The sequence below is a fragment of the Mesocricetus auratus genome, unplaced genomic scaffold, assembly GCF_017639785.1.
Source record: "Mesocricetus auratus isolate SY011 unplaced genomic scaffold, BCM_Maur_2.0 Super-Scaffold_100021, whole genome shotgun sequence".
Lineage (NCBI taxonomy): Eukaryota > Metazoa > Chordata > Mammalia > Rodentia > Cricetidae > Mesocricetus > Mesocricetus auratus.
The window spans coordinates 23,676,622-23,820,800 of record NW_024429202.1 but is presented as its reverse complement, the minus strand read 5'-3'; the positions used below and the strand labels follow the sequence as shown (position 1 = coordinate 23,820,800).

The 144,179-nt window shown below is 40.6% G+C and overlaps 1 protein-coding gene across 9 annotated transcripts; it reads left to right on the top strand.

The window, feature by feature from the left end:
• Positions 1–40,139: 40,139 nt before the first annotated feature.
• Positions 40,140–112,151, top strand: Phf3 (PHD finger protein 3). Of its 9 annotated transcripts, none has more exons than XM_040729164.1 (16): positions 40,140–40,259; positions 51,417–51,685; positions 72,287–72,448; positions 78,111–79,824; positions 85,116–85,422; positions 88,075–88,258; positions 91,733–91,877; positions 91,957–92,113; positions 95,431–95,547; positions 99,545–99,676; positions 100,626–100,761; positions 101,800–101,995; positions 102,870–103,017; positions 105,362–105,451; positions 108,169–108,364; positions 108,573–112,151. In XM_040729164.1, the coding sequence occupies exons 2-16, from the start codon at positions 51,442–51,444 to the stop codon at positions 110,660–110,662; spliced, it is 6,018 nt and encodes a 2,005-aa protein (XP_040585098.1). In that variant the 5' UTR covers positions 40,140–40,259; positions 51,417–51,441; the 3' UTR covers positions 110,663–112,151. The 9 variants fall into 9 exon arrangements, with proteins under 9 accessions (XP_040585098.1, XP_040585101.1, XP_040585100.1 ...); XM_040729166.1 differs by having other exon boundaries at positions 40,149–40,259; positions 51,509–51,685; XM_040729165.1 differs by lacking the exon at positions 40,140–40,259 and adding an exon at positions 40,518–40,800.
• Positions 112,152–144,179: the final 32,028 nt, after the last annotated feature.

Sequence of the window (144,179 nt, the reverse complement as noted above, 5' to 3'; positions counted from 1 at the left end):
TAGTGACACTCAGTGCATTTTACATTGTAGTCTATATAAGTGTATGTTAAACTGATTTGACAATATTTGTGAAGAAATCACCCAGAATTAGAAGAAGCCTCCCTAGGAGGGTTCTGTGTTTTCTGGAACCAGCTAAATGTGTGTTTTCCTGATAGTGCTGACCTCAAAAGGGATCTTTATTTTACTGCCTCAAACATACCATTTTCACTCATTGCCTAACTGAGGCGTGTATCCTGAAATATGCGTGTGTGTGTTTGTGTAATATGTACATAGATACAGTATATACATATAATTACATACACATGTGTAATATATATTAGAAATTATATCTCTGCCTTTTAGAAAGAATATCAGAAAAGTAATCTCCTAAAAGTCATGGGTTAAGTCCCTAAACCCCATTGCTGAGTTTCTGCTTGTGTCGGTTAATGTGATTCCAAAAATTAGTGAACATTTAAAATGTTTATTTATTTGGTATGTACAGTCTTGTAGTAAAAAGACCATGGTCTGTTGGCTTTTGTGTCCACAAAATTTGAAATGAGGGGATGTCATTTGAACGATCGACGGCACCCACAGGATTGGATACATGAACACTGGGTCTCTGGTTGGTAGCACTGTTTAAAGAGGCAGTGTGGAGGAAGTGTGTCACTGGAGGCAGGTTCCGAGAGTTCATAATCTTGCCCTTCCGGTTTGCTGTCTCGGCTTCACATTTGTGGTTGAAAATGGGATTTCTCAAGTTCCTGTTCCTGCCACGGACGGGAGCACAAAGGTCCTTTGCACTCACAGAGAAGCACCAGGGAAACCAGGAATGTTAAACAGGCAGGACCAGAGGCAGCTAATAGTCCAGGTGACCTTTGTGTTATTTGTATGGCTAGGCACTTCCCCAAGCTCCCACAGTCAGGCCTGGGGATGGCTAATAGCCCAAATGACCTCTACGCTCTCTGTCCGACCAGACCACAGCAGATCCTCCTCTAGGCCCTTAGGTAACACAGGTAGCATATCTCTAGAACCCATCTTCCCGAAGAAGTGACATGTACTTTGTGTTGAGTTTCTATGTAATTATGCCTCCTGTACACAGAGGACTGTGTCACATCAGGAAGCTTTCTTCCAAGTCATACTGTGCTTAAATATGCCTACAATAAACTACTATGCCTGGCTAAGTTGTGTTGAAGCAGACTTCTTTTTTTTTATTTTATGTATGCTTTTTATTAAAATTAGAAACATACGGAAGGGGGGAAGGGGAGTGCGGGAAGAGGGGAGGGAGAGGGAACTGGGATTGACATGTAAAACAAGCTATTTAAAATTAAAATAAAAAATGATAAAAAAAATTAGAAACATACATGCTTCAAATGTCAATCCCGGCTCCCCCTTCTCCCTCCACCACCCCCACCCCCACCTCCCCACCCCCAGCCCAATCCCCACATCATCCCCCAGGGAGGGTAAGGTCCTCCTTGGGAGGATATCCAGAGTCTGTCATTTAATCCAGGGCAGGACCTAGGCCCTTCCCCATGTGTCCAGGCTGACAGAGCATCCCTCCATGTGGAATGGGCTCCCAAAGTTCATTTGTATGCCATGATGAACACTAGTCTACTACCCAAAGCCCCAGAGATTTCTGAGGCCTCCTCACTGACACGACATTCATGGAGTCTGGATCAGTCCCCTGTTTGTCTCTTAGTCATCAGTCTGGGGTTCAAGAGCTCCCCCTTGTCCAGTCAGCTGTCTTTGTGGGTTTCACCAGCATGGTCTTGACTGCCTTGCTCATCACTCCTCCATCTCTGTTGCTGGGTTCCAGGGGGTCAGTTCAGTGTTTAGTTGTGAGTATCTATCTGTCTCTGCTTCCATCAGTCACAGGATGAAGGTTCTAGGATGTCACATAAGGTAGTCACCAACCTTATCATCAGGTAGGGGGTATTAATGTAGTCTCTCCCCTATTATTTAGTTTTCCAGTTGGGGTTATCCTTGTACATCTCTGGGAATCTCACTAGTGTCAGCTCTCTCCTCAAAGCTATAATGACTCCAACTATTATGGTATCTCTCATCCTGGTCTCCTCTATTCTTACCCTGACTCACCTTTCTGCTCCCCCATGTCTTCTTCTACCCTCCTTTTATCCCCCTCTCTCTTTCATGGTTCCATCTCTTCTCCCACCATGTTCCCAATCTGCTCAGGAGATCTTGCCTCTTTCCACTTCTCTGGGGTATCATGCATATCTCTTGGGAACCTCCCTGTTTCCCAGACTCACTGGCCCTGGGATTGTAGGCTGACACTCCCCTGATCCATGTCTAAAATCCATATATGAGTGAGTACATACCATGTTTGTCTTTTTGTGACTGGGTTACCTCACTCAGGATGGTTTCTCCTAGTTCTATCCATTTGCCTGCAAATTTCAAGATTCCATTGTTTTTATCCGCTGGGTAGTACTCCATTGTGTAAATGTATCACATTTTCTCTATCCATTATTCAGCTGTGGGGCATTTAGGTTAATTTCAGGATCTAGCTATTACAAATAATGCTGCTATGAATATAGTGGAATAGACGTCCTTGTTGTATGAATGGGCATCTTTTGGGTATATGCCTAAGAGTGGAATTGCTGGATCTTGTGGTAGACTGATTCCCATTTTCCTGAGGAATCTCCATATTGATTTCCAAAATGGCTGTACAAGTTTGCACTCCCACCAGCAATGGATGAGTGTACCCCTTTCTCCACATCCTCTCCAGCATAAGCTGTCATTGGTGTTTTTGATTTTAGACATTCTGACAGGAGTAAGATGGTATCTCAGGGTTGTTTTGATTTGCACTTCCCTAATGGCTAAGGATGTTGAGCACTTTCTCAAGTGTCTCTCAGCCATTTTAGTCTCCTTTATTGAAAAATCTCTATTTAGTTCAGTCCCCCACTTTTTAATTGAGTTCTTTGTAAATTTTGGATATCAGCCCTCTGTCAGATGTGGGGTTAGTGAATATCTTTTCCCAATCTGTGGGTTGCCTTTTTGTCTTTCTGACTGTGTCCTTTAGAAGCTACTCAGTTTCAGGAGGTCCCATTTATTAATTGTCGATTTCAGTGTTTGTGCTACTGGTGTTACGTTCAGGAAGCAGTCTCCTGTACCAATTCGTTTAATGGTACCTCCCACTTTCTTTTCTAAGAGGTTCAGTGTAGCTGGATTTATGTTGAGGTCTTTGATATGGATCTATCTGCAGTCTTCTACATGCCAGCATCCAGTTATGCCAGCACCATTTGTTGAAGATGCTATCTTTTTTCCATTGTATAATTTTAGCTTCTTTGTCGCAAATCAGCTGTTCATAGGTTTTGTGGATTAATCTCAGAGTGTTCAATTCGATTCCACTGGTCTACCTGTCTATTTTTGTGACAATACCAAGCTGTTTTCAGGACTATAGCTCTGTAATAGAGCTTGAGGTCAGGGACAGTGATGCCTCCAGATGTTGCTTTGTTGAACAGGGTTGTCTTGGCTATCCTGGGTCTTTTGTTTTGCCATATAAAGTTGAGAATTGTTCTTTCAAGGTCTGTGAAGAATTGTGCTGGAATTTTGATGGGGATTGCATTAAGTCTGTAGATTGCTTTTGTCAGGATTGCCATTTTTACTATATTGATTCTACCTATCCAAGAGCATGGGAGATCTTTCCATTTTCCGGTGTCTTCTTTAATTTCTTTCTTTAAAGACTCAAAGTTCTTTTGATACAGGTCTTTCACTTGTTTGGTTAGCATTACCCCAAGGAATTTTATCTTGTGTGTGGAAATTGTAAAGGGTGATGTTTCTCTGATTTCTTCCTCAGCCCTCTTATCTTCTGTATATAGTAGGGCTACTGATTTTCTTGAGTTGATCTTGTATCCTGCCACTTTGCTGAAGGTGTTAATCAGCTGTAAGAGTTCCCTGGTAGAGTTCTTTGGGTCACTTATGTAAACTATCACATCACCTTGAAGCAGACTTCTTTATGCCTCTCATGGATCCTCTCTCTGTTTACCACATGCCACCATGCCTGCCTGCTGGTATGGCTCCTCATCACGATGGACTCATCCCTCTTGAATCATAAGCAAAAATAAAGCCTGTCTTTCTCAAGTTTCCTTCTGCTACAATTTTCTTATCACAGCAACAGAAACATAGCTAACACAGAGAGGCAGGCCTGATGGTTCAGGAATGTAATCCTAACACATAGGAGTTAGAGGCAGGCAGATTGGTATTTAGGTCATCCTTGGCTACGTAGAAAGTTTGAGGCTATCCTGAGCTATATGAGGCACTGTCTCAAAACAAAAGGAATAAAAATCCCTGTAACTGTGTACACAAATGTTGTACTCACGTTGCATTGAACAGGATTGTTGTTTAAGTGACAAACAAAATTGGGTGTGGTGGCATACATCAATAATTCCAGCATCTAGGTGACAGAAGCAGAAAGATGGAGAGTTCAAAGCCCTCCTAGACCACATAATGAGACCCTATCTCAAACAAAAAGAAAGAAAACAAAATCATCAATTAAACATCAGTTTTCTGACATTAATATTTTTTGTAAATGTTAAGATGTTTCCAGCCCCCAGTACACTATATTTTCACATATGAATATCCAAAGCTAAGAATGTTAATTTATTTCTAACTCATAAAAATTATCTGTCCAAAGCATATGAAGCATAAAATGACTTTATCTTGGAATATGCTTTATCATATCACTTTGTAATTCATTATTTTCTTAAATTGTTCAATTTTCTCTATGCTGTCATTAAATTGAAATTCTAGACTGATAAATATAAGGATAAGATAAGAGACTTGCATCTCTTATTGAATTCTATATTTTTTGAAATATTTATTAGTCATCCTACATTAACTTATAAATTTTTCATCTCCCAAGCTCCCGAATAAAATGCAATTGGCACAAGTGAATGAAGGCAATGATGTGATGAATCACAAAATGAAGGTCTGCATTTAATGAAGGATTCTTCCCATTATATTTCCTGGCATGTGAAGAACATTCATTGTATTACATTCTCTAAGAAAGGGAGAAGGAAGGCAAGGAGTGTAAATTGAAGGACAGGAAAAAAAATTGCCTGGCACAAAGTAAAACTGTTTAGAAAAATGAGCCAGAGAGTCTAACTCTGCAGAAACTCAGCTTCTGAGAGAGACCCTCAAAGTGTCACCATCAAGGGACAAATGTGTGTTTCTACTGGATGGGAACCATAGGCTTGAAGAGCAAACTCCAGGAAACATACAGGAGAACACTTTTAATGTCTGATACTCATATTTTGTAATCTGTGTTGGGTGAGCAAAGGGAAGATATTAGGCTATGTTCTTGTTTTCTGAGATAAAATACCAACATTTTTGGTTCAATTCAGCATTTAAAAGCATTTTTTAAAATTATGTGTATGTGTATGCGAATATGACTGGCAGCTGCCAATGGAAGCCAGAGCAATTCCAGGCAGTTGTCAGCCACCTGACATGAGTTCTGGGCATCTAACTCAGGTCCTCTGCAAGAGCAGAACACATCCCTAACCACTGAGCCATCTCTTCAGTGCAAGCATTCTCAATTAAAGGCTCATGTACTGAAATCTTCTCGGGCCCTCTGTTATGGCTGGTTTTCATCAACTTGAAACAAACGTAGACATATTTAGGAAAAGAAGCCTCAATCAAGAAAAAAAAAACTCTGTCAGAGCATAGGCAAGCCTGCGAGGCATTTTCTTAATTACTGACTGATGCAGGAGAGCTCAGTTCCTTGTGGTTGGTACGACTCATGAGCAGGTAGATGCTGCTACCGGCCCCTCTATTACTTGTTGCAGGAGAGTTGCTCATACTGTGTGAAGATGTGCCTGTATCCTTCCTTGACTGCCTAAAGCAGCTTCTAATTGGTTTAATAAAGAGCTGAACAGCCAATGGCTAGGCAGGAGAGGATAGGCAGGACTTCCAGGCAGAGATAGGAACTCTGGGAAGAATCTGAGAGACAAGGTATTCACCAGTGAGAGGCAGAAGAAGTGGACCATACAATATGGAGGAGGAGTAAGGCCACGTGGCAGGACATAGATTAATATAAATGGGTTAATTTAAGTTATAAGAGCTCACTGGGAACGGGCCTAAGCTAAGGCCAAGCTTTCATAATTAACAGTAAGTCTCCATGTCGCTATCCGGGTGCTGATGGTCCAAAGAAAATCTGACTATAATTACTCCTCAGTGTGCCATTCTGGCAATGATCTCATTTTACCTGCCTGGTTCCTGTAGGTACTACAGGATATGTACTCACATCTGAGGATTTGGAACGTGGAGCCTCTGATGAGAGAGAAGATATCACATTTGCCTTTCTGGGTCTGGGTTACTTCACTCGATATGAGCTTTTCTTGTTCCACCAATGATCCTACGAGTTCATGATTTCATATCTCTATAGCTATATGGTATTCCCGAGTGTATTTGTACCAAATTTTCATTCTGACTACATCAATTGTGAGACATTTAGGTTATTGTGAATAGAGCAGCAATTAACATGACTGAACAAGTATCTCTGAAGTAGGATGCTGGGTCCTTTGGGTAGACACCAAGGACTGGTTATAGCTGTGTCATATGATAGATTTACTTTTAGCTCTTTGAGAATCCTCCATACTGATATCCATAGTAGCTGTATTGGTTTGCCATCCCACTAACAATGAACAACGGTTCTCTTTTCTCTGCATACTCCCAGAATTTGTTGTCAATTGTTCCATTTTTAAAACTGTTTAGTCTGAGTACCTGCTGGGACATGCAGATTCCTGTTTGTAATAGACAATAACTACAATGAAAAGGACTTGGTTGTTAAACAGATCAATGGCTTCATTGACAACTGAAAAGCAAACATATCCATAGTTATTGGGCTTGTCTTATTATTCTTAACACTCTTCAACAGTTCAAGCTCTAATTTAGAGCAGTGAATACAATAAGTAATTGACCGAGTGCTATGTTTAACCTCAAAGTCAATAGGGCTACTCTACTAATCAATTTCAACTCTGTAAAGCTAATTAATCTTAACTCTGAAGTTTTGGGCTCACGCTATACAACCTCATTTAATTCTCCCAAAGTCAATTTCGGCACCACAGGGCCAAACAAATTCTTTTGGCAACAGTTTCTTAACATGTTCTGATCAATTTCCATTCTGCCTTCTTTCCTTTCACAAGGTGAAAAGTGTTCAGGAACTCTTAGCACATCAGGAAGCAGGGTATACTGCTTTGTAATTGTTGGTCCTGAATTTGTAGCAGATCTGTCTAAAAGCTTCCTTCTCTTGGTGTCCATCCTTTCTCCCTCTCTCACACCTCGGCTGTCAATAAACTTCCTTTCCCTCCTCCTGTGACTCTCCTGCCATCCCTAGCATCTACATTAGCTACTTCTGTTGTTCCTGTCAGCAGGTACCTGACAAGAGGGAGTTTAAAAGGAAATGTTTATTCTGGGTTGCATTTTGAGGGCACAGTCCATCATAGGTGGGAAGGGATGGCGACCGGAGGGTGAGATCACATCATGTCCAGAGTCAGGAAGCAGAGAGAGATGAAAAGTAGCACGCATGTCACTTTTCCCATTGTATTCATTCTGCAGCCCCAGCCTATGGAAAGATGCCTCCTGTAGTTAGTGTGGATTGTCCCACTTCAACTAACACAATCCAGAAAGTTCCACACAGACATTCCCAGGAGATTTGTCTCCAAGGTTAGTCTAAGTATTTTCAAGTTGACAATGACAATCAGTATTAACCATCACAAGTCAACACCTGTCGATCTGGCAGTCCAGTGTCACCTTTAAGTCACAGTTTTCATCTCTTATCTCCATAAGCTCATGGTTATCTCACCGTGCAAGATGTATTCAGTTCAACTACAAAAGTTCCCATAGTTTTTAACAGTTCCAACACTGTTTAAGATCCCAAAGTCCAAGTATCTTCTGACACTCAAGGCAAATGCCTTACCTGTGGGTGTCTATAGAGACATAGCTTGGGCCAAAACCTAGCAGGGCAAACACCAAATGCTACATGTCTGTGCCGTGTCTAGAATCTGGAACTCATGATGGACTCATCTGGGTTGCAAAGGAATCAGGTTGCCATACCCCTGAAGTTATGCTGCCTACAAGCATAAGCAGCCTCTTTCTTGGCCTGGTTTTATATTTCAAGCAGGTGTCCTCAGTGGACAGCCCGTGGCTTTAGCATCTCCAGTATCATGATGTCTCCACTGTGATTTGGGCTTCAGCATCCCTGATAAACACAGTGGCTTCATTGCAAGGAGTCCAACTCTTGGTTAGAGATAAGACCAGGGTCTTAAAGCTACCCACTACCACTCAGATTTAGGTGTCTCAGCAAGACAAACTTGACTTCCATGCAGAAGGGTCCTTGGCTGCAAAGAGCTGGGGGAGCCATTGCACAAGGTCATCATGGCTTCTACTTTTTTATCCCTAATGCAGGAGGGGACTTGGCAGTTCCGCAAAATCTGTGCCATCTTGAGGATTGGCACAAAAGGAGGATGAGGAAAGGTCATGGAGAGAAGGGGGTTATGACAAATATTCCAGGAATTGTGGCAATGAGTTTTGATCTTAGACACGAGGCTCTTTAAGGATTGGGTTAAATTTGGCTGAACACACACACATTTCATCACAAAGGAACTGGGCAAGTGTGAAGGAAAACATATGTATAGAAGTTGGAATTATCTAGCCGGGCGTTGGTGGCACACACCTTTAATCCCAGCACTCGGGAGGCAGAGGCAGGCGGATCTCTGTGAGTCCGAGGCCAGGCTGGACCAACAGCCTCCCAAAACAGAGAAACCCTGTCTCGTAAAACCAAAAAAAAAAAAAAAAAAAGAAGTTGGATTTATCTGACAGAGATGACTAGGTTTAGCCCAGTCCTGCTCCCCTACTTATTAAACATCCTTTCCTTTCAATCCAACTAAGGGGTGCTAGGCCTCTTTATCACCAGAGTATCTTAAAGAAAAAGGATGTGTGGCTGTGTGGTAGACGTTGCTGGACAGTAGCTGTTTCTTTAAGCCTCTGGTTTAAGCCTAAAATTCAAGGTATTAAACAACAGCCTATGAGAACCATAGCTAGTTATTGTAAATAAGGATGTTAAAGAGGAAGTAACTGTTCCTTTCCACTTCCTAAACCACTGTTCCATTAAGTTAGTAAAAGGGTTATCTCTTCCTGAGTTTTCTGCTAGTTCTCTAGATTAAGCACTAAAACCCTGGAGAGACCTGGTAATGGTCCCATCTGGAGCTCTGTTGATATGCGATGGAATGCAACATTGTCCTCCCAGAATTACATAGACTACCCTTCTCAGGCAAAATCATGTCTAACATAAATTTATTTACCCAAATCGTCTTGCTAGTGGGCTCAATTGTTCAGCTATCACACCTTGATAGCATTTGGGGTATAATTAACAGGTCTTTGTTGGTTGTAATAAACATAATTGAACAACGATTTGATTAGTAATCAACCACTAGAACAAAGCTGACTTTTTAAATGGCCAATTCTGCTTTTGAGCTTGGAATTTGTTTAAGACTCCCCCGGGGCCGGGCGTTGGTGGTGCACGCCTTTAATCCCAGCACTTGGGAGGCAGAGGCAGGTGGTTCTCTGTGAGTTTGAGGCCAGCCTGGTCTACAAAGTGAGTTCCAGGACAGCCTCCAAAGCAATACAGAGAAACCCTGTCTCGAAAAACCAAAAAAAAAAAAAGACTCCCCAGGACATTCTTACAGCATCTCTTTGAGTAACTGGCCTTCATGGCCCAGTTACATTGCCCATTGGAACCACTAGCTCTCCCCATGTAGAGAGAGACATGAGTATAATTACCTGTAGGCAGAAGGGGCAAATGATGCTTCCTGTCTTTAGCTGGAAGAAACAAGATCTGACAGGAATCATTGCCCCAGGCCTCTTGGTTTAAGATATAGCTGATGCAACACACACCTTTTGGGTCTGAGGACCATGTGAATGGAAAGGGACCTATTTCAGCCTATTGTCAGGTTGCTAATGGCAATGACCTATTTTGCTTTAGCTATTTCTCCACATCATTCTGTTATTCCAGACAAAGTGAAGTCAGGCTTGTAAATAAGCAGTACAAGCAGTGCTTTAAGTAAATCACTGTGTAGAACTGGTCTTCTTTACCATATTCCAGTTCTGTTGACAATACAGAAATGCCAAAAATTGGCCACTTGTAGTATATGTTATTAGTAGCTGATCACTTAACTCACTGAGTTTAGGAGATGCCTTTCTTGGAACAACTTTAAACTGATAATAATGCCTTAAAATACTTACAGAAGCCGGGCGGTGGTGGCACACGCCTTTAATCCCAGCACTCGGGAGGCAGAGACAGGAAGATCTCTGTGAGTTCGAGGCTAGGCTGGACCGACAGCCTCCAAAACAATACAGAGGAAACCCTGTATCATAAAACCAAAAAAAAAAAAAATACTTACAGAAAACAGAATGTTCATTGACTTGGATCCATGGGAGCCATTACACTGCAGTCACATCTGAGGACTTGCTCAAATACTTGAACTAAATTGGGAAAACACTGAGGGTTTTAGGATTAGCTCTCATTCAAATAAAGGAACAGCATTTTGCCCTTTGTTTCTTTTTTTAACCTTTGGTAAAGATGTAATCTCACCCGGTGTCTAGGCATGAACCCAAGAAAGGGGAGGGCAGGGACATCCCAGTCTTAGTTTTATTTTCCTTGCAGGTCTTTTTGCCTCAATTATTTCCTACGCTGGCCTTTTGTGAGTCTATCAGAGATTCAGCCCCCTTTCCCTTGGGGGCTTTTGATACTCTAACACTCAATTTGAGGTTCACCATACTCCTTCCCCTGCTCCTATAGAGGTTTCTTTTTTTTTTTTTTTTTTGGTTTTTTGAGACAGGGTTTTTTTTTTTTTTTTTTTGGTTTTTCGAGACAGGGTTTCTCTGTGGCTTTGGAGGCTGTCCTGGAACTCACTTTGTAGACCAGGCTGGCCTTGAACTCACAGAGATCCGCCTGCCTCTGCCTCCCAAGTGCTGGGATTAAAGGCGTACGCCACCAACGCCCGGCTAAAGATTGTAAATAATCTTGACTATTAACCATCCCAATGTGGTCAGCTCCACTATTTCTCTCTCTCTCTCTCTTTTTTTTTTTTTTTTTTTTTTTTTTTTTGGTTTTTTGAGACAGGGTTTCTCTGTATTGTTTTGGAGCCTGTCCTGGAACTTGCTCTGTAGACCAGGCTGGCCTCGAACTCACAGAGATCCGCCTGCCTCTGCCTCTCGAGTGCTGGGATTAAAGGCGTGCTCCACCAACGCCCGGCTCCTATAGAGGTTTCTTACTTAGTGATTTTCTTTGGTACCGCCATGCCATGTTTTGTGCTTCATAGCAACAGTCAGATCCGTACAAATCCCAGATTTGAGCCCAAAGATTTCGGCAAAGTTGTATGAAGTCACAAAAGTCTGTATGAAACTGCAGGACTCTATGTTTGCTTCATGTCACCAATGTGTCTCATTCACTCTCCGTCAACCTCCTGGATGGCCTTACTACCAAGGGATACTATGCAAATCTCCTTGGTGTTTCTTAGGCTGGTCTCTGCAGAGTTGACTGGTTATGCCAGATGCTTATGTGAGCTCTGCACTGCTTTGCCCAGAGACCTTTGGTCCTGGTTATCTTCACCAGCATGGGAGGCACTAAAGACTCAGCACCCAGGGACTACCACAATGAGGCTGTAGGGGATGTCTCCTCTAGAAGGGTGTCTGAGGGTTTCCTTGAGTGGGCTAGCATCCTGGAGAGGTCCCCAACTGTTAAGAATGAGATTGAGGTCACAAACCAATAGACTACAACTCAAATTTAGGTGTCTTGGCAGAACAAGCTTTACTTCTATACAGTAGGGTACATAGCTGCAAAATCCTGAAGAGTAAGTTAACATGGTCATACTGAGTAAGAGTAAGTTAACATGGTCATATTGGGTAAGAGTAAGTTAACATGGTCATACTGGGTAAGAGTAAGTTAACATGCTCATACTGAGTAAGAGTAAGTTAACATGCTCATACTGAGTAAGAGTAAGTTAACATGCTCATACTGAGTAAGAGTAAGTTAACATGGTCATACTGGCCTCTGCCTTTTATCTCTAATGCAAAGGGATCCTGGCTGTTGCTCCTTGTCTGAGTTCCAACCTCACCATCTGTACTTGATTGTCTATTCTGAGGAATGGTAGGGAAGGAAAACGAAGGGGTACAGGGAGAGGAGAGTTAGACATTCTAGGAATTGTGCAATCAGTTTGGATCTTAGACCTGTGGATCTTTTATTTTTTATGTTTTTGGAGACAGGCTATCTAACTAATCTAGAATTTGCCAAGTAGGCCACACTGGCCACACAGAAATTGCCAGAAATCTACTTGCTTCAGTGGTCCAGTTCTGAGATTAAAAGTGTGCATTACCACATGTGGCTATTTTTTTAAGATTTATTTATTATGTATACAGTGTTCTGGCATGTTCAGAAGAAGACACCAAATTACATTATAGATGGTTGTGAGCCACAATGTGGTTGCTGGGAATTGAACTCAGGACCTCTGAAAGAGGAGCCAGTGCTCTTAACCTCTGAGCCATCTATCCAGTCCCCACATGTGGCTTTTTAAAGTGGGATCTGAAAAAAAAATAAAGTGGGTTCTGGGCAATCCCAGGTCCTCATGCTTGGGAGGCAGGCACTTTGCAGACTGAGTTATATCCCAAAGTCTATGTTCTTTCCTTTCAAGTGAACTTGCATTTTTCATTAGTTGGAGCCTTTGATGAATGACATCTTAGCCTCAGGGAACCTGCCTTATTACCCTAGTGCAGAGTAACATGTTTCTCTTTCGCAAGTACATCTGTTTCCTCAGCCTCTGCGAAACTTCAAAGTCATTTCTTTCCCAGCCAAATGTAACACATTTTTCATATCTTTCTGCTTCCCTTTTGTTGCTACCTCTCACTGTAGACCCTAATTAAGAAACAGTTTCCATGATACAGCCTTAAAGATATCATGTTTCGATATTTCCTCCACCAAATTGTTCCATTACTCTTGTGTTCAACCTCACTCAACTTCTCTTTAAACTTATTATTATTAGCCAGGCATAGCTCATGAGGTAGAGGCAAGTAGATCTCTGTGAATATGAGGCTAGCCTGATGTACACAGTGAGTTCCAGGACAGTCAGAGCTACATAGTAAGACTGTGTCCCAACACTACATAAATAATTATCAGTGTGGTCAGTGTGTGCTGAGGTACATATGTGGAGGTCAGAGACCAACCTTCCAGGACTGGGTTCTCTTTTTCCATATTAAAAAAGTATTATTTGCCAGGTGTTGCACTCGGGAGGCAGAGGCAGGCAGATCTCTGTGAGTTTGAGGCCAGCCTGGGCTGCAGATCGAGTTCCAGGATAGGCTGCAAAGCTACACAGAGAAACCCTGTCATGAAAAACCAAAAAAAAGTTTTATTTGTGTGTATTAGTATTTTTCTTGCATGTATTCAAGTGTACCATGTGTGTGCAGTGCCTGTGGAGGCCAAAAGGGAATACCAGATCCCCTGAAAGTCTCATTAAAGATGGCTGAAAGTCATCATGGGGGTGCTTGGAACTGAACCCATGTCCTGAGGGAGAACAATTAATGCTCTTAACCACTGAGCCCCTCTCTCCAATTCCTCCCTTCTAACCATTTTAAAGGCAGGGTTTCTCTCTCTCACTTTTTTTTTTGTTTGTTTGTTTCTGCCATACTACATTTGTTGGATTCACTGGCCCATGAGTTTCCAGGTGAATCTCCTGTCCCTGCTCCCCATCTCACTGGAGGAACACTGTCATCACAGACACATGGCATCATCTCCATATTTTACACGGTCATCAGGCTTGCACACCTCACAGGGCCCCACACAAGTTCTCCTCAGGATACATGGGGAATAAACCCAAAGTCTTCACTAACATTCAGCAGGAATGGTCTCTAACACAGGTCCTGGCAGTACTGGTGCACGCCTTTAATCTCAGCACTCAGGAGGCAGAGGCAGGTGGATCTCTGAGTTCAAGGCCAGCCTGATCTATAGAGTGAGTTTCAGGACAGCCAGGGTGGTTACACAGAGAAACCTTGCCTTGAAAATAATAAAATAAAATAAACCCCACAGTTCCCAGTAGAGTTTCCTCTGAAAACTAAGGAGCCAGGCCTCCTCTGCTGTCCATAGTTTTACAGCATTCTGATCTTCAGAATATACCCCAAGGTGGTTTGGTAAGCTCTGCTTACTAAACTTTAGGGCCTCTTTTTTTTGTTTGTTTGTTTGTTTTTTCGAGACAGGGTTTCTCTGTATTGTTTTGGAGGTTCTCCTGGAACTCGCTTTGTAGACCAGGATGGCCTTGAACTCACAGAGATCCGCCAGCCTCTGCCTTCCAAGTGCTGGGATTAAAGGCGTGCACCACCAACGCCCGGCTTTAGGGCCTCTTTCTAGTCTGAAGTTCCAAAGGCATGTACATCCTCCCACAAACAACTCCCAAAGGCTTGCTAAGAACCACACAGCCAAGTTTATCACAGTAACCAACTCAGTCTTCTTAAGTACTAAGCTTTCTGCACTGGCTACTTCTCTTGTGAGCCCCTAATACCTGACAAGAAACAACTTTAAGGAGAAGGTTTATTTTAGCTTACATTTCACGGGCATACCACCTATAGTGGTTTGAAAGACAGATGTTCCCCTATAGTCTCCGGCATTTGAATACTTGGTGCCCAGCCGGTGGCACTGTTTGGGAAGACTAAGGAGGTGTGGCCTCGCTGAAGGAATTATGTCATTGGGGGTGGGTTTCGAGAGCTTAAAGACTTGTACTTGAGCCGGGCATTGGTGGGCACGCCTTTAATCCCAGCACTTGGGAGGCAGAGGCAGGCAGATCTCTGTGAGTTCGAGGCCAGCCTGATCTACAAGAGCTAGTTCCAGGACAGCCTCCAAAGCCACAGAGAAACCCTGTCTCAAAAAACCAAAAAAAAAAAAAAAACAAACAAACAAACAAAAAAAACAAAAAAGACTTGTACTTGAGTTTTGATCTATCTGCTTCCTACTGTGGATTAAGATGTGAGCTTCTATCTGGGTTCTCTAGCTACCACATCTGCCCCCAGCCATGCTTCCCTTATGGCAATGGCAATGGGCTTTTGTCTGTCTGAAATTGTAAGCGCCAAATATACACATTCTCTCATATGTTGCCTTGATAGTGTTTTATTACAGCAACAGAAAAATGACTAATACACCACTCATCATGGGAGGGAAGACATGGCAGTTAGAGCATGAGCCAGCTGTTCATGCCATTTGTGGTCACTTGAAGCCTTTGGTCCAGAAGCAGAGAGAGGTAGATGCTTTTGCTCAGCTCACTGTCTCCTTTTCTATTCACTCTGGGACTCCAGACCATGGAGCGCTGTCATCCAGATTTAAGATGGAGCTTCATGAGGTAGGATCAAAAGGATCAAAAGACTGGAAAGATCATGTGGAGTGTGCTGACTAGTTTTACATCAACTTGACACAAGCTAGAGTCACTGGAGAGGAGAGAGCCTTAGTTGAGAAAATGCTTCAATAACATTGGGCTATAGGGCATTTTCTTAATTAGTGATGATGGAGGAGGGCCAGCCCATTGTGGGTGCGCTATCTGTGTGCTGGTGGTCCCAGGTTCTATAAGAAAGAAGACTGAGCAAGCCATGATGGAGCAAGACAGTAAGCAGCACCCCTCCATGGCCTCTCATCAGCCCCTGCCTCCAAGTTCCTTCCCTTCTTGCATTCCTGTCCTGACTTCCTTCAGCGATAAACTGTGATTTGGAAGTAGTAACCAAATAAACCCTTTCCTCCCCAAGTTACTTTGGTCAGAGTTTCACTGCAGCAATAGTAACACAGACTAAGACAGTGGAGATAAGGGGAAAGCATGAGAAAGGAGGCTTGGCCTGCCTGTGGTGATGATGAAGTCAGAAAACTTAAGCATCACTGATAAAGCAAAAATTTCCAACAGAGATAATATATGTTTTCCATATGGCATCTTATCAAGGACAGTAAATAAACTGCGATTACTCAGGACCAAATGATGTTTAACCTTAAGTTTCCAGCATTCTGTACTCTTTTCTAAACCTAAACAATAACCTTCATAAATCTACCCTGCAATTTTGTTTACAGAAGAAAATTCTTTATATATATATATGGGTTTTTTTTCTTTTGGTTTTATGAGACAGGGTTTCTCTGTATTATTTTGGAGGCTGTCGGTCCAGTCTAGCCTCAAATTCACAGAGATCTGCCTGTCTCTGCCTCCCGAGTGCTGGGATTAAAGGCGAGCGCCACCACCGCCCGGCTAAATTCTTTATATTTTAATCTTGTTGCAAAGCATGTCTCTGAGAACTGTTAAAAATTAAAGGCAATGAAGCTGGACATTGCTGGCGCAAGCCTTTAATCCCAGCACTGCTGAGGCAGAGGCAGGCAGATCTCTGTGAGTTTGAGGCCAGCCTGGTCTACAGAATGAGTTCCAGAAAACTTATCCTATTGTCTGTGCTTTTACACACACTCTCTCTACCCAACTTCCTCCATCCCTCCCTTTCTCTCTTTCTCCCAACTTTTAATAAATGTAACCTTGCTAGCTATGCCTGGATGGATGCTTCTGAAAAGATCTCAACCAGCTGTTGGTGTGAGGAACTCTGTCCCCATCCTAGCTGTTGTTGGTATAGGTGGAACTCTGCCCCCATCCCAGCTACAACTGAGAGGCCCATCTCAATTAACCTAGCACAGAGACAGCATCACAGACATGCCCTGAGGTTTGTCTCCTAGGTAATTCTAGACCTGTCAAGGTCATCGTCATTAAGCTCTGAGCACCCAATGGCTTTTCCAGTTTAAAGTTCAAAACACTTCGCAGTCCTCCTGAAAACAACATGCTTGGGTCTGACACAGCAACAGTTTACACTCTAGTACCATTTATTTTTGGCCTTATGTTCCTATTGCTAGGACAAATACTGTCATGTAAAGTAACTTGGAAGTACGTTCGCTGCTTTTCTTGGTTTTCTTTAAGGGATTTGTTGATATCTTCCAATTTTTTGTTGATTTTTCCCTCCATTTCTTTTTTTTTTTTTGGTTTGTTTTTTTGTTTGTTTGTTTTTTGTTTTGTCTTTCGAGGCAGGGTTTCTCTGTATTGTTTTGGAACCTGTCCTGGAACTCAGTAGACCAGGCTGGCCTCAAACTCACAGAGATCCACCTGCCTCTGCTTCCCGAGTGCTAGGATTAAAGGCAAGCGCCTCCAACCCCGGCTTCCCTCCATTTCTTTAAGAGAACTTTTCATTTCCTCTTTAAGGGCGTCAATCATCCTCATAAAGTTATTTTTAGGTAGTTTTCTTCTGCTTCATCTGTGTTGGGATGCTCAGGTCCTGCTGTTGCAGCACCACTAGTGGTGCGGTACTGCTCTTTATACTGTTGGGTGTGCTCTTCCTGTATCGTCTACGCATCTCTTCCTCTAATCGGTACAGGTGGAGCTTGGGCTTCAGGGGTTCTCTCTTGCTCCAACTGGTACAGTTGGGGGCTGTGGCTCCGTTGACTGCTCCTCCAGGCACAAGTGGAGCAGAGCTTCTGGTGGACACTCCTCCTCTAACACTGCTCGCGGGTCTGAGGCACACGGCTCCCTTGATGGGATTCAAGTTTCTCACTAACTCTACTCAGTCCTGAAGCTCCGGCCTCCCTCTGATGGCTGCTCCTATTCGCTACTTCTATTGCTATGATAAAACATCATGACCAAGGCAGCTTAAATTAAAAAAAAAAAAAAGAAAAAAGAAAGGGGGTTTATTTGGAACTTGATGTTTCCAGAGTTAAGGTCCATAACGATGGAGACAGCAAGAGGTAGACATGTGGCTGGCTGTAAGCTGAGCTCTGAGGGTTCACGTCTCAAACTACAAACAAGATGCTGAGAGACCATACTGAAAATGAATCACGGCTTTGAAATCTTTTTTTTTTTTTTTTTTGGTTTTTCGAGACAGGGTTTCTCTGTGGCTTTGGAGGCTGTCCTGGAACTCGCTCTGTAGACCAGGCTGGCCTTGAACTCACAGAGATCTGCCTGCCTCTGCCTCCCGAGTGCTGGGATTAAAGGCGCGCACCACCAACTCCCGGCTTGGCTTTTGAAATCTTTAAGTGCACCTTCAATTATATACTTCTTCCAGCACACCCAAACAGTGTCACTAACTGGGACCAAGTATTAAAATACCAGAGAATACGAGGGACATCTCATTCAAAACGCTACAAGGAGGAAAGGGTTTATCTGGCTTCCAGTCACAGTTTATCATCAAAAGAAGTCGGCAGAAAGTCAAGACAGGAACTTGAAGCAAAGGGCATGGAGCAATACTGCCTCCTAGTGGATCACTCAGCTTACATTTATACACAACCCAAGACTACCTTTTACAAGGGTAGCCCCTTCCACAGTAGGCTGCCCCCCCCCCACATCAATCATTCATCAAGAAAACGCCTTCATAGGGTTGTCTCTAAGCCAGTACAATGGAGATGTTTCCTCAACGGAGGCACCTTCTTCTCAGAGGACTAGCTTATGTCAAGTTGATAAAAGATAAACCAGGGAGCACCTTTGCCAAAACTCAGGTGGGTGAGAGCTGGAGAGATGATAGCTCAGTGGTTAAGAGCTGATTGGGGTTCAGTTCCCAGGACTCATGTTGGGTATCTCACAACTTGTAACTCCAGTTACAGAGACTCTCGTGCCCCGTTCTGGCTTCTGTGGTCATTACACGTGCCCACGGGCATGTACACACACACACACACACACACACACACACACACACACACAGAAAAGAAAATAGATAGCTGTAGCTGTATCAACATGACTCTCGGTACTCTATTCTATTTGAGTGAATCACATGTCTGTTTTTGTGTCACTGCCATGCTGTCTTTATCACTATGACTTTGTAGTAGAGATTCAGATCAGATACGGTAATGCATCTAGTATACTTCTTTTTACTAAAGGTTGCTTTGATTATCTGGGGGTTTTTGTTTTGTTCTGTATTTCCATATGAATCTTGAGATTTTTTTTCTATTTCTGTGAAGAATGGTGCTGGAATTTTTGTTGGAATTGCACTGAATCTGTGGGTTGCTTTTGGTAGGATGGTGATTTTCACAATCTTCCAATTCATGAGCTTGTGAGGTCTTTCTGTCTTCTAGACTCTTCTTCAATTTCTTTATCCAGCATTTTAAAGCATTCATTTTAGAGATCTTTCTTTTCTTGGTTTGACTTATTCCAAGATATTTTTTGAGGTGACACCCCCCCTGAGATATTTTACCCTAGTCTCTTTTTCAGTTTGCTTGTCCTTGATATATAAGAAGGCTACCAATTTTTTTTAATACGTTAATTTAGTATTCTGTCACTTTGTTAAAATTATTTACAGTTTGGAGTGGAGGAAGCCCCTTGTGAGTGAAGTCCCGAGTTGATGTGTGTTGTCCACATGAGCCAGCCATGTCAAGAAACCCAGATCCTCAGATCCATGGAATAATGGAGAACCCTCTGCCTTATGGCGAGGCTCAGAGGCATCATGAACAATCATCTAGTCCAATGGGTTTTGACAATCTGTGCAGAAAATTGTCCACCAGAGTTTACTCCCCCTGGATGTTCAGCGTTCGAAGACTGCTCCCCTCCAGAGACTAGCTAAACCTCTTTGATCAAGGTGTACAACATCCCTGCTCCTTGTTCATATGTGTGTAATAACCCTACCTCCTTATTCAGCTGTTTGCAATGATCCCTCCTTTCTGCTCAACTCGACATAATTGTGGGAGTTTAAACCTACTTGGCCCCCATAAGCTCATAGGGAGTGGCACTGCTGAGAGGTGTCACCTTGTTGAAGTAGGCGTGATCTTGTGGAAGAAAATATATCACTAGCCGGGTGGTGGTGGCGCACGCCTTTAATCCCAGCACTCTGGAGGCACGGGCAGGAGGATCTCTATGCGTTCGAGGCCCAGCTGGCCCGATAGCCTCCACAACAATACAGAGAAACCCTGTCTCATAAAAAAAAAAAAAGAAAGAAAAGAAAAGAAAATGTATCACTGTGGGGGCAGGCTTTGAGCTTTCTTTTGCTTAAGCCTCACTCAGTGTCACAGTCCATTTCCTGTTTCCTTCTCATCTGCCTGCATGCCACCATGCTCCCCACCATGATGGTAACATAAGCGAGACACCCTAATTGAACATTTTCCTCATAAGAGTTGGCATGTTCATGGTGTGTCTTCACAGCCATAGAAACCCTAACTAAGATAATAATACACATGTTGAGCTTCTGAGGTGCTGCAGTTTCTCCAGCCAGCCTTGAGGGAAAGGATGTAATAAAGACAGCCCTTGCTGGGCCCAGTGCCCAAAAGACTCTCATTCTCTGCACAATGTCCAGTTGTGGATCTGTGTTTTAGTTATCTTCAAGAAGAAGCTTCTCTGATGAGCGATGAACAATGCACTGATCTGTGGATATGGTGGTGTGTCATTAGAAGTTGTTTCATTGCTACCTTTATTTCGCAGAATAATACTAGTAAGTTTTCCCCTGGGGCCTATGACCTATCTAGTCTCATGTTCTTGGCCTTGTCAACAGTGTCAGATACGGGCTCTATCTCATGAAATGGCTCTTTTTAACTCCAATTTTTAAACTGTGTTTGATTATGTTGTCTCCTCCCAGTCATAGAACAGTGACTACAACAACTGGAGAACAAAAGGAAAACACTTCCAGCTGTTGTTCATTAGTCAGGATGGGTTTAGCTAGTCTGTAAGACTTCGGTTTGTTTGGTTTCTGTTCTCTCACTTCTTCCTTTCCTGTCTGTGACCCTTGAGCTCCTTAAGTTTTCTCTGAGTACTATATTTGACAGAAATGGCAATAATGGACATCTTGTCTTATTTTGATTTTGTGTGAATGTTTTAAGTTTCTCTCTGTTTAGGTTGATGTTGATTGTGTGCATTCTGTAATTGTCTTTATTTTTTTATATATATATTTGATTTATGTGTCCCTAGTCTCTACAGGAATTTTTTTTTTTTGGTTTCACGAGACAGGGTTTCTCTGTTTTGGAGGCTGTCAGTCCAGCCTGGCCTCGACCTCACAGAGATCCGCCTGCCTCTGCCTCCTGAGTGCAGTGATTAAAGGTGTGCGCCACCAACGCCCGGCCTCTACAGGGATTTTATCATGAAGGGGTGCTGGATTTTTGGCAAAGGCTTTTTATGTACCTAATGAGATGATCGTGTCTTTTAATCTGTTTATGTGATGGGCTATGTTTATCAGTTTGCACATACTGAGCCATTCCTGCACTTCTGGGATGGAGCCAACTTGACCATGGTGGATAATTGTTTTTATTTGTTCTTAAATTAGGTTTGCAAACATTTTATTGAGATTTTTGCATGTAGGATATATTGGTCTATACTTTTCTTTTTGTTTTGTTGAATCTTCATGTGGCTTTGGTATCAGCAAAGTAGGGCTTTCATAAAAAGAACTTAGAAATGTCCCTTCCACTTCCATTTTGCAGAATAATTTATAGAGTATTGACATTGGTTTTTCTTTGAAGATATGGTAGAATTTGGCTTTGAAACCATTTGATCCTAATTCTTAATTACTGCTTGTATTCCTCTAAATAGGACAGGGTATGGCTGCAATGGGGCTTCCTCTTCTTGGGCTTTTAAACTCAGAGTCATTCTTTTTGGCTCAGCAGCAGCAGCACCAAACTTCTTGGCTGCAGATTTGTCCTCTTTTGCATCAGGCTTCCTGGCTTTTTCACCTGCCATCTTGCAAGATGGAAAAGGGAACTAAGGTCTGGACTTCTGGTCTATAAGCAATTATTGAGAGCTATTTATTGAAGAGTGTTCGTTAATTCCTATTATTTTGCTGTTGCTTGAACCTTTTTGGTTAACTGTTCTGGGATTGTTTCTTTTATCTTCTTGAATGTAGTTAACCTCTTTAACTATAGTTTTTCTTCTAATGTCTTCTGTCGAGTAGATTTATAGACAAGTTGTTTAAATTTGTTCTTACAATTTTTTTCTTTCTCTTTTGATTGTGATATAAAGTTTTGCTGGGTACAATAGTTGGGGATGGCATCTGTGGCCTTTCCAAACTTGTAGAACATCTGTCCTGGTACTTCTGACCTTTAAAGTCTTCTCGGAAGGTGTTATTCTAAGGGGTTTGCCTTTATATGTGACTTTAAAGTCTTCTCGGAAGGTGTTATTCTAAGGGGTTTGCCTTTATATGTGACTTTAAAGTCTTCTCGGAAGGTGTTATTCTAAGGGGTTTGCCTTTATATGTGACTTGGTCTTATTCCCTTTGTGACAGCTATTATTGGTTGTCAACTTGACTATGTCTGGAATCCAAACACCAAACACCAATTCCCAAGCATAAACCAAACACATAGAGATCCTTTATTAATGAAAGCAAAGAGACAAGGTGTCTGAATCTAGCTTTGTGTTAATATCAAGAAGGAAAAGGGAGGTCTGTGTTAGAATGAGCTAGGAAATATTTCTGATTGGGTATTTAATTAGACTAGTCAAATATTGAATTTTGATTGCTGGACTTCGATGTTTTGATAGTTGGACCTTAATGATCAGTCACCAGAATGAGTCAGGAATAACAAAAGGACCAAATAAGGGACTAGATCTTGGTGGCTAGCTTTAGGAATGCAATCTAACAGTTTAGCAAGGGAGAGGAAATGGGAAAAACGCAAAACCCGCCAGTGCCAGGTTTGCCATGCTAAGGCCTATGTTTGCCATGCCCGGGCATGCTAGAGCCCTTCAGGTAGAGATACAACTTTAATTCAGACATTGAGACAGGAAGACACACCGTTAATCTGGGCCACATCTTCTGCTGGAAGTCTATATAAGGGCATGGAAGAAGGAAGCTTTTGCTGTTTGCCTGCTTGCCCTTCCCTTGTTAGCACATCCAATCCTTCCCTGGCATTGGGGCCTACTTCCTCAGGATTCCAGCATATATAGAAGACCAGCTAAAACATCCATCCTTGTGGACTGAACAACTGCTGGATTCTTGGACTTTCTGTTCACAGTCAGTCATTGTTAGGTTAGGTGGACTGCAGCCTGAGACACACACACACACACACACACACACACACACACACACACACACACAGATTCATTCTATAAGTTCTGTTACTCTAGACAACCCTGACTAATACACCCTTGCAGCTTTTACTATCATTCCTTTGTTCTATACCAGTTGTATTTAATTATTGTATGTCACAGGATTTTTTTTCTGGTTCTGTCTATTTGGTGTTCTCTATGTCTCTTGTACCTTGTTAGGCATCTTTCTCTAGATTTGGGAAGTTTTCTTCTCCTTTCTCTATACCTATTATTTGTAGGTTTGGTCTTTCCATCATGTCCTACATGTTTTTTTTTCCAATTTCCATTTCCAGATGTTTTGTGCTGGAGTTTTGTTTTGACTGAGTTATCCATTTCTTCTACCTTATCTTCCAGATCCTATCATTCAACTTTTTCATGAGGCTTAACTCTGAGCTTCTTGTTTGGCTTTCTGAGGCTTTCATTTTGAGCTTTATTTCAGTTTGGCTTCTCTTTAGTGATTCTGTTTCTTTGTTAAATTCTATTTTCATATCTTGAGTTGTTTTCAACATATCATTCAGCTGTTCATGTTTTCAGAGTCTTCCTATCCTCTTTAAAGTCCTTGAACATATTCATAACTGTCATTTCAAAGTCTTTTGTCTTGTTCAGATAAATTATTTTTCTAAGGAATATTCCAATAGGTGGGCTGGTTTCTGGAGGTGACATATTGTCATGGTTGCTCATGTTTGTGTTTTTGATCTTGGATCTAGGAATCTGGAGGTAAATCATTTGTAGTATTTCTTGGTGTGAACAATTGGTCTTGCCTTTACTGGGTAGGTGTTTGGTTCTTTGATTGCTGCCCTGGGCTGACCACCAGAATGATGTTCGTTTTTAGTCTGACAGGTACTCTGGGTTCTTGGGTTCAGATCAAATTAAGGGGGCTGGAGAAATGGTGCAGCTGTTAAAATCTGGGATTCTCTTCCTGAGGACTTGGGTTCAGTTCGCAGCACCTACATGCAGCTCACGACCATCTGTAACTCTAGATCCAGGGGATCCAATGCCTTCTTCCGGCCTCTGAAAGCACTGTATTACATATGCCCAGACACACATTCAAATAAAACAGAATATAGGTTATTCAGACTAGACATGGGCTCTCTTGGTAATTTTTTCAAGTAGTCTTTCCCCGCAGCAGAGCTGGCAGTACTGTGCATACAAATAAGTAAGGAGCATTGACCACTAACCTTATTCAAGCTTTTCCAGCAAAGAGCAAGAAGACAATTTGGAAGCCACAGAAAACTTTTGCTCTTTGCAGAATTCTTACAGTAGGAACCTTTGGTCCATTAGAAAGTCTTTAGAACTATTTCTTCTAACTCTTTGGAAATAGCCTCTATTCTAAGAATGGAGATATAGCAAGGCTATTTTTTTCTTCTTATTTGACAAAAGATGGGGGAAGTCCTGTGTATATGTCAATAAAGCACTGTTGGCCAATAGGGAAGCAAGATAGGTGGGACTAGGAGTCCAGGAGGACTTCTGGGTAGGAGAAACACAGGGAGTCAAGATGTAACCGCCATAGGGGTAAGAAGCCCGGAAACTTTTCTCCGGTACGAGAAATACTTAGATTGGCAGTTATGAGGTAAATACTTAAGCCACAGAAGCCAGTAAGAAACAAGCAAGGCCAACAGCTTCATAATTAATATAGCCTCCTGTGTGTTTATTTGGGACTGATGCAGCTCTGGAACCAGGCTGGCGGGAAGGCTTCTCTCTACAGACATACGTATGACTCATGACCTTGGGACCCAGCCCCTCACCACAACTATACTGGAGGAAAATTATACAGAGCAGAATACCAGCCAGAAGCCAAGCTGCTCCTCCTTCTTTACTTCTCCCTTAGGCTCTCTCCCTTATCTCACTCTCCCTCTTTTTCCAATTTGGTTTCCTACATACTTTTAAGGTCTGAGACTAGATGATAAAACATTAAAGAATTATCAGACCACACTAATAAGAAAAGAAAGGGTCCAGAAAATCACTCTAATGTGAGTATTGTTTTTGGCTAATGAGATGTTTCCACTGGTCAAGAATATTGCTGATTTTGGTTGGCATAGTGGTGCACACTTTTAATCCCATCACTCAGGAGGCAGAGACAGGTGGATCTCAGTGAGTTCAATGCCAAACTCATCTACAAAGTGAGTTCCAGGACAGTCAGAACTACTCACAGAGAAACCCTGTCTTGAAAAACCAAAATAAATAAATAAATAAATAAACAAACAAACAAAAAACCAAAAGCTGATTTTGACATATTTATGAACTACAGAGGAGAAATATCACGTCACCTCTTAAACAAAGGTTGTCACTCCTTCCTGCAATAAACTAAGAATGACTCGGAAATGACCTATGTAAAATTATAACCTTGTTGACTCTTAGACTGCCCAGAGAAACCTAAAATTTGAACTTGGCTTCCTGTGGTTCCAGACTTCAGCAGCCCCAGATACCAGTGAGGATCCTTTCTGGGGGTAAATACAGATGGCCCATGACTGACAACTTTTCACTTTCACAATGATGTTATTGTGACACATATTCAGGGGAAACATCACTTTGAATTCTTATCCTTTCTTGTGCTAATTATGCATACTAGGATACTCTTCCAAGGTGCTGGGCAGTGTCACGAGCTGCAGCCAACCACGAGCTCACTAGGGTAAACACAGATGTTCTACGGTGCACCTGCACCAGGGTAGCCAATTAATGTGTGTGGTAGTCAGTGTCACTTGCTGTGACAAATATGTGTGAGAGAGACTTAAGGTGAGAAAGGCACTGGTCATGCTGGTGGTACATGATTATAATGCTAGTACTTGGGGGTTTGAGCCAGGAGGACCACAAACTTAGGGACAGCCTGGGCTATGTAGTAAAACTCTGTCTCGGATAAATAAATAAATGGAAGGAATGCTTATTAGGCTTTGCAGCTTTGGGGGATACAGGCCACAGTCGACTGGCTCCAGTGTTTCTGGGCCTATTGTGAGGCAGAACATCATGTAGGAAGGATTGGTGGAACCAGATACTCACCTTTGGGCAACAAAGAGGCAGAGATAGCCAAAGAGGGGCCCCGAACATTCTATCACTCCCACCAACATATTCCCAGTGGGATAGTTCTTTTTTTTTTTTTAAATATTTTATTTATTGTGTATACAGTCTTCTGCCTGCATGTCAGTGGAGGGCACCAGATCTCATTCAAGGTGGTTGAGAGCCACCATGTGGTTGCTGGGAATTGAACTCAGGTCCTCTGGAAGAATAGTCAGTGCTCTTAACCTCTGAGCCATCTCTCCAGCCCGGGATAGTTCTTTCAACCTCAGATGCATTAACCTAGTGAAGATGTCAAAGTCCTCATGGTACTAGCAACTCTTTCTTTCTTTCTTTTTTTTTTTTTTTTTTTTTTTTTGAGACAGGGTTGCTCTGTAGGTTTGGAGGCTGTCCTGGAACTCTCTTTGAAGACCAGGCTGGCCTCCATCTCACAGATATCCACCTACCTCTACCTCCCAAGTACTAGAATTAAAGGCCAGTGCAATCAGCTCTTAATGGTTCAATCTACCAGCTAGAAACCAAGCCTTCAATTCAACAAAGAGGCCTTTGTGTATGTGTGTGGGGGGGGGTAGTAACTTTATAGCCAAACACTCTCAATATTTGATAAGTTACAGGCATTTTGATTTGTGATGTTTTCAGTTTGTGGTAGACTTTTTGGGGGGACATAATGCCATTATAAATTGAGGAGCTGTTCTATCTTCAAAGCATTTCATTTTTAAAGCACAATGGCTAGTAAACAGATTACCAATTGCTCCCTCAAATTAGTTTCCATGAGCAAAACCCCGACTCTTGAAACATTAGAGAGTGCAGGTTTAAAAACACTAACTAGGCTGGGCGTTGGTGACGCACGCCTTTAATCCCAGCACTCGGGAGGCAGAGGCAGGCGGATCTCTGTGAGTTCGAGGCCAGCCTGGCCTACAGAGAAAGCTCCAGGACAGGCTCCAAAAGAATACAGAGAAACCCTGTCTCGAAAAAACAAAAACAAACAAACAAAAAAACCCCACTAACTAGGCTGACCACTTAAAATGAAAAGGACAAGATTGAACATAGCTTCAGGAAACAGGAGACTATGAGAAGCGGTAGCTGGTGGAGTGCTCTGTATAAAGGATGCAGCAGCCTTTTAATCTGGAGTGTCTAGCAGGAGAGGAAACAGTCCCTTAGGGCATGGAATATGATAGCTAAGGAAGACCTGATGGACTCTCTACGTTTTACCATATTCCAGCTGTACTATTCTTCTAAGGCTTCCCTTAAAAAATACCATAAATTGGGTGGTATAATGTAAGAGATAGGAAAGAAGGAACACTTTATTTTCTTATTCTCATCTACTCGACAGAATACAGAAAACTCTGACTTCTTCATACACTAATTAGTTCTGCAGCAGACACCAACTGGATGTCATAAGACTCAACTCAGACACTAGCTACCCAGAATAGAGTTAACTTCCACAGATTAAAAGCTCAGTTCCGGGGCTGGAGAGATGGCTCAGAGGTTAAGAGCACAGACTGCTCTTCCAGAGGTCCTGAGTTCAATTCCCAGCAACCACATGGTGGCTGACAACCATCTACAATTCAATCTGGTGTATATGTAATAAAAAAAAAAAAAGCTCAGTTCCATAGAAGTGCCCCCACTCTAGGGATCAACCACAAGACGAGGCCCAGACTACTACCTGTGCTTCTGGACAACTGGCTATAAATTTAGATCCTCATGACCTCGCCCTCAAGTTTGACAATTATTTTGTGACATTATCCCGAGGAAGATGCATACAAATGACTACTTACACCAGACAGAGAACATGGAGAACTGTTGGCAGTTAATGGTTGCTGAATGTAATAGCCGGTGTTAATTGTCTACTTGACATAATTTAGAACCAGCTGGGAGATGGCCCTTTGGACATGCCTGTGAGGGATTGGGAGATGGCCCTTTGGACATGCCTGTGAGGGTTTGGGAGATGGCCCTTTGGACATGCCTGTGAGGGATTGGGAGATGGCCCTTTGGACATGCCTGTGAGGGATTGGGAGATGGCCCTTTGGACATGCCTGTGAGGGTTTGGGAGATGGCCCTTTGGACATGCCTGTGAGGGATTGGGAGATGGCCTTTTGGACAAGCCTGTGAGGGATTATCTTAAATTCATTGATGAAGAAAGACCTGTCTCAACTCCTGGGGAGACCATTTCCTGAGCAAGAGTCCTAGAGAGAGAGAGAGAGAGAGAGAGAGAGAGAGAGAGAGAGAGAGAGAGAGAGAGAGAGAGAGAGAGAGAGAGAAGCACAGTGAATTTACCACTCTCTACTTTCCAGCTGTGCATGTCATGTGACCAGCTCCTTCAAAGCCCTGCCATCTGACTTTCTGGCGGTAGTGGACTACACCTTGGAACTAGGAGGGGAAAGAATCCCTTCCTCCCCGTCATCTGATTTTATCAGAGTATTTTATCATAATAACAGGAAAACTAACTGAAACACTGGGGCCTGTGTGGGGTGGGGGCAGGGCTGCTGGTGGTCACTTTCTTCAGTCCTGTGGTCACTGAAAGGGAGCCTATGCTCCAGCAAATAACATCCCACCTATGCTCATACAAGAATCTCTCTCTCTCTCTCTCTCTCTCTCTCTCTCTCACACACACACACACACACACACACACACACACACACGGAGGGGATGAGAGTAATGGAGGTGAAAACTACTTAATTCATTATATACAAGTATGAAACTGTCAAAGAATAGAAAAATATCTTCAAAACTATAAAAAAAATTAAAAGTGCTTGTGTACACTCTGTGTGCCATACACACCTAGAAATTCAGCACTTGAGATGATGAGGCAAGAAGATAGAGGTCGAGGCCCTGTAATTCCTAGTAAGATGCAGTTTCAGACAAAGAAATCATATGTGTGTGTCATTATATATATGTATATATATACATATATATATATATAAGAAATATGTAGAAAACAACGATCCTTTTAATGACTTTTTATCTTGTGGGTTTTTCAAATATACTTAAGAGCAGAGACAGAACAGCATAATAAATTCTGTTTGTGTCCATCCTCTAACAAATGTAATTATCATTTTAGAGTTGCACAGCTCAAGACTATTGGGAAAAGACCCCTCAGATTCAATTCAAATTATAATTAAGCAAATGTATTAAAGGTGCTATCAGGGCCACGACTTTAACACAAGTCACAGACCTGGGGGAAGGAAGGGCTTCTAAAGAGGAAAGCCATACAAGTTGTTCTGCTCTGCCAAGATTAGGTGATCCAGATGACCTCAAAATAGTCCTTGAATGCCTGCATAAGCATGTTACAGAAGCCAAATCAGCTGTTAGTCATGTCATATAACAACCAGGTGGTCATGGCTATACATGCCTGGGTGAGGGGTCTAGGAGTCAGAGTTATGGAGAATTTTTCTTTCAGGAACTTGAGTCAGAGATAAACAGCTATTGGGTACCAAAGTGGATGCCTAGCACATTGTACAGCATTCATCTAATCTCCATTCATTAATTTTAAATTTATTTATCTTTCCTGGAATCTTTTAAACCAATTTCCAGATCTCATGTATTTTAACTCATATGCATTTCTATATGTATGTCTAAATTAGATTATAAAGTACCTTAGATTTTTATTTTATGTGTATTACTGTTTTTCCTATGTGGTGATTTGAGTAAGAATGGCCCCATAGATTCATATTTCAATGCTTAGGGAGTGGCATTAGGAGATGTGGTCTTATTAGAGTATATGTGACCTTGTTGCGGGAAAGTCACTGAGGGTGGGCTTTGGGGTTCCAAATGACCAAGCCAACCCAGCGGCTTCCTCTCTTCCTGCTGCCTGTGGATCCAGATTTAGAATTCCCAGCTTCTTCTCCAGCACAATGTCTGCCTGTGTGTTGCTATTCTTCCTGCCATGATGATAATGGAGTAAACCTCTGAAACAGCCAGTCCCAATGAGATGTTTCCCTCTATCAGAGTTGCTGTGGTCGTACTGTTTCTTCATATCAACAGAATCCTAACTAAGATGCCCTGCATGATGTATGGGCAACATGTGCGTGCCTGGTGTCCATGGAGGTCCAAAGAGGGGCTCAGAGATTCTAAAACTATTGTTATAGATGGCTGTGAGCCATGATGTGGGTGGCAGGAATGAAACCTGGGTCTTCTGCAAGAGCAGAAAGTGCTCTTAACTGCTAAGCCATCTCCAGCCCCTAAATTAGATTTTTTAAAAAGTTCAGTGCAACACTAACAAACACTATAAAATATGTTTCATAGCTAGGCTCTGTTCCTGGAAGTGATTGTCTTAAAGCACCTTTGTTTTTCAGTCATGGAGTTGGTCAATTATTGGTCTTCTAACTTGTTTGCTCAAATAAAAATCCAGTGAATATTGATATATTATATTTGTTTCATGTACCTTTATTATCTTTTTTCTTGAGACATGGTCTTACTATGTAGCTCAAGGATGGCCTTGAGTTTGAAGCAATCCCTCTGCTTTCAGCCTCCCGTACCCTGGAATTACAAGTGTGGGTCACCATCACTGACTTCATTCTGGGTCAAATTGTAAAATAAAATTTACTTTCACCTCAATTGTAGTTTGATCTTCTGTTTGGTGTTAAACAGGGTCTCATATAGGCCAGGCTAGCCTCCTGTCTTCTCCTCCAAAATGCTGGGACTGTAGGCATATGACAGCATATCCAACATCATGAGTGTTTGAAGTCTCCTTTTATCAATCATATTTACTTTTTAAAAATTTCACTGATTTGATGAAAAAACTAGGTCATCTGACTTCTAGAAGTTTGCACATCCTGAGCTTGCCTGACTGCATATTTATAACAAAAAGTGCAACAAACCTATTTGAGCAGCTACACAAAATTTGATACTACATAGAGACTGGCCAAAAAAGAGTACCAAAGTCATCCTCAGGTTCATATGGACATATTGTGATCATAAGGACACCACTGAAGTTGAGCACTGCCGGGCATTGGTGGCCCACGCCTTTAATCCCAGCACTCGGGAGGCAGAGGCAGGAGGATCTCTGTGAGTTTGAGACCAGCCTGGTCTACAAGAGCTAGTTCCAGGACAGCCTCCAAAGCCACAGAGAAACCCTGTCTCGAAAAACCAAAAAAAAAAAAAAAAAAAAAAGAAAAGAAAAAAAGAAAAAAAAAAGAAAAAAAAAGAAAGAAAGAAAGAATGAATGCAGGTTGAACAAGCCATCAGGGTGATCGGTGATCACTACTTCAGTTCCTGACTTCAGGTTCCTGCTCCAAGTTCCTGCCCTGGCTTCCTTCAGCTGTGGATTGTGACCTACGAGTTGTAAGCTGAAATAAATCCTTTCCTCTCAAAGTTGTTTTTGGCTATACTGTTATATCAAAGCAATAGAAACCCTAAGACAGGTGCCAACAGAATACCACTGTTTATGTTCTACTGTAGAAACAGGAAATGCATCCTTCCGGTCTTAGGGTTTCTATTGCTTCGACGAAACACCATGACTAAAAGGCAAGTTGGGGAGGAAGGATTTTTTGTTGTTGTTGTTTGTTTTGGCTTATGCTTTAACATTAATGAAGGAAGCCAGGGCAGGAACTCAAGCAGGGCAGGATCCCAGAGGCAGAGGGTGAGGCAGAGGCCATGGAGCATAGCTGTTTACTGGCTTGCTCCCCATGGTTTCCTCAACCCACCTTTGGATAGAACCCAGGTATCACCCACCATGGGCTGGGCCCTCCCCCATTGACGACTAATTGAAAATACCTTACAGCTGGATGTCACTGAGGCATTTCCTCTACAGAGGCTCCTTCCTCCCTGATGACTCCAGCTTGTGCCAGGTTGCCACACAAAACCAACCAGTACACTTCCCTTTCTGTACAATTCTCAGCCTCTGGGTACCAAAGGGGCCATGTTTGCATACTCATGCTTAATGAGTCTTCAGTGAACATTAAATCTAGGCTTTTGCCTATCAAAATGTTGGGACAAAATTACCTACAACCAACATCTATGCTGCTCAGCTTCCATTCTTTGAAAACACAGTAATTTTTTTTTCCTGGAGGCTTAAGCCTTCTTACAAACCCATCATTGGCAAATGTAGGTCATCAAGATGAGAAATGTTTATTGACTTTCTGTAGAATCATATGTCATAATGGGCTCATGTGATAAAAGCTCGAACAAAATCCATCATCTGTGCTGTTTTTTTTTGTTTGTTTGTTTTTTTGTTTTTTTCGAGACAGGGTTTCTCTGTGGCTTTGGAGGCTGTCCTGGAACTCACTCGGTAGACCAGGCTGGCCTCGAACTCACAGAGATCCGCCTGCCTCTGCCTCCCGAGTGCTGGGATTAAAGGCGTGGGCCACCAACGCCAGGCCATCTGTGCTGTTTTAAAGCATACAAGCTTTATTGATTCATGATCGAGTTTGTGTGTGTTGTGATGGGGGAGGTATCATAGCTTGTGAGTAGAGGTCAGAGGACAACTTTGGGTGTCTGTTCTTGTACCAGGCTTTTTTCTTTGGGGCCACCAATCAGCTCCCAAATCACGACACAGAGACTTAATATTAGTTTTTGAATGCTGAGCATGTCTCTGGCTAGCTCTTTTAACTTAAAACCTGTTTTTCCTTATCTACCTTTTGCCTAGGGGCTTATTCCCTTTCTTCTGCATATCTTACTGTTTCTCTATGTCTGGCGGCTGGTAGTCTGCCTGGCTTCTTGTTCTGGGTGTATCCCTCGTTCTTTCCTCCTTCTCTAGTTCTCCCTTCCTTGCTCTTGAGCCTAGATTTCTCTCCCTATTTATTCTCTTGGCCCACCAGTCCCATCCATTCTTCTCCTGCCTAGCTATTGACCATTCAGCTTTTTATTAGACCAATCTGGTGCCTCGGGCATGCAAAGAGAAACAGATACAGCAAATTTTGTTTTTGAGACAGGGTTTCTCTGTGGCTTTGGAGGCTGTAAACCAGGCTGATCTCAAACTCACAGAGATCTGCCCGCCTCTGCCTCCCAAGTGCTGGGATTAAAGGCGTGTGCCACCAACGCCCGGCTGATGCAGCACATGTTTACATAATTAAACACCCATCCTTACATCTTTAAACAAATGGAGCACAAACAATTGTAACACACCTTTGCCTAGTTAAATAATATTCCACAACATGTTCTCTCCTTCCACCATGTGGGTCCCAGGGATCAAACTCAGGTCATAAGGCTGTCGAGAAATGTCTTACCTGCTAAGCCAACTCACTGGCCATGAAGTTTACAAGCTTTTCGAGAATAAAATGATTAAATAATTAAGTTATACTTCATTAATTAAGTAATTACAAGTAGACGGAGCTAGAAAAAGGTTGAAGGTGCTCAAGAAAATCCAGCCTGGATATTAGTGATTTTTCTCAACACTATGACAAAATACTTGTCATAGACAACTCAAGGGAGGAAGGTTTACCCCGGCAAAAGTTTTCAGGGGACCCTAGCCAGTCATGGGGGAGCTTTCTCGAGTTCCTTCAGTTTACTCTGTTTTATACAGAGGCAGGAAGATCTCTGTGAATTGGAGGCCACTTGGTTTACATAGTGCATTCCAGGTTGGCCAGAGCTACATAGTAAGACCCTGTCTCAAAAGAAAAAAAAAAGTGAGCCGGGTGTTGGTGGCGCACGCCTTTAATTCCAGCACTCGGGAGGCAGAGACAGGCGGATCACTGTGAGTTCGAGACCAGCCTGGTCTACCGATTGAGTTCCAGGACAGGCTCCAAAACAATACAGAGAAACCCTGTCTCGAAAAACCAAAAAAAAAAAAAAAAAAAAAAAAGAAGTGTTTGTTCTCCTCACATGTAACCTTTTGCTCACCTCCAGCAGCTCCCCAAGCCTGCTCTTTCCTCGGGGAAGAGATGTTTCAATTCGAGGGAATGTTGCAATTTAAGGAAAATGCCTTACAACAATGTGGCAGACCGAAACAGTTCTATTGTGCCTCGAGGCAAGGGGGCACCCTAATCCTTAAGTAGGTTCTGTGTGCCTGTCAGGCTTCACAGCAGAAGGTTCCCACAACCTTTCTAAACAGCACCACCCACTGCAATTCCTGATCCTGTGGGGGAATATTTCAGATCCTAGTCCATAGCACTCAGTACTGTGATGCATGCTTATAGTCTTGGGAAGCCGAGGCAGGAGGATCACAAATTCAAGACTAGCTTGGACTACACAGTGCGAGTCTGTCTCAGAACAAACAACTCTACAAATTAGTTACTGTATAAATGAAGGCAGCTCAGCCTTCGATCTTTCTCTGAAACACGTGTATGTGCTCCTGCTGTACACTGACAAACTTCCTGTTAAATTACCTCTTTACTTCTGCAGTATCTTAGGATACGGAAAATTGAAGAGGTAGACAAGACCAGTACTAAAGACTTTGACTACTATATTAAGGTTGGAGTCTGCTGTGATGGCGAATGCTTAGCTATAACCCTCTTGCCCTGGAGGCTGAGACAGTAGGACCTTGAGCTACAGTGAGCTACCTCTGCCTCAAAAACAAAACAAAGAGAAACAGTATGAAGAAATTTTATTTCATTAGACTTTATGTTCTGGAAAAGCATGGTGAGTTTAAGTATGAGGAAATATTATCTATCATTGAGCATGTCATAGAGGGACATTCTAAAAACACTTTATTTAAAAATTTGGTTATTTCTAAGGTTGCTGTGACGGCTATTCTTGGTTGTCAACTTGACTACATCTGGAATGAACTACAATCCAAGTTGCTGTTTTCACCTCTGAGGGATTTTCGATTGAATTATTTGAAGTGAGAAGACCTGTCCTAAATCTGGATCTTTTGAGGTGGTAATATTCCACCTCAAATCTGGCCAAACCTTCCAGTGGAAGTCTCCATAAAGCATGAGGAAGAAGGAAATGTTTGCCTGCTTGACCTCACTCTTTCTGGCCAACCCATTCTTTCACTGGTATTAGAGTTTACTTCCTCGGGAGTCCAACAGATACTGAAGACCAGCTGAGACATCCAGCCTGGTGGACTGAACAACTGGAGGCTTCTAGGGCTTTTATGTGGTTACAGCTATTGTTGGATGAGCTGGGCCAGAGCCTGTAAGCCATTCTAATAAATCCCTTAACATACTTTTTTCCCATTAGTTCTGCTCCTCTAGAGAACCCTGACTAACCCAGTGGCAATATGTACCATTTAGATAGAAAATCACTCACAAGGACTGAAATACAGCAGCATTTCTGCTCACTTTTCATTGGCCCCTGGGAATGTCCCAGATATTATGCAGACTGAAGAAAACACAGCATTTGTCTTTTGTGCCTGCTGACGTCACGCCATGCTGCATGTAATTGTTGCCTGCTCATCTTTCCTGCTCTTTTGGGTTCTTTCAGGGCAAGAAAAACCATTCATTCCTGGTGTATATAATGGGTAAACAAATGAGCAAATGTTAGAAGCTGTGGGTAGGGGAGGAGACTAACACAGAGGAGGTGACCTTATGATTGAAGTCTTTAAAAGGTTCTTATGGTCTGTCTACAAAGGCCTGGGGTAGATGGAGGCTTATTTTACTATTTGATCTAGCTTTCCTAGCTACTCTCTCCTGACCCCTGGTATGTGATAACAATTATTCATTCTTGAATAGGGAGGACACTTCCCTTTACCCATTAATTATGCTAGCCATGTTTAGGAGAAAAGTGAATGTGTGGATGGGAGAAAGTCTGTCAGAATAAGAGATAGAGTGCTCTGCGATGGGCTTAGATGTTTGGTGGTAATCTGACTAAAAATAGTTCTGGATGTTTTGACTCCGCTGTTTTCATCTCATAGTGAAACATAAAAACACCTAAACCTTTTTTAAACTAACATGACGGTGTGTATGTATAACATAGCTTGTAGAGAAAATTCTACTACACAAATGTCATACTTTATTTTTTAAAACACTTTATGACATTTATTTGTTTTGCAGGAAGAAGGCGGCGTGCATGGCATGGCATATGTCTGCAGGTCAGGGGCCAACTTGCAGGTTGGCCCTCTTTTACTACAGTGATTCTCAACCTTTCTAAAGCTGTGACCCTTTTTTTTAGAGACATTTTCTCATTTTTATTAATATTTTTATTAATTTTACATACCGACAACAGTTTCCCCTCCCTCTTTGCCTTCCATTCCCTCCTGCTACCTCTCTCTCTTTTTTTTTTTAAGTTAGAAACAAGCTTGCTTCACATGTCAATCCCAGGTCCCTCTCCCTCCACTTCTCCCCTGCCCTTCCCACCAGGTCCCCCAATCCCACCCTCAATCACCACTCCAATCCCTAGGGAGGGTGAGGCCCTCCATGGTGGATCTCCAGTGACTGTTATTTCATCCAGAGCTGGGCCTAGGCCCTCCCCCAAAAGTCCCAAGCTGTGGCCCTTTAATACCAATCCTCATGTTGTGGTGACCCTCAACCATAAAATTATTTTTTGTTCCCATTTCATAACTGTAATTTGCTACTGTTATGAATTATAATGTAAGGATTTTCAGAGATAGAGGTTTGCCAAAGGAGTTATGACCCACATGTTGATAACTGCTGTTCTACTCTGTGGCCCCCAGGGTTTGAACTCTGGTGGTCAGGCTTGGTGACAAGTGTCTTTCATGCTGTATCATATATTGCCAGCCTCAAATGCCAAATTATCTATCTGCTCCTCAGAATGGGCAACTCAAAAAATTTCCCATTTTTTTACCACTTGACTGAACTGACACTCTAGAAACTAGTGTTTCAGTGAAGACACTTTTCATATCAAACTTAATTGTTTTAAAGATTTATTTTATTTGTGTGTGTTTGTGTGTATGTGTGTGTGCACACGAGTACACGTGCTCACAAAGCCAAGAGAGGGTGTTGGACACCTGGAGCGGGAATTATGGGTCTTCATGGCTGCCTTCTATGGTTGGTGCTAGGAACTGAATTATAGTCCTCCTCTGGAAGACCCATGGACACATCTCTCCAGTTCACAATGAAATTAAGAGAGTTGGTCCCAATATTGGAGAAACATGTGAGGGTATAAAGTCTGAACCTTCTCCAATCTGACCTTTAGTATAGTCCTGAGTGATGGATGTCCTTGGGTGCAGGTAGACCTTGGGAAGTGCCAGCTGCTGCCCCAGACTGAGATCCAAGAGGCACGATGCCAGCAGAGACAACCGGGTTTGGCCCTTGGCACCTGATGCTTCTGTGTTATGGCACCAAGATACTGGAAAATTGACACCAGTATTTTCATTCCCTGCCTTGCATGGCCTCCCTTGTGCACCATGAGCCCTCTGTCTTAAGTGTGCCTTGGATGGAGGTCAACAACTGGAGGAAAACAAGAGCAGAGCTCACCCTAGACTGAGGTCCTTAGTTGCAGGAGGACCAACAAGGGTCACATCTACAACTGTGATGCAAGAATCTGGCCTCCAGAGGCCTCAGAGATCTCCAGGATTCAACAGGACAGCAAACAGGACAGCCAACAGGGACTTGCAGGAGCTTGTTTTATCTATAGCAACAATGTTGTTTCAGACAAACACAACCTTCTTTTGCCCAAGGCTGGGCAAGCCCAGTCCCCTGACTGCAGCTTAGCTGTTCAAAAAGAAGTAGATTAGCCCCAGAAGGCTGCTTAACTTGGCAGCCAGAACCAGTTTTGACATTTGCATTATACAGGGTCTTCCATAGCTTTATTTTGGGTGGACTTTGGTTTTTCCTGGGTCCACATTTTTGCAAGATCCAAACTGTTATTTTTTCCCACCATAATTTTCAGTCATATATAAACACACACTACTAGTTTTGTGTTGTTCTTCTACTAAATTCAATTTCCCTGTTAATTTGTACTTTTAATGCTATCAGTATTACCTAACTTTCTGGTGTTTATAAACATTTTAGATAAAAAGGACCTGTGCGCGATTACAGCCATTCCCGGGCTCTTTTTTTGTAACCTGTGACTTGGGTGAAAGACAAATACTCTTGTTTATCTTTAGAAGCAACAAGCAAAGCTCAGGAATGGACAAATATGGATTTGAATGCTTGATTGAAATAACAGACTCTACCATGCTTTATGGCAAGGTTGCTGACTCTTTTAGGGTCAGAAACCTTTGTTGTGTGAATGTGACAGTGCTATGACTCATACTTTCACCTTGTGTTTTGTCCTAAATTTACTAAGATTTCTCCGAAAAGGTAAGTTTTCCTCAACCCTTTCATTTATTTATTTATTTATTTGGTTTTTTGAGACAGGGTTTCTTTGTAGCTTTGGAGGCTGTCCTGGAACTCACTCTGTAGACCAGGTAGGCCTGGAACTCACAGAGATCCACCTGTCTCTGCCTCCCATGTGCTGGGATTAAAGGCGTGCGCCACCACTGCCAGGCTATCCTCACCTCTTAATATCTCCTCGCCCCCCTTTTTTACACTGAGGTCAAGAAGAATTAGTATAGTATTTATTTATTTATTTTTGCAATTCCTTTCCAACAACTCAAGTGGAAATTTCTATTCATTCCTTTATTTAAAAAAATTAAGTCTGTGAAACAGATGTGAGGGACTGCTGTGTTCCAGCAGGGGATGGCATCCTAGAAGTCCACTGAATTCGGACAACCTCAGCCTCGTGTTTGCTTTCAGCGATGAAATTACCAGGAGACAGAGAAAGTAAAGAGCAGGTCACAACATGCCTGTGGCTTGTTCTACCTCCTGCTGACCTTACTGTGTCAAGTGTGCTTGGTGTGAGGTTTAACTTAACAAAAGCTTTCAAAGGAAGCTTGCAGGCCTCTTGGTTAGGTGCTCAGCAGGTCCGGACAACACTGCAATTGTCTCTGCAGACTGAAAGCACAATCGTGGTTAAGGGGCTCATTTTGGTTACGGTGACTGATAGGCAACAGTTAGACCGTAGAACCCTGGGATGGGGTAAACAAAATGTTGTGAGGTCTCAGTGTTTGCTCTTTGGACTTCTTTTTTTTTTTTTTTTTTTTTTTTTGGTTTTTCGAGACAGGGTTTCTCTGTGGCTTTGGAGGCTGTCCTGGAACTAGCTCTTATAGACCAGGCTGGTCTTGAACTCACAAAGATCCGCCTGTCTCTGCCTCCCGAGTGCTGGGATTAAAGACGTGTTGCTCTTTGGGATTAAAGACGTGTTGCTCTTTGGACTTCTGCACGCTATTAAAAATCGAGGGACTCCAGGGGCTTTACTTTATAGTGTATCTACTTTATAGTGTATCTATTGATACCTTGGAAAGGAAACGCAAATAGATAAATAAATAACGGCAAGTTTCATTGCCTGTCACAAATCTTATGATAGACTCTGCAATAAAAGAATGAAGACTGAAAAATCTGAAGTGTATTTAACCAGTTCTCCGTAAGGTGACCAGAAACTTAGACACATGCTAATGGAGTATCTCTGAAAGGTAGCAATGGAGTGTGGCGTCCAGGGACTGCGGATCATATTTCGAAAACGGCTTACCCAAGAATATTTTTTTCGGTATCCAGAATGTTTCTTTTTCACTGGCTGGCCTGCAACTCGCTACGTAGACCAGGCTGGCCTAGTAATAAGGAACATCCGACGGCCTGGGCTTTCGAGCACCGAGATAAACCACGCCCAGCCCTCCAGAAATGTTTCTTGAAAGAGGCAATTGAGTTCTGAGCGGGTCCTAGCTAATTGCCAATGGGCCGCGAGGTGGGGGGGGGGCAGCGCCATCCATCGGGGATATTCTGGCCCTAATGGTTCCCTTTTCAAGTCCCTTCCAGGAGGTAAGCAGTAGGCGGGGGGAGGAAAGGGGTCAGCTCGGCGTTAACCGTCTGGCTTCCTGCACTATCCCGGTTGGCAGCCTGCCTCCGTTCCGTTCCCACCGCCGCCGCCACCGAGGCCTGCGGGGCAGAGCCATCCGGGCGGCTGCGGCGCGCACACCGTAGCGCGCAGGCGCGGCGCACGCAGCTCCGGCCCCCGGAACGGTAAACAGTAGCGTCACGTGACACGGCGCCCGCTCCAGCTCCCGCGCTGCCGCCGCCGCCGCCGCCGCCGTCGCCACCGCCGCCGCCGCCACCGCCGCCGTCGCCACCACCGCCGTCGCCGCCGCACGCCGATGGTGGCTGCGGGCTCTCGCGGCGCCGCACAGGCTCCACGAGGCGAGCGACCCCCGGACTCAGGGAGACAGCGACTGCAGCACGGACGGGGAGGGCGGCACGCAGGCCAGCCGTAGTGTCGTCACCGCGGCGGCGCGGGCTCGGGAGCCCCGAGCCGAGGCAGCGACGCCGACGCCCTGCGCGCACCCCCCCCTCCGCGGCCCCCTCCTCCGCGGCCCGGCGGCCTCCATCTTCCTCTGGCTGCCGGTGGCAGCGCTCGTCTGCGGAGCGGGTGAGTGGCGGCGCCGGCCGCGACGGGCACTCGGTGGCCTCCTTCCCTCCCTCACACCCCCCACGCGGGCGGCCCGCGTCCTCCATCCCTCGCGCAGCGGCCGCCCGCTCCACCCCCGGGCCCTGTGGTCTCCGGGGCCTGCCCCGCCCCGCCCCGGCCTGCCCCACCGTTTGGCCCGCGGACCCGGAGCCGCGGTGGCGGCGCGGCCTCTGCGCGACCGCCGAGCCTCGGCTCTCGCCGACGAGCGTGCCCGGTCTCCGCCGCCGCGCGGGCAGGCGGCGCGGGCCAGGCCGGGTTCGAAGGCCCCGAGCCTGGTGCTGCGGACGCCGCCGACTCCCGGAGCCGGGTTGCAGGCCGGGCCGCACCGAGGCCGGTCCCTGGCCCCGCATCGGGCGAGCCTAGCGCTGCCGACCTTCCGGGGGAACGCGCGCTTTTGTGCTGGGGACCCCAGATCGTGGGCTCCTTTTGCCTAGTTTGAAATGGGAAGCCTAGAGTTCTGCCTGCAGACAGGACATGTAATTTAATGAACCACTAGTCGTAAGTACGTGTTAATGGTGCTAAATAACTGATCATCTGACACGGGGCGGGGGAAGGGGACCCAGGGAGAGGAAAGGGGACCCAGGGAGAGGAGAGAGTGTTGTAGCACCATCCAGCCCTCGCTCTTTCCCTCAGATGCCCCTTCTTGTCTTTGGGTAGCTAAATGCCATTTCCTAGTCGTTAGAATTCGAATGTGTGTTTATTATTGCTAGTCAGTAATCGATAGTGGAGCGTGATTGTGGTTTGATGGAAGTGGCAACCATGCTTTAATGTCTACCTGATGTTAATCTTCATTCTTCGTACAGATCTTTTAAAACAGGATCGAGCAATCGAGACTTTTCCCACAGTATGCATTTTGCTGCCTTATTTTACGCTAAATTTTTAAACTGATCGCAGCAAAATGTATTGCTCTACTTAGTATTTGGATCCAAACTTTGTCCTGTGTTTTCAGTTTGCAAACCTCAGTTCCTGCCTCTTAAAATTCTTGAATGAAGTGTTTGGTATTTTGAAAATGTGGATGATGCGTGTAACAGAAAAGAGACAGATGAAAGAAACAAGCGTTCTGTTGTAGCATCTTTATGTTTTTTCGTTTATAGCGCTATTCCAGAGCACAGTTGTTGAGAGAAAAATCAGTACTCCTTAGCATATACTTAGATCTTTTTTTTTTCTTTCCCACTGTTCTCTTTGCCCGTCATTTATGTTCACAGTGATTCTCCATCATCATTACCATTATCACTTATTTTAAAATGAATAGTCTAGTTTCCAGTGATAGTAACAATGTAAGCAGGAGGTTGAGGAGTCATCATAGCTCTGATGAAGCCACACGTTCAGATGATTCTTTAGCAGCAGAAAGACTTGTTGCATAGGTGAAAGGGCTATCTAAAATAGAGTTAGGACCGGAAATGTTAAGAGTTAGGACCGGAAATGTTAAGCTTTGTTTTATAGTTGTACTAGTGATGTGTCAATATTTCTTAGTGGTGGGACCGAACTTTTCTCCTGTCAGTTTTACAGTTTATAGGTGTTTCTTGAAGAGCATGAGTGGTGTAATTTGTTGTACTGCTCTTGCTTTCTTTCTAGTGGAAGAGACAGTGAATTTATCCATTGCACCGAATTAGTTATGTGTATAAGCTTTTTTTTTTTTTTTTTTTTTTTTTTTTGGTTTTTTGAGACAAGGTTTCTCTGTGGCTTTGGAGGCTGTCCTGGAACTCGCTCTGTAGACCAGGCTGGCCTCGAACTCAACAGAGATCCGCCTGCCTCTGCCTCTCGAGTGCTGGGATTAAAGGCGTGCTCCACCAACGCCTGGCTGTGTATAAGCTTCTTATGGGCACTCGAATACTGGATATTCTCATAAGAGACAACTAGGTTAGGTTAAATTAATAATTTTAGGATAGAGAAATTGAAACTTTTAATCATTTAAAGCCACATTGAAATTTAGCATCGTCTGTTTTGGAATCAGTTAAGAGAAATTGGATAGCTTTTGATCTATATATTATTGGTTAAAGTTGGAAGGCAGCAGGTGACATTTTGCTATAAAATTATCTTAAGAGTGAGGTGCTGAAGAATTACACATAAACATAGGCATATACAAAGAAAGAGACACAGACACTCAACACACCCATGCACATAACACAGACATACACGCTGGATTTTGCGTCAAAAAGTTGGAAAGCAATACTTTGGAGGGCTTTGCTGCGATTCTTTATGGTTTCCAGGGGAGCAGCTCCCTTAGTCCCTGGATGAAAGGAAGCAAGCAAACAAACAAACAAGGAAAGGCAAGGCAGAAGCAGAAGGCCATGTTTTCAGGCAGGAAAATAACAACTCACACCCTGGCAGATGTGTCCACACAGGCTGCATATGGCTGAGGATAACTGCAAATGTGGTCCAACGCAGAAACAAAACAAAACAAAAAAAGAGAGTTGAGGTATTTATTTAGTATGGGGCATCCTTAGAAAAACTGCTGTGTGAACATTAGACCTACAGCTTTTATGCTTTAGGTGTCTAACTTGACTCCTTAGCAAAGTAATATTTATTCAGTAATATGTATTCAGTGTTTGTTTTTGTTTTTTTGAGACAGGGTCTTACTGCATACCCCTGGCTGTCCTGGAACTCATTGTGTCTGCCAGGCTGGCCATGAACACACAGAAATTGCCTGCCTCTGGGATTAAAGGTGTGCACTACCACCGCCTGGCACATTTTGCTTTCTTAAAAAGTATGCTTTTGGCAGGCGGTGGTGGCACACGCCTTTGATCCCAGCATTGGGGAGGTAGAGGCAGGTGGATCTCTTTGAGTTTGAGGCCAGCCTGGTCTGCAAAGTGAGTTCCAGGACAGCCAGGACTGTTACACAGAGAAACCCTGTCTTTTTTTTTTTTTTTTTGGTTTTACGAGACAGGGTTTCTCTGTATTGTTTTGGAGGCTGTCGGTCCAGCCTGGCCTCGAACTCACAGAGATCCACCTGCCTCTGCCTCCCCAGTGCTGGGATTAAAGGCGTGCACCACCACTGCCCGTCGAGAAACCCTGTCTTGAAAAATTAAATATATATATCTCTTTGAAGAAAGCCCAGAATTAGCTCTATTATTTCCCTTAAAGTACTTTGTGTATTTCAGGTTTTTTTTTTTCTAGTGTCCTTTGTCTCTTCTAAGGTACATAATTACTTCAGTTTCAGGGTGTTGGACTTTCTTAGAAAGCTAAATATGTTCATTCACCTTCGTTTCAAGATTTTTTTATTGACAAATGGCTGCTAGCTTAAAAAAAATTGGAACAAAATTTCTTGGGCTAAATACCCCGCCTCCTTCAGGAACACATGTATATCATGTGAGCATGAGATGTCTTTGTAGAAATGTAAGAGATCTTTACTTTTTAAGCAACAAAAGTGACTTGAAAACTATTAAAAATTTAGGGTACTGTTGCAGTTTTGAGAATAGGAAAGAAAAATACTGTTTTAATTGTTGCTGCTTGATTACATAGGAGATATCAGAACATTGATTGACTAAAGATATCTGAAACCCGGGAAAGGAGTTTTGACTGAAAAATAAAATTTAAGGACATCAGATAGGGAATCAGTGTGTTAAATTTTAGATAGGAATTCAGTGTTAGGAAAGCATTGTATGAATTGCCAAGTGTCATTCATTAGTTTAATTTTAGACATTCTTTGTCAGAGATAATTATTATTTGAAACAGGGTCTCACTATCTAACCTTGACTGGCCTGAAGAGTGATTGGCCCTGAACTCAGAGCTCTGCCTGTGTTGGGATTAAAGGTGGGCACTCCACACCTGACTCAGGAATTAAATTTTTGATCATTTATACAGTGAAGGAGGGCACTAAGAAAGTAGTTGAGACTTGAACATTATCCAGAAGTTTTTATTTGTTGGTATAAATCTTATGCATATCCTACAGTTTTGAACGGCATGGTAGATACAGAAAGGCTAAGCATGCAGTTTGTGTGAGGTGATCATGTGAAACAAAAGAGTGGGGGTGTGAAGTACATTGAACGTTTGTAGTTGGAAGTTTACTATTCTTCCAATGTCCATATACATTGAGGATAGCCATTTTATTTTTTATGTGTATAATGTGGCTAAGTATTCTCTGCTCTATTTTGAAAGAAAAGTGAGATGCTTGTTCAGCATTTTTACAGGTTTATTATTGAGACTTAAAGTTATAAAAATAAGGTGCTAGTAAGTTGAGTGCATAAAATAAACTTTAGAAGTGCTGGCTCAGAAATTGTACTGCCTGTATTGTGATTTGAGGACATTGGGTATGTGACCTTTGGAAAATTAAATAAATATTTGAATGTTAATTTGCTCTTTTGCAGAAAGAAGCAGTAATTGCACTTAGTTTACAGAATCTGATAGTAAGTGCTAAGTGTATGTTGTTTGACTGTTAGTACCTATGTCATGATGATACCTCAGTGGTTAATTCAAAGTACTGCTATTTGTTTAATGCTACTTACAATACAAAATGACTAAAGTTTGAAATGATTTTTTTCTTTTATTACCTTTGGCTAGTCCAATTCTGCATTTGCAGGTTCAGTTTCTACCTGCTAATTCTTTTTCTAAGTTCATAGATCTGCTCAAGTCTGGTGTCATTGTAGGCAGGGTGTCATTTATTCTTTTTACTGGATAAATTCACAGAACCTTCATGTTCCTTGTTTCCTTTATGAGGTTTTGTTGGTAAATTCCAACTCGTGAAACTAGAACAGAATTTGAAATGTGTGGACAGTCACTTGTAGGGTGGTACCTACTTGTTTCGTCATTTTCCTTCCTAGAACGATAACCTAGGATTCTCCTTCAGTTTTTTAAATTTTAAAATAACTTAAAGTTGTATGGATATTTGTCTGTATGTATGTTTATGCACGAGTGCCTAGTTTCCACAGAGGCCAGAAAAAATGGCCTCAGATCCCTTGGGACTTGAGTTACAGCTCTAAGCAAGGATGTGGGTGCTGGGAATCGAACGTGGGTCCTCTGGAAGAGCAGCCAATGCTCATAACCATTGAGCTATCTCCTAGTCCTTATCTATAATGTTTTTATACCAGTCTTTAAGAAATCACTTTGATGCCACACAAGTTGAGTTTAAGCGTCCTACTTCATATGCTGAACAAGAAGTGTAAACTGTAGCATCTTTCTTATAAATTGTTAGTAACAGTAGTCCTTCCTAAAAGTATGATTGTGAGAATTAAATGGCATAAAACCAATGAGCTACTTATTACAGCATCCTGACTAGTAAACATTCCGTGAATTTAATTTTACAAAAACAATATAGGGCAATGGTAAATATATTGAATCCTGAATGAGCTATTTCTTTGGGTTCGTCTTTTTGCTTCACTGCTTACTTACTTTAGTAAGCAGTTGGATCTTTGCTAGTCAGTTTTTAAAAACTGGGATTATAATATAGAATATCTATAGAGGAGCATTTCTTGGCCCATACCGTTCCCTCCTTACACTTGTACAACGTGGACTTGTTTGAATGCATTATAATATATGTACTAGCTACTTGTGCTACCCTTTCCAACTGTCATGACAGTAGAGGAATCCAAGCATAGCCAAATGGTTTTTGGATGGGTAGAATTGCCTCCAATTAAGAATAATTTGGTCCTGATGACCCATACCTGGAACCCCCAGTATTGGGAGGCAGAGGCAGGATGGTTCTGGACTACAGAAGTCGTGTGATTTCTGTGCAGCTTGACGTTTAAAATACAGCTGCCTGTTAGAAATTTGTTTTTGCTAAGTATGCCTGATCAAATTGCTTGATTTAAAGTTTAAATAGTTTAAACTATTATGTCAGGACTGGAAGGCATCAAGTATAGTCCCTTTTTAGGGCTTTGTTTTTCTTCTTCTAGGTCTTTCTTTGCCAGGATTTCTCTTACGCATAGTTGATCACTACTTTAGGTTTTCACTAGCATGTTATCCTAGTAGTAAAACCTTCACTAGAATACATAAAATGCTCCCTCCCAGTTAATATTGCCTTGTTTAAAATTTCACAGGTTTTATAATTAATTCCCTTGTGTCTTAGTTACTTTCCTATTGCGGTGACAAAACACCTTGACCAAGACAACTTGTAAATGAAAGCATTTGATTGGTCTTATTCCATGATGGCAGGAAAAAGGTATGGCTGCAGGAACAGCTGACAGCTGACATCTTGATGTGAGAGCAGGAGGCAGGAAGGGGGCAGAGAGGGAGAGGGGTAGGTACTGGGAATGGTATGAGCATTTGAAACCTCAGAGCCCACCCCACCCCACCCCCACCCCCAGTGATAGCTCTTTCAACTTCCCAAACACTTGAACTGAGTGAGGACCAGGTGTTGAAGCAAGTGAGCCAGTGGGGTCTATTCTCATTCAAACATCTTGGGTGTTTGTTTCTTCATGTCAGATGTTACAGGTGTGTATGCACATGTGTAGACTACATGAGACAGCTGGAGCTCATACAGTCTCCCTTTCAATCTTTTTTTTTTAAATTACTGGGGTGGGGAGTGTCTCATGTGTCCCATGCTGGCTTGGAGCTTGATATTTAGACAAAACTAGCATTGAACTCAGTATTCTCCCTTTCTTATCACCTGAATTACAAATATGTACCCACACCCAGCTCTTGATCTCTGATGTAACTTTAATTCTGGTAGCGGTTTATTTAGGCTTTGAAAAAAGTAGTATTTGATAAAATATATTTAAGTATGTTTGCTTTCTAGATTTTAGGCATGCGTGCGTGCGTGCGTGCGTGCGTGTGTGTGTGTGTGTGTGTGTGTGTGTGTAGTATTGGGATAGAGCCCCATCACTGACCTGTATCTTGCTTTTGGTCACAGAATCTCACTGAGTTTCATGTGTTGACCTTGAACACAAATGTATTCCATAGTCCAGGCAGGCATTAAATTTGGGATTATCCTGCCTCTGCCGGCCTGCCTGCCAGAGTAGTGGGATTATAGGCCTGTGTCACCAGGCCCAACTAAAAGTAACATCTACTTAACCTCCTGAGTTTTCATTTCTGATCCTATTAGCAGCCCTCAAATATTGATAGTCTGTTGGATTTATATTTTATTGTATTTGGATATCTGTAATCTGTCTTGGATTGTGAATTTCTTGTTTTTTTTTTTTTTTAATGGTTTTTTGAGACAGGGTTTTGTTTTGGAGGCTGTCCTGGAACTTGCTCTGTAGACCAGGCTGGCCTTGAACTCACAGAGATCCACCTGCCTTTGTCTCCCGAGTGCTGGGATTAAAGGCATGCGCCACCAACGCCCGGCTTTTTTTTTTTAATTGAGTTATTTTTACTTTATTTACATTAGTGTTTTGCCTGCATGTATGTCTGTGTGAGACTGTAAGATTTTGGAGGTATAGACAGTTGTTAATTGCTATGTGGTGCTGGGAATTGAACCCTGGGTCCTCTAAAAGAACAGTTGGTACTCTTAACTGCTGAGCCATCTCTCCAGCCTGGATTTTGAATTTGTTAAATTTGAGACCATAGTTGGTTTCCCTTTCTGGTAGGTGTTTAGTAAATCTGTGAATGAATGGTTTGAATTAAGATTATCTTATTCTGTGACAACTGTGTGTATTTTATTGTTTGTAAATAATAGGTGTGACTCTGATCCATGAAAATGTCAGATTTTAATATGTAGAATCTGAAATTATTGATAATGATTTAATTGTATTTCATGAGCCATTGTAAATAGACAGTAGATAGTGTGTTTTGTTTACAATACCAAATGTAAGGAAGTACTCAAGTAAAACTTTAAGAGACAGAAATTTGTTTTTGTTGTTTGCTTGTTTTTTTGAGACAGGATTTCTCTGTGGCTTTGGAGGCTGTCCTGGAACTAGCTCTTGTAGACCAGGCTGGTCTCGAACTCACGGAGATCTGCCTACCTCTGCCTTCCGAGTGCTAGGACTAAAGGCGTGCACCACCAACGCCAGGCCAGAAATTTGTTTATATCAAGCAGCTATATGATTAACAAAGAGACTGAAAATGTCTTTTAATTAGACCTGCTTTTCTTTGTCATTTACATTACTTGGTATCCCCAATGTTCTCATTCTTTTTAAAGCTGTCTTATTTTGAAATACTTTAGATTTATTAAAAATCATGAAGCAGGATAAGAAGAGTTCCTACATACCCTGTATATAATCCTAGTTCATTTCCCCATATTACTGACTTCTGATGTAATGTTGGTGCCTCTATCAGAGTAAACAGACTATTAACTGAATGAAGTACATACATACTTTATTCAGATGTTACCAGCTTTACCAGTAATGTATGTACTCTTTCTGCTCTGCTGTCAATCCACATTGCACTTAGAATAGTGTCTTTTTTAAGTTAATATTACTGTATTTAACTAACTTTTGTTTTACTATTTAGTAAGGATTCCTTTTTAAGGTGCATTTTAAATTTTATGGCAGTCTTTTTGCTGCTCATGGAGATCCCTGTCTTCCTGGAGCTTGCGGGACATGGGTGCTGGCAACCAAATTTCCATCTCCTGTAAGAGCAGCACAGGCACGAGTTAGTTTTGACACTAAGTACTTAATATCTGAGTCTAGTTTCTTAGAATTCTTTATATTTGTGATAAATGTTATTTTCAACATAGCTTGAATGTTAGATGATTGTACACTATTTTTGGTATTTTTTCTTTATTGTGTACAAATATAATAGGACCCACCTTAAAAAAAAGCAACCTCATTAATTTATGTCAATTCCCTTAAAATATGTTCCACAAAGTATTAGTATTGGGATACGTCCCATGGAAATGGTCTTTTTTTGCATCATAAATATGGAATCTTTTGTTTTCTGTCTTAAAAGATTTCCATTCCTTGTGACCTGCCAAGGCATCTTGTGTATGGTAGCTGTATAGTAAACATTTGATGACTAAAGGAAAAAATATTGTTAAGGAAATACAACCTTATTAAACTAGCCTTTCTCAGCTTTTATCATAGAATCTTTTGGTTTTTCGAGACAGGGTTTCTCTGTGGCTTTGGAGGCTGTCCTGGAACTCACTTTGTAGACCAGGCTGGCCTTGAACTCACAGAGATCCACCTGCCTCTGCCTCCCAAGTGCTGGGATTAAAGGCGTGCGCCACCAACGCCCGGCTTCATAGAATCTTTTTTTCATTGATAATGCCTCCTAAATCCATTGAAACATGAAGTTACACAGTTTGTATTAAAGAACCATATTGGGAAGTTTACCTATCTTAAAGAGTTCAGTATGTTTAATTGCTTGCTTTCTTCTTAAAATCCTCAATTTTGTTGGGCGAATATATGTTGAGACTTAGTGACTCAGGATAGCTTTAAGCTCTTCTTTATGTAAGCAAACTCTGGCCTTGAAATACGATCTTCTTAGATTTGAAGAGTAATAGGATATTTCTGAAACTACTACAATAATTAAGATTTAGGACATTTCCGAGGTCCTTTAAAGTTTCCATTTATTCTTCAGAGTCATGCTTCCTTATCTTCAGGCTCGGCAATCGCAAATTTGCTGGAAATTGTTTTTAATATCTTTCAGTCTTTCTAGCTCTTAAGCTCAAAAGGGTGAATAGCTATTAGGCATGGACTACGGAGCTGCGTGACTTTGAGGAAGACCTTTAACTCACTTAAATGCATTTTCCTTGTAAAACAAGCATATTATTAATATTACTATTATTAAAGTTATTCCGATCTCAGTTCCCTCTCCCTCTCCTCCCACTCCCCCCACTTTCCCCACACCTTACCTCCCATCTGCTCCTCATCCCTAGGATGTCAACTAATCTGTCCTATCACCTTGTTGAGGCAGGACCACCTCTCCCCCAAAAATAAAAGGTTGAGCAAGGTATCTCTCCATAGAGAATGGGCTCCACAAAGTCAGTTTATGCATTATAGTTAGATCTTGGTCCTACTTGCAGTGGCGGCTTCAAATACCGCCCAAGCCACACTGTTGTCACTTATATTCAGGGGGCCTAGTTCGGCCCTAATCTTCCCCAGTTGTTGGTGTGGAGTCAGTGATCTCTTACTGACATGGGTCAGCTGATTCTGTGGGTTCCCCATCATTATCTGATCCTTTTTCTCATTGAGGGTTAAATTATACACATTTGGATAAAATGCTCAGCAAAGTATTGCATATAATATATATCTGGTAGCTATATGTAGGAACTCCACACTGCCTCCCTTTTTTAGATAGTATCTTAGCTTGTGACCCAGGTTGGCCTGAAGTTCCTGATCTCCCCGCTGAATTCTGGGATTATAGGTGTGCAACACCACACCCAGCTTTCCCTCATTTTTAAGGGGGAAGAGTTTAAGCCAGGTTAAGAAGGTTGTGGTAGATTTGGAGTTACTGTAAGAATTTGAAAATATGGAGCACTGGATATTCTAAGTGATTAGAGCTGTTTTTTAGCCATTCATAAAAATAAGTTTTTGATAATTATTGCACTTGAAAACTTGAAATAATTTTTGGTCAATGGTAATGTGTAGGCACAGTTCAGGTAAACTAATTGAGCATCTGTGTAAACCATACATAACTTATTAAAGTAAATCTAAATGTGTGATGTGATTGTTTTCTTGTTATTTATCTTGTTTTCTTCTAAAAGAAGACCCTAGGAGAACATGTGTATATGTGCACAACTTTGTGTGCATGTCTAAACTTGTGATTTGTTGGGTTTAGTTAATAGTTTGATTCCACACGAAAAAAAGTCTCTCTCTGTTATATATAAATAATTTAAATGCTTTATAAATGAAACAAGGCCATCTGCGGTTTCTAGTAGTTATGGGACCATAATTTAAATAATTGGATTTTAGCTCTTTTATGTGGACTTACTGTAAAAGCATTGTTTAGTTCTTTATGAAAATGTTATGGTTAAAAACATACAGCTTTACGGTTTAAACCATGTAATTCTTTCAGATATGTCAAATGAATGGGCTATGTAATTATTTTCTAAAATAATGAATTGAGTAAACATTTGGTAGGATTTCTGGTACAATAATATTCTACATGCATGATAAAGAAAGGTCATTCAGTAAAGATTTGTTCCACATTTCCTAATGTATGTTCTAAAAAACAGTGAAGGTTTTTTAAAAAAGCAAATTCAGAAGTGTGTTCTTAGATTCAAAACTATTAAAATAATTTGGTTTTAGGTGATTTTCAATTGATAGCTTTATTTCTTATGGTATTTTTTTTGTCTTTCTATAGGGTTGAAAGACACACAGAAGTCTTCATGGATATAGTTGATACATTTAATCATTTAATTCCTACTGAACACTTAGATGATGCCCTATTTCTAGGATCCAACCTGGAGAATGAAGTCTGTGAGGATTTTAGTACAAGTCAAAATGTCTTAGAGGACTCGCTGAAGAACATGCTCAGCGATAAGGATCCTATGCTAGGATCTGCAAGTAACCAGTTCTGTTTGCCTGTTTTGGATAGCAATGATCCCAATTTCCAGATGCCTTGTTCAACAGGTAATTCTTACTTTTTTTTTTTTTAAGTCTGCAATTTAAAATAAAGACTTTTCAGCAGCATCTTTTTTCTTTTCTTTTTTAGAAATGAGTGTAGTGAATTTAGGGTTCTTTCTTTTAAATTTAGAGTCTCTTCCAGGCAACAGAATTAGAGAATTTCTTCCAAGCGGTGCATAGACTTACTTTCAAGGATGTTATGGATCTAGGTAGAATGACCATGTAACTTGTCACATCACATGGGATGTTTGTGAGAATTAAAGGGGTTGCTGGTAGTATTTATGCCATTATAACCTGTGAAAATTGGGACTCATGCCTGGCAAATGGGACACAGTCACCCTTGGCCTGCTAGAGTCAGGAGCAAAGGCTGAGTTGGCATATGTCTTCAGCTTTCGTAGTTTTCTTGGCTGGAATTACATATTTTGTATGTCTATTTTAAAACCAGACGAAGAACTCTAGGTCTGTGCTATCCTAGGCAGTAACCATTAGTCATACATAATTATTACCCCCAATTAACTTAGTTCCAGTTGATGTGCTGTAAAATGCACAGTAAATTTTGAATATTTGATAGGAAAGAAGATTGCAAAGTATTTCATTAATTTCTTGATTACATATCAAAGCAATATTTTGAGATATTTGGTTAAATTATGAAAATTAATTTTGCCTACTTTTTACAGTTATAAATGAGTCTGGGTCTCAAGTGTTGCCTCAGACTGGCCTCCACCTCCTGGGCGGCTCATGAAATCCTTTTGTCTGAGTAGAGGATTTCTGTGCCTGGCTTACTTTTTCTGCTGGCATGCAACTATTTATTTATATATTGTTCATTCATTCATTCACTTATTTTACTTATTATATTTCCTGAGAATGATCTCAGGATTAATCTTACTAGTCAGGTATAAGCCTAGCCTGTTGTTTATAAACAGGTGACTGACTACTTGGACGTTTGAAATCACTCATGTGGCTTGAACTGTTGGAAATCACTGCTCAAGGTAGTATTCATAGTTGGAGTAGCTGGAAGAGTAAGGAGGGTAACTGTCAGACTACAGTATTCTTCATGACAAGTATCTTTGGAATTGGGTATAATGGTGCATGCCTGTAATCCCAGCACGTGGGAAGCTGACAGAGGAGGGTTTTATGGCCATGGCCAGTCTGGGCTGCATGTCAAGACCCTGTCTCAAAGTCAAGGGGAAAAAAGGCTGTTCCCCAGAGTAGGTCACAGGTTTATATGATGATGGTTTGTTTGCTAGTGATTTTAAACCTCTTCTGAAGTACTATTTTCAGTATATTTATTATTATTTTTAATATTTTTGTACACTATTTTAAGTTTACATAGTAACTGAAGGCTTGGAATGTCTGGATTGCTGTTGACACAGATTATGCTTCCTGAAGACCTCAGCACTGATTACTAAGACTCTGATTTCAGTCACTCCTTAACCCTGAAGTGTTTTGAATTGCTGTTAATGGTGTATCTCTGAAATGATTCATATTGTGTTGTGTTATCACATAGCTCACTTTGTTACTTGTATTACCAAATGTTTCAAAACTTTACAATTGTTTTTTGTATGTGTTGTACAAGTTTTTCTTTCTTTTTTTTTTTAAACTTGGGTGCCTGTGTCTATGGGTAGTTGTATATATCTTTTGTTAAGTACTTTGGTAGCCTTTGCTTGCCCTCACACTATTGGCTAGTTTAGTCCACATTCAGGAAAAACATTTCACACCTCTGCACTTGTTGGAGTTACAGTCTCCCCTGATAATTGAAGGTTCTGGAATCAGCATCGTTAGCATCTTGCTTGACATTTCTTACTTATAAAATTCTGACTCATTAGTAATTCTAATATTTCTACTGGCTATTTAAAAAAAACTTTTTAAAAGATAAGTTCTGTTGATGTAAAAGTTTTTACTGTGTAAAAAGGTTTCAGTCTTGGTGAACATTTCTAGTTAAATACTTAAAATTGCTTTTTTGAAATACTTATTTTTAAGGACTGTATTAATATCTGCACTAATTCTGTTTTAAGTAGAAATGTTCTCATTAATTTTTGGCTGTAATTATCTTAGATCTTTAGTCAAACCTTTTTGTATGCATATTTGTATGGCATGTACACTTTTAAGACATGCAAGAGAACCAGTGAGGGACACTTAAGTCATGTAAAAGCTCCTGTTTAGGGTTGTTTAAATTTCGTTATTTGCCAGTCAGTCAGTATTAGACTCACAGTTCTTACTGTCTTTTGAGATAGTTGGATCCGTCAAAAGCTGCAAATGGACAGCAAATGACTGCAAAATGGAAAACCTTTTTTAATTGTTATTTTGGAATAATACTAGATTAAGAGAATTTCAAAGAAGAAATCTTACTGTAACTTAATGAAATTACTTTGTGGAGAATAACTTTCCTGCTATTCATAAATTACATAAATAACATTTTTTGTTATAAACAGGATGTTTACATCCATATGTTTATACCTGGCTCCATAGGTTTTTACTTATGATTTTGACTGGTGTTAAACAAGAGAAATGTTCCTGTGTATTTCTCAGGACAGTGAAGGCCATAGACTGTGGTTATTTTATAATTTATCAGATGATGTAAGTCTTTTTCTCTGTTATGCAGAACCTGGTTGTTTCTGTTCTGTTTACAGATTTCTTTTGTTGGTGACACAGTTGGGTGGTTTCTATATTTTTGTTGTCTATAGAAACTTCATGCCTGTAATCTCAGTACTGGAGAGGGTGAGGCAGGAGGATTGTCAAGCATTCCAGGTTAAGTTGGGCTAGATAGTGAGTTCCAGTCCAGTTAGGGAAACAGACAAGCCCCTGTGTCCTCAGGACCTTGCTTGTGTGGCCTCCTGAGCACAGTGCTGTGGTTCATAGTGACTGCTCTTTATGTCTTAGCAGTAGCATACCTTAGTACCAGTTTTAAAAAAAATTAACATAATAAGTATGCATATTCATGGATTAGTGTGGCGATTCAGTACTTGTACAGTGCATAACAATCAATGCGTCCTCTTAAAGACTCACTTGTTGACAAGTTTCACAGCACTTTATTCCATATCACCATATTCTCTTTGTATTCAGCATCATTTTTGTTTACATTTTACAACTTTTCTGTTTTGCTCTTTTAGAAACTTTTTTTAGAGTTTTGCTTTTTTTGACATGTACTGCCATATTGAAAATGTGATTGTAGAAGTTGTTAAGAACTCTTAGTGTGTTCTGTGTACACCATTTTGCAATGGCATTCTATTGTCATAGGGACAAAGTAGTTTTTCTCTGCATTTATTTTTCCTTCCCAGTAGTGTTGTGAACATTCCCCAAATGTTGGATTATTTGTTGTTGATCGTTTGATCGTAAGTAGGGAATTTAGTGGTGTTTTATTGTGGAATAGATTGCTAGCCAGATAGTCTGCAGTTATTTGGGGGAAATGCTAAATAGCAGACTGAGAAAAATTTACTTGTATTTAGTATCTGTCCTATTTCCTCCACTTCAGTTTCAGGTTAAGAAAAGGTTTCATTGTCTTATAAGTCAGTGCTTGGGTATGGATGGCCCTTGTTAGGTAGTCAAGTTGAGGGGGAGATCTGTTTTACTCAGTTAATCATCTAGATATCATATTCTAGATGTAAAATTAATCATCAAGACACCAAACTTGGCCAACATAGTAACTTACTACTCCTGAATTACTGCTTTGTATTTGTTGTCATGCAAGTCATTCCAGCGTCAGAAGTTTGGGGCAGGGTTTTCAAAGCGAGCTCGCAGGCAGATGCAGCTTATGAAGAAAGAAAGCCCTAGTTCCATTCTCACAGAGGACGCTGTAAAGGAACTTGGTAAATGGCTATGTACCAGGCTCTGTGTAGAAGTGATTAGCGGGCCTTAATTACATTCAGGACACCTTACTAGTTGTAGCTGGAAACAGTCAGTTACATTTCTGTTGCTGGAGCAACGTACCAGAAACAAGAGCAATTTAAGGAAGGAAAGGTTTTATTTTATTTTATTTTGGTTTAGAGTTCCAGAGTGTCATTGTCTGTGATGGCAGGGAAGGCATGGCAGGCAGTTGAGGGTCAGTGTAGGAAGGTGGCTTTACCATATTTGACATCTACACAGGAAACAGAAGGAGAACAGCAAAAAGGGCTGGTACTTTAAACCCTCATAGCTGCTTCAAGTGATGTACTTTCTCCAGCAAGGCTACAGTCTTAAAAGTTCTGCAGTCTCCTGGTCCTAAACAGTGCTGCCAACTGCTAACTGAGGGTTAAATACACAAGCCTCTACTGGGCACTTCATGCAGACCACAGCAGTTATCAATAGGTATCTAGGTGGTTAATTTTTCAAGTTCATTAGTAAAAAAGCCTCAGGACTTAGATGGAATAATGTCTTAAGGTTTTTGTTGCTTATGTAGTTGAATGCTTTTGGAATCAGGGCTCTAAAGCTTTTTTCCTCAGATTTCATTTAGTTTTTTCAGTTAGGATAAAGTTTTAAAATCTGTTTTTAGAAGAATAAAGAGGCTAGATTTGTTTTTAAGACTGGGCTTAGGGGAGGTTTATTAGGGTCTAAACCGAGAGGTTTAGAAAGAGAGGTCAGGGGAGGCCTGACATAAAACACTTGGCTAGTGATTCAGTTGATTGTAAAAATAGATTGTAAAAAAGGTGGTGGTGCACACCTTTAATCCCAGCAGAGGCAAGCGAATCTCTGTGAGTTTGAGGCCAGCCTGGTCTACAGAGTGAGTTCCAGGACAGCCTCCAAAACAATACAGAGAAACCCTGTCTGGAAAAAAAATAGATGCTCTTAAATATATGCAGTTAATATGCAGGGTATAGAAGTGTACTACAGGCTGACATTTTGTATCAGGCAAACTATTATTTCAGGGTAGAATTCAGTTAGCTATAAGGAGGGATAAAAACCCACCTCAGCTTTGCCCTCGTGTGTGTGTGTGTGTGTGTGTGTGTGTGTGTAACTTTTTATATTATGTATATACACACATATAACTTATATATATATACATACAATGTGTGTGTGTATGAGTGCGTGCATGTAGTTTTATTTCTTTTTAGCACTAGTATTTTTCTGTGTAGAGTTTGCCTAGTCTTGTCCTTACTGTATGGTCCAGGTTGTCTCTGTAACTGTTACAGACCTGCCTCAACCTCCTAAACACTGCATTTTTGTTTAAAATGAAGTATTTTGAGCTGTGCTCATTACTGAATGTGTGCTTTATACTAGCCATGTACAAGGCTACAAATACACAGAGGTGAATAAAACAAAATATGCCTCAGTTACCATGGAGCTTAGCATTTAATATGGAAATGACAGTTTTTGATGCATTGTCTGAGTATTTTTTGTAAGGCTAGTTATGTATTTAGCCTTCATTTGTTGGAAGAGATAGTGTAGCAATGGCCTTGAATGTTCCTGAGCTGCACTGTTAGGCCAAGAATTCTTGGATTATTTCTCAGAATTGTGATTTCAGCAAACAACCTTGAATGATGAAATAAAAATACATTATCCCACCTTTTATCCCAAAGAGCAGACTTGTTTGGTGCTCACTACAGAACAGTAAATATTCTACATACTATGTGTTATTCCCGTTTCTTGTTGTAGTTCACTGAACATGCAGACATCTAGCTAGGCATGCTTTTGTGTTACTCCTGTGACCCTGGAAGAGGTCAGAGGCACTGACTGACGTCCTGATCCTTCCTGTGCTACAAAGAAGACTTTTTTTGTCATGATAGTCATATGTTGTCAGCAACATGAATCAAAGAAGGTCAGGTGGGTTTGCAAGTGGAGTCAAATCCTAGCCTTTTTATACTTCTTGACATTTCTGTGTTTAATCCCATGTATAATGCACTCCATGGCCTCTTCAAATAGTTAATAAAGAGAACAAAAACTAAATGAAATAGTTTTGCTCCTATGAAACCAGGGTGGTTTTATATATGTTATTCATGTATGCAGTAGAGAAGTAGGTGCCTAGTAATCTTTTTTTTTTTTTTTTTTTTTTTTTTTTTGGTTTTATGAGACAGGGTTTCTCTGTATTGTCTTGGAGGCTGTCAGTCCAGCCCGGCCTCGAACTCACAGAGATCCGCCTGCCTCTGCCTCCCGAGTGCTGGCATTAAAGGCATGCGCCACCACTACCTGGCAGTGCTTAGTAATCTTGACATGGAAAAAATAAACGAAAGACAGGGTGTGGGACCGGGAGGCCAGAGAGTGAGTGGGTGTGCTGCATGTGGGCCGCTGCAGACTGTAGCCAAAGCATAGAAACTTTTCACTGTGACAGGCAAAACCTGGTACGTCAGGAAAAACTATTTCAGACCCAAACTAGAATTTTTGTCTGTAGTTTTATTTTTTAATAGCAATGACCTCCTTGTATCCTTTTTACGCTTCTGTTTTTTTTAAGATGTATTTATTATGAATATAACATTCTGCCTCCACTTATGTCTGTACACCAGGAGAGGGCACCGGATCTCATTACGGATGGTTGTGAGCCACCATGTGGTTGCTGGGAATTGAACTCAGGACTTCTGGAAGAGCAGTCTGTGCTCTTAACTTCTGAGTCATCTCTCCAGCCCCTGTAGTTTTATTTTAATATTTAATAAATGGAAGTCTTTAATAGTATACTTTCAGCGACCATAAGCTTTATTATATTTTGAACATAGACCTTTTAAAGAATGTCTCTCAATACACCCCCATACAAGCAGTACTATGGGACTGATTAAGACTAACAAATATGGCCCAATCTCCCCAATCTCAAGGTGAATCTTAAAGGTATTTTTTAAACAACTTGATTTGGAAGGAAGTTATATGGTACTGTTTGAATATTGCCAAGACAGTGAAGTTTTTCTTGTTTTCTTTTGTCAGCTAAGTATATGGGGATGAAATTGTGAAACTTAAAGGGGGTTGATAGGGATGTGTGTTTAGGAGTTTGCTTTGCTGTCTTTGTAGAAGAAGGGCCAAGAAGTGATCTAAGATTCTCTAATGTACCTAGTTGGGGGAGGGGGCTTGTTGTGTTAGGCATACAATTTTGTCATGATTTTTGTTTTACAGCCTAAGTTTAAAGTGCTAATCTTGAGGCATTGCAGAGTCCCTGCTATTATTTTTCTCCACAGCGCTGCCTGTCTGCTTTTGGAGCTCCTTATGCCTTGGTCTTTCTCCCTCTCTTCTGTGTCTATTGGTTTAGTGGAGGGTCTTCTGAGAAGAGCCTCAGCTGAAGTTTCTGGTGTGAATACTGTGCTTTGCTATCCATTTCTCTCTCAGGTACTACCTTCTGCTAGTTTTGCTGCAGACTTTTACTCTTTGCTGTAAGTGCGTCATCATAGTTATTAAATGCATGCTTAGAAGAGGAAACCTGTCATGCAGTCATTTGCATAGACAGTTGTTAAAGTCTGAGAATACTAAAATGATGAGGTTGTTGAGTAATAATTGATGTAGACCCTCTTATCTGGTAAAGCCAATTTCCAGTAAGCACTCTTGAAATCAAGATGAAGCTTTTTCCTGGTCTGGTCTCACAACGACATTACATACCAACTTCAGTAATGAAATGAGAAAGGTTGAGTGGACAGCAACCGATGTTAGTTTAGAGGAATCAATATTAACACATTCTGAAATTGTTTTATGTGAAATGATTATATATTTTTGAAATGATTATATTTTGACAGCCTTACTCTTTTAGTAGGAAAAATGCTTGCTGGTCCTGCAGCCCTCCTGCATCTGCAAGTTTCTAACTTAACCAAATTCTATTTTTATACTCTGTATATTACATTTGCATATACTAGATTATTTTGTAGCCATAACTATATTTATACATTTTAATGTGGAATTTAAAACATTTGTGGGAGTCAGGAACTCACTGGTCAAGCCTAATGACCGGAGTTCAATCCATGGAACTAACACATGTTATAGGAGAGGAAAAAATACCCGCAAGTTGTCCTTTGACCTTTACTTGCCCTCCCCTCCCCACGAGATAAATAAATGCAAAAGAATTGCTGCAAGTTAGAGGCCAACCTGGGCTTCATAGTAAAAATAAGAAAAGAAAAAAACCTGTCTCTTCTAATAAAACTCCCACAGAAAGAACCATAAAAGAGTCTGGAACCTATGTTTATGTATGTGGGTGACAGGCATTCTTAGGCAGGGCATCGAGCAGTCTGATTTTGTTTTTTATTTTTATCATAGGATATGAGTATGTGTATGATGGGGGTATTTGTGCCATGGTGCACAGGTTGTGGTTGAAGAAGACTTTTACAGAGTCAGATTTCTCCTTCAGCCTTCTTGTGGCTTCTGGACATTGAACTCTTGTTGTCCGGCTTTCCTGTTAAATGCTTCATCTGCTGAGCTGTTTCTCTTGCCCTTATTTGCTTTTTTAATGAAGAATTCTTGAGATATTTTTCTGAACTTGTTTTCATCTTGATCTAAATAACTCCACAATTAATTTTTTTCTGTCAAGAAGAACAACGAATGATAAAAATGTGTAAGTGCTTTACTGTGTTGTAAGGGTGCTGAGCAGAAAGGAGCTCTGACTAAAGATAGAGCGATGTGGGGACTGGCAACTCAAGCGGTCTGGACGGAGATTCTTGCTTCGGCCTTGTCTCTGCCTCATTTTCTTTGTTCTTGATGTACCTAGTTGGTTTTATAATGTCTTGGTAGAGGCAGGTCCTGTTTTTCAAAGAAGGGAAGTCGCTGATGACCTGGTTCCCACTTCACAAGCTTAGCCATTTTCTGTCTTCCTACTGACTTCTGAAACATTGTTTTCCAGCTTTTGCTCTTTTCTAGGTTCTGACTTACTGGGTTATGTGGACTCAGAATATTTGACTACAGTTTTCGATAGGGCTAGGTTTACCTGAGAGTGTGTACTGCATTTGACATTGTGGATCTTATGGGCCACAGCCTAGATAGTACTCACATCGGTAGTAAGGTGGATTGGGTAATGTAGCCCCTACAGAAGATTAGCTGAGTGATCCCTGAGCTTCAAGCACTGGTGCTCTATGTACTGATGTCTCTTCCCACTCATGTGTTGCCCGAGGTATTAGGAATACTTGGCTTATTTTCCAAACTGACCCTGCTTCACTAGTCTAAGCCTTTTTACGCTGATTCTACTTTTCGCCTCCTTAATGGATCATAAACACCCATCATTTGTTACCATGATTTAGGGAGGAAGTGGATTATTGTAGTGTTTAACTCTGAAGAAGATAGGTGTCAACATTACTGCTTGCTTATTTGAGGCTTCATTCTTGTGGGTATGGCACTGTGAGAGGTGGGTATGTATGTACATGTGTGAGGCTGGGGATGTGGAGGTGGGGTTAGTGAGGGGTGGAGACCAGATGTCCATGTCAAGTATCTTCCTTGGTTACTTTCTACCTCTTTGTCTTTGTGTTTGTTTGTTTTTCAGACAGGGTTTCATGTAGCCCAGAACAGCCTTGAATTCACTAGGCAACTAGTGATCTTGAATTCTTTTTTTTTTTTTTTTTTGGTTTTTCAAGACAGTTTCTCTGTGGCTTTGGAGGCTGTCCTGGAACTCACTTGGTAGTCCAGGCTGGCCTCAAACTCACAGAGATCCGCCTGCCTCTGCCTCCGAGTGCTGGGATTAAAGGCGTGCGCCACTAACGCCCGGCTGATATTGAATTCTTGATTCTTTTGTTCCTACCTCCTAGGTTGTTGAGGATATAGGCATTCACTATCATACCCTGTGCTACACATAGCTAAAATGTCATCTTTGTGGAAGGGACAGACTAAGGACATTTGTTTTTTAATATGACTTACTGCTTAGAACTTTTCATAATAGAAGAGGTCTTTGTGTTTGTAATACCTGTCTCATTTGTAAAACAAAAATGTTTAACCCATCTTTAAATGTAATAATTCTTTTAGAAGCCCTTGCTGTGAATTAATACAGAAACTTGATATGCTATATCTTAATAGTCACTTCCCATTCTATTACTACAATATACTGTTTATATAGTTTTAAAATATAGAGAACTGTGTATCAATAACACTATAATGCAGAGCACTGGAGGCAAACATTTTTAGGCATTAATTTCTCTTGGAAGTTCTGGTTCTTAGTGTCTCTCATCAGGATATGTTGTAGTTGAGACTAATCTACCGAAGGGTGCCAGTGTTAATTTGATTGAATATTGGTAAAGTTAATTTTGTTTTATGTTTTAGGTAAGTTCATACAAGTTTTTCTCCTGGGTCATTGATTATCTACTTACGCTTTCTCCAGGAACAAACCCAGCTTCTTGTGTATACTTTTAACGTGCTGTATAGGGTAGTGGAGAGGTGGCTCAGCAGTTAAGAGCACTTGCTCATAGAGGGCTTGAGTTCAGTTCCAGCACCCATGTCGGGCAGCTCATAACTGCCCGTAACTTCAGCTCCAGGGGATCTGAGGACACTGTACTTTCATGAGCACTCACTCATTCACACAGACCCACATGAATATACAGAATTAAGAATAAAATACATCTTTTTAACAGTGCTATATAAGGGATTCTATAAAAATGCATTAGAGTATGATTTTAGTGTATACTGACTTTATATATTGTCCCCCTAAATTTTGCTAAATACTTGATTGATACTGAATTTTAAAAGTTTATATATATACATACATACACATCTCTTTGTGTATGTGTGTGTGTGTGTGTGGCATTTGGTGCTTGTGGAGGTCAGAGAAAAACTTTTCACAGTTGCTTCTATTCTTCCATCATGTGTGTGCTGGGGATTAAACTCTTGTAATCAGGCTTGGAGGCAAGCACTTTAACATACTGAGCTATTCTGCCTGTATGACATGCCCTCCTCCCATTTTTACGAGCTAGGACCTCTCTTACTGTGTAGAGCAGAGTGGCCTCAGAATCATGGCAGTCTTCCTCCCTCAGCCTCCCATGTGCTGAGATTAAATACGTGTCAACATGCTGATTTTTATGCCTTATGAAATGAGGAGCTCTTGGTGAAGGTACATGTTTCCAGCTCATTCTGCTTGGGAGCATTGCCCCCCCCTCGTGTTAAGTTTTTGTTGTCCTTGTTTCTGTTGAAAATTGTAATGAAAGTTACTGAGTGTGTGAGTGTAGGCAGGTCAGAGTATACCTGTGAAGGTCAGAGAATAACTTGGGAGCCTGTTTCTGCTGCTTGCAGACTCTTTAAGCTAGCTGGCACTTGAGTTGTTAGCTATGCTCCTCACCCCACTCCCCATCTTGCAGTAGGAATGCTGGGACTCCAGGCATATATCACCAGAGATGGAGCCATGATAGCTTAGTAATTGTTTTCTTTTGTTTAACCTTTTCAACATTCAAAATATACCACTTGCTTATCTTTAAAAAGACATTTTAAATATGTTCTAGAATAAAATGGACTGGAAATCAAGTATATGCTATTTTGATTTTTTTTAAAGTAATGCGTTTCATTATAAATTTAAGTTTGTATTTTGGATTTTTTGTACATAGTGATATGGTAGTAATACAGGGTGTACATAAGTGCCTTCCATCGCGATTCAGATTGTGACTCTACTTGCTTTACTCATGTATGAAGTTTATCCAGTCCAGCCATGTGGTATCTCCACAGAAAGGGCTTAAGTACAATTCTATACCTACACCTAGATGGTTACATAATATTATCTAATTATCTATCCAGATTCAAGTCTCTAGCCCAGGCTGACCTTGAACTACCTTTGTAATTGAGGATGGCCTTGAACTTCTGATAATCCTCCACTTTCCAAATGCTAGGATCACAGGCATGTTCCATGTGCCATGCCCCCATTTATGTGGTGCTGGGAATCAAATCTAGGGTTTTGTGCATACTACGCAAGAACACATCTGAGCTACATTCATTCATTCTTTTTTTTTTTTTTTTTTTTTCGAGACAGGGTTTCTCTGTAGCTTTGGAGGCTGTCCTGGAACTCACTTTGTAGACCAGGCTGGCCTCGAACTCACAGAGATCCGCCTGCCTCTGCCTCCCGAGTGCTGGGATTAAAGGCGTGCGCCACCAACACCCGGCTGAGCTACATTCATTCTTATCCTTCAGATTGATACCTTTTTTTAAAATTTTATTTTAATATTTTATTTATTTATTGTGTATACAGCCTTCTGCCTACAGGCCAGCAGAGGGTACCAGATTTCATTCAAGGTGGTTTTGAGCCACCATGTGGTTGCTGGGAATTGAACTCAGGACCTTTGGAAGAACAGTCAGTGCTCTTAACCGCTGAGCCATCTCTCCAGCCCCAGATTGACACCTTTTGAAGAAATAAGACCACCTATCCCAAGAATAGTCTAAATCGTAGGTATTTTTAAATTGTTGATGAGGTTACCTGGCTTATTCTTGTGTTCCTTTATGGTCCTCCAAGTTGGAAGTGAGGATTAAACGATTGATTAGGGTTAAGGTTAAACATATTTACAAGAATTCTTCATGGGTGAAGCTTTGTAGTTAATATTGTATAATGTCAGAAATCTTACTATGGTTGATTGTGGCACTCTTTATGTTAAGTTGGATTACCAGGTTAAGGTAATAAGAGATAAATCTCTTATGACTTAAGATAACATGGCACATAGAATCATAACTGCCAACATGAAATACTCAGTTTCTCATCAGGTTTTCCTTTAATGGGTTTCATGCATCCATTGGCAATGTTCATTGGCATCATTTGTAGCCATTGCTTATTATCTAGTTATTTTAATTCATGTTTATTTGCTGGTATTTTTTTAGTGAAATTAAATCTTTCCCCATTACCTACAAAGCAGTGTACAATTCCTTTTGATGAGACTGGGAACAAAACTAGCATTTAATTAACAGTTTCAGAGTTTATGTTGGTGAAATAGTTGTATCTGACATCATGGGGGGTGCTACTATTATCCATTTTGATTGTCACAAGGACTCTGTGGATCTGAAATGTGTTAGAATGCCCTTTGCTTCACTTGAGTGCTTGTATCTTACGAGGTTTTGATGTTCTGAGTTCCTTTGTATATACAAATGATCTCACATGTAGTCAGTACACTACGTGTCCTACTGTTTTTAGATGAATGTCTAGTTGTACGTGTGTTACTGCTGTAGAGGCAGTGCCTTTTTATTTATTATTTTAAAATCTGAGGATTTTTGTTTTCCCTTTGGCTTCAGCCATTTTTTTCTCTTTCATATATGGTTACTGTCAATTTCAATATGAAAGATTTCCTGATATGCAGTATACCCAAAATAAAGTTAAATAATAAAAAGAGGTTAGTTTGAAAATTAAGTTGTCGATAAGGTTTGCTCAAAGATATTTTCTAGCTTTAGGCTCAATATTGAAAACAAATTTGATGCACAGCGATGACAGAGAAATTGCCAAATGACCTGAATTAGTGAATAAATAGTGTTCATTGACTTTGATAAAGAAATGCTCTTGTTATAATTATTATTATTATAACCTATGTTATAATAATAAATAACTCTTCATTCTTTTATGACACAATATACTGAAAGTTTTGCTTTTAACTGCTAAGTTGTTTAGGAAATACGTTACTATCTCCTCTCCTCCCCTCCCCCCAGTGGTACTGGGGATAGAACCCAGATCCACCAAGCCATATCCTCCATACCTTTGCATCATTCCCTGTTAGTGATATTGTTAACTTCTGTTTTAGTAGGTTGGGGTCGGGTCAAATATACATAGGGAAGAGAATAATTCTTGCATGATTACATTTCTCATCTTTTTAATAGTTTAGAATCTCAAGCATTTTTCTAGTTGAGAGGCCAGGAAGCAGACTAATAGAAGTATGTGGAATAAAAAAAGTAAATTATGCATTTAAGACTGTAGACTTAAGCATCTTTACTGAAATGAACTAGATGCAGGATTGTTATTGTGGTACTTTTAAACCTGTGAAATGAATGGTACACGATGTGTGTGTATAGTTGCTTCACAACTAAATACATTGCATAACTTAACTTTTCTTCATGAAGCTATGCCCTATGCCTGTTCATGCTTATCAGTATATTTATTGCATTATCAGGGTTTTCTACTTTTAAAAATGTTTCTTAAATGCTCCTGCTTTATGCAGAGTTGATTTGTTTTCAGTTATAGTTTTAGAGAGGATTTAGTTTCTAGCTAGGCATTTTTAAAAATCATAATTGTATTTTGGGGGGGGGCTTTTAGTTATTTTTTTTCCTCATGTGTCCATGCCTTCTAATCTGTGTTTCTAAACTTTTAGCATCCTAACTCTGAGCTCTGCAAAGGACCACTCATTGCTTCTGTAATTTAGTAGAGGGATTTTATTTCTATTGATTGTTGACTAAGTCTAGTTGAACATGAAGGTTCTAAGTTCTTGAGGTAGATAATTGGAATCTGTGATGTTTTGTGCCCATTAGTCCTTAAGATTGAACAGCACATACTTCTGCAACTGTGTAGACATCAATACTATATCAGAAGGCATAAGCACAAATTTTTACCCTCAATGAAGTTTATATTTTATTTAGTTGTTTATGTACAACCACCAAAGATCTTTCCTGGGGTGGTGTTCGGAGCTTAACCTCTTCTTCCTAAGGGCAAGAATCATTTCCTAAGAAGTCTTTCTTGTTGGTTTCAATTTTCTTTTGTTTATGTTACAATGTATATTAGTCCTCTTTTCCTCACAATGGCAAATATCTTAGGGAACCAAATAACACAGGGAAGTTTATTTGGGCTAACAGTTTTGTAGGTTTCAGTCCATAGTCAGTTGACCTCTTAACTTTCAGATCGGGAGAAGCAGCATGTTGTGCTTAGAGTGTTGTAGCCAAAGAGCTCATTCATAGCTGGGACACACTCACAATTACCCGAAGATCTTCCACCGGGTTCCACTTCTTCAAGTTTCTGCTGCCTCCCATTAGAGCCTTCCTGGAGACCATCCTCTGACACATGGACCTTAGGGAGCCATCTACGATCCAGGCTACAGCAGATATAGAACAGAGTCTAATTGGGAACTGATTCATTGAAATGAGACACTCAGTGAATAAAAAATGATTTGTTTCAATAAAAGGGCAGAGTTTTTAAAATGGTACCATGATTCTTATTAAACAACATTCCAGACATTAGCAATATAATTCATGGTTGGAAATTCTTTTTAAGGAATTAAGGTTCACTTGACTTAAAAGTGGTTGATACTGTATTGCTCACTCTTTTTGAAAATGCTATATACTTGTTATGTGCTATATGGTTTAAAGTACTGGAGGGTGCAGTGATAGTTGAGACAAGTTCCTGCCCTTGTGTAGCTTAAAGTATAATTGTAATACTTATAAGAGATTATATTGTGCCCCCCCTCTCCCCCTTCCCTTCCCTCCCTTTCTCCCTCCTTCCCTTTCTCTCTCCCTCCTTCCCTCCCTCCCTCCTTCCCTCCCTCCCTCATCCCTCCCTCCTCTTAGATATTATATCCCAACTGCAATTCCTTGCCTCCCATCAGAAAAGAGCAAAGAGCAGACCTCTCAGGGACATCAAACAAACACCATTAACAAGCTACTTACTAATAAGATCAGACACACACCATCACATCATGGCTGGATGAGGCAACCATTCAATAGGAGGAAAAGGGTCCCACAAGTAGGCAAAAGAGTCAGAGACAGTCCTGGCTTCCACTATTAGGAATCCCACATGAACGTCAAGCTACTCGGGCATAGCATATTTGTAGAGGACCTAGGTCAGACCCTTAACTGGGCTCCCTGACCTCTTCAAGTCCCCATGGGTCCCAGTCAGTTAGTTGATTCTGTGGGTCATATTCTCATTGTGTCCCTGAGTCATCTGGTTCCTTTGATCCTTCCTCCCCCTGTAGGACTCCCCACACATACTCTGCCTAATGTTTGCTGTGGGACTCTAAATCTGCTTCCATCGGTTGCAGGATAAAGTCTCTCTGGTCTCTCTGATAATGATTCTGCTAGGCTCCAGTCCCAGAACACTGCAAACAGGACTAACTAGGCCAAAGGTTTTGTGGCTGGTTTGGTGTCCTAATCCCTCTACTTGATGTCTTGCCTCATTACTTTAGAGGCCAGTTCAGGCTGTGTGCCCCATTACTAGGAGTCTTTCCTAGGGTTACTTTTATAGATCCCATGGAGTTTCTATTGCACCTCATCCCCAAAAATGTCCCCATCCATTTGCTTCTCCCAGTATTTTCTCCCTCCTCTCTCCACCTGAACCCTCCTGTTCCCAATCCCATCTGCCACTCTCCAGTCCACCTGCAAAATCTATTGTATACATAGTTTTTTTCTTACACAGTGAAAGACATGCTTTATTTGAGTGTATTCTTGGAAGCTGTGGAAATGGGTCATTTGGTACCGTGCTTGCTCTGCAAGCGTGAATACCTGGCTGATCCAGTATTTTTGATTCAGTTATTTTTCTGTTGCTATGGTAAAACATGGCCTAGGCAACTTAATAGAAGGAAGAGTTTATTGGGTCTTATTGTTCCAGAGGGATAAAGATCTTCATGTTAGGGAAATGGCAGGCATGGTGGCAGGAACAGAAGTTGAGATTTCACACCTTCAAACATAAGCACAAAACAAAGCAAACTGGACATGGCCAGAGTCTAAATCCTCAAAATCTGCTTCTGGTGACATACTTCCAACAGCAAGGACACCACCACCACCCCCCCAAAAAAGAAGCAACAACAACAACAAAAAAAACCCACCCTACCTCCCAATAGAACAATCATCTGGGAACCAAATCCTCATGTATAGGAGTCTGTGGGAAACTTTCTCTTTCAAACCACCACAGAGCCACAGAATTTACATAAACTGGGTTTGGGATGATGATGTGGCTCAGTGGATAAAGATGCCGGCTACGGCTACCAGTGCTGGCTGCCTGAGTTTGAGCCCTGAACCCACAGAGACCATTGCAAATTGTCTTCAGATCGCCACACGTGAGCCAGGCAGTATACATGGACCCCACCTGATCACAGACTCAGATAGATGGATGAATGGATGGATGAATAGATAGATTATAGATATAGACTGATCGATCGATAGAAAACCTTTTCAAAAGCTGGGTGCAGTGATGTGCACTGATAATTCCAGTTCTGGGAAGACAGAGACACGAGGATTCCTAGGGTTTGTGGTCCTGCTCTTCTAGCAGAACTGGTTGTTGTGGCTTTCTCCAGAATCAGTGAGACACTGTTTCTTCCATAATAAGGTAGAAAAGGCATAAGGAAGATAAAACTGCTGACCTTTTGCCCTGGCCTCTGTGCATAGGTGTGTGTATACATATAAAGTATATATATAAAGAAACAACAAACAGTAACCGTAATCCTGAGATATGTAGTGGCCAGTTTTTTGAAGATCTTGGGCAAGTAAAGCACATTGTAACAACAGCATATGAAAGGAGGTGATTAGTTAGCTCTTTTGTTAAATTAATTGCTGTAAATCAGTAATTTCAGTCATGCTAGAGTTTTTGCATTTCTGTAATCATTTACAGCTTTTCATTTATAACAGGCAGGCTGTGCAAATGAATTATGACATTGATCTCCCTGTGATCTAGCTTAGAAGAAGAGAACCTGGATAGTAGAAATAAAATGATGCAGTCCTTAAATCCTCTCTGCATCCCTCCCCCAAAGGCTGCCAATTACGACTGTTTATATTTCATTGTTAGGCATTCTGGAATTGATCTGTGGCTACATGTTGTCTCTTGCCTTCATGTTTTTAGAAGCATGGGGCAGAATATATATTGAAATGAAAATTTTCAATGTATATCTTTATATATTCCTTAGTTTTATAATATTGCTTAGTAGGTTAAAAAATGCCCTTGGGTGCATTGTTTAGCCTCTCTTGTGATGTCCTATATTTAGATACTCATTTCATTGAAATTTATTACAAAATGTTGTTTTGAAGTTAGATTTCTAAGTCTGTTTTCCATGGGTGTGGTTTACAGTTCCATGATGTCTTTTCTTTTTCCTTTCTATACTTGGAGAATTGTGAAAGTGCATTCTATTTTGTCCAGGTCTTGACTGTTGAATTTCATTGTTAACACACGTTTTTTCGTTTGTTTGTTTTCAACATTAATATTTTACTTTTCTGTTCCTTTACCATAATATTTCTCTTTGAGTCTAGATCACTATTACCACTCCTTGAGGTCACACCAGTAGATATTATGATACTAGATCAAGGGCATTTATCTTTTTCTTCATCTGTCAGCTACATTTACCTTGACATTTAATTGCTTTTTTGCAGTATTTTTTTTCACTTGTCTGGTTCATATGTTTTTGCTCAAATCTTGTTATCTTTCCAGCTTGTTTGTTTCTTTTTATGCTTCCTTTATTGACTTCTAAATACTGGAGAGTCATAGAGTTCACATTTTCAACAGTTATACTCTGTGGTATGTCACTTGATTCCCTAATTTAAAAACCTTTATGATTCAGTTGTCAGATATGTTTGTCTATGTGTGAGGGCTGGTGCATATGTGTGGGGGCCTGAGGTCAGCCTCAGTGTTATCCTTCAGCAGCCGTTAATCTTGTTTTTGAGACAGGATTCTCTCTCAGTGAGACATGTATGGACTTGTCAGTTTAGCTTTATCAAGTTGTACATTACATGCATTAAATTAACTTCTTGGAAGTGAATTTGATGTTTACGTACGATTATGTTCCTAAATATAAATAAGGATATAAGTAATGTTGCTAAATATACTTATCTGTGTATCCCTTTTCAGTTTCATCATTACATTTAACTTGAACTCAAAGACTTGCCAAGTCAAGTAAAACATATTAATATAGTGGGTAGGTCAGTAGGCAGGTAGGTAGCAAGGGAGGTACCATTAATGGCTTTTCAAAAAGATTATTTGCAACCTGTCTCAATAAAACTTCAGATTAAGGCCAACGAGAAATGGCAAATAAAGGTTCTTGCCGCCAAGCCTGATGATCTCAGTTTAAAATGCCCGGGACTTGCAGGGTCAGTGGAGAGAACAGATTCGTACATGTGTTTAGACTTGCACACTTTTGTACCATGGCATTTGCACATACAATATGCAGAACTCATTAATTGGCCTATGAATTTGAGTTACTAGGGTTAATTAGCTTTTTCTCTTGGACAGGTTCACTCTTTCACATTGTTCTGATTACAATGTAAGGCATGTACTTACAGTAGATACTTGCTGACAGAATACATATAGTTTATTGCTTTTATATAGGATTGAGAAAGTATCAATTTACTTTTCTAAGTAGTTAATGTAAACTTTTTTCTTTTTTGAGTATGTATAGTAACATAAATATTTGGTCATGATAGAATAGTCTCACTGGATCTCCCACCTCTCTCTCTACCCAAATTCTATCTGAAGAGACTCCTGATTCATTTTCCTGAAGTATATTTGTAATGCATAGCACAGTGGTTAAGACTGTGATCTCTGAAAGTAATGCATGCTTTGTGTTAATATATTTGGAAATAGATGAAAGTAAATCTTTACTTTTTATAGAGAAGAATTAATACTCCCATTAATGCTATATTTTCATCTGTATCCTGTCAGTCTTTTTTCCTGTTTAAATGTACATGGATATGCATTTTGTTTGTATGACTTCTTGAACAAAGATTAGAATGTTTTCCAGCCAACATTTTCTTCTTAATTCATTCTTTTCCGTTTTTTTATGGTTTGGGGGAAATGGTCTGAGCAGTTTTGTGAATCTATTGGTTGCTGAATTGCTCTTCAAAAAAGATTGTGCTATGTGAAAGTATATTTATTAAGAATTTTGTTCTCTTTAAATTTTAGGATAGACCACTATCTTGTTGAGCTCTTTTAAATGAAGTTCTTCTACTTGGATACAAAGATGGGGACTAGATAACTTCTTGAGGTTCCTTCTAACCCCTAGGATGAAGATAATAACTAACATTTGTATAGTACTCTAAAGTTTACAGAGTGAGTTTTCATACATCATCCCACTTGATCCTCACAACAACCCTGTGAGGTAGGTAGGACAGGTACTGTTACTCTCCTTTCAGAGATAGAAGAAACTAGTAGACAGGTTAAATGCCTTAGTCACGTTTCATGTGCATATTCTGCCAGGGATTTACCAAGCCATCCAATGAAAAGAGTATCGGTCTTTGTGCAGATTTCAACAAGTATGCTTTTGAGACCATTTATACAACTTTACTTGTTAAGGTGACTTTTTTATAGAAATAAACTTAGTAACAATGTAAATATTGTTAATATTTTCTTCACTGCACCCCAGTCCTTTTCCATCATCTCTTGAGTTAGGGGAAAGTAATTTAATTGTTTAACTACAAATACCCATTGTTTTCCTTACCATTGGGGGAAGAAGTACACCTTTTATTTTATTCTCTGTCTGTTCTTCCTTCCTTATTTATTTTGCCATCGATTAGTTACCTGTATCATTCCTGCTTATGCAGCATAATGTCTCAGACATAGAACACTTTTATACTACCTCAGTAGAATAGAGATAGTTGAGCATTCAAGGTGTCAGTCTCAAGGGGAAATCAGATGATAATAGAGCAGTAGTTGAGGTCAACTTAGACAAGGTTATTGCTAATTCTCTCTGAGTAATTACCTCACAGGGTAGACATTTGTCAAATGGAATTGATGTGGGTGTTTACTAATAACAGTATTACATAGGTTATCAAAAGACTTAGATTTTTATGACTATGCAGTATCACATTAAAACACTGATTTTCCCCCCATGTACTGCTTTTAAATTTATAACACACCCAGTATTTTTTGAAATAATTTTTGTTTTTGTCTCTTTCTAGTTGTTGGTCTTGACGATATTATGGATGAAGGAGTTGTTAAAGAAAGTGGTAATGATACCATTGATGAAGAAGAATTGATTTTACCTAACAGGAGTTTGAGGGACAGAGTAGAAGACAATTCAGTGATATCACCAAGAAAATCGCCTCGTTTAATGGCACAAGGTAATCCTTCCCAAGAGGTTTAAGCTAGAAAATCAGATGCATAAAACATGGGTGTTAGGTTGTACACATGCTAAGAAGATTATCCATCTATCCACCCACCCACCCACCTACCTACCTATCTAACACACCAGGGGATCAGTATGGCCTCTTAACAGCCCAGGGTGATTTCAGACACCCTTTGAAGCTAAGACTAGCTTTGAACTCCTGATCTTGTTAACTCCATTTTCTTAGTACTAAGATTACACAAGATTATTCTAGTCATGTCTGGCTTGAAAGATTGATTTTCAAAATGTGTTTATGTTCTAAGCATTTTAAATTATGTTTTTTTTGACATTGTAATAACATAATTGCATCATTTCTCCCTGTCCAAACTCTCCCATTTCTCTCTCCTTGATCTCTTTCAAATTCATAGCCTCTTTTTCATTAATTGTTATTGTTGTTGTGTATGTTTCTAAATATACAAATACAGCCCACTCAGTTTGTCTATTACTTGTGTCTTGAGGGCTGTTTGGTATTGGATAACCACTTGGTGAGCTCTTCCTGGGGAGGACTATTTCTCTTTCATTCTCTGCATTTCTCAGTTGTCTGTAGTTCTTTGTGTAGGTTTGTGGTCTCCTTGGCTTTCCCCTGTCCATATTAGCATGTCTTTTATTGCTGTCCTTGTTCAGGTCATTTTTAGGCAGTCATCTTCATGAGGTTTTATGGGTGTAGCTTCTGTCCTTTGAACCTTACAGTTTTTCCTCCCCCGCTTCTGCATTGATTCCTGAGCCTTAAGTGTTTCGGTTCTTCTGTATATGTACCCATTGGGACTGGGCTCTACAACTTGGTTCTGTAGTGGTCTTTATCTGTTACAAAGAGAAGTTTACTTGGGTGAGTGCCATATTATTTGTGGCTGTGAGGACACATGCTTACGATGCAATTGGGGATGTAAAGTGGTGGTAAGTTCTACTGCAAGATCTCTAACTTCATACACTAGCCCTGGGTAATTGGTTAGGTTTTTAGTACCCAGGTATAGTTACTCTCTTGTTAAGTCCAATTAGAGAGCTTTTTGTTGCTGCCAACGTATGTGTACCAATACTGCGTCCAGGGTTATTCTATGCTATTCGCTGATGTGGTTTATAGCTGTCATAACTGGATAGGTCTGTTGGTTGCTTCCCTCCTTTGGAAACTTGCATGACACCTTCTTGTACCATGAAAGCTGTCCTCTAGGAAGGAGGCTTTCCAGTCAGTTCCAGCTCAGGGGCCTCTGGGTCCTGTGTCTGAAGTGAATGGTGTCTTCAGCAGTAGGACCTTACCTTCCACCTCTGGCTGCAACTTAAGGTAGCACAATAGGATGTAATACTTTTAGAGTCCCCTGGACAACCCTAAGAACTCAAAAGAAGGCTTCTCAGTCATTGTGTTGGGGGGTTTTGTTAGATTGCCTTTGTCTCTGGGAGGGAAGCTTTTATTTAAATAATATATGCATATTTTCCAGATGGGAAACTTTAAACTATATATGTATATTTAAAAATATTTTCATAAATACATATACACATAATAAACATAAGTCATCTCTACTGCTGCTGCTGCTGCTGCTGCTGCTGCTACTACTACTACTACTACTACTACTACTACTACTATTATTCTCTTTATCCCTTCCATTCCTGATGAAAATACTTCTTGTTCTCTCTCGTAGTCTCTATTTGTGTGTCCACAGCATTTAATTAGGATTGCTTGCACGGACATGGGTGGGGAATAATTTACTTTAGCACGGACAAATAACCATAGGAACTGATTTGAAAGAATGACTTCATTCTCTGAATTATTAAAATGTTTTGTCAGTTTTTGTTTTGTATTTTTGCTTGTTTGTGTTTTGGTATGGGGTGGTGTTACATTGCTATATTCAGGAAGCTTATAGCATGTCTTTTCCACTATTAAGAAAATTTTTGGTGCTTGGTATATTTTATGTATTAAGGTTAGCTCTAGCATTCATTAGATTCAGAGTCTGAAAACTGTTGCTCAATCCTGGAAGTTTTCCTTAAATTACTTTTACTCATTTCCATCAGTTTGTCAAGTCTTGCCTTCTGGAATTCATGTCTGGTAAATAAAGATGCTGGCCTTTTCATTATGCTTATTTTCCTTAATCTTTTGAAATTGTTTTATTTTCCTCTGATCTTTCTGTATTAATGCTCAAAAACTTCGTTTTGTTTGGGGAATGGCTCTGATGGTAGCAATGCACTCTCTTTTTTAATGTGTATGATAGCTTTGTCTTTCAGTTGCTGATACCTTTTTTGTCTTTAGTAAGGTACTCAAAGTGTTTTAAAATGTTTAATCTCCTTTAGTAGTTTGTTTTCTCCAATTTTGCTTTAAAAGAAAAAAGAAGTTTTAGTCTCTTTCATTTAGAAGGCTTCCTTTCCTTATTTTGTAAATCTGTTTTATTTAGGAATTACGAGAATTAAGGAGCTGAACAAACTACAAATGTATAGGGATTTTATACACCACAGGACTTGTCACTGACTACTGCCAGCAAGATTCAGAGCATTAAAAGATGGAGTTTTCTTGTGCTAGTGAGGAGGACTCAGGCAGGGATTTGTAGCCTGAAAGGACAGAAGTCATTCTGTTGTCATACTTAGTGTCAGCACTAGAGCTGTAACAGTGACACAGTGAGGGAAAGGCTTGGAATGCTTGTACAGAAGAGCCGTGAATGTTTGACCCTTGACTCTTGCTCCTGCTTCAGGAAACTTCTAAGTGTGTAGACAGAGTTTCTGAATGGAGTGTTACTTGTTTTGTGAGAAACCTCTCATCAAAATTCAGGTTAATTCCTGTGGTCTCATTAGCATATTTGGTATCCTGTGAAGGAAGCTGATTGGAATAGCTCGACCTTCAGCAAATGTAAATTCTTTTTGTCACACAACTATTATCAATATCTGGTATTTCTACTCTCAACTATGACATCCCTAGTCTTCTTACCCTGGGGGATAAGTCACCAGTTTCAGGCAGGGTGTTAATGGTGGATTTGCTAAATTTGCCAGCTTAATGTTTATCTCAAGGATACTATTGCCTTTTTTTTTTTTAACATCCCAGCCTCAGTTTGCCCCCTCTTCCCTCCTTTCATTCCCTTCCTCCAACTTCCCCTCTGTCCCTCCCTTCCCCAAGTCTGTTCCTCTTCTGTTCAGAAAGGGGCAGGCCTCCCATGGGTATCAGCAAAGCATGGCCTATCAAGCTGTGGCAAGACCAAGCACCTCCCCCCTTGTACTAAGGCTGGGCAAGGCATTCCAGTATGAGCAGTAGTTTTCCAAGAGCCAGGCAGAGTGTTAGGGACAGTCCCTGCTCCTGTTGTTAGGAGTTCACAATAGACCAAGCTACACAACTGTCACATATATGTAGAGGGCCTAGGTCAGTTCCATACCAGGTACCTGGTTGTTGGTTCAGACTCTGAATTCCAATGAGCCCAGGTTAATGATACTATTTCTTAATTGTCCCTTGTTTGAATTTACAAAATTTGTCAATGCTGCCTCTCTTGTTCTTCATTTTCTGTGGATTCCTACCTTTTCAAAAGATCCTTTATTATAGCTAAGGGAATAAGGTTATATTATAATTTCCTACACACACTCTCTCTCTCTCTCTCTCTCTCTCTCAATAAGTTTTAAAAGTTAGTTACTTGACACATGTGTACTTGACTTAATGTAGAAAAATAACTTTTTGCCTATAGAAAGGCAAAAAGGGCAGTTTATATTTAGAGAAGCAAAAGTAGCTCTTTGCTTAATAGATAACTTATTAGAAAATACTATTCATCAGAATACCTTCTGAGACAATTGACTGCAGTCTTTCTAGCAATCACTTCAATGTTTTTATTGTTTTTTTTTAAAGTGGTTTCATTTCATGGATGTATAGAGTTCAGGAGTTAAATGTGGTCTAGATACAGAAATAAAACAGGGGATTATTTTTAAAATACCTGAGCAAATGATGAACAGTTCATAATGCATTAGCTAATGTTTTACTGTTTATTTTGTCTTTCTGTGTTGCTTGTGCATGTACACACCAGGTGTGTGAATATGAAGGTCTGAGGTCAATGTCTTTCTGCATCATCTTCCACCTTATGTTTGGAGTCAGTATCTCTCACTGAACCTGGAGCTCCTAGGGTGAACTAAGTTGATTGGTCAGTGAGTTCCAGAGGTCCTGTCTCAGTCCCGTGTCCTACCTCTAGCACTGGGGTTAGGGATTCATGCTTCCATGCCTATCTTTTATGTGGGTGTTAGGAATCTAAACTCAGGTCCTTATGCATGCATGACGTGCACTTTATTGACAGAGCCATCTCTGCAGGCCGTAACTTTTTAAAGTTGTAGATAGAGTATGTCCCGAATGTCCAGAGATTGTGAGGCCTAAGGGGGGAATAGAAAGGATCCTAAGGACTGGGATGACTATGTAGTTTATTTTCCTATGGGACACGGAAGAGTAGGAATCCTGTTATGTTACACCAGTACCTGAACTATCACCTGGGATTATCCTAGGTGTAAGAAGGGCATTCTTTAATAGTTTCATCCTCTGATGAAAAGTGACAAGTTGGGGGAAAGATTCAAAAGCAGTAGCATAGTAGGATTTTATTTTGAATGGGTAACTTTAAAAGAAATTGATGTGTTCATGTTGAGTTGATTTAGAGGAGCAAGATAGGTATAACTTCATACTTGTATTTTGAATTTTTGTTTATGAGCTGCTTTTCTTTTTAGTGAATTTTAAAAGTTTTCTTTAATTTCAGTTCTTTTTCTATGTCTTTCCCTTTCTCTGGAAGATTAATCAGGTTTGGGGAAAAGGGGGAGAAGTCCTATTTAATAGAATCTGCTAGGAGCACTGTTAAAAGAAGGAAGCCCTTTTTTTTCCTGTCCATATTTTCCTTATACATTTTTCTTAGAGTAAGTTACTGATTCATTGCCAGTGTGTATGTGCTACTCTTGGTGCAAACTTTAATTTCTTTCATAGAAATAGGATAGGGATATGTGTATAGCTCAGTTGTTTTAGAATGCTTGCCTACCGAGCACGCAGAAACGTGAGCTTTGGTTGTGCTGTTATCCCATAAATCTCAGCATGAAGAAGTGGAGGTGAGAGAGGATCAACTTCAGGGGTGTCTTTGAAGTTTGAGGCTAGACTAGGCTACACGAGACCTGACTTAAAAAAAAAAAGCTTCGATGTAAAAGGGAAACATATTAAAATGGAGATTGGAGGACTTTAGAGGTTATATCTTGAAACAACAAATATTATTTAGCATACATGGTTTCGTTTGCATCTAAAACTTCATTGGCATTTGGACTTACAATGCTAATTGGACTTGGTGTTAATAATTTGAAATATTTGGTGTCTAGTAATGTGAAAATCTTTCTTTAAGAAGACAGTTATTTGGTGGTAATGGATACTCATTTTGCTTACTTTGATTTTCATATTTAGTTCGTATAGAAAGGATACTTGTTGAAAACATTTCTTGTAAATTAGATGAATCTGAAATTTGTATTCTGTTTGTATATATAATCATCATGAGTAGCTCTTCAGTAAATTTTTACTGATATAATCAGGTAAGTTTCATAGTTCAGAATAAGGAAGCAATATATTCTAAACTCTACTGAAATAAAAGCACACAGAAAATAGCTAAGTTTTTTATTTTATTTTTATTTTATTTTTTCCCCTATGATAGAACAAGTAAGAAGTTTGCGACAAAGCACTATTGCCAAGCGTTCAAATGCAGCACCTCTAAGCACAAAAAAGCCACCTGGGAAGACTGTTTCTACCCCCAAAGTAGGGGTGAAACCATCAGAAAGATGTCAGAGTAAAGAAGAACTTTATACAGCACTGAAATCCGAATACCCTAAGGAGAATAGAAGGAGTAGCCGACATGCTGAACCTGTCGATGTGGTACCAGAAGTCTCAGCATCTTCTGTTGATTCCTCAATGTCACCTTGTGTTGAAATGAAGGATGGAGCTGAATTAGATTCCAAGCATGAATGTAATAACCAGGGTGAAGTAAATGTGCCATCTCATGAGTTAAATTGTCCACTTCTTTCAGAGACTTGTGCTAGTGTGGAAGAAAAGAAAAATGAAGCTCTGATGGAATGTAAAGCTAAGACTGATAGCCCATTGTTTAAGTTTTCAGATAAAGAAGAAGAGCAGAATGGTCTTGTTTCAGGTGAAATGGATGACACTATTGAAGAAAGGAGTTCAATAGGAAAGCTTGAACAAGAAGCAGAGGAGATAAAGTTACCCTGTGAAGGTGACCAGGTGACTGAGGAACCTGAATCTTCTGATGTGTTTAGTGACTCTGCTTGCACAGATAAAGAAAAGACAGAAAAGAATGAAGCAGCTGAATGTCATTTGGAATTGAAGAGTACCATAAATATTGTTGATAAAGCTGAGAACTCTCTTCAAAGAAATCAAATGGAAACATCATCAGGATATTGTGAGGATATGGAGTCTAATGTTCAGTTACAGAGCACAGAGTTTCATAAATCAAATTTGGAGGCGGTTGATACTTGTGCTTTTGAACCAGAAACTACTGCTTTAGAAAACACTATTTGTGATGTTCCTGACCAAAATTCAAAGCAGTTGAATATTACTCAAAGTATTAAAGTGGATTCTCACGAAACAGCAGATCTTCAGGATGATAGAAGCAGTTTAGAACCCAAAAACATAAAATCCAAACACATAAAATCTGTAACTCATGCTAAACAAAGCATGACCACAGAGACTCCAAGAAAATCTGGTGCAGCGAAGCATGAAGTAGTTCATAGCAAAACCAAATCTAATGTCAAGAGTGTGAAGCGAAACGCTGATGAACCAGAACCCCAGAGGCCGGTCAAAGTGAGAAAAGGACAACTTGATAAGGATCTGAAGAATCAGAGTTGTAATTCTGGGGCCAAGTCTGTGAAAAGCCAAGTTCATTCTGTGTCTAAGAAAAGCTCACAGGATCAAAATGTAATGCAAGCTTCCAAACCTTTAACCCACTCTCTTAGTGATAAGCTTCATAACCACTCTGGCTTCTCTAAGGAACCTCATCCTGCTGCTGCACAAACTGGACACTCACTGCATTCCAGCCAGAAACTGAGCCATAAACCTCAGCAGCAGGCACCAGTGGTGAAGGTCACCAGCCATGGGAAGGATGAGCATGAGCATCCAGGCAGTGAGCATCTTAAGGAGGATGACAAACTGAAACTAAAAAAACCTGAGAAGAATTTACAGCCTCGCCAAAGGAGAAGTAGCAGAAGCTTTTCTCTGGATGAGCCTCCATTGTTCATTCCAGACAACATAGCTACTGTAAAAAGAGAAGGGTCAGATCAGACCTCCTCAGTTGAAAGCAAATATATGTGGACTCCCAGCAAGCAATGTGGGTTTTGTAAAAAACCACATGGCAACAGGTGTGTGTGCGTGTGTCTGGGTTTATGGGTGTACATTGAGAAACTTGTAGGATGAGGATTGAGATCATTGTGAAAACTTTCTAATATGAAAAGAAATTATTTGATATACGACGACTTCCAAAAGCCCCATACCAATCCTGGATAAATGATAGAAACCTGGAGCCACTGAATTTACAACTAGATCATCCTAGGGTATTTAAAAAAATCTTAGTCTGACCAATAGCTGATACACATGGACATGTTATGTCATTGTAACCAGTTATAATTTAATGTAGTCATTGCATCTGATAAAAACCAAAACTCTTATGCTAATCAGAATTGTTATGCTGCCTCAGGACTGGAGGCTATGTGTCACTTTATTTGACTGCAGAAGAACTGGTAATAAAGTGTGAAGGTCATAATGGAATTGCTATTTTTCTTCTGAAGCTGCTGGGGTTTTTTGTTTTTGTTTGTTTTTGTTTTTTAATGATGCAGTTTAAACCCAACCACTACCATTTCAAAACTAACAGTTTTGATCTTGGAACTAAATACAATAGCAAAAAAGCAACTATTAGATTACTGTTAGATTACCTAGAATTTTGAATTTTGTATGTATTATGGGATAGACTGAAAATATGTTTTTGGAATGTTTTAGTAGTTTAAGGAATTTGGGAGTTCTAATCTTTAAAAATTTTATAGTTGACTTCACACTATTATAGCTTATGACTCTGCCCCTATTCTCAGTCTATTTTCATTTGCTTTCTTTTCTAAGAAAAAACAAAGAAGAGATGAAGTGGCCTTTGCTGCTGCAAATAGTACTGATCACGCTGCTATTGGGATTTCTGTCAGTAATTGTACATTAAAAAGAAAAAACACGGACTAGTTAAATCACAGTGACCTTTCCTAACTCTATCAGATCACATAAAAAGGGACTAAGTTAGAGAGGGGCAGTCAGTAAGTGGTGTTGTATACATCATTTTAATTGAGAGAGTAAGGACAAGTTTAGGGGTTGCTAAATTTTATGCCATAGAGTTTTTTGTTTTGTTTTTGTTTCATACAGAGACTGTAACAGAGTCTGTTTTGAAGCTCAGTATAAACCTGTGCTGTCCTTAACCTTAGGGTGGTCCTCTTGCCTCAGCCTTTATAGTACTGAAATCTTTACTGTTTATATCCTATTTTAATGTCAGGAATTGCATTCTATTAAAAAGTATATACATTTAATAACTTTTACATTCATGATAACGTTCACATGTTCTAAAGGTAGCTTACTCTTCAGATTTCAAAGACTTAAGGATTTAATTCTGCTTTTAATTATCCTTTTAATAAAAGCAAGCCCTTTGTCTCTTAGTATCTTCCAAAAATCCGTGGCACTGATATGTTTAAGAGTCTTGGATTAGGAACCTTAGCTACAACTCATGTTCAGTATGTTACAATTAGCTTTTTAATAGATAAAATTGTGTTTCTAATGGCCTAGCTTTCAGGGGTTTCCTCAAGCTCTTTAATGTTGCCCGTCACTTCATGACATCAGTTATTTTTGTAAAGTGAAGATTACATATTCTGCTTAATACTTTTTTAATGCATACTTTTTGAGCCTGCTATATAAAATATGGACTTTGTTTCCTTCAGTCTGGACTACAGCTTAGAATGTAAGCTGTGGGGACCAGGGTGTTGACCCTGTATAATTGATCTTGATGATGTACATTGGAAACAAGTAGTTTCTAAATTAGCTCTTCAGATACCTTCAGTAGTTTTTTTTTCAGTCTATGAATAAAGAAGCCTAAGTAATTGGTTGGTTTTTTTTCTTACATATTCACTTTACTACTATATTATTATATTGTCCTTGTATTCTTTGAATACCTAAAGCATTCTCATCACTTCCACTTTTAGTGTACATGTATAAAGTACAGATTTATTAGATGAATATGTAGAGATCTTCTGAATTTATATATTAGTCACATTGAAAGCTCCTTTTGTTTTGTTTTGTTTGTTTGTTTGGTTTTTCCAGACAGGGTTTCTCTGTGGTTTTGGAAGCTGTCCTGGAACTAGCTCTTGTAGTCCAGGCTGGTCTCGGGAACTCACAGAGACCCACCTGCCTCTGCCTCCTGAGTGCTGGGATTAAAGGCATGCACCACCACCACTAATAGCACTTGTTAGAGTAGAGTTAATTGGTATTTTACACAAATTGCAACTGGAGTTACCTTTTTGTACATGTGTCCAGTGGCTATTATGGTTCATATTACAGTTCTTCATGAAATAACATTCTTACATCCTAGAGACAGTAGGTCTTTTAGTATACTGTAGTTTTTCTTAAATTTATTTTCCCAATGCAAATATGTATCAGAATTACTTGTTTATTTTACTTAAATGTGATTTTGGAACCTTTTCACCAGAAGGCATTTTGAATGGAAAATAGTCTTATTCTTTTCATATTACCTATCTTAGGTTTCTCTTTCCTCCTTTGTCAGGAAGACGTTTGTATCTTTAATTTGTAATGCATTTTCTTGACCCTAAACATAGATTGGACAGAATTTCAAAAATGAGCAAAAAGTCTCAGCCACATTCATTTATAGTGTTATATTCAGAAAAGAACATTTAGGATAAGTAATTCTGGTTTTCTCGTTTTATAGACTAGTTTTCTTCCTCGCAGATTAGGTTGACTAAGATTTAATGTTTATGTAAAATAAGATCTTAAATTTAGAAGAGTGAGTTTATATGTAGTGAAATACGTTCTTGGGCTGTCATTTAAATTACCTAATAGAACTGTATACCTAGTAGAAATAATAGGATTTGTAATACCTTCAATGTTAATTTGTGACCCCCACTTTTTTTGTGGCCATGCAGGTGTTCTAAGAATTTTTTTTCTGACTCATATCAAAAAGAATTAAGATTAGAAAATACAAGTTGCTTTCTGTTCTTTTTCAGTAGACTAATTTTTGCTTTTACTATCAGTTTGTATATGAACTTCGTAAGAAAAGACATTGAGTATTGCTGCCTTTTTCCACTTAACTAATTCATCTTGATTTGAGTTAATTGATTGAGAAACTCTACACAGCATTTATTTATTTTTACACAGAGACTTTAATATTTTCCATAAAGAAATTTCTCCTTGTTAATAAGAAATTCAAGGATAGGGCAAGAAATAACAGTTGTCGGCTGTTCCACTGCTGCGAATTCTGTGCTCTGCACCCTACGTGTGCCCTCCTTGTCCTTGTGTCTTTAAAGCAGTATGATAACTGGGAAGATGATAGGGTCCTTCGTCTGTCCATCTCTACCCCATTCTGTCTTTCCCTTTTCTTCCCTTTCTCTCCCCATTCACTGGTTTTCTATGGCCTGTCTTTTCAAAAATTGTTTGCTTGTTTGTTTTTTTAAAGTTCCTGGTACTTAGAAGTTTTGATTTAGAAATTGATGTTAATAGTTATGAGTTATTGACTATATTAAAGTAGATTCCCCCACCCTGGACACTGGGGAGTTTTCTACCATTTTGTTTTGTAGAATTTTTTTTTATTATCCAATTACATTGTTTTTAAAACCAAACTTAGATGACATCTTTAGGTGACAAGAAATTTGTATCTCAAAGTATGTCAATGTTTGAGTGTAGGCATCTCCAAAGCAAACTTGAAATCTGGTATGATGAAATAACTTGATACACTTTATAATCATGAATCAGTGAGGTGGCCTGGCTACATTAAGTGGGAGGTAGAAAACACTTCACAGTGCTCTATAATCTGACATTTGAGATGGAACCATTGCAGACTGGCCTTGAAGTCAATGCAGCTGAGGTTGTAGAAGAGACCAGTTGTTTTCCTTCAGAATGTCAGGCTTGTTCATACTAGACAGTTGGTTTCAGGAAATAGTAATGTGTGTACTTTGTACGCAGCAAGGAAAGAACATTAAGGTATTAAACATGAAAGAATTCTTCAAAATCCCTACCTGTGGAACAGGTATGTTATTTGAAACATAAAACCGTTGTAATCTCAAACAGAGAAACTTTAGTACAAATGTTTAGATGCTCTCTAGGCTTGTGAATAAAAAATAAATAAAACCAACCCTACTTATCCCTGTTCTTCAAACAAGGAGCATCATAGGGAAGTGAAGACTGTGCTGCAGCAGACATACCACTGAGGATAAATGGCCAATTATATTAGTTTCCTCAAGACTTCATAGTCATAGTTGAACAGACAGAAGTGGAAAGAGGATAAAGAGAATGTAGAACTGCTGCAGAGGAGTGATGGATTTAGCACCTCTTTAAAAACACCTAAATGTACTAATTTACTTCAGACATGAAAATAGGAACTCTGGAGTATTTAGAGTTGGGCCATTTCACCTAGCCTAATAATTTAGAACATTCCATCTGTTAGACTACACATTTTAAAAGGAGTAGAAAATGTTTGGTGGTGCCACTATTAACAAAATGCTGCAAAGTGCTTACATGATGAAAGGCTATTCCTAAGTCTTTCAATTCCCATGAACTGCCAGACTGAAAGGAATAATCAAGTAAGCTGATCATGTGATCATGTCTTATTTGCCACTTTATTCCTAAGTACTTGGAAATAGTCTTTAGGTGAATGCCAGCTTTCTTTTTCTTCCTTGGTTTTAATTCAAACTTCACACTGAACTTGACTACTGATTCATGAGGTGGTATTGTAGGTAGAATGCAATAAAGGAAAAACTTTCAAAAGGTATTAGAAATAAAATCTAATACATGGGCATTAACTAAGAAAGCACACACCCAAAGTAAACAAATTCTTCAGCTGAATCCAGTATGACACCTTGTACGGACCAGATATAGAATGATTCAGGTTACACACTAGCCAGTAAGAGTGAAAGATGCTTTTTTACATCTATATTTTTTCCTTTTTAAACATTTAGCTAAATACCCCAGTTTTCTGTATGATCTCAGCTCCGGGATGGATTGTGGTTAAGAACTGACACATTACCCTTCTCATTGTTTCTGTCCTGGGCTTTTATTTGTCTGTCTGTCTGTCTGTCTGTCTGTCTGTCTGTCTGTCTGTCTGTCTATCTATCTATCTATCTATCTATCTATTATCATTTTTGTGCTGTGGGAGACCAGTTTTCATCTGAAATCGCCTTGTGTCCTCTTTCTTATCATTCCCTAGTGTCTTCTATCAATTCTACTAGAGAGGAGAGTCTCTTGATTTAAAAGTTATGTTTTCGTTGAATATTCCTTGGGAACTTGCTCCATGTTTAACTATTGCATAGGTGGAAAATATGGGCAGTATCTAAACATTAAATACTGTTTTCACATGAGAACACTGTTTTTAAAGAAATCACTTTTCCTACCCCCCTTCCAGGTTTATGGTTGGCTGTGGGAGATGTGATGACTGGTTTCATGGTGACTGTGTTGGGTTAAGTCTTTCCCAAGCACAACAAATGGGAGAGGAAGACAAAGAATATGTTTGTGTAAGATGTTGTGCTGAAGAGGATAAAAAGACTGACATATCAGACACAGATACTCTGGAAGACCAAACTACAGCTGAAGCCCACAGTGAGGAGAAGATGGAGTGTGAAAAGCTTGGGTCATCGAAGCACATGGTAGCCAATGATAAAAACAAATACATGGATGATACTGTAAAGCACAAGGTCAAAATTTTAAAACGGGTAAGTTTTCCAAAACATTAGCACATTCGTTATTGCTTTCCATGGACCTAAATGAGAGTCAAAATTTTCTCTTTCAGATTTATTACAATGGGCATTCTTATTTTCTCAAGAGTTGAATTTTAAGTTTTTGGGGGGGGCAATTTTGCTAGAAGTAGGGACTTTGGCATATGCAGCTCTTTCTGTGCTGTCTAAGCTGTAGTTTTATGTTTGACTTTTTTGTTTTACAATGTTTATGTGGCTGTGTGACCTAATAACTTTTGTTTGCTGAGTTTTTAAAACAGTTTTCATCTAAATACCTTCTAATTCTTTAGGTGACCATTTTGTATTATTTTCTTTAAGAATTGCATGGTGGCACATACATTTAATTCCATCACTGGGGAAGCTGAGGCAGACGGATCTCTGTGAGTTTGAGGCCAGCCTAGTCTACAAAGGGAATTCCAGGACAGGCTCCAAAGCTACAGAGAAACCCTGTCTCAAAAAAACAAAGCAAAACAAAAAAAGTGTAACCTTTGTTCTCATTTGTTTAGAAGTTACTCCTCCCACTTTTGCTATTGAACTTGCTATGACTTCTAAAAGTTCATTTTCCCTGATCTGACATTTTAAGCCATCTCCTAAAAGTATTTTCTAAACAAATTTAAAAATATTTTATATTAAAAGAAAAATAGGATGTATTATTCTATCAAGTTTTCTTTCATTGCCAGTGATGTTTCTCATTCTTGATTTGTAGTAGAATCCTAAGAGGAAAAAAAAGGAAAAGAAAAATTTAGTGGCAGTAAGTGTATAAAAATAAGTAAATATTTCACCTAAAAAGCAAAGAAAACACATATTGCTGGGGGAGAAGCTGTGGCTTCTGTTTTAATAGGTTGAATAGGTTGGTGAGCTCTGATAGACAGGTGGTCAGTTGAGCTGGTGTGGAACCTCTGTAGCTTCCGGACACAACCAGCCTTTGTACTGTGCAGGGAAGGTAATTCACCAGAGCCTGAACATTTTGGGATGGCCTCCCTGTTATTTACTGACTCAGCTCCCTTAGACCCTCCTTTTGTGGCTAATCATGGTTGAGTTTCATTTACTCAGATCTTTGTGACATTGAGCATTTCTGTCTGAGAAGATGTTTGGAGAGTTAGATTTTCTTGGTTAACAAAGTTAATTCACAATATGACTCAAAGCTGTCTTATTTTGCAGTATGTTCTCTGAAAACTTCTGTATGCCATTAACTGTTGTTACATTTTATGTACAGTTTCTTGACTATTTGGAAATGTATTTTACTATGTTGTCGTATAGCTGTGTTGTGTCTGTCTTACCTAAAAATGTTAGCATTGTTATTGTTTTCAGAATTCCTAAAAGTGGGTCTGAATTTATAGATGCTTGCAGCATTCAACACATCATTGCCTGGTTCTCTTTTTGATGGTGAACTCTTTTGTTTTTATTCCCCTTTTGTTTTATTTTTATCTTTTTGAAACGGTCTCTGTGTAGTTCTGGCTGTTCTAGAACTTGCTGTGTACACCAGACTGACCTTCCTGCCTCTGTTTCTCCCCAAGTGCTGTCATTAAAAGATATGTTCTGCTACGCCTGGCTGATGCAGAACTCTTGAATCTTTGGATCAACCTGGTGGTGATTTACAGTGTCTACTTTTCACACATGACTTCCTATCACCAGATTTCTATGTTGAATCGTTTATTGCATTTTTGTTGTGTGCTAGGAATGACACTACCACACCTGTGACAGTAGAACATGTTACTGGGGCTGGAGAGATGGCTCAGCAGTTAGGAGCTTAGACTGTTTTTTCAGAGGAGCCAGGTGTAATTCTTAGTGTCCACATAGTGGCTCACAGTGTCTGTAACTCCAGAGCTGGGGGATCAGACACCCTCTCGGGCCTCCACAGGCATCCATATGGTGCATTTAACATACATGTCAAAGCAATCATACATAGAAAGCAAAAATAAGTCTTAAAAACCAAACAAAAGCCCCACCACATACCTACTCTCAATGTTAAATCTAGTTAGAAAACGAAAATAACTGAAAATTTACAGGCTTCCTACATTAAAGGAAATACCATGTTTCCACATTTGATATCTTGTCTTATTTGTACATGGTTATTCTCCCTGTTTTTTAACATTGGTGTAATGTGATTAATTTCTCTCATCTGAGAAGTCTCCTTTCACTAGTAATTCTTCATAGGCTTCAATTTGGGAACCAAGTAACAGTACATTGGTGGTACCCAGGGAGTTAAAATGAACTATCGACATAGTGTGAACTTAATTGGTAGCTGTGCTGAAGTTAATATGACCCAGCTGCTCTGTCGAAGCACTGACAAATGCAGATGCTCAGTTCTCCTCAGTCCCTGCCTTCTCCATTTTACAGTCTAGTAAAGACCTGACCTGATCTCTGTCCTGTTTTCCTCCTTCATAGAATGCTATGTATTCTGTGCAAAATAAGTGCTTAAAAATAGATATTGAATGAAAGAGTGAATCTTCTGTTTTTTAATAATCATAGTTTATTTTTGTATGTCTTTAAAAATAGTTAAATGATGGCTGAAAATTGTTTCATCTCAACAGCTTGTAATGTTAATTACATTTAATTTGTTTCACTTATATATTGAAGTTTATCTTATATTGTAATTTTCATTTTAATGAAATGAATTCTGTTTTCCAGGAGTCTGGTGAAGGAAAAACTTCATCTGACAGTAGAGATAATGAAATTAAGAAATGGCAGCTAGCTCCTCTCCGGAAGTTGGGGCAACCAGTTTTACCTCGGAGATCATCAGAAGAAAAAAGTGAAAAAACGCACAAGGAATCTACAACTATTACCTGCACAGTAGAAAAAACATCAAAATCAGGTAGTGAGATTACTGAGAATTCTGTACTGTATATTTCGTTTATTTCACAGAAGGTTGGTGTATCTTGAAAATTTTTTTAGATGAACATTTAATGACAGTTAAAGTATTGACCATATTTGTAGTGGAAAAGGTTGCTCTAAACTTAGGGATACTAGTGACGCTAGTTAGTGAGGTTGGAAGACCTTCTTGGTGGCACTAAGTATCAGTAGAAGAGGATAGACAGTAAGCTGAGAAGTAAGCAAATGAGACGGTGCTGCAAAGCTGGAAGAGCCGCCTGGGTTTCTCAGCAGCTGAACACAGAATCGCACCTCTTAGCTTTCAGAGACCAGTCAGATGGAAACAGTCACAGTAGCTTATGGCAGAGTGTGATGGAGGAACCAGAGGGATTCTTTACAGGGAGCTTGCAGAGTGTCTGCTGACCAAGGGAGGAGGGATGTAGTGGTCGGTAGAGGTGTGGGTGGGGTTAAGGGATTGTAGCTGAGGAGATAGGGTGTGTTCTGTCCTTAACTTCTTGATGCCTTGTTGAAAATCAGTTGATTTATTCTGTTTTGTTCTTTTTTTTTTTTTTGTTTTGTTTTTTTCGAGACAGGATTTCTCTATATTGTTTTGGAGGCTATCGGTCCAGCCCAGCCTCGAACTCACAGAGATCCGACTGTCTCTGCCTCCTGAGTGCTGGGATTAAAGGCATGCGCCACCACTGCCCGGCTCTGTTTTGTTCTTTTATTGCTTTTTGTGGTTTTTTTTTGTTTGTTTGTTTCAATGTTAGCAGTGTGCTGTTGGGGCTAATAAACACTGTAATGATTTCAGTTTTTTAGCTCCAGATTGCGTTAGCTGTATAAGGTCTTTTGTCGTGGTGAGCATGTCTGGTACTTTGTTAGGAATTACATTGACTGTAGATTGCTTTAGGTAAGATGCACATTTTAATGACATTTTTAGCTTGTAAACAAGGGGTAGCTTTCTCTGTATTTTAATTTCTTTTATCATGGCTTTAAAATTTGTACTTAGGTAAATTTATTCCTAGGTATTTTATTTTATGGTGGCTGTTAGCAGTGAAATTAATTTCCTGGTTTTTCAAGAATTTCATTATTGATATATATTTTTAAAATTACTGAGTTTGGGATTTTTTTTTTTTTTTTTTTTTTTTTTTTTGGTTTGTTTGCTTGGTTTTTCGAGACAGGGTTTCTCTGTGTAACAGTTCTGACTGTTACTGGAACTCACTCTGTGGACCAGACTGACCTTAAACTCACAGAGATCCATCCTCCTGCCTCTGCTTCCCGAGTGTGTGATGAGTCTACTCTATTATATGTGGGGTCTGAAACGTTGATTTCATAGAGGCTGAGAATAGATGGGAATTCATGTCAGCTGGTGGTTACCAGAGGTTGGAGAGAGTTGGATAGGGAAATTCTATAAAAAGGGCTAAGTTACAAGCAAGAGATTCTGGTATATTGTTACCTAGCAAGGTGGTTGCAGATAGTACTAATGTATGTTACAGAAATTTAGGAGTTTACCATTTATATAAGTAATAAACGATTAGATAAGTTTAAGGTTATTTATGCATTGCATGGTACTTGTCTGCATCATAACAATATACTCCATTAGTAAGTACATTTTAAATATATCATTCATTCTTTTTTAATTAAAAATTTTCATTTATTTTACATCCCAATCGATGTTTCCCCTCCCTCCTCTCCTCCTATTCCCTTTCCCATCTCCCCTCTTCCCCCCACCCCTACTACCTACTCATCTTTTATCTCCATTCAGAAAGGGGCAGGCCTCCCATGGGCATCAACAAAGCATGGCATATCAAGTTGAGGCAGGACTAAGCTCCTCCCTTTGCATCAAGGCTGGGTAAGGCAACCCAGTATGGGGAATAGATTTCCAAAAACCAGCTCAACAGCAGGGAACAGGTCTTGTTCCCACTGCTAGGAGCCCCACAAACAGACCAAGCTACACACTGCCACCCCCTTGCAGAGGGCCTATGTCATTCCCACCAAGATCAGAGTCCCTGAACTCACCCTAGCTCAGGTCAGCTGTCTCTGTGGGTTCTTATGTCATGACCTTGACTCCCCTGGCCTGTACAATTCCTTTCTTCCTCTCTTCAGCAGGACTCCAGGAGCTCAGCCCAGTGCTTTGCTGTGAATCTCTGCCTCTGCTTCCAAGAGTTACTGGATAAAAAGACTCTAGTATGACAATTAGGGTAGTGACCAATGTGATTACAGGAGATGGCCAGTTCAGATACTCTTGCCACTATTGCTAGGAGTCTTAGCTGGGTCATCCTTGTGGATTCCTGCGAGTTTCCCTGGCACCAGGTTTCTCCCTAAAATCCCCACCCTGCCCCCATCAAGACATCTCTTTCATTACTCTCCCTCTTTGACTCTCTTCCAACCCACCTAACCTGATCCCTCATGTTCCCGTCACCCCCACCCCATCAATTTCATTTTATTTACAATGATGTGTATATGTGCATGTCAGTGTGTGAGTATGTGCATGTAACTGCAGGTGCCTGTGGAGGTGTCAGATTCCCCAGAGCTAGAATTATAGGTGATTTTGAGTAGCCTGACATGGATGTTGTGGACTGGATTATGGTCCTAGAAGAGCAGTATATGCTCTTAAACAGTAAGCCATCTTTCTTCTCTCTCTCTCTCTCTGTCTCTCTCTCTCTCTCTCTCTCTCTCTCTCTCTCTCTCTCTCTCTCTCTCTCTCTCTCTCTCTCTCTCTCTCTCTCTCTCCCTCCCTCCCTCCCTCCCTCCCTCCCTCCCTCCCTCTCTCTCTCGGTTTTTCAAGACAGGGTTTCTCTGTATTGCCTTGGAGCCTGTCCTGGAACTTTCTCTGTAGACCAGGCTGGCCTCAAACTCAGAGATTCACCTGTCTCTGCTCCCGTGTAAAGGCATACGCCACCAACGCCCGCCTGGCAGAGCCATCTTTCAATCCACCTGGAATAATTTTTTTTGAATGCCAAAAAACAGAAACAAAAAGAATTATTGAGCTGAGAAGATTCTAGAATAAATGAGCTGACATCAAAGTCGCAGGTTGTTGGATGTTGAGATTTTGAAAATGTGTGAGAATTAGTAATGGAAGAAAGAAAAACCAGTGGGGTGGGTTAGTATTCAGCTAATGTCAGACACAGAGAAAACTCAGTCAGTTCTGTAACTTATTAATAAAATCATCACATTAGTTTACCTAGTACATTTGGGTCAGATTTCCCATGTAGTCTTTTAAAAAAGTCAGTAGTATGTGAGGAGTAACTATCTCTGAAGCCCTTACTGAAATGGGGAGAACAGTGCATACAGTTTTATGACTTTAGGACTGCTCTTTGATCACGGGACATTCAAATAAGCACTTGAGCACCAGGACATTCGAACAATGGATTTCTAAATAGTGACTTAGTCTGCTTTGATTTAAACTTAAATCATTCTTTACAAAAGAAAGCGTCCTTAAAACATTTTAATGAGTTTAGATACTTTTTTGAATTAGGTACTCATGAGAAGCAAGAGATGAAGAAGAGGAAAACTGAAAAGGGAGGACATCATGTGCACCCTCCTGCTGCTGCTTCCAAACCTTCTGCAGATCAAATCAGGCAGAGCGTCCGACATTCTCTTAAAGATATTCTGATGAGAAGGTAACATGTTGTTATCACCACAGGTTGAATGGTGTTTGCTCCTTGTATTTGAAAATAATTGAATTATTTTCATTTTAAGACTTACAGACTCAAATTTGAAGGTCCCAGAGGAAAAGGCAGCAAAGGTTGCCACAAAGATTGAAAAAGAACTTTTCTCTTTTTTTCGAGACACGGACTCGAAGTATAAGAATAAATATAGAAGCTTGATGTTTAATTTAAAAGATCCTAAAAACAATGTAAGTAACTTGTTTTGTCTCTAAATTTTCTAAATTTCACTTAATTGTGTGTGTGTGTGTGTGTGTGTGTGTGTGTGTGTGTGTGTGTGTGTGTGTGTGTGTGTGTGTGTGTGTATGTATGTATGTATGTATGTATGTATTTTGGTTCTTTTGCCAGAGGATAGCTTTCAGGAATCAGTTGTCTCTACTGTGTGAGTTCAGAGAATTGAGCTTAAGTCAAAGTCATCAAGCTTGTCAGTAAGCACCTTTACCCACTGAGCCATCTCACCAGACATGTAAATGTTTATGCTTGGAACTTTCCTGAGTAGGATTTCAAGGTTGCAATAAAATAGCTCTTCAGTTTACTAATTGGAGTGAGACTGTCTCAGATACATCCTGCAAGAGGTCCACAGCCTGGTGCATCCCTGAATAGCTGTGAGTGTGATCCAACACATTTGTGAGTGACATCATGCCACATTGTGAAAATGTTGAACACCCCTGGGCAGCTCACAGAACATTCTGTGTCATTTTGTTTTTTTGTTGATGGTGCTAGGGATTGAATTCAGCTTCGTGTCATAAAGTTTGTTCTCTACAACTGACCTCCTTCCCTCACTGTCCTAGTGACACCATGACCACAGCAACTCTTATAAAGGAAAACATTTAATGGGGTGGCTTAAACAGTTCGGAAGTTCAGTTCATTATCATCATGGAGGACCATGATAGTGTGCAGGCAGATGTGGTGCTAGACAAGAAGCTGAGATACATAGTTGATCCACAGGCAACAGGAAGGGAACTGAGACAATGGATGTGGCTTGAGCATATTTGAGACCTCAAAGGCCACACCTACTCCACCAACAAAGTAACACCTCCCAATAGTGTCATTCCATATGAGCTTGTGGAGGCCAATTACATTCAAACTACAACATTCACTAAGAACATGGAAGTTTTCACTGTCAGAGAAGGGGAGCAGGGTCTTGAACTTAGATGTAGCTGAGGATGACTTTAAACTTCTGTTCCTTCTGTCTCCAGCTCTTGAGTGCAGTCTTGAGCCACATTGTTCACTTACAGTGTTTATGGTCCTCAAACCCAGAGCTCACTCAAACTGAGCTGCTTATACAGCCCCAAAACACAACATTTTAATAAGGATGTTTGCTACTAATTTATGAAGCTTATATATTAGTGGGTACTGTTGTGAGTCTGTTGAACCACATGTCTGCATTTATGTGCATTTTCTTTCCTTTACTCTTGCATAACCCCATTAAATAAAAAATTTATTCTTCAGTGTTCTTCAAAATTTGCTAACCCTAAGCATTTTAATCAAAATGGACAAATAGAACTGTGCTCACTAAAACCCTAAGTCACATTTAGTTATAAACTTAAATCAAAAATCCATGTATGATGGCATATGTTTGACATCACAGCTATCTAGGGAATCTGAGGCAGAAAGGTCATTTAAACCTTAAGTTTCTGGGCAGCTTGCAGCACAGTGAGACGTTGCCCTTTCCCCAGGAAAAATAATTTAAATAATTTGAGCAAATTAAATAGAGCTTTATTTAAAATGTTTTAAATGTGGAGTAAACATTATTGATATCTTAATTATCTTTTGAGATTTCTTGCTTGACACTTAGCAAAAATGTTTAAGTTATATACATGTTTATTTGTGTACATGTAGGTATATTTGAGTTTGTATGTGTTTGTACACAGAAAGTTCTATGCTATGTACACTAAGCAAAAGTTAGGTAGTGAACACTTTCAAATTTGCAAATATAAGTATGGTAGATTTACTTAAGTCCATTGAGAATTTTTGACTAAAGATGACTCTAGGCTATATAATTAAGTTGAATCTCTTTGTGTGAAAGCTTTCACATCAATGATGTAAGCTCACACAGTAATATTTGCTGCAACATAGTCATCCTCAGTACTCATGCGTTTCTGCATCTGTTTTTTCACCAGCAGTAGATCAAAACTACTGGGAAAAATTGCCTATGTACTGAATATGTACAGGCTTATTTCTCTAGTTGTTATCCCCTATATAAAATGTGGAACAACTATGTAAACAGTTCTTAACATTGTATTAGATATTCTAAGTAAATATAGAGGTAGTCTAAACTACAGTCATATGGTACTTAACAGTGCTGATACAATATAAAAAGGTCATCACTGGGGGATTTTGCTATTGCCTATGTATTTACATAGACTAAAGCAGCTAAGCCAACTTCTCCACCACTAAGCAATAAAATCTTAGGTGTATATCATTGTTTGGATAGACTATTGTAGACTTAAATGTTATATCACACACAGCTATGTATGAGATCATGTATATAGGTTTTATGCTAATAGTTCATCATTTGTAAATTTTTTTTATTTTATTTTGTGTGCATTTGTGTTTTGCCTGCATGTATGTCTGCATCAAAGTGTCAGATTCCCAGGAACTAGAGTTACAGACAGTTATGAGCTGCCATGTGGGTGCTGGGAATAGAACCTAGGTCCTCTGGAAGAGCAGTCAGTGCTCTTAACTGCTGAGACATCTCTCCAGCCCTGTACACTATTCTTATTGGCAATTTAGACATCTGAGGATTTGGTATTTAGGGTAGTTCCTGGGACTAGTCTCCCTAATGCTTATGAGCAAATGTATTTGATGTATTTGATTAAAGTATTTTAAAGTTACTAACAGCTAATTGAAGAAAAATTTACACTGTACAGTCTGTCATTGTCCAAGAGCTTTTTGAAATATAGAATCTAGAAACTTTGCCAGTAATCAAATGAAGGTTGCTTCCCCCCCCCCCCCCCCAATTAGTTCTTTACTGTGGTTTCCACTCAAGTCTGCCAGGATTGATAAAAGCTGTTTTTATTCAGAGCCTTACTGTACAGTGGGGTGTGTGTTATAATTTGCCCTGGGATAGTCTTAATACAATTTTTGGGCAGGTATATAATTACTTCATTGCTTTTTCATGTTCATTTTTACATGGATTTTCTTTTTGGGGGTGGGACAGAGTGGAACAGAAGCCTAGCAGAATTATGTAGCCTAACAGAGTGTATGTAGCCCCAGGCTGTCCTTGAACATTCCACCCTGTTGCCCCAGTCTCCTGAGTGCTGGGATTACAGGTGTGTAGCCACCATATTGGCATTAACTTGAATTTTATAGGAAGTGTTTTACTCTTCCAGAATGCAAAGCTTAAAGTTTGGCTGCATGTGCTAGGTTGTTTATAAATTATGAATCCTTATAAATCAGGCTTGAAAGTTGCTTCAAGTTGATTTATTAGAAGTTCACATACGACAGCTCTCTTTTTGCTTCTAAATATTTGTGTCTCCTTTCTTCTCATTTTAACATCCTGTAGATATTGTTTAAGAAAGTACTTAAAGGAGAAGTAACCCCTGATCATCTTATACGAATGAGTCCAGAAGAACTAGCATCTAAAGAGTTAGCTGCGTGGAGACGAAGGGAAAACAGACACGTAAGGACTTCATACTCTGGGTTTGGCTTGGCTGTCAGAGGCTTTGTTTTTAACCACAGGGGTGAACTGTACAAATATCGGTTAATAGAGTGCAAGTAAAACAGGCTTTGTATTCTATTAACACACATATTCTGTCCACCAACCCCACTTTTCTCTCCTTTCCTTCCCCTTCCTTCTCTCCCGGGGGGGATCTCGTCACATCTCCCAGTTTTCTGAGGTAGCTTGAGGGTCTCATGATCTTTCTTCTTTCTGCATTTGAAATTGCTGAGATGACTAGTGTGTGCTGCTGTGCCCAGCTTCCTGTTTCTTAACTTTTTTTTAAGGTTCAGTTATTTTTCTTTCATGTATGTGTGTTTTGCCTGTGTACAAGTTTCACATACATGCAGTGACTGAAGAGAGCCTCTGTCTTAGGGTTTCTCTTGCTGTGATGAAACACCAGGATCTAAGCCGCTTGGGGAGGAAAGTGTTTGTCTGGCTTACATATCATGAATCACAGTCCACTGAGAGAAGCCTAGGCAGGAACTCAGACTGCACAGGAACCTGGAGGCAGGAGCTAATGCAGAGGCCATGGAGGGTGCTGCTTACTGGCTTGCTCCGCCTTCTTTCTTACAGAAGCCAGGACCACCAGCCCAGTGGTGTCCACATTGTGTCCTCACAATGGGATGGACCCTCTCCCATTGATCACTAATAAAGAAAATGCCCTTCAGGCTTGTTTGCCTACAGCAGTTCCCTCTTCTCAGATGACTGTAGCTTGCTTGCGTCAGGTTGCTACAAAACAAGCCAGCACAGCTCTGGGTCCCAGAAAACTGGAGTTACAAACAGTTGTGAGTCTGCATCCATGCAGGTGGTTCTGGAAACTGAACACAGGTCTTCTGAAAGAACAAGTGCCCTTAACAACTGAGCCCTCTAGCCTGTTTTCTTAAATTCTTTTTTTTTTAAGATTTATTTTTATGTATACAGTGTTCTGCCTGCAGGCCAATAGAAGACACCAGATTTCATTACAGATGGTTATGAGCCACCACATGTTTGCTGGGAATTGAACCCAGGACCCTCGGAAGAGCAGGCAGTGCTCTTAACTGCTGAGCCATCTCTCCAGCCCTGTTTCTTTTTTTTTTTTTTTTTTTTTTTGGTTTTTCGAGACAGGGTTTCTCTGTGGCTTTGGAGGCTGTCCTGGAACTCGCTTGGTAGTCCAGGCTGGTCTCGAACTCACAGAGATCCGCCTGCCTCTGCCTCCCGAGTGCTGGGATTAAAGGCGTGCGCCACCAACGCCCGGCTTCCAGCCCTATTTCTTAAATCTTTTATCCTACTATTTGTCTTCATCTCTGCAGAGCTTTTTCTTTCTTTCTTTCTTTTTTTTTTTCATTTTTGCTGCTCACCAGATTATAGAATTACTTTGTTTTATTACTTACAACAATTGGCAAATAAGCATTAACCAATCTGTGTTCTTGGTAACCAGTTTGAATGCATTATGAACATTAAAATTTTAGTGAATCAGATGATTTAATCCTAAAACTCAGTACATGTTTAGAATCCTTTAATATCAAGTGTCATGGGCAGAGAATTTCTGAAGAAAGTCAAGATTTTTTAGAACCAGTTTGTTGAGAAGATATAAATTGAATAACCATGTATAAATATGCATAGAAATATTGTTGTGTTTATGTGTTAATGTCTTAGTTTGAACTGGAATATTGTATCTTACCACATTTTAAAAATAAAAATGCCTCAAAGTTAGAGGTGCCTAGAATTTTCATTTGCAATTTAAACTTACAGTAGCTTTAATGTCAGGATTTATAAAGATTAGCTAAAATGTTCTTTTATTCTTTTGAGCTCACTGTATAGTCCAGGCTGGCCTTGGACTTATAGTCCCCCTCCCCCAGCACTCTGAGTGCTAGATGACCGTTCTGCATCACCATGCCTAGCAAGATTGAGGGAATGTGTGACTTAGAGATTTTGTTTGCAGATGTAGCCATATTGCTCAATATTAGCTGCCTGTTTTAGGAAGTAATAATTACATATGATTTGTATTGCCCTGCATAACTTACCTGATTCTTTTGCCCATGATGCTTGCTTGCATCTTAGGCATTACTCCTCTTTGGTCTGTATCAGAGATGGTCTGAAAGCCAAGATGCCTTCATCTAATGTATCATATCTATTTTTACATATTGATTTTCTTTGATCTTACATAATTTTGCCTCTTCTTTATTTTGAAAATAATGTTAACATCATCTTTCTCTCCACACCCCAAATATATACTTGGCCAAAGTTAAGTTTTAAAATTGGCTACCGGTATCATTTTGTATTGGAGACCTATGTTTTTCTTTTCTTAGACTTTGTGCTTGATCTTTTTTTTTTTATCTTTTTAAAAAAATATTTTATTTCTTTATTGTGTATACAGCTTTCTGCCTGCAGGCCAGCAGAGGGTACCAGATCTCATTCAAGGTGGTTGTGAGCCACCATGTGGTTGCTGGGAATTGAACTCAGGACCTCTGGAAGAACAATCAGTGCTCTTAACCGCTGAGCCATCTCTCCAGCCCTGTGCTTGATCTTTTAAAATGTTATTTTATTTGCTATTATTGTATGTATGGTAATGGGGAGAGGCGGTATACCATGGTACATTTATTTGAACATCAGAAGACAAGTTTGTGAGCAGATCACTCCACCTGCCTTTCCATGAGTTTTAGTAATCAAACTGAGGTTTGCAGGTTTATGTGGTAAGAACCTTTTTTTTTTCTTTTCATTAATATTTTTTTTTATTTTCCATTTTAAATTTAGATAAGAAACAAGGTTGCTTCACAAGTCAGTACGAGGTCCCTCTCCCTTTCCCTCCCCTCCTCCCGTGCCCTCCCCCATCCCCCCCCCCCCGTTATCCCCTCATTCCCCCAGGGAGGGTGAGGCCCTCCATGGGGGTGTCCATAGTCTGTCATTTCATATAGGGCAGGGCCTAGACCCTTCCCCAAGAGTTCAGGGTGAGAGTGCACCTCACATTGTTCTATGGGAGTCCAGAGACCGTGTGTATACTTGGGATGGGTACTGATCTGCTGTCCAAGGCTCAATAGATTACCTAGGCCTCCTCACTGACACCCAGATTCAGGGGGTCTTGATCAGTCCCATGCTGGATTCCCAGGCTGATGTCTGGGATTCAAGAGTTAACCTTTGTCTGGTCAGCTGTTTCTGGGGGTTCAACCAGCCCAGTCTTAATCCCTTTGATCATCAGTCCTCCCTCTCTGATACTGGCTTTCTTGAGTTCAGCTCAGTACTTAACCAGCCAGTAAATGAAGTTACTGTTTCCCAGACTCTCTGGCCATAGGACTGTAGGCTGGCACTCCCCAGATCTATGTCTAAAATCCATATATGAGAGAGTACATGCCATTTTTCTCTTTTTATGTGGTAAGAACCTTTACCTGAGGAGCAATCTGACCAGTCCTCCCTGACTTTTTAAATGGATATTTTACAACTAACTAACAAGGGACGAATGGACAGACTTTTACAGTCCTTACTCCTCCTTGCTCTGTTTGACATCACCACCCCTGTACTATCTTGTATTCTTGTTATATACTTGCTAACTTTTATAGGTTGTTGCTGAGTTTCTTTGTGTTAATAAGCAGGCCAGGAGACAATAGTAGGGGCCTTTTTTTTTTTTTAAATCATTTAATAAGTTGGTATTGGAGGGATATACAAGAACACCAAATGAGGAATATGATTTACGTTAGTTCTTGATTCATTTTGGCACTTCAGATTTGTAAGCAGATTTCAAGAATAAATACTGTGTTTCCCTATTCTGAACATTGCCTTTCTGTTGCATCCTTGTAGAATGTTAATGCGAGCTTCTCATGGCAAAGATAGAGTTGAATTCTTAAGACTTGTCAACATTTGACAGAGGTTATTTGTATTTTTATGAGAGAAAAGCTATAAATTAACTAATAATTCATTAGTTAAGTAAGTCCTCTTTAATAAAAGCACACACTTTAAGTATTTTCTTAAAATGTTTCTTTGTTAGACCATAGAGATGATTGAGAAAGAGCAGAGAGAAGTGGAAAGACGGCCAATCACCAAAATAACTCACAAAGGTGAGATAGAGATTGAGAGCGATGCCCCAATGAAAGAGCAGGAAGCTGCCGTGGAGATGCAGGTAAAGAACAGATGTGTCCTGTCCTGTGCCCAGAGCGTGAAGCAGGGAACCCTTGTTCATGTTCTTAAAGCAAAGCATTGTCTTCAAGTTGTGTGTTTTATTTATTCTTTTTTTAAGATTTATTATGTATACAGCATCCTATCTGCATGTATGCCTGCTGGCCAGAATGGGGCACCAGATCTCATTACAGATGGTTGTGAGCCACCATGTTGTTTCTGGAAATTGAACTCAGGACCTGGAAGACCAGCTAGTATTCTTAACCACTGAGCCATCGCTCTAGCCCCCATAAACTGTGTTTTCAAGTACACTGTTTTACTGGATTGATTGTTATGAGCTGGTTTGCCTCAGTGTGCAGAAAATTGTCTACATTATAGGCTCCTTTTAAAGACTCATTAGAATCCTGAGGGTATTTGATACAGTAATCCTTGGTGCTTTATAAATAGTGTAATTTGAGACGTTTGCAACTTTTCTTTAGCTAGATTAAGATTTGTTTTCTCTTTTATAATAGAAAAATGAGAAATAAATTGATCAAGGTGGAGACACTCTTTCAAGTCTCCTTGTTTTCAAATACCAATAAAAAATAATTTGAAGATTCATTAAAAGCTTTGATGAGGTTGGGTGTTGGTGGCACATGCCTTTAATCCCAGCACTCAGGAGCCAGAATCAGGCAGATCTCTGAGTTTGAGGCCAACCTTGGCTGATCCAGAACTCAATTTGTAGACCAGGCTGGTCTGGAACTCAGAGAGACCTGCCTACCTTTGCCTCCCAGGTGGTGAGACTAAGGGCATGTGTCACCAAGCCTGGCTGTTATTTTTCCTTAAAGAAAGTAAAAACTTTATAAATAAAATGGCTTCATTTTGGAAAATATGTTAATGAAACAAGTTGATTTTTAAAACTGATACCAGCTTTTATTGACTAAAACTTAAATTTTTATTCTCACTTTTGTTAGGAACCTTCAGCCAATAAGTCATTGGAGAAGACAGAAGGATCTGAAAAACAAAAAGAAGATGTTGACTCCACTTCTAAAGATACTACTAGCCAACACAGACAGCATCTTTTTGATCTGAACTGCAAAATATGCATAGGTTGGGAGTTTTGCTTGCTCGGTGTTATGTTCATTGTTTAAGGGTTTTCCTGTACTAGTTTTTGTAATTTGTGGATGTTTTATTTTTCCAGTTTTATGGGACTAGATCATTTACAAATCCAAAAGCGGGCCTCGCCATGCTTTCCCATGTGCATAGGAATGTAGATTTAACAGTAGCACGTGGGAACATTTACTAAAGACTACTAGACTTGCCTGTTTTCAGAATGTTTGAGGGTTTTTCCTTTTGGATGTTATAGTCCCAAATTAGTGTCACTTTCTAAACTTTATAGTATTCATGTTTAGTAACTTAACTGTACACTTTGCACTTACAGTTAGGAACAGGTAGGGCACAAATTTGTTTTATTGGTTTGAACTCTTAGTATTTTTAGGTAAAAATTCGTCAGAGAATCATGTTTACTTTAGGTTCCTACAGTGTTTGTATTTTAGTTTATTAAGTCCTTTTTTATTTTTTATTTTTTATGGTTTTGAGACAAGGTTTCCTTGGGTAACAGCCATGACATCCCTGGCTGTCCTGGAACTTGCTTTGTAGACCAGGTTAGCCTCAAACTCAGATCCACCTGCCTCTGTTTCTCCAATGCTGGGATTAAAGGCATATGCCACCATGCCTGGTCAGTTAGTTAACTTTCCTGACTTTTCACATTCATAAGTGAATACAACCAATCATCAACTCCTCATTTACTTGTGATATTTTCTATTTAAATATTAGTAATGATTATAAAATGGTCAGAGGGGGTGTTAAGTTAGTAAGGGTAGACCTTGCACAGTGTCTTGGAAATTGTATTTCAGTTACTTTAGGTCTTTGTGGAAGACGGAATTGTTCTCTGTGGAACAGTTCCTTGTTGGTTCTTGGAATTGGTGTAACGGCTTGCTGTGAGAAAACATTACAGGTGTATATTATTCCAGAGAATGTTTACTCGATAATTGAACCAGAGAAACTAAATGACTTTAGAAAGTAAAAATGAATGAATATTTTGAAATTGTAGGTTAACAAGCTTATTTTGGTGTCTTCTGGCTTCAGGTCGAATGGCACCACCTGTAGATGACCTTTCTCCAAAAAACGTGAAAGTTGTTGTAGGAGGAGCTCGTAAACATTCAGACAACGAAGCCGAAAGTATAGCAGATGCATTGTCTTCAACTACAAATATTCTGGCTTCTGAATTCTTTGAGGAAGAGAAACAAGAGTCTCCCAAATCAACATTCTCTCCTATGCCACGGTAGTTTTCTCGAATAGTTCTATAACCATTGCTTATTTGTACTTACAAATGTGCAAACACAGAAAAGATTTTTTTCAGGGACTTTTGAGAAAACTGTGTATACTCCATGCCAATTGAGATAAGTGAATATGAGTCTGAAAGTTAATTTATTATTTTGGATGGATTTTAGAGTTAAGATTTGACAGTATGAAGTAACTACTTTCACACTATGATTGTGGCTGGGGCATAGATGGCTCAGCATTTAAGAACACTGGCTGCTCATAACCATCTGTAACTCTAGTTCCAAGGGTCTGACACTTTCCTCCAGCTTCCATGGACAGGCACATGGTACACACACATGTAGTCAAAAACCCCATACACATAAAAGCAAGTAAGTCTTTATTAAGCAGACCAGAAACAAATGGTTCAAATATGCTGGTCCCAAGAATTAGAGTATACAGACAGCCCTTGCTATATGCTTGAGGTCTTTGGACCTCAGTCTACTTTCAAGCTAGTCCAGAAGAATGACTTTGTAAATCATGACTGTGTAACTGTAGTTGCGATTGTAAATTTCTAAATTGAAAATGTAGACTTTTATTGATTGGTTGCTTTTATTTTTATTGACCTTTTTTGTTACTTATTCTTGCTTGATAGTCTTCTTGATGTAAAATACTTTTAATGACTATATAGAAAGTGAACTCATTTGTGGGTATTTTACTACATTTACTACATTTATTTGTGTGTGCGCGTGCACACACACACACACACACACAACACTACTCATCTTTTTGTGGGTTCAAGGGATTGAACCTAGGTCCTGAAGATTGGTGGCAAGCGTCTTTACCCACTGAGCCATCTAGCTGGCCTTGTTGCTAACTTTAGTATTCTTTTGTAGTCCAGAGATGCCTGGAACTGTTGAAGTTGAGTCCACCTTCCTGGCTCGATTGAACTTCATCTGGAAAGGTTTTATCAATATGCCATCTGTGGCAAAGTTTGTTACCAAAGCCTACCCTGTGTCTGGATCCCCTGAGTATTTGACAGAGGTACTGTGAACTTCTCTGCCTTTCCTTACTTGGGTTCATGTGTTTCTGACGGCAGTAGGCAAGGAGACAATAATTTTAAAAGATTTGTTTAAAACCCACTTATTAATGGCCCATAAAACAGTTCAATTAATGCAATTATTATTAGTTTACAAATGAATTCACAGACTAGTAGAAAACTAATCTGAAAGTTTTAAACTCTGATGCCATACTTTTTCTGTACTTTACTGAGACAGTATTTAAAACCCATGTGTTTCCATGATTATCCAAGTTTGTTTTTATTTAGTATCTCATTAGACAAAATACTTGTTCCAGCTTTTTAAAAAAATTTTTAAAATTTAAATTAGAAAGTCTTATTTTACATATCAATCCCAGTTCTCTCTCCGTCTCATCCTCCCATAGCCTCCCACCAACACCACCATCCCATCCACCTTCTGCTCCTCAGGGAGGGTGAGGCCTTCCATGGGGGATCATCAAAGTCTGTCACCCAAGTTTATTTTTAAATAAAGATTTACATAAAAAACTGCCATGTTTATGGCAAAGTTAGGCTATCAAAAAGGTGTCTAATTGTTAAAGATGTGGAATTCCTATACTGTTTCTGTTACAGGACCATAGTACCTGCCTGTCTCTGTCACTGTTTAGACTGAAAAGTAAAGCTTACTTATAACTGGCAGTCTCAGGAGATCACTGACCAATCACTGAAGTGGTACCTGTTGTTGGTTGTATATATCCAAAGGAAGAAAATGTTAAATAATAGAAAATAAACAGCAGTAGCATAATACTGTAGTTAGTAACCAACTGTGACATTTAAACAGCTACATCAAAAGAGATAAAGCTAGTGTACATGCTTTGTATATATTATTTTTGGTTGTTTGTTAGATTAGCCTTTTCATTTATTCTTAGTCTTCTGATCATAAAGACAAAAGTTATTTAAGTAATTCCTTTCAGATTTCAGCAAGCCTAAATCATATGATCATTCTCTGTAATTAGATTGAAAATTTCCTGAGTTGTTCTCCCTCTTCCTACTCCTCGTGGTCCTAGATACCCATCCCAGGGCCCTGTGTGCATAGTTACTACACGATGTTATTGTTATACAATTTGCTTGGGTAATTTTTGTTTTTGTTTTGTTTTGTTTTTTTGAGACAGGGTTTCTCTGTATTGTGTTGGGAGGCTGTCCTGGAACACACTCTATAGGCCAGGCTGGCCTCGAACTCACAGACATCCACCTGCTTCTGCCTCCCAAGTGCTGGGATTAAAGGCGTGTGCCACCAATGCCCGGCTGGCTAATAATATTTTAGGAATGTGAATTTTGCTAGAGAAAAATTAAATGGGCCAGTGATGGTGTTCTGGGGGGATAAAAACGTCTTGAGAATTTTTAGTTTTTCTTTAGATCATTTTGAAGGTAATGGAAAATGAGGTCCTGGACTCCCAGACACTTTTAACTTTGAATAAAGTTATTTTTCTCAGTGCTACAGTTTTTATGTGGTTACTTTCTTGAGCTCCATCTCTGCTTTGTAGTTATTTAGCTTTATTGGGGCTAAAATCTCAAAATATTGAAAGCAACTAATGAGTTAAACATGAATCTATTTTTATGATTTTCCTTGGTCTTCAGAGAAAAAAGGAATATGCTGAATAAAGTTTTAAATGTATTAATAATTAAGATTGCCTTAAAAAAAAAAGAAGTTTTAAAAAAAGTACCAGGCATAGTAGTACATACCTTTAGTTTCAGCAGACAGAAGGATGTCTGAGTTCCAGGCCAGCCTGGTCTACAGAGTGAGTGCCAGGACTTCCTGGGCTACATAGTGAGACCCTGTTTCAAGAAACAAAAGACTCCCCTTCCCTCTACCATGCACAACCATTGAAGAGCAGAGCGCCTACCTCTGTGTGTCCAGGAATGTGCTGCTCTTCCTGAATTGCTTTGTGCCGTGTTGACCGCTGGCTCTTTTTCTTGTGTCTGTCTATTCTGACCTTGCCTCACCTGTTTGAACCTCAGTATTTTTCTTAGTGTTGAGATGTATTTATGTTTGTATTATACCCTCCTTAGTAAGCTGCATTTTTAGTATTCTTTATTTGAAGTTGGCATTTGAGATAAGCTCAGTTGATGTCTCTCTACTGTGTTTTGTTTTGTTTTCTGTTGCAGTTTGTTTTCTTTTTGTGTTCTGGAGACTGATTGAACCCTGAGTTTTATACATGCTAAGGACATATTCTACCACCATGTTCTTAACCATATTTACTTGTTATTATCATTCAAATTATTCTCAAAGCTAAATATGTATGAATCATGGATATTGTAATGAAGAAACTCTCTTTGTTGATTTTTTTTTTTTTTTTTTTTTTTTTGCCATAGGATCTACCAGATAGTATTCAAGTAGGGGGCAGGATATCACCTCAGACAGTTTGGGATTATGTGGAAAAAATAAAAGCATCAGGAACTAAGGTGAGTAAACTCTTTAACAATGCCACTTTGTGAAATGCTTACAGAATCAGACTACTTATACAAGGATCCAGTGTTTCTCCGGGGAAGGGAACTAATACACGTTTGAAATGTATAAAATCTATCTTATAAAATGGAGGTAAAGGGCTGGGAGGTGATGGGCAGCTCACTTGAGAAAGTGATACTATGCAAGTGTGAGGACCTCTGTTTGATTCCCAGCACATATAACAGTCTAGGGTGTGGAGGCGCACATTTATAATCTCAGCCCTGGAGAGACAGTGGTGTGGACGTTAAACACTTGACCTAATTAGAGCCCAGGTCCCAGCCAGAGACTGTTTCTTAGAACAATATGGACAGCTACTTAGAAATAACAGTTTGGTTGACCTGTGGGCTCCACATGTGAGTGCACGAACTGAAGTAAAGCCATTTGCTCAAAGCAGTACAGCATTCCCTTTTATTCTCTGCCTTCTGGTATATGTCCTCCATAGCACTGTCAGCACTGTGGAGGGAAATGTGTTTGAGTGCTGAGATTGACCTTGTTTTAGTCGGGTCTCAGCTGAGCTGTGCACTCTGGGTCCAAAGTTTCAGATACTGCAGTTGCCTGTCCTCCATCACAGTTAGGATGCTGTGAGGCTTAGGGTCTGCTCTTGTTGGATCATTTGGGAACCAGGCTACTTGTGTCACTTCATTGTTTCCAAGAGGGCTCACCTTCATCAGGCAAAAATGTTTAAAGCTCACTTATCAGCAACTGATGGGGGAGAAGTGAGGACTGTTTGTCAAGTTGTTTTTAAAGGAAACGCCAGAGATTACAGTCATCTTCACTTAATTTTCTTTAATTGTACAGTCATCACTTAATTTTCTTTAATTGGCAAGAACATAGTCAAACAGCTGTAGGAAACTACAAAGGGAACTTGCAAATGTAGTTTCTACTAGATAGCCATGCGCCAACCAAAAGTTAAGGTTCATTAATAACAGGAAGAGGAGACTATAAACTGGGAGATAATCAATAGCCTTCATCATGCTAATATTTCTCTTCCATATTCTCTATATAATTTCTGTAGTTTCTTAAATTCATAGGGAATGGTACTGCACAGGAGTAATTTAAATAATTTCTTTGTAGAAGTTTAGAGTGGCCCAAAATGGAGATACTTAAACCCCAGAGGATCTTTTTTTTTTTCCCTAAATAAAGTTTTTTTTTTTTTTTTTTTTAATGATAATGGTGTTATGGTACTTTGAGGCAGCTAAAAGGTTACTAAGCTTGGAAGGTAGAGACAGACAGATCCCTTGAGGCCAGCCTGGTTTATAAAGAAAAACAAAACAGTTATTACATTGTTTGCTGTTACTTTCACATATATGTATGGAAGTGTGTGTGTGTGTGTGTTATTGCCCAGTACTTTATAGTATGCCTTCAGACTGAACTGATTTAAACACAAGAATAGTTAGCTTATATGTAATGTGATGTTACTGAGACATTTTGGATAGCCCTTATCCAAAATGATTATGATCTGAAATGCTTCAGATTTTGAACTTTTCTGAGTTTTGGAAATGTTAGCATGTGCATAATATGATACCTTAGGAATGGAGATTCAAGCATAAATGTTAAATGTATTTATGGGGTACATAAACTTTATAAATATGGACTGAAGATAATTTCATACCATATTTTTAGGATACCTGTGTTTTGATTGCATCTTTTACATGTAGACAAGTGTGGAATTATGACTATCTTTTTATTTAAAATAAAACCAAGAACCCCAGAGACAGGCAACAAAATTCTTGAGTTAGCCAGTCACCTTAAAAACTTATGATCTGTTGTATATTTGTTTTGGGAGTCTTGTCAAAACCAAGTCCTCTTCATTCCAATTGTGTGTAGCACAAATAATTAAAAATGCAGAGACAGATACTGGGTTCAAGCTGAAGATTAGAAGAAAAAGCAGCCAATCACTAGAGAGTTCTTACCTCTACTGAGGCTGGGGCAATCCTGTTCTCAGTGTGGCTGAACACTGAATGCCACATGAGACCCGGAACTCTAGTGCTGGGATTAAAGGTGTGCACCACCACTGCCTGGCCTCTGTGGCTCTGGTTAGCTTTGCATTCTGATCTTCAGGCAAACTTTATTAGCTCATAAACAAAATATCATCATAGTTGGGCAGATACCAAAAAGACCTGGGTTTTAGCATTGTTTTTCCATTGAATAATTTCATTATATTCAGATGCCTTGGTCCTTTCCTTCCCCCCCCCCCCATCCTCCCCTCCTTTCCCTGCACTCCTACCTTAACCATACTAGACAAATGTTCTACCGATAAGCTATTTCCACAGACCATTTTCATTAATGAGACAGCATCTCCTAAATTGCCCAGACTCACTTTGAACTCACTATGTAGTCCAGACAGGCATTAAACTTGTGATCCTTCTGCCTTTAAGTGTTCCAAGTGGCTGGGAGTACAGGCATGTAGATATATGCCATTATCCCTGGCATGTGCCAGTTTGTTATGGAAAGCCTTCAAATAGTACAGAATCCTCGATGAACCAGAAACTGTATTTTCTTAGAAGTTGCTTCCATTTAGTATTCTAGTTTCTGTTAAAGTTAGGAACTGCTATTTGATAACCATTCATAAAACTCAACATTACGTTAGTACTAAGGTTAATAAGATGTATTTAAAATCAAGCTGTGTTGTAGGTTACTGTTTTAAGCAATTGTTTGTTACTTTCTTGAATAGGAAATCTGTGTGGTTCGCTTCACACCAGTAACTGAAGAAGATCAAATTTCTTACACTTTGCTGTTTGCATACTTCAGTAGCAGAAAGCGTTATGGCGTAGCTGCTAACAACATGAAGCAGGTTAAAGATATGTACCTTATTCCTCTGGGTGCTACAGATAAAATTCCACATCCTCTTGTGCCTTTTGATGGACCTGGTAAGTATATGTTTTGGTAATAAGAGTAAGATTGAAATAGGGGTCAGTCCAGAGTAGAAAGAATGACTGCTTTCTGTCTTTAGGATCCAGAGCATTAGAGGTGGCATGACCAGGCTAGCCACCATTCAATAGCTTGGAATGGACTGCTGGTAAAACGCACCCTTTTATGAAATGATTAAAAATGACTGTTGATGTTTATTTTCTCCAGGACTCGAGCTACACAGACCCAATCTGTTGTTGGGTCTCATTATTCGTCAGAAGCTGAAGCGGCCGCATAGTGCTAGTGCCGGTCCGAGTCACACAACTGAGACTCCTGAGACTGCCCCAGTAGCCTTGCCACCTGACAAAAAAAGTAAAATGGAGTCATCTATGGAGGAAACAGCGGAGGAAGAGAATGACTTTTTCAATTCCTTTACAACTGTGTTGCACAAGCAGAGGAACAAATCCCTGCAGTCTCTTCAGGACGACCTGCCCACAACAGCTGAAACTCTAATGGAAGTCAGTAGGCAGGAGCCACCAAAACCCTTACGGTTCCTTCCTGGGGTCCTCATAGGCTGGGACAATCAACCTTCTACTCTGGAATTAGCAAATAAGCCTCTTCCTGTGGATGATATACTCCAAAGCCTTTTGGGTACCACAGGTCAAGTATATGAGCAGGCTCCGCCAGCTGGAGAACAAAACACTCTTAAAGAAATTCCTTTTATAAGTGATCAGACCAGCCCAATAGTAGAGAAAACAGATAAAGTGGAGGTAACTGAAGGTGAAGCCAAGGAGATAAAAGTTAAAGTCAATAATACTTCAGAATCTACAGGGAAAAATTCAGGAGTAGAAGAAACTTCACTGGTGGGATCCTCTTCCATTTCTCCAGGGCCTTTGACGAGTCTTAGTCTGAGAGGGAAACCACCAGATGTTTCTACAGAAGCATTCTTAACCAATTTATCAATTCCATCAAAACAAGAGGAAACTGTGGAAAACAAAGAGAGAACATTAAAAAGACAGCTGCTTCAAGAGCAAGAGAGCACTTTGCAAGATAATCGGACTTCCAATAATTCTCCATGCAGGCCTAGTACAGGAAAGGGGAACATAGATGGGAATGTGGGTTGCAGTGAAAATCTTGTTACTAACACAAGATCCCCTCAGTTTATCAATCTGAAAAGGGATCCTAGGCAAGCAGCAGGACGAAATCAGCAGACAACCTCAGAAAGCAAAGAAGCAGAGAGCTGCCGAAATGGAGACAAGCATGTTCTGTCTGGTCCATCACACAACAAAGAGCCTTTAGCAGAACCAGTCAGTGGGGAGGGAAAGCCATCTTCTGTAGAGAAGAGCTCATGTGTAGAGCAGAATGATGATTCTGAGGCTGCACAAAACCCATCCTCAGTAGAAAACTTAAATTCTTCACAGACAGAACAAGCAACTCCTTTACAGGAGGATATTTTAACACAAAATATTGAAACTGTCCACCCATTTAGAAGAGGATCAGCTACAGCATCATCTCATTTTGAAGCTGGGAGTACATGCCAATCTGAATTTCCTTCTAAGAGCATCAACTTTACTTCTAGGAGTACCAGCCCCAGAGCAAGTGCAAACTTTTCACCTATGAGGCCACAGCAGCCCAGTGTCCAGCACCTCAAATCCAGCCCTCCTGGATTCCCATTTCCAGGACCTCCAAACTTCCCTCCCCAGAGTGCGTTTGGATTCCCACCACATTTGCCACCTCCATTACTTCCCCCTCCGGGTTTTGGCTGTCCTCAAAATCCCATGGTTCCTTGGCCACCTGTTCATCTCCCAGGCCAACCACAACGTATGATGGGGCCCCTTTCACAAGCATCAAGGTACATGGGCCCACAAAATTTTTACCAGGTCAAAGACATTCGGAGACCAGAAAGACGCCATAGTGACCCTTGGGGTAGGCAAGACCAACAACAACTAGATAGGCCGTTCAATAGGGGTAAAGGGGACCGTCAGAGATTTTACAGTGATTCACATCACTTGAAAAGAGAGCGTCATGACAAGGAATGGGAGCAAGAATCCGAAAGGCACAGGCACAGAGACAGAAGCCAAGACAGAGACAGGAAAAGCAAAGAGGAAGGACACAAAGATAAAGAGAGGGCCCGGGTATCACATAGTGATCGAACAACAGATGGGAAAGCAGGCAGAGAAAGTAAGAATGCAGACAAGAAACCGGACCATGAAAAGGAAAAGGAACGAGAGAAGAATAAATATAGAGAAGGGGAGAAGGACAGAGAGAGGTACCACAAAGACAGGGACCACACTGACAGAGCAAAAAGCAAAAGGTGAAATTTGCAGGCTGCTTCAACATCACATTTAAAAAACTGTTACATGTTGTGTATCTTTATAAGATTGCCTGGTAGGACTGTGCCACCTTTTCAATCTCCACTGCTCATGATTTGCAGAGCAGGAAACTGCTGGAGCAGAGTGCTCTGTCGGCACCAGTGGCCACCATCCCTTCACACCACTGTCCTACTTACAGGAATTTAATATTTTTAAAAGTTTTACAATTCTGTATATTCAAAGATTGTTTTATTAATATGCAATAAAGGCTTAGAAATTTAGTTTTATTCCTTAATTAGTAAATATGGTTAACTATGGAATATATTTACTGCCTCTAGTGAATGTCCTTTATACAATGACTAATTTGAAAGTAATATGTGCTCTGTACATTTGTTTTCAATTGCACTGTTTTTAAAGAAAATGTAGAGGAGCAACAAAAAAGCCAAGCGAGTTCATAATCAGACCATACTAGTCATCTAGTTGGGCAGTTCTTGACCATGAATCAGAAGCCCAACGAGTCCATTTATTGCTTTAATCTGCACACATTGAAGGCATTTCTTACCATGTACTGCAGTTTGGGGTAGGCTGTATTCCTTTCCTTCCTGGCTCTTCTGAAACTTGAATACTTAAGCTTGTACATGATCTTGTGTTTTGCTATCCTTTTTACTGTAAAATGTAAATATTTTAAGGGATATTTTGATTCTAAGTATGATAAAAGAATTTCTCACCTACTTTGTGTGTGTGATTTGAAATTGAGTAGTAAAGGAGGTTCTTTAAGGCTTCTTTTCCTTGAGACACTATTCTTTCACTCAGCTAGGGTATGTAGACTTTACCTAGGAGAGGAACGGCTGCTTTTCCATCTTAGACGTGCCACTTCTAAAGAGGCTAGTGTTTAGAACTGCCAGAAGGGAGCTTCACAGTTACCCACTTAGTTGCTATTACGATTCTGAATATATGATTAAACTTTGTTATATGAACTCAGTAATCATTGTAAAACTGCAGAACTTTTAAGTGAAATGTATTTTGAATTTTTTTTTTTGTAAAATGATTTGTTTGTAGGGCAACTGTAAAATTGAATATGCCAGTTTGACTTGACATAGAAAATCCATGAGATTGTTGTTCTTTCAGATCTAAACTTTACCTACACCCTGAAATATATCCTCTGCTGATGTTTAAAACATAAAGCGGTAGCTGTCAGATGATGTTAACACTTGAGACCCAATCAAGAGCGATCAGTGTTCTTACCTTCTTGTACCCATGAAGAAGAATGCCAGTAACTCCACAAAATTAAGAAAATTGTTCCTAATGGAGCGTTACCAGGTTTTTGAAACTGAATTAACCTTGCTATTCTCACTAGAGAAAATAGCAGTCAAACATTTTGTCTGAATTGCAAGGATTACAATATACTTCTTTCATCTTTGCCTCTGAAGTCTATCATCATTATGAAAGTTCTAAAATGAAGGATTTTCATTTAAATAAAGTATTTTTAACTTTGGTCTACTTTTATTTTGGAAGTTAACTTGCTAGGGAAAAGAAAGTCCTTTACACAAGAGCAGTCCTAAGATGAATCATTGTTTGCGTGATGGTGAAGAAATGGGTTACTTATTCCACGTGCCAGGAAATCTGCTCGGTTTGTGGGTTCACTTGACACCTGGCTTGTTTTCTAAGGTACAAGTAAAAGTAATGGGCTTTTGAATGGAAAAAGATAGCTGCCATGAGCCCTGGATGCCAGGTCTTGTATTGAACATTCATGACTCAGTGCTTAATAGGTGAATGGTTGACACAGAGATTAAGAATCTGGAGCCTGGGGAGTTGCCCGGGGTTAGACTGCTGTAGTCAGAGTTGGAGTCCCGGTTAAGCTTTGCTTTCCTCCAGTCACACGTGTTCAGTAGTTGTCCTCTGAAAATTGAGAATGAGAGGGAAGCAAAAGCATTTATAGTCTTTCTAGTCATTCCAACAGCATTCCTGAACCCCATCTCAGTGACCTAACTCAAATGGGAATAGGAAGGCAACTATATCCCAACACATCTGTTGATACTGATCAGCTAGTGTCTGTTAACCACATGTCTATACTCTCCAGCACTCATTCGTTCCTGCTATGATGAGGCTACGGCAGCTCATTGCAGTTTTGCAGACGGAAATGGGAGGTAGCCACAGGGTGTGCTCCTTTTGGGGAGTCTAGATGTATCAGAGTTCTCTAGAGGAACAGCTTAAAGTATATTGTATATTTCATCAGAATGGCTTGTAAGCTGTTAGCCAACCAAAGAAAGGTACAAGAATCTAGCAGTGTTTAGTCCGCAAGGTCAGACAGTTGGTCTTTAGTAGATGTCAGAATTGCCAGCGAAGTAGGCTCTAGTGGCTAATGAAGAAATGGACTTTGCCTGAGACCAAGCAAGCAAAGGGAGCTATAAAAAGCTGCCAACAGTGTGTGTGGCACAGGTTAAAGATATCCCCATCTCAAAAGATCTAGAATGAAAGGGAGTCTTCCCACTTCAAATTATTTAAGAAAATATGCCCCACAGGTGTACCTAGCCAGTTTAGTTTCACATGTAGTCAAGTTGACAAGAATAGCCATCATGCTAGAGTATCCACTTCCTTAACCTTTTCTAGTTTCAAGAGCCACTTTTTCTAGCTCCTAGTCACTTCCCTGTATTTAAAGGCAGAGAAGAGTCCCAGTTTTATGTTACCATCTCCGACCTCTTCTAGTGCCCTTACAAATCAGTTCATTTGCCCACCCAAATTCCAACACAGCCTTCCTCTCTGAAAGCCAGCTGAATAGGTGTCATCTGTGACCTCATTTCTCTGCTGTGTAACCTGATGTTTATAGGTTTTGCAAGGACTAAGATGTGGATAGTTGTCTTTGAAGTTGGGGAACCATTCCAGCCAGACTTACAAACTGTAAAGTAGTTGTTGCATGGTTAGCCTGGAAATACAGAATAAGGTCACTGTAAATACCAACAATATAGAAGTAAATGGAGTGATGTTGAGTTCTTGTAAGCTATTTTTGTTTCCTGCTTTCAAAGCATACTCACATAGGGTCTGTTTAACATCACATGGTAGCAAAAGTACAAATGATCATAGTTTGTTACTATGCAGTGTACAGTTTTAAAGTGAAATGCTTTTACCAAGCCATTTACTGGGCCATTTCTAGGAGGCATTGAGTTTTTTGATGTTCGTAATGGACCTGTTCAGACATTTGCATGGCACTTGGAGTTCATTACTGAGTGCCTTTGGAAGTTCCCAGGTCTGCAGAACTTGCCACATGGTGGGAGGCAGTAGCAGTTGAGTGTGAGGCTGCAACTATGGGAGCTTGTGGAGATCACCCAAGCTTAGTGATAAACTTCACTTTTTTCCTTTTTGCAATGCTGTAGATTGAACCTAGGGCCTTGTCTGTGCTAGGCAACAACTCAATTACACTGAGCTATATCTGTAGCACTCTTTAGTAATTGTTTTAGTGATAGTTCATTTATTAATATAGCATTTGTGTGAGGCTGTAGCTCAGTTTTATTTTTAACCTAATACAAACAGACCTGGAGTTCAATCGCCAGTGCCATATAAGCCAGACAAGGGTTACAGGCCAGCTAGGGTACATGAGACTTTATCTCACACTTTTAAAAATGGAATGAAAGTAGCTTCCACACTATGGCGTTGGTTTTATAAAAATGCTTTTCTTCAAAATTTCTATACAATGTGTTTCATATCCATCCACCTCCCTCCCAACGCCCTATGGCTCCTCTAGCATCCATGTCTTCAAAGCAGAGTGGCTCCCTGGTTCACCAGACATCAATTGCTAATTGCTTCTCTAAGGGTGGGGCCACCCGTGCTGGAATTTTGGCTAGTTTGATGTTGTGCAGTCGATCATAGCTGCTGTGTGTAGATGGGTGCATCAACCATGCCATGCCCTGAATTCAATGTTTCATTCTTCTCCCCATTGACCAGCTCTTCCTCTCCATCCCTGTTTCTGCAATGTTCTTTTAACCTTGAGTGCAACACATGCCCATGAACATAAACGTGACTGAAAAGGCAGTCTGACAGTATGGCTGTTTAATAAAACTTAAGGTTCCTGGGGCCAGAGACCTTTCTTGGCTTTTGATTGGGCTTGCAGTACCTACCAGGCATGAATTCCATCATTTAGAGTCAGCTTCATAATCTAGCTAGAATATGGTTGCTTACCCTCATACCACCATGCCTTTACTGAGCCAGTGAGCATATCTTGCTAGGGAGTTCAATATGGTACCATGCAAATTCCAGTGCAGGTTAAACCATCAATACCTTTTCTTGTCTATCAGCTTGCTTAGCACAATCTGACACTATATAAGCTAGCCAGCAGGGAAAAAGTTTCCTGGACAGTTGAAGTTGGTGTCTCTGTTCTGCATCCAACCGTGTCTTCATTTATGGGGTCTTGACATCCTGTTTTCTTAATCTCCCCAATTTTTTTTTGCAAGAGAAAAATGACACTGTGTGAAATACATCTCGAGCTAAATATGGTGGCACATACCTATAATTCCAGGACTTGGTGGGCAAATGTAGGCTTTCTTTTAGTTTGAGGTCAGCCTGCTTTACATATTGAATTCTATTCCAACTCAAGTCTACATCATGAGATCTTGTCTCAAAAGGAAAAGGGGTGGGTGAATCTGTTTTCACACAGACTTTTAGGAAGGGGAGGGTTCTTGATCCCTGAAAAGGTCCAGTGTGAATCCTTGGTGACCTTTCAGCATCCTGGAAAGTGTTACTTCAAAGAACAGGCATGCTGTGCTGGGGAAGAAGAATGTGCAATGTAACATGCAGTTTTCTTGAACGTTAGAATGCTTCCACAGAACAGATTCAGTGACTTCAGGAAATGTGTTTAGGTTTGGGTACCAGCTGCCAAAAACAAAAACAAAACCATACCTATACCCACCCCTTGCTGTGCTTGGACCCAAGGTCTGGTGCTGTACCCCTGAGACAACTCCCCAGTTCTTGAAAAACCTGTATGACATTTATCTGCATGTCAGTATCTCAAGTTCTGCACAATGACCAAGTGTAGACCACAACTTTTAGGCAAACAATGGACTTGATTTGAGTAGTTTCCTTTGAAAAACAAACGTTTGGTAAATTTTCAGACATCCTGCAATTTTACTATGTGTTACAGTCCATTGGAGCAATTTGTGCTTCTCAGAGTGATTTCGTTTGAAATACTGGGTGTGGTGGCACATGGCTTTAATCCTGTGAGTTCAAGGCCAGCCTGGTCCACAGGGCGAGTACCAGGACAGACAGGGTTACACAGCAAAACCTCTTGGAGGGGGAAAAAGGGTGGGGAGCTATTGACCTGGGTATGGTGGTACACATTTGTAATCCCTGGACTGTGAAGACTTGGGTCAGGAATACTGAGTTTGAGGATACCTGGGCAACAGAGAAACTGAGTCAAATAAACTTTTAAAAAACAAAAAAATGCTGTCCCTTTACCTGGTTGGTTTACACAGGCTGCACTCTAGACTTGGAGTGTGTTCACTTTTCCTTTCTGTGTCTTTTGTTCTCCATTTGCTTGGTTCACAATTACTTTTTATTTTAAACTTTACAAGCTGCTTCTTACCATGACCTCCCTGTGACCTATTTTACCCATTAGTGCTTTAGATCAGTGGCAGGTGTTCACCAGCATTCAGTTGTCCTCTGGCCTGTATGAGCCCTGACCCGCCCCCCCCCCGCCACACACACACACACACACACACACACACACACACACACACACACACACACACACACACACACACACACACGGGAAGAGGGGTGATATGATGGGAAGGAGGAAAGAGAGACGAATTCAACACTCATTAGAAAGGCGTTTTTGAAAAACACAGCTGAGACTTGTCTAGCATGTGGTTCAATCCTCTGGAACAAAACTCAACCAAGGGCCAGAACCTCTCAGTTTAGTACTAGGTCCTGTGCATATGCCTTATGGTTTTGTAGCTTGGTGTTCTTACGGGACTCCCAAAAATGGGACTGGGGGGTGTCTCTGACTCTTGCCTGCGCTTGGGACCCTTTTCCTCCTACCAACTTGCCACATCCAGCTATGATACCATGAGGGTTTGTGTTCAGTCATATTGTATTTTGCTGGCCATTTGGTAGATGTCCCTGAGAAAACTCTCTGTCTCTGTCTCTGTCTCTCTGTCAGGAAACAGGAGGAGTTGATCTGAAGGAGAGATGAGGTGGGGGAATGGATCGGGAGGAGTGGCAGAGGGGAAACTTCAGTTGGGATGTAATGTATGAGAGAAGAACAAAAGTTAAATTAAAAAAATGTTGCTGGGTGGTGGTGGCGCACGCCTTTAATCCCAGCACTCTGGAGGCAGAGGCCGGCAGATCTCTGGGTTTGAGACCAGTCTGGTCTACAAGAGCTAGTTCCAGGACAGCCTAGCTGCTCCAAAGTTACACAGAGAAACCCTGTCTCGAACCCTGCCCCCCAAAAAAGAAAATGTTCTTAAAGTTAAGTATATAAAAATGAGTAAATATCTTACAAAAACAAAAAACAAAACACGGCTTCCATTTGCTGGCAACAGTGGGTATTTCTGTGTGGAAGTCTCATACATTTCAGGCTGGACTTGAACTTGCTGTGTAGCTGGAGTTGACCATGAACTACTGATTTTCCTGCTCCCTCCTCTCAGCACTTAACTTCCTCTCCTGGCTGTTTCTTACTCTGTACCCTCAAAAAAATGCAAGGTTTGCAGGCCCCTGCCTCCACACCTGGACAGCCTTCTTTGGCTAAGATCATAGACAAGAATCCCAGCGGGAGAGCTCCACCTCATGCTGCTAAGTCCATGGCTGAGCTTCCTCCCACAGACCAGGAGGCTCCTTTCATTTCATACCCCAAACCCAGTGGAGTCACTCTTCCATCCATCCAATTCTTGAAGCCCCAAACAACACACTGCCCCAATCCCTACAACAAAGTGGATCTTTAATAAAGAAGGTTTATTAAGTATTTCATCTCACTGTAAACATTCTCAACTCCAGCACTAGCTTCCTGCCACTTCAGGTAAACTTGCTGTCACATCTACTAGATCAATTGCAAAGCCCCAGCCACAGCTTCCCCTTCCCATTTAATGTTCTAATCTAAGGTAAAACTATTGTGACCTTTTCAAATGAAAGCCTGGTCCTCAGGCTGCCATTGAATGGCTTGACATTGAGGTAGATACCTAAACTCTTCACATTGTAAAGGCTCCTCAGGTTCCTGGCTCCTCTCTCTCTCTGTCCTTTCCTGTTGTGTCCAAAGTCTGGACCCCCAAAACCACCAAGAGACCAGATCTGATGCAAAAGCAAAGAGTCATTTTGTTTAGAAGTTAACTCGAGTCTTCCATTTGACCAACACAGCGAGTGGAGTAGGAGGGGCCCTAAGGAGCATTGGCACAGGGCATATATTGGGGGTAGAACAAGGCGATCTCTGGGGTCTGCTAGTGGCATAGTAACAGTCTCAGGATTGGTACAACTCCGGGATGGGGGAACCTGTCCTGAGGTGATTGGTCAGCTGCAGCTGCAGAAAAGTTGCCATGCCTGGAGACCATTCAAGGGCCATTGCTACCTACTGCATTCCACTATTATCAGTAAAGCATATCCAAAGCTCGCCAGCTAACTTCTGATTGGATCCTTACCACAAGGAGGGTATTTGGCAGTTTCTTCCCAGTAATTAGGACAAGATTGGGGTGGGGGCTCTACACATCCTGCTGTGTCAGGGGCCTATCTTGTTGGGTCTTTTCTGCAGCCGGTCATGGCTGCCAAAGCAGGGGTGAGGTGGGGGTGGGGGTTGGGGCTGGGCCCTTCATGCTAGGATGTGCTCTCAGAATCCCTTGCTCTCTTTCCTCCAAACACCTGATTTAGATTTCATCTTGCTGAGTGAGAGCATTTTCTTGAATTGAATCATCACCTTGCTTCAGGTAGGGAATTCAAGCTTGTCCTTTATCCCTCATGCTAAGGCCAGCTCCACAGAGAGGGGTTTTTAGAATTCCCGGGTTAATTTCTATTGGCTTATTAAACCCATGTCCCAGCAATCTCCTCTGGCTGACACCCTACAACAGCGGCTCATCCTTAGGACCTAACAGTACCTGGCATGTAAGTAGATGCTCAGCAAATGACTGATAAAGAAGTATCTTAGCCGGGCGTTGGTGGCGCACGCCTTTAGTCCCAGCCTCGGGAGGCAGAGGCAAGTGGATCTCTGTGAGTTCGAGGCCAGCCTGGTCTACAAAGCGAGTTCCAGGACAGCTTCCAAAACAACACAGAGAAACCCTGTCTCGAAAAACGAAAAAAAAAAAAAGTATCTTTATAGAGTTGTGCCTTGAGATAGATCAGACTATTTATCATCTATCTATCTATCTATCTATCTATCTATCTATCTATCTATCTTGCTGGAAAGCAAGACATCTTTTTCCTATAATGATATTTAAATTTTTTTCTCTAACCTTCCTAACTCAGTTTTTAATTGAGTCCACGTGGATGGGGGTACACTTGCTATGTACCGCAGGAGGATCTTGAACATCTGGTCCTTCTCCCACCTCCCCAGAGCTGGGACTACAGACATGCACCACTGTCCCTCGATTTTGCATCTCTATTTCTAACTCAAACAGTGTGATAACTATAGGAAGAGACAAGCAGCATGGTCAGTTTAGGGCTCTGTAAGAAACGGAAATTAGAGACTGGAGTATTTAAAACCTTAGACAGCAGGAACACGCAAACACAGTTGCTAACAAGTTAAGCAACACAACAGTCCACCTCCACGGGAACACTCCCCAATTTCTCTTTTCCGTGGCGAGGGACAAAGTTTCTTTTTCAGTTGTGCTGCAGAAGGATCCTGTAAAATACAATCTGACAGTTGCAGCTGGAAACTGCTCCTCAGCCCACAGGAGAAGAAATGGCAAGGAGAATAAATTCTTATTTCAATTCAGCTTTGTGTTATTTTCTGGACTTCTGAAGTACTGACCAAACACGGTTTTCACTTTATTGTTGTAGAAGTTAAAACTGTTCTTTGTTTTTGTTTGTTTGTTTTGTTTTCTCAACATAGGGTTTCTCTGTGTAACAACCTGGCTATCCTGGAACTCACTTTGTAGACCAGGCTGGCTTCGAACTCACAGAGATCTGCCCGCATCTGCCTCCTGAGTGCTGGGATTAAAGGCATGTGCCACCACTGCCTGGCCTAAAACTGTTCTAAATGCATTTGCACACAGAAAATAATCTATTGGGATACCAATGGCAAGAAAGCTCAGCAGGTAAAAGTGATTTCCCCCCAGAGCCTGAGGATCTGAATTTTACCCCTGGAACCCAAATGAAGGTAGAAAGAGAGAATGAACTCCACAAAGTTGTTCTCTGACCTAAACATGTATGCTGTCACACACACACACACACACACACACACACACACACACACACACACACACACGGGTGCACGTGTGCACTTAAAAAAATTCCGCTAGTTCTAATAAATGTGTTGGTCCTTTTTCTTTTCTTTTAATTGATGAAAGCCAACCGATGCACCACCAAAGACCGTTTAATGGAAAATGTCAAAATTTAGGTAGAGTGTGCTGTGAAATTTAAAATTATTCAGGGTAAAAGAAAAGGTAATGAGTGAGTGAAATAAGGGAAAGGAATGGGTTAAGAGGAAAAGGAGAGGAGTAAGGCTAAAAAAGGATAGAAAACAAGAGAAAATGGCAAGATAAGAACCTTTGATTGATAAAGAAAGACCATAAACAATATTTAATAAATGAAAAAAGAGAATGAAGCAAACATTGTTTTTAAAAAGAAGTAAGAGAAACAGAAAAGAATGAGTTCTACAGAAATTGAGAGTTGGCGGAGAGTGCTTGGCTCAACTTCTCCTGAGGCACCCTTTGGTGCATTCAGTCTGCTGTTGAGCCCTGAGAAGGCAGGCATTAGAAGCCCACCCGAGCCACACTTAACTCTGTAGCCCCTGGTTCCTTCATGCTCCCATCAGCTCTGGTCCTACTCACCTGAGGTGGCTAATGCTCTAGCCAGGGATATCTTCTAAGGGTTTTGAAAGTAAGGGGAGCTGGGGCAGCCTTCAGATCCGTCTGAGATGACCCGTCTCTCTACTTTCAAAACCTGCTTAGCACTCAACATCTTGAGGTAGGGATGAGGCCATGTAAGTCTTGTACTTTGCTAGAATTTCAGAGTTCTCAGTCCTCTGGTGGAGCGCATGATGACAGGTAGCTTTAAAGGTTGGGCCCCTGTGACCTCAGGCCCAGGGCTACCAGACTCCACAGTCATCCTCTGTTGTTAGATAGGGTTCTCTTAAGAAGCAGAACTGACAGGGTATGTATGTATGTATGTATGTATGTATGTATGTATGTATGTATGTATGTATGTATGCTACAGGGATTTACAGGCTCTGGTCTGGGCAGGCCAGCAATGACTGTCTCCTGCTAGAAAGACCAAGAATCTGGTAGTCCTTTAATCCACAAAAGACTGGTGGTCGAAGGAGTCTCAATCTGATGACAGAGCCCAAGAGAATTCCTAGAAAGGGGCTCATTTTCTGCCCGTGTTCAATACCAAAGAAGTAGGTTCTAATATCAGCGTGCCTCTGGTTAGACGATGAGCTTGCCTAGAAGACTGAGAACAAGCACAAACCATGGTGAGGGGCGGGGCCGTTTTTCAGGAGTGCAGAGGTGGGGGCAGCTCTCTCCTGAGGGGTGGGACCAACTCTCTTGCTACAATATCCAGCAAGGGACAGAGACACTATCTGAAGGCCACTGAAGGGTGAGGCTGACTCAGGACAACACGGTTCCAATGACCCTCTGTCCTAACATGGGCCATGGACATCATCACAGACCCCAGCTGCAGAAGAACTGTGAACCCAAACATAACCCTCAGCAGCAGCTCAGGCCTGGACCTCAGGCCTGGTAGCAGCTCAGGGCACCTTCTCACTTATTGTCAACTTGACACAGTCTACAGTCACCTGGAAAGAAAAGTCTCAGTGAAGGATTGTCTAGCTTGGGTTGTTTTACAGGTTTGTCTATAGGGCATGTGTGGAGAGGGATATCTTATTAATTCATGTGTAAGACCCTACCCACTTGCGTGGTACTATTACCAGCAGGAAGTCCTGGACAGTGAACAAGCTGAGTACTAATAAGCCTGTAGGCATTCATTCTCTCTGCTTTTGAGTATGGGTGTAATGTGAACTAATATCCTCCTGTGTCAGATTCCCCCAAAGGATGAACTGTGACCCACAGTTGGGAGAAAGAAACTAATAAACCTCTTCTCTAAGCTGCATTTCATTAGGATATTCTATCATGGTAACAGAAATGAAAAGAAGACACTGCCAACATTACTTTATAGACAGACACAGCTTCTCCAAGGTCTTAACAGCATGTGGCATCATCATGTTTTGTTTTGGTCATTCCAGTAGATATGTCATGCTATCTAATTCTCCATAAACTGCATTTTAGACTGGTAAGTTTGCATGAGTCTAGTTCATCTCAGCTTCGAGGCATCAAGTGATGCTTAGAGACTAAGGAAAACTAAATTTAAATCTTGTTGCATGTTGGTTCAGTCACCCTCTGACTGAGCATAGTCTAAGATTTTCCAGGAAGGCATTAGTGTATTAGTCAAATGTAAGTTGGCAGGAGCAGCTTGCATCTAACCTGTCGATTCTCATGTGGCCTGTGTCTCTTGGATAGATCTGGCAGAATGATAGGGTGTCTGCCAGAAATCTATTTGCATATGAGACTTAGACATTTTCCAAGAGACTGACAACTCATCTCAAAGAAAGAGCCAGCCAGACAGGTTTTCCTACTAATAAAAAAAAAACCCTCCAAATTTACAGCAGGAAGATCAGGCAGATTTCGTGGCCAGTTGGATTGATTTTAAAATTTTACACCAAATTTGTTTCTCAAACTGAGCATGGAAAGTAGAGGAGGCTTCAATTAAAAATAGAAATGTCATTCTTACAAAATTTGATTTTAGGTTTAAAGAAGGACCAATAGAGGATTCTGGAAGTTGAGCTTAATTTAAAAAAAGTCTTACTTCTTCAGAGAAACACTGTTGAGCTCTGACCCTTGACGTCACCAGCAGTGAAGAGTGAGGTACCCGACCAAAGGATTTTCTGAAACTACGGAATATCACACTTGGAGGCAGAAACAGAGACAAGCAGTCTGCAAAGACTTGTAGGTAGGCCAAGGAGATGGCTCACTGGGTGTAAACACATGGTCTGCAAGCATGAGGACCTGAGTTTGAATCCTCAGCACTCAGGTAAAGAACCAGGCGGTGGTGTATATGCTAGTTCTGTGCCCAGCAGACCTAGGCAGAGACAGGTGGATGCTGAAAACTGTATTGTCCGCCAGCCAGTCTAGCCAAAATGGCAAGCTTCTATTTCAGTGGGAGATCCTCTGGCGTGTGATCAAGGAGGGGCAGCCAGCATTGTGTAGTTGCCACTTACATATCTACACAGAGGTGTGTACACTCTCATGCTCACGCACATAAAACACACGCATACACATATTTTGTAGGTGTTGGGAAGAAGTGTCTTTTGTATACAAGTCAGAATTCCCTTGTTTAAGATTTTGTGGGTAATGACGTCCTCCGAAATAGCACACATATGTGAGATATGAAATATAGCCCGTCTATTGAAATAGATATTATTTCTATTCTGTTCCTTTCTTCACTGGAAGGGCAGTGCCAGGGTTTCAACACAGGATCTGGTGCAGGCTAACCAAACATTCTGCCACTAAGGTATGTTTTAGTCCTCTTTTCTGTTTCATTTGCATTTGCATAACCAAACCCAAGGCTAATTTTACCACTGTGCTAAATCCCCAAATGCTTTGATTTTTAATTCATTTGTTAGGCTAAATCATCATTTTTAAATATTAGTGCACTTCCAAGACAAGCGCGTATATATCCTAGGCTAGCCTTGAACTTGCTAGGTAGCTGAGAATGACTTGGAACTCGTAATCTTCGCCTCACCTTCCCAGTGCTGGGACTGTAGACCTGTGCCTCTGTTTTTGGTTATAGGCTTTATGCACAGTAGGAAAGTGGTCTACCACTAAGCTAGTTTCCAGGCCTCAAATGCAGTTTTAGGAGGGAAAAGAACCAGTGTTTCTCTGTCTTAAATGAGGATACCGGGCAGGTGGGCAACAGACGGACTCATTGATGGGTCTGCTGTGCAAGGAGCATTTCCTTTACACTGCCACTCCTCGGGGCCTCAGTTACTTTTTGGGCACATATAGGACCTGCTTTAAGCCGCTTTATCAGAAGCAGGGGCAAAATTTTATCCTGCCTTTACCTACGTTAATTTTCCCACCAAACTTACCTCTATCATAATCCCTTACTACATTTATTAAAAACCCCCAATCATCAAACTTCTATTTAAACTAACACTGTTATTGTAAGAAAATCATTGCTTCCGTTAAACAGTACGAGTTAGGAGGAAATCATCTTCAAAATAATCCACCGGTAACACTGCCCAATAGGATGGGATATTTCCATGAGATAATTATACTACACGAAAGGCAGTGGGGTCTCTCCACACCCACTCACACCACGCCAGATAGCAGAGAACGATGGCGCAGCAGAAGCAAAAGACATCCTGGAGCCTGTGGTCTCGGAGCCTTGCCTATCCGCGATTCACCCATCAGGGACTCGCCTCCTGGCGGACTGGCACCCTGAAGTCAACCGCCACCGCTGCTCCTCTGACATGGCCACCTGCACCTGCTCCTTGAAGCTCTTGACCAACTAGTCGTGTTCCTTCTCATAGCGCCCTATTTACATCGCTTAACTTTCTTCTAGGTTTTAGTGCGTGGCATGCACACTTGTCAGAAGGACTTCTTCAAAATAAATCAGGCGATAGCCCCGTGGGCCCCACTTTGTTATGAAAACTGGAAAGGTTTGGATGAATTATTCTAAGACATCTTTTGCAGTAAATGGATGATCTGGCAGGAGAAAAAGAATACTCAGATGCCAAAAAATTTTTTTGCTAAAAAAGAAATAGAACCTGAATGAGTAAGTAGAATGAAAAAGTAATGTCTGGGCTAGTCAGATGGGGCAGGGGTTGAGATTGCTTCCTGATCTTCTAGAGGACCAGGGTTCAGTTCTTAGCACCTCATTGGGCAGCTGGGTGGCCTCTAGGTGGATCCCACATTTCTAGCCTCTGTTGGTACCTGCATTCACAAGTGCATATCCCTCTCCCAACATATACATAATTTAACACAACAAAATGTTTTAGAAACGTTTTGATATATAAATACTGTCCCTATTAATGGAGTATAGTATGATGTGCTATATGTATACACCCCCCTCTTTTTTTTTTTTTGGTTTTTATGAGACAGGGTTTCTCTGTATTGTTTTGGAGGCTATAGGTCCAGCCTGGCCTCGAACTCACAGAGATCCACCTGCCTCTGCCTCCTGAGTGCTGGGATTAAAGGCGTGCGCCACCACCGCCCGGCTTGTATACACCCCTTAAATGAACAAATCATCTTAAACAAATATATTCTCGCTTACCACTTCTTAAAGTGGTGGGTACATTTCAACTCCTAACTTTTTGAAAAATGCATTATTTATTACCTGTAGTTACCTTGCTGTGTAATAATATACCACACATGTGACATGCATGCACATAAATAAAAATAATCTAAGACTGGGCATGATACTAAGAGACAGACCATCTGCGGCTTAATGTCTCCCTAGGCAACTTTGCACCATTGGAAGTGGAACCTAGAAGAGCCTCAGTAAAAAAGGATGGATAGAAATAAGTCACCACGGCTGCCTTCTACCCACCTCACACATGCGGGGAGCAGAGGAAGTCCCGAGTGTGAGACATCCTGAGTGGATGTGTGTTGATGATCGGGCCATGTTAAGGAACAAAGCATCAGAGTCATGGGAAATTGGCAGTGCTCCATCCCATCCCTGTGGGGTGCAGAGGAAAGGCAAAACCTCCTGGCCCAAGTGTGAATATTGATAGTGTATAGAGAAGTATATTTCACCTTGGATATTTACTGTCTAAAAGCTGCTCTCCTCCAGAGACTGCTGTCATAGTTAATGTTCTACCGCTGTGAAGAGCCATCATAACCAAGGCCACTTATAGAGGAAGGATTTAGAGGTTAGTCTACGAACATCATGGTCAGGAGCATGGCAGGAGGCAGGCTGGCTTGGCTCTGGAGCAGTAGCAGAGAGTTGCATTTGATCCACAGGTTGTAGGGGGAGATAGAGACAGAAGTAGGGATAGATAGACAGAGACAGCGACTGGCCCACTTTATGCATTACCTAATATACTTACATTTCTTTTTTGTGGCCAGAATACCTAACAATTCTCAACATGGTAACTTTAGTCTCTGAGATCTACAATAAAGCCCTTGAACTTTTTTTGTCTTGCTAAAATTTTGTGTCCTTTGACTAACATCCCCCTAATCCTTCTATGTTCTAGCTTCAGGTAATTAACATTCTAGCTCTCTGTGAGCTTGAATTTTCAATATTCCACATATTGAGTACTTGCCTTCATATCTGCTCTTGTGTCTGGATTATTTTATGTAACATATGCCTTCCAGAGTCATTCATGATGTCACATAATCCCTATTTTTTTGAGAGTGAACAATATTCCAGTGCATGCACATACATTTTTCATGATCTGCTTGGTTGATATTTACATCCTAATTTATTTTTAGTGTAACCACCTAATAATGTTAACTTTATTCACATTTTTTATGAAACAGATCTCCAGAATATTTTATCCTTCCAATCTTTACATTTTATACCTATTAAAGAAGTACTTTTCCTTTGAGGATCATCCATAAGGAGGATTCCAAACGGGGGTGCATAGATTGTGTTGTTAGCAACACTAAATAAGTGGTCCAATGCCTCTTCATCTCGCCAAAACTTGTTTTGCTTTTTTAGTCAGTTCTTCCTCCCTCCCTCCCTCCCTCCCTCCCTCCCTCCTTTTTTTCCTTGTTGATAATAGCCACAAAGTAAACAAGCCAATATATTGTTCTTCTTTTGATTTCCATTTTTCCCTGACCATTGGTGATTTTTTTTAAAATCTGCTTACTGGTCATTTGCTGCTTACTGGTCGTTTGTTAAATCATTGGACCCTTCAAACCTTCTCTGATAGCTTGCTTGCACTCCCTGGTGTCTTCTTGTAGAACTTCAGTTCTGGTATTATGCACTCTATTCACCTTGGATTTTTGTTTTGTATTGGGACAGGATCTCACCACGGAACTTTGGCTGGCCTAGAATTTGCTGTGTAGATCAGGCTGCCTTCAAACTCACAGAGATCTATTTGAGAGATATCTGCCTTCCCAATGCTGGAATTTAAAGGACTGTGCTACCTACCACATCCGGCTCAGTTTCCAGTGGCTTCCTAACTCTGGAGGTAGCCTAGTACCCTCCGTGGGTGTTGGGACAAAACGGGCACTAAACCCAGGCCCTCTTCACTCTCCTTGCTGAGAAAGGAGAGCAGGTCCGGGTGTGTTCTCCAGATACCCTGCGGTGCTGCCTGGGGCAGAGGCAAGGATGACTGGGTCGAATAACTCTTTCATTGACTCTTGCTTTTGCAAAGATTGAGCACTCTAACCTCTGAGCTGGCACTACAGTCCTCACAGAGGTATTGTGGTCGGAAACGTTTTTGCTTTGCTTTTTCTACATAGTCCTGGCTGTCCCGGAGCTTGCCATGTAGACCAGGCTGGCCTCTAACTCACAGACATTTTCCTGCTCTTGCCTCTTACGTGCTGGGATCGAAGACAGACCACCACACCAGGTGTGCCTGCCTCTCTGAATGTTGTTAATTTGGTGTCTTTGTGAGGAAGGAGGATTGGAGCTTCCTAGTGCCCCCGCCCCCCCCCCCCGCCCCGTCCCCCTTTAAAGTGGTCCTCTTCAAATGCTTAGCCCTGAGCTTCACCGCCGCGTTATGAATGCGATGCCTCTCTACCTCGGCTGCAGCCGTTCTGCTCTTTTCATACACTGACTTATTTAATCATGTTAAATGGAATACAGTCTCGTGTTCTCTGTGATGGCCACAAGCCTTCTAAAATAGACGACTAAAAATGATCTCTATTTATATGTAGGCGTGAGCTTATGGCATCTGTGTAGGACCAGTGGAGGCTAGAAGTGTCCAATCCTTTGGACCTGGAGTTAGAAGCAGGTGCGAGCTGCCTGCTTGATGGGAAGACTGGGGACCTAACTACTCTAGTCCTCTGCAAGAAGAACAAGCCTTTTAACTGCGGAGCCAGCTCTCCAGCCCCTTGAAAAGATGAATTCCAGATCATTGCTCTTCAAAATGAACTCAAAATAAATCGATAGCTCTCTACCTCCACATCGCATAACCCGCAAGCTCAATGGGTAGCCCTCATGGATGCACACGCCTTTGTTATTAGGAAACTGTAACGTTCTGCTTTTTCTATACTTAGTTTTATCACATTTAATGAAGAACAGTTTGAGTTTAACACACGCTAGTTGTTCTCCTGACCCATAGCTATGTTCTGTCCACTTAGTCATAGAAAAAGCAATGAGAGCAATTTAATGCTCTTTGTAGCATTTTTTACTCTACTATTTGCCTTCAACCTGTTCACAAATGCATACCATTTCACCATAGCCTCTGCAAAGGTTCAACACAATAAGAATCTAATGGGTAGAAAAGAACTTTTCTCATTCAGGGCAGCACCAATTCTTAGAACTTTGTGTCCCCATTTCAGTTTTGGCAATTTGCACACATTTTGTGATTGTAGAAAAAAATGGAAGCTCGGCATCTTCTGTCCCACCCAGAGGTATGGATTATTGTCAGAGTCTACTGGGAGTTGTATGAATGAATGGCTGAACCTGCTTGGCTAATTGCTAACAGAAGGAATGGCTAAGTGTCAGCTATTGAAAGAATAAATTTGTTTCTCAGGCAGATTTTCTTCAACACCCAGATGGACAATGTTGAACAATTCCAGTTAACAGTTTAACACACTTACTTATTTGGTGGTATTATTTTATTCTAAATGATCTTTGGAGGACTAACAAGATAGCATGTTGCTTAAGAATCAAGTGTTCTGCACAACCACATTGCTGTTTTATGGCAGCCAGACATCTGGTAATTCCTGCCATTTGCACCTTCTGAAAGGTTATGCCGAACTCCCATGTTTCGTGGAGAATTTGAGGATTTGAACAGGCGCTAAGTTAAACTTCACAATTTTTAAAGTAGTCCAGCAACTTTGTCTTCCATAAGCTTGGAAAACAAAACGTTTGTTATCTTTTCAATAACTGGGACACTGGGACTTCTAAAGAGATTTCTGTGAAAAAAACTTGGCTGGCACAATTAACATCCAAGAATAATATTCTAATAAAATGTTAAATAATTATTTCTAATAATCCTTCATGTAATAATAAAACCACTTTAACAATTGACTTGTGACATAGACATAGTTATAGAGTTGTGACTTACTATATACCCTAAGTCTATATTATATAAGCAATATAAAAATGTCCAGATATGTACTATCTCATTTACAGAAAATTGTCCTCAAAGATAACACATATTGTTAAATTTCTTCTTTGAAATTAAAGCTTGCTTAATGCATTTTAGTTAATGTTCAGAGCCGGGTTTAATTTTGTCTTTGGTGTAAGGATGAGTACGTTTTCTTTTATTAGATGAAAACTGTGTAACAACTCTGACCATTTTGTTTTTCTCGGATTTTCCAGAAGGCTAAAGATACTATTTACATTCGACACATGCCACATTTCATACTAGCTTTGCTGTATAGTGGCCCAGGCTGGCTTCTAACTTTCCTATCTCATTCTCTTAGGTGCTGGGCTTGCAAGGGCTGGGGAGATGGCTCAGGGATTATAAGCACTTGCTGCTCTCCCAGCAGACCTTGCTTTGCTCCCCAGCATCCACAAGGTGGCTGACAAACGTCCATAAACGTCCATAACTCCACTTCAGCAGCTGTTGGCCTCCAAGAGTACTGTATGCACAAGGTGCCCAGACATAGACACCTGCCCACAAAACAGCAAAAACCTTTCAATATTTGCAAATATCTTCCCATGTCTGTTTCCTTCTCTTCCACAGTCCCATATTTAATAGCTGGATATCATGACACTAATTGATGAAATATTATACACTTAAAGGTCCACACTTTACATAAACAACACTGTGACAAAAGTTGTAGCCCAGCATTTGTATTTATCATTATTTGATTAAGATAAAGTCAAGTGACACCATGGCTTCTAGGTTTTTAAATTCACATTCTAATCTCTCCTCCATAATAATAGTACCAACTAAAGTTCTCTTTTTCCATGTATGAGAATGCCTCTAGAACAATACGCTGTACTTTTTGCTACTGTGATAAAATACTTTTGCTACATCAACTTAAGGAAGAAAAGGTTCATTTGGTGCACTGGATATTTATTCAAACCTGAATGGCTGGTTTTGTGTGTCTACCTGACATAGAAGTTAGAGTCATCAGAGAGGAAGGCACCTCAGCTGAGGAAATGCCTCCATGAGATTCAGCTGTAAGGTGTTTTCTCATTTAGTGATCAATGGGGGAGGGCCCAGTTCATGGTGGGTGGTACCATCCCTGGACTGGTTGTCCTGGGTTCTATAAGCTGAGCAAACCGTGGGAGGCAAGCCAGTAGACATCTCCCCTTGATGGCTTCTGCATCAGCTCCTGCCTCCAGAATCCTGCTCTGTTTGAGTTCCTGTCCTGATTTCCTTCAGTGATGAACAGCAATACTTAAGTGTAAGCCAAATAAACTCTTTCTCCCCAACTTGCTTTTTAGTCATTGTGTTTTGTCACAGCAATAGAAACACCAAAACATACCTCAAAGAATTCATTTTTCTAATATGTGTATTCTGGTCTGATTTATGCACAAGGTTTTCTTAGATCAAGTAGGACAGGCAGTTGAGGCAAGAGAAGCAAGCTCTGGCTTCAGGAGGGGTGTGTGTGCTGGGGCGAGTGCCAGATGTGTTTATGGAGGATAGGATGTCAGTGTGTGCTGTGGTGTGGTGAGACTCTGCTGGAATTCAGAAACTGGTAGATGAGAACATACTTAACCTCCTAGACTCTGACACAAGGAGGAATTTAAGATGAAAATGATCATCTGTTTAGAACTTAAAGGAAGAGGTGTAAGGCATGAGCACATACACCACTCACACACACCAAATGCATTTCTGGGACTATTTCTACTGCCTTAAAATAGGATAGCTATTTCTATACATACTATTATACTATTAAATAGAAAGTTATGTGCTTGTTGTGTCTAAGTTAATAAATTTGAATTATATGACAATCTTTAAAATGAAGATCAACAAAATATCGAATCAACCTCTTGCAAAGTCACACACAACTTTGATTTTTGTTTGAAGATTACAGGGAGCACAAGATATGGAGACCATTTGTAAAAGCTGAACTAGCTACTAATCTTACAAAAGAAGTAAAACTAGTAAAAACTTACAAAAGAGCTTTAAGAGGCCAGTGTCCTCACATTTTTCAATGATGGCTGTGCCATCTAGTGGCCCATTCATGCACTTTCAAGGAGACAAAGCATAGGGCTTTAGTCTCATGTTTTCACACCCTGTTAGTCTCATATTTTCACACCCTCTTAGTCTCATGTTTTCACACCCTGTTAGTCTCATATTTTCACACCCTCTTAGTCTCATGTTTTCACACCCTGTTAGTCTCATATTTTCACACCCTGTTAGTCTCATATTTTCACACCCTCTTAGTCTCATGTTTTCACACCCTCTTAGTCTCATGTTTTCACACCCTCTTAGTCTCATGTTTTCACACCCTCTTATTTCACACCCTCATCTCTGAGGTCCCATCAACTGGATTGCATTTACCATCTCTGACACTCATACTAGCTTCCAACTTGCTTGTCAAGCTTGGTTCTCTTTGCCTACCCCTTCCCTTTGAGTGGTGCTGGGGACCAAACTCTGGGCTTCACCAGTGCTACACAGGTGTCCTAACACCCAGTAGCTCCCCAGCCTTGAGGAGCTTTTCTAGTGCTTTCTAAGAGGTGCATCTGGGTATCATCTACGTTCAAAGGATACTTGGGTTCAACATGATGACTGTTTACAACAGTGTCTACATTTTGGAAGCCACCGAGAGCAGATTGTGTTTTCACTCTACAATGCTGACATATTTAAAATATGATATACATAGTAAATAAGTATTATATTTTATCAAAAAAGAAAAAGCATGTTAGTGGAATTAAACTTGTTTTAAAACACATACAAAGCACATGGCCACATACGGTTAAGTTAGAGATCAGAGGACAGCTTCTAGGAGCTGTTGTTTTTTCTTTCCATTATTTGGGGATCAAACTCAGGTCTTTAGGCATAGTGGCAAGTGCATTCCCCTGCTGAGTCATCTCACTGCCCCTAGAACTGTTAAACAAACGCAAGAAAAACATAAAGACTTTTCTACTCACTAGCAACAGACACAGTTTGCTGTTTCTGTGTTGCACCAGGAGCATAGCGCAGCCCTGCCGTAAACTCTGCTTATGGAGCTGTCTAGGACAGTTAGCCTTAGAACACAACTGTGTGCTGATGGACTCCAAACAGAAGGGCATGATCCTCCATACTGCCCCAGGGCCCTGCACACAGGTGTCTCTCCTCTCTTAAAAAGACTTCTTCATGCACCAAAGCAACATTTCCTTTCCCCAGCTTTGAGGAATGGTTCAAAAGGGACATTTTACACATTTACGTACTTTGAAGCTGATGTATGGCCAGGCACACCTGAACCCCAGTACTCCTGAGGCTGAAGCAGGAGGATAACTTAGATCTACTTTAAGATTTTGTTTTTTTTATAATTGATTTCAAACACCATGAAATTTATGCTTCTGACTTAGGACTTGTTCCTTGGGAATTTAGAAAGTGTTTTAGCATGCCTGCTAGTTTTTTTTTCAGAAAAGATTGAATTTTAGCCCTTTATTATCTGTAGTGTTATTTAGAAACCCAATATTGTTCTGCTTCAGGTGAAAAACAAAAGTGTAGAGACATAAAAGTAAAAGCCTAGGAATCAGGCAAACACAGAAGAAAACTTCTTAGGCATTACTGAAAAGTATATCATAAAGCACATATTTTCTTTTCCCTTAAAGGGGGGATTGTTGTTTTTGAGCTGGGAGCTGAGTTACAGACACTTTCAAAAGGAAAAAAAATCCTTTGAACTCTGCTGCAGTGAGAGCCGAACCCCCAGGAATGTCAGTCTTGATATCTTTAAACTCCTTTGAGGCATCATTTACTCAACAGAAAATTCAGCTGCTTCAAGTTTGAAAAGACTTTTATTTTAATGATAATCAAAAGAACTAGCTGGGCCTCAGCCAGTAATTAACATAGGAGATGTTTTTGGGTTATATCAATCAGAGAATTCCAGAGTGGTCACAACAGTCCCATTCATTCATGTATGTATGAGTATGTGTGACACCACCAACACTCAGCCCCAGCCTGTGATGATAATTTCTATACGAAAAACACTGAGTGCCTGTAAGGAAACTTCTAAGATGTATCATTACTGCTCACATCTACTTATTGTGTAAAGTAAGACGTTCCTCATCGACTGCGAGGTACAGCTTTATACCCACATAGTGATTGATGAAAACCCAGGGTTTGTGCTATGGTATTTCTAATTCAGAGAAAATGCATAATGTATAAGTTGACTATTGTCTTTTAAAATTATCAAATTACATGTAGTAGGTAAAGAGCTCAGAAGGCTAACAATTCGATAACTGTATTTTATAAGCCCAGATAGAATGGTTCTCCCCCAAAGATTTCTGTCTACATCTTAATCTTTGCAATACTTTAAGTGTCAGGTCACACAGCAGAGAAATGAGGTCACAGATAACAACCATTCAGCTGGCTTTCAGAGAGGAAGGCTGTCTTGGAATAGTTGGGTGGGCAAAGGAAACCACACACACCTTAAGTGTAAGGACATCAGAAGAGAAGGTCGGAGATGGTAACATAAAACTAGGCCTCTTCCCTGCCTTTAAATATGAGTAAGTGACTAGTAGCTGGAAAAAAGTGGTCCTTGTAGCTAGAAAAGGAAAAGAAACGGATACCCCTTTAATGTGATAGCTATTCTTGGTTGTCTACGGTCAATCCTGAGTCCTCATGGGAACACTCCAAGAGAACAGGACAAAAGTCTCATGACTCAGTTTCTTCAAAACAAGGAAATGTTCTTGGATTGTGTTTCTATGCCCCCTTCAGGCTCAGCAGACAAGACTAGGTTTATTTCACTTTACTTATTACTGGCTGTTATTGATAATTAGTTAAATGTTTAAACTGTCTTTTGTGGACTTCTATGGAAAAACATGTTTTTGTCATGCTCAGCTTGTCTTTGTGATTATATACAGCTTGAACTCATAGGAACTTTACTTTTATGAACTTTCTTAACCCTTAGAGTATACATTGTCTGCTGCTCTGAATAAAGTTGGCTATTGCATGAGACTTTAACCCTAACACCTTATTTCTTGGCTCCGTTCTCCCATGTCCCACTGCCTCTAGAGCAGTGACAGTCCACTACATCTGGGCTTAGCTAAAACCCAAGATGCTGGGTACATTTGCCTGTCAAGGGTATTTTCTTAATTAAATCATTTGACGTGGAAAGACCCACATTTAATCCTGATCTTTTGAGGTGGAAAGATTTGCCTTTGATCTGGACCACATCTGCTGTCAGCCTATAGAAAGGACATGGAAAAAAGGAGCTTGTTCCCTTTGCCTGCTTGCTGTCACTTTCATTGGCAAGTCCATGTAACATTAAGGAGGGACGGCTCTATGTAGACACAGGTCGACCTCTCCATGTTCATTGAGTTGTGTAGGTGTTGTCTTCAGCAGTGGTGCCTTCCTACCAATTTATGGAGAGCAGCCTATAGTCTTGGCATCAGCCTGGGTTGTTTGGGGGTTCCTATGGGTTCCCATGAGTTTGGCCAAGAACTCAAATAGACATAGCTCAGTCTTCATCAGTTAGATGAAGCGTCATTTGGTGAGAGATGTCCAGCTGGGGCCCTGTTTCATTTAGAATGCTTTCATATATATCTATGTTGTAGGAAGCTTCTATTTTATTATGTTTCCTTACAGTGCCTCAAATGGCCTGTAATTTTAGTTGTCTCTCTCTGTATTTCCTCTCTTGTGTTCTTCTCTCTCTTTCTCTATTTGGTTGTTCAATTTCAGTCTCTGCCCCCATCCATCCATAATTGTCTATTCTATTTCCCTTTCATAGGGAGAACTATGTCTCCCTGCATGCTCCCCCCTTACTCTGTACCTAACCTCTGTGATTCTAAGGATTGTAGCTTGATTATCACTGAATTCATAGCTAACATTCACAGAAAAGAGAATACATATCATATTTGTCTCTCTGGGGTTGTGTTACTTTACTCAAAATGATTTTTTTCTTAGTTCCATCCATTTACCTGCACATTAAAAAAATCTATTTATTTGTTGACAGACATTTAGGTTGTTTCCAATTTCTGACTATTGTGAATAGAGCAGCAATGAGTGTGGTTGAGAAATTGTCCCTGGGGTAGGCTGGAGCATCTTTTGGGTATATTTCCAAATCTTCCCGAGGAACTGCCACATTGGCTTACAGAGTGGCTGAACAAGTTTACACTCCCACCAGCAATGGAGGAGTGTTCCCCTTACTCCACATCTTCTCCAGCATGAGCTGTCACTTGTTTATTAACCTTAGCCATTCCAACAGGTATAAGATGGACTCTCCAAGTAGTTTTGATTCACATTTCCCCAATGACTAAGGATGTTGAACATATCTTTAAGTGTTTCTTAGCCCTTTGAGAATTCTTTTGAGAATTCTCTGTTTAGATCTGTACTCCATTTTTAGTTGGGTCATTTTTTGGTATCTAGTTTCTTGAGTTCTTTATATATTTTTGGATGCTAGCCCTCTATCAGATGTGTAGTTGGTAAAAAACCCTTTCTCATTTTGAAGGTTCACACTTTGAATGATGGTGTCCTTTGCCTTTACAGAAGCCTTTCCATTTCATGAGGTCTCATTTATTAATTGTTGATCTTAGAACTTGTGCTATTGGTGTTCTGTTCAGAAAGTCTTTTCCTGTGACAGTGACTTCAAGGCTATTCCCCATATTCTTTTCTACCAGATATAGTGCATCTGTTATTTTCTTCTTTTTTATATTAATATTTTTTATTAGTTCTTTGGGGATTTCAGATCATGTCCCCCAAAACCCACTCATTTCCCAGTCCTTACATGTTGCCCTCTACTCTTGTAGCCTCCCCCTCCAAAATAAAACAAAAATAATTTTAAAAAGAAAGAACAACAAACCAAAACACTTTACTCCATCCTTCCCATCTCTCCATCACATGTTCATTTGTCATAGTAGTCTTGTGAGCTGCAATGTATCATGCAGTAGATCCTTTTGCCCAAACAGCTTTACTTGCAAATGTTCATTGCAATGAGTCATTGGTCTGGTTCAAGGCATCTGACTTCTGGTTTATCATCAATGCTGGACCCACACCAAAGCTTCTCTAGGATATCCTGTTGTTGACCCAGTCATGGTGATCCTGTGGCTATAGTTCTGCAGGTCTGGACCCTTCACAGTCTCCTCTAGGTCATATGGGATATGTTGGTCTGGGTAGCAACTGAGGTGGTCAGTCCAGGCCTCCACCAGGACTGCTCCCCTCAGGTGAGTCAGGGCCAGCTCTTCCACCTGCAGGGCCAGCTCTCCCTTTGCTGTGGTTGGTGAGAGGGGGCCAGTTTTTCCAGGGCCATCGAGGGTTGCAGCCAGCTCTCCTGTGTCCACATTGGGGCCAGTTCTCCCGGGAGCAGGGAGGGCAGATCTCCCACTGAGACAGCTGTTATAATTTTAAAAAGTGGGAAGACATCACACCATACAACAGGTGTAGGTAGAGATCTCACGTACCTGCAGTACTGACCCCGCCTTGGGCATGGACACAGGTACACGGGGAGAGGCAGAGATAAAGGTCAAGGAAGGAGGGGTCTCGCTCTCTCTTGGGGCTGCGGTCGAGGTCGGAGACCAGCAGAGCGCTGACGTCAGTTCTCGACTTCTCATGTAAGTAACTTCTCTCTCTCTAATAAAGTGTCTTACGACTCCCCTTCCTGATATACTTGGTGTGGTTCGTTATCCATCTTCAAACAGGGCTCACAAAGGAGGTTTATTGGAAGAGGAGAGAGAAGGGGCAGAAAGAGGGGCAGGGATCCAGGGAGGATCAGATTTAGCGGGCACAAGCTGTTCAGTATGTTGTCACACAAGAACAGAAGCCAAGTGATCCGAGCTGAAGAGAAACATGGTTGCCTGGTACCAGGACTTCAAGAGAAGCCAGAAGGTGAGGAGAGGCCTGTACTCAAGAAAGAAATCCTCATATCCAAGGGATATGGTCAGAGGCATATAACCCCGCCAGAGACCCAATTGTTGGTATTAAATGGAAGGCAAAACCATCAGCAAATAAGATTTGTTGCGGGTGGAAGAGAGGGGATCCGTTGAGGGTGGAGCAGGTGCATAGGGGCCCAGCATGAAGTGGTTACCTTTCGGTGGCACCTGCCACTAGGCAAACATGCCACACGAAACAAGAGGTTTGTTGGGGGAGGGTGAAATGGAAGAGTGAAAAAGTGAAGGGGCGAAATAGTGAAAATCCGTGTGGGAGTAGGGACTTGAGAAAGGCAGGCAGACAAGAGAAGCAAGAGAGAGAGGAGGCAAGAGAGGAAATTAGAGACAGAGGAAGGAGTAAGAGGCAAGAGGAAAGAACACACTCGGAGCTTGAAAATAGGGTATCTCCTTCCATCTAGATCGCTGGCAGAACGTTCCAAAGGTCCCACAAAATATCAGGATACAGGGTGCTGGGAAGCGGGCATTCGGACTGATGTCTAAGGGGTATTTGGGTCAGATCTGACGGCAAAGGTGGACACAGTTCCCATGAGTGAGGTAGAGAAGGAGGATCCAAAGGTCTGCAATTCCTAGGGTCCCAGAAAGTAAGTGAGGATCTTTTTGTTGTGTTTCTGATTTGGCTTGCAAGTATTTTACTGAGAATTTTTGCATCTGTTTTCATAAGGAAACTTGGTTTGTAATTCTCTTTATTTGTTGGGTCTTTATGTGGTTTGGGTATCAAATAAATCTGGCCTTATAAAATGAATTATTAGTAGCCATTTGATTGCTGTCTCTACTAGGGATTATAGGTCTATTTAAATTGATGTAACTTTGGCAAGTGGCATATATTGAGAACATTTCTTTTAGATTTTATAATTTGGTGGAATATGGGGTTATATGATTCTCTTGATTTCTATAGTGTCTACTGTGTTGTCCCCATTTTTATCTCTGATTTTCTTATTTTGAATATTCTCTCTCTGTCTTTTAGTTAGTTTGGATAGGGTTTGTGTATCTTGTTTATTTTGCCAAAGAACCAACTGTTTTTTCTTTCTTTGTATTGCTCTCTTTGTTCCTATTTTATTGATTTCAGCTGAATTGAGGTGTATTTCTTAGATGCGGTTGAAAGGTGGATTGTGTTTTAGCATCCATTCTGTTAGGCTGTCATTTTATTGGGGAATTGAGGCCGTTGATGTTGAGAGAGGTCAATGAGCAATGTTTGTTCATTCCTGTTATTTTGTTTTTGTCATGTATGTGTGTGTGTTTCCCAGTTTACCCTATGAATATGCTGGTCACAGATATTCATAGGGTAAACTGTGTTTTCCTTGGTGTAGTTAAACTCTTTAGGTTGGGATTTTCCTTCTAGTGCTTTCTGTAGGACTGGATTTGTAGATAGTTATTTCTTAAATTTGGTTTTATCATAGAATGTCTTATTTTCGCCATCTATTGTAATTGAAAGTTTTGCTGGGTGTAGTATTCTGGGTTGGCATCTGTGGCCTCTTAGTTTGTATAGAACATATGTCCAGATCCTTCTTATTTTTAGAGTCTTAGTTGAGAATCAGGTGTTAATTTAATAGTTCTGATTTATACGTTATGTGCTCTTTTCCCTTGTAGCTTTTAATATTCTTTCTTTGTTTTGTACATTAGGTGTTTCAATTATTATGGGCTGGGGGGGCTTTCTTTTCTGGCCCAGCTGATTTGGTTAGGGGATTTTTCTTCTATGATTTTGTTGAAATTATTTTCTGTGTTTTTGAGTTGGGTTTCTTCTTATTTACCTATTTCTATTATCCTTAGATTTTTTTTCATGGTATATCACATTTCTTGGATGTTTTTGTACCAGGAATTTTTTTGTTTGTTTAAGATTTAACATTTTCTTTGGTGGAGATATCTATTTCTTCTCTTATGTCTTCAATGCTTGAGATTCTTTCTTCCATCTTTTCTATTCTTACGGTGAGATCTGTTTCTGAGTTTCTTGTTCTGGCTTCTAATCTTTTGGGTTTTCTTATTGATTCTATTTTTACTTTCAGGTCTTAAATTGTTTTTCTCATTTCCTTTGACTGTGTTTTCATAGATTTCTTTAAGGAATTTATTCATTTTCTCTTTAAGGACTTCTATCATAGTCACGAAGGCTAGCTTAAGGTCTTTGCCTTGTGCCTCACCTACTTTACAACTCTGAGGGCATCCTGTGGGAGGGTTACTGGGCTCCAGTAGAGACATGTTTTATGACTGTTATTATGTTTTTAATCTGGCTTCTTGGCATTTATGTTTGGGAATATTGTAATTCTAGGTGCTGATGTCTGGCCTTGTCTTTGCTGTGTGTGTGTTTTGTTCCTTGGTTTCTGTTGCCCTGTTTGGATATTAGGAGAGTATGGTGTGTGTGTTGCTTTGTACCCTGGGATCCTGATAGGTGTGGCCACTGGGGTTCTGGGTAAAATGTGTTTTTAGGATATGACACTTAGGCTGGGGGCATGGTTTGGGGGTCCACAGAAGGGGGAAAGCGGGTGATCCTCTAGCATCTCCTTAGTTAACTGGGAATCATGGCAGAGAGTAAGGAGAGGCCACAGCAAGTAGTCTGTTACAGAGCTGAGGATGAAATGGGAGTGGGTGGTAGTGGTGGTTGATGGTGGTGGATTGGATTTGCAGAAGACAAGGGAAAGTGAAGGTCTGAAGCTTGCCTACCTAGTTTGCTTGTCTATTTACTTCTCTGGCAGACTTGGCTGGAGGATTTCCAGGGATAGCCCGCTGGAGGGGGCTGAGTGCGAAGGAAGGTTGGAGGAGATCTCCTTGGCCCATGGGAGATGGATGCAGAGAGGAGGAGGAGGCTGCAGCAGGTGGTCTGCTGCAGAGTTGGGGGGTGTATCTGAGGGACTGGATTTGTTGGAGAGGAGGGAGAGATGGTGATCTGCAGTTAGGCTACTTGCTTCCATGGCTGGAGTGGCCTGTGAGTTCTGAGGTGTTGCCTGTTGGAGGTGAGGACAGGTATAAAGCGATGAGTAGGGGGAAGGAAGGCTGAGGGGGTGGGGGTGGGGGATGGGGAGAGCTGTGTGATCCCACTGGAGAGAGAGGCAGGGAAGGAGATGATACAAAGGTAGGTGGTTTGCTACAGGGCTGGGGATGATGCTGGAGCACTGAATTGGGAGGAGTGGAGGGAGGGGTGAAGATTTGCTGTTAGTTTACCTTTTCCCTACCTAGAGTGTTTTCCGGATCTTAAATTGGAATTGTGGTACTAGCTTTGAAAGGCTCTAATGAGGAGTAAATGATTTTGGGTTTGTATTTTGTAGTTTTTAGATACATGTAAACATATATGCTCCCTACAAATTATTGCACAATTCAAGAGAGATTCTTACAATCATTTTGTATGGGAAGGCAAGGATAATTGTTAGGGGGAGCAAAAGAGTCACACAGGGCATTGCACTATACACTCTTCCACCTCTGTCCTTTGGAGAGCTGTCTGTCTTCACTGCTTTCCAGAGAGCCCATGGCCCTAGTGAAGTGTATCATATCTTCTCAGGGATGCTGGGAAAACATTTGTTACATCACTTCTTCTGGCTGTCTCATGTACGTATGTGCTACAGGGGTTTTTGTAAATAATTGGTGTATACCATATAGCATAATTTTCTGGGACTCTCTTATATTGCGTTTGCAAAGGATTGACATGGAATTAAATAAGCTACCTCCTACTTAGCGTGTCTGGGTTTGTTTTCATGCTAATGTAGTTCAGAAAAGCAAACTGTATGGCTTTACAGTTTCCCACTAGGGGTTCTGTATTCCACTCTGAAATTTCTTCCCTTATAATACTGAAAAATTTAAAGAAAGATGTTGTATAATTCTAATACTAGTTCTTTTTGTATGTTTTATAACCACACCAAATACTTTACAAAGGACTAAGATGTGTTTATGTCTGGAAACATTCGTTTAAACACACACACACACACACACACATATATGAAATGTCCACATTATGAAGAAATGCTAAGGTAAGTTTTTTTTTACTAAAAATATGATGCTATATTTAGAAAATCTTAACCAATACAAACAGTGAAAATTTTTTTCTTTTTGCAGAGATGCTTTGTATCAGTCAGATATGACGCAGCTTAGAGATGCAGTGCAGTAGCTACAGTGGAAAAACTGTATGCTCATCTGTGTGATCAAGTAAGCCATTCGCTTTCATTAGGGAGATGAAACAGGTCTTGCTCGCTTAGTGCAACACCGTGAAGCAGGATTTGTGCACGATGCATGCATCTGACTGGTAAGAAAATAGCTATAGAGGCTTCAGAGCTGTGGGCATGTGTGCTGTGGGAGGTGATGCTGGCTGGGCCCCAAAGAAGTGGTAGCTTTTCAAATTTTTGTTATTTGACAGAAATAGCTTAAGTTATTGTACCAAGCTAATTTCTTTCTTGTTTGAGAAAAGAAAAACGTATGAAACTGTATTGATAGTTGTTAAGCACTTCACCTACTGATTGTCAATCTAATTTATCTAACGTTCATCCCATTTAGTCGATATTAACTATTTAATAGCTGCTGCACCAATAAGCACTAATTTTTATAATACTTGATATTGTTTTCATTAATATCTAAAGCATGAGCAGCCTGAGGTTGGGTAGGCAGACACAGCTGTGCAGAAGGTCTTCATAGGCATGGCCTAGAAATAGCAAATATTGGGCTGGAAAGATGGCTCAGAGGTTAAGAGCACAGACTGTTCTTCCTGAAGTTCTGAGTTCAATTCCCAGCAACCACATGGTGCCTTACAACCATCTATAATGAGATCTGGTGCCCTCTTCTGGTGTGTACACATACATACAGGCAGAACACCATCTACATAATAAATAAATAAATCTAAAAAAAAGCTTTAAGATTTATTTTGAAAAACGAAATAGAAATATCATAGATGGTAACACTGCATTGGCTAGAATTCTGCAACCTGGTCATGTGTAGTTGTAAGGGAGCCTGTAGAGTAGTCTAACAGCAGTAATTTGTGATATAAGCATGTCTGGAATGAGTGTATCATTCTAGTTGCTATGGAGATCTTTATAACTTAGAGTCACAATTCTGCCTCCAGAAGACTTCATATTAATGGTACACACATTAATGGTACATAAAATCATATTAGCTGGTAAAATATCAAGTGGGAAGGACTTGGCATGGGGAGGGGAAGAGAGGGCAGTGAAGACTCAGGGAGTGGGCCTCTACTAAGGAGGTAGGATTTGAGTTGACACTCAGAATTTGAAGAAATGGAGAAGAAGATTAGACAAACAGAACAATGAGTAGATACTGTTATCATTCAAATTGTGGTTCAACTTGACTGGGCCAAAGGCTGTGTGTGTGTGTGTGTGTGTGTGTGTGTGTGTGTGTGTGTTTCTGCATGAGGATAACATTTGAATTGGGAATTTGAGGAAGGCAGTTGGTTCTCACTAGTAAGGCTAGGTACGAAGGAATCTTGTATTTTCTCTCTCTCTCTCTCTCTCTCTCTCTCTCTCTCTCTCACACACACACACACACACACTCACACACACACAATAAGGAGTAAACAACTGTGTTGAGAATAGACCCTGGCAGTGACAAAGATGTTTGTTGCCTGTCAGATGTTCTGTTGGCACAGCAGCCTCCAGGCTGGATTTTCTAGAAATAAAGGGAGCTCTGCTGAAAGGCATGCGTTGACTGGGGGCCTGATCTTTTTCTTCCTTCCCTGCCTATTTTACCTTCATCTCTTTACTCTATTGCTCAGTCTAAGACCACTACCCATAAGCCTCAGCCTGAGCAATTGTAACTTTGTAAACAGAAGTTATTATGAGGAGCAGGCAGGACTCATCTGGGCAGCTAGAACCCAACGCCCTGATGACTGCTTAGGTGATAGTGTATCTAACCTCAGTATTTTCAAGAACCTTAAACATTGTAGGCAAAAATAATACAATTCACAGAACAAAGACAAACACACTTTATGTGTAGTAAACATGTGTACACTACATTACAAACATTTGGGTTCCTGCTATTTGTTAAAAGTGTTTATAGAAATGTGAAAGACTAAACCAGATGATCTTTTGATGTGTGTTTTGACTGCATTGCTAAAGATAAATCCCATAACTTTACCCCAAATGTTAAATTCTTCCGCTAGGCTCAGTCTGCTATGATTAATTATAGTCGCTAACCATGGGGAGTTTTGTTAAATAACTTTTTTTTTAGCTGTTACTGTGGAGATTCCAATCAAGTACTTCTTGGGTGGGCCCAGATATCTGCTCTTAAGAAGTTATCCTATTTTGTATTTTAGAGACAAGATACCTGAGCTTTTGGGAGCCATGGGTTACTGGGACAGATGCGGTTTTGTTGTTGTGCAAGGTTGGCAATAGTTCTCACTGCTTTGCACCAAATACTAAATGCCAACGTACAGGGGAGCACAGACAGAAGAGAAGTGTTAAAGGATGAAAAGCAAACCTGCAATATGCATCGCTCACTTTCAAGGCTGAGGGTTAAGCGGGAATAGCCGAGGAGGATCCGCTCTCCACCAAGAGGTGTAAGATTGCCCTGATTTCCACAGTGCGCACAGAGTTTCACAAAATGGCCAGGTGGCAGAGTGCGGCCTGCCTGATTCCATAGCTTCTGCTTTCACGACTGTTTCTAGCCAAGAAAGTAGCAAGGCTGTTTCAGGAGCTGTGCCCCACCTGCTAGCTTGCAGGGCTTGCTGTGGCCCGGTAGCCATCTGGGTCTTCTATCGGCTCACTCGCAGAATAGCATAGCAAGGAAGTGTGTTGTCGTTTCTGAAGGAAAGCACAGGGAGGCAGAAGTTAGACAACAAGCTAGGGTCATGATGCTTGCAGGATGGAGAGCTGGGGTACCTGGGCAGCTGTGTTCCAGCGAACCCAATAGGATCCTTGATGCTATTCCAGTCTCTCACACAGAGCCAATCTGAATTGCTTAAATTGAGACTGTATCTATGAGTGAGTGTGTGTGAGTGTGTATGTGTGTGTGTAAGTGTATGTATGTGTGTGCATGTATATGTGTGTGAGTGTGTATGAGTGTGTGTGAGAGTGTATGTGTGTGCATGTGTGTGAGAGTGTGTGTGCATGTATGTGTGAGTGTCAGTGTGTATATGTGTGTGAGTGTGTATGTGTGTGAGTTTTGTGTGTGTGTGTGTGTGTGTGTGTGTGTGACTCATAGGGATTGAAACTAGGGCCTAACACATGCTAGTCCAGTCCCTACCACTGACCTCGTTCTCAGGCATTGACAAGTTTTGATTGACCTTTTACAGGAT

What these genes read in the sequence shown, in the direction of transcription:
- Phf3 (XM_040729164.1), top strand. Translation starts at nt 51,442, where the DNA reads ATGGATATAGTTGATACATTTAATCATTTAATTCCTACTGAACACTTA. An exon ending in AAAGATATTCTGATGAGAAG is followed by an intron (nt 91,878 to 91,956) that starts GTAACATGTTGT and finishes TTTCATTTTAAG; the next exon opens with ACTTACAGACTCAAATTTGA. An exon ending in ACATTCTCTCCTATGCCACG is followed by an intron (nt 101,996 to 102,869) that starts GTAGTTTTCTCG and finishes ATTCTTTTGTAG; the next exon opens with TCCAGAGATGCCTGGAACTG.